This window comes from Chrysemys picta, chromosome 1 (assembly GCF_011386835.1).
Source record: "Chrysemys picta bellii isolate R12L10 chromosome 1, ASM1138683v2, whole genome shotgun sequence".
In the NCBI taxonomy this organism is placed as follows: Eukaryota; Metazoa; Chordata; order Testudines; family Emydidae; genus Chrysemys; species Chrysemys picta.
In genome coordinates, this window is record NC_088791.1 from 245,925,625 (window position 1) to 246,048,481 (window position 122,857).

Here is a 122,857-nt window from a genome sequence, read left to right on the forward strand (position 1 = left end):
GGCTGAGTATTATAACAGGACGTATGCAAATCTGTGATTGTACCGATCCCCACCCCACCCCCTTGCCCTTTCTGTTTCCCAAGCAGTTGTGTTTCTTTTCAATAAATGGATTTTTTGTCTTTGAAAACATTCTTTATTATTGCATAAAGTAAAAGATACCTTAGCCCAGGAAAGCAACAGGTACTGCAAGTCAGTGTAGCAAATACAGATTCCTACTAACATTGGAACCACTGCATTTCACTCCCGTGCATGGCACCAGTTATTACTGGTGGCTTTCAGCCTCAAATTGCTACCTCAAGGCATCCCTAATCCTTTCAGCCCCATGCTGGGCCCCTCTAATAGCCCTGCTCTCTGGCTGCTCAAATTCAGCCTCCAGGTGTTGAACCTCCGAGTTCCATGCCTGAGTGAATCTTTCATCCTTCCCTTCACAAATGTTACAGAGGGTACAGCACACGGATATATCCGCGGGGATGTTGTCATCGGCCAGGTCCAGCTTCCCATACAGAGAGCACCAGCGGCCCTTTAAACAGCCAAAAGCACACTCCACCGTCATTCTGCACTGGCTCAGCCTGTTGTTGAACCGCTCCTTGCTGCTTTCAAGGCTCCCTGTGTAGGGTTTCATGAGCCACAGCATTAAAGGGTAAGCGGGGTCTCCAAGGATCACAATGGCATTTTGACTTCCCCTACAGTGATCTCATCTGGGAAAAAAGTTCCGGTTTGCAGCTTCCTGAACAGGCCAGTGTTCTGAAAGATGCGTGCGTCATGCATTTTTCTGGGCCAGCCTGCATTAATGTCAATGAAATGCCCGCGGTGATCCACAAGCGCCTGGAGAACCATAGAGAAATACCCCTTCTGATTAATGTACTCGGAGGCTAGGTGGGCTGGTGCCAGAATTAGAATATGCATCCCATCTATCGCTCCTCTGCAGTTAGGGAAACCCATTTGTGCAAAGCCAGCCACAATGTCATGCACGTTACCCAGAGTCCACAGTTCTTCTGAGCAGGATGCAATTAATGGCTCTGTAAACTTGCATCAACATGATTCCAACAGTTGACTTTTCCACTCCAAACTGGTTAGCGACCGATTGGTAGCTGTCTGGAGTTGCCAGCTTCTAGATTGCAATAGCCACCCGCTTCACCACTGTGAGGGCAGCTCTCAATCTCATGTCCTGCACCGCAGGATGTGGGAGAGCTCCTCACACAGTCCCATGAAAGTGGCTTTTCTCATCCAAAAGTTCTGCAGCCACTGCTCGTCATCCCAGACTTGCAGGACAATGTGATCCCACCACTCAGTGCTTGTTTCCCAAGCCCAAAAGCAGCATTCCATGGTTTGGCATGTCCGTGAATGCCACAAGCAATCTTGTGTTGTATGTGTTACTCGAGTCGATATAATCGGAGTCCTCACTGTCAGTTTGGATCTTAATGGAGTCCTCAGCAGTTTGGGCTCCATTCCCACAGACCGAAAGGGAAGACAAAGCGCGCAGTACAAAAAACATTGAAAGATGGCGCCAAATGTGGATGGAAGCACAGGGATTGCTGGGATGTGAACTGATGCATCACAGGGAGTTGGGACAGGACCCAGAATGCCCCCCGCCCCCTTCCCACAAGCCGCAGTGCCAGAATGGGTAGAGGTGCTCTGTGGGATAGCTACCCATAAGGCACCGCTCCCAATGCCGCTGCAAGTGCCACAAATGTGGCCACACCAGTGCGCTTGCAGCTGTCAGTGTGGACAGACTGCAGCGCTTTCCCTACTGCACTCTATGAAGGCTGGTTTAACTCAAAGCGCTCTACATTTGCAAGTGTAGCCTTGCCCTTAGATTGTAAGCTTTTGTGGGGCAGGGACTGTCTTTTTGTTCTGTGATTGTACTGCTCCTAGCACAATGGGGTCTTGGTCCATGACTGAAGCTTCTAGCTGCTATGGTAATACAAATGATAAATAATAATGATACCCATGATATTATCTCAGAAGCATAAACAAAGAATATGGTTTTGTTGTGATTTAGCTGTTGGGAACCTAAATGGGTAATTGCATGTGTGTTCACTCATGCATGAGTACATGCATTTGAACAGTGTGGTGTTATTCTGCTCCATGATTTTTTTTAGTTTTAGAGCCATGACCTATATAATAGTCATAATTAGAAATGATTAGCAGGAGCAGAAACTGTTATAGTTCAAGTGTGTCGATTTTACAAACTGAAAGTATGTCAGTAACAAAATGTTTGCTAGTGGTTGGGTTTCCTTGGGATCTAAAGATTTTGTGATGCAACAATGTTTCCTGGCACTGTATTGTCAATATTCTTTATAGGATATATGAGTAACCACCCATGTGCCTTGATAGATGAAATGTACTTGCATTACAAAGTCAAACACTTGAAAGTCAAGAAATGCCAGTTTTATGATAAACCATTCTACCTGTTTGTGCATCCATCATGTGCACTGAAGGAGGAAAAACTTTGTGGAAAAAGTGATAAATGATCATCTAACTAAAGACTGTACCATAATGCATACACACAATAGAGCTGAATTAAGATTGCACAGATAACTACAAAAATGGCATTTTCTAAATTTTGAGTGCTTGACTTTGCAACCTAAATAATTTTCCTTTATATAATTTTTATGGATTTTTAATTTTTTTTAAAGACTCAGGTAAAAACAAATTTTATTACGTACAAGTGTAACAACTCCCATATCATGCATTATCAGCAAGGTTTTAGACCTTGAACATTCAGCACTGCAGAGCAGACTGTTAGCACTTGAGCTATGACAATAACTACCTGGCTGCAGGAGAAAATGGTTGTCCTGATATGGAGGAGCAGGTGTGATGGACTGTTAGTTTCAGAGGGTGGTCATGGGAGCCTGGTCCAGCTCTTTCTAATCTCCACAGGGGTTGAGGGAGCTTCTGTCCTATGTGAGACCACCTGAGGAGAGGATGGGATTCTGAGACTATGTACCATGCCAGCTCAGGGTTGGGAGTGGCGGCGGGGGAGGGGGGGCAGCCCAGCCATCCCTCCCTCCCTCTCCTCCTTCACCACTGCTACTGCAAGGGCTGTCACCGCTGCTTTGGTAGCCTGAACACAATCTTGGATTTAGTTCAAGTTCAATTATTATTTTGATATGATCCCAAAATGTTCCTAAGGAATGCAAGTGTGCTAAGGGTAATGGTGATTTTTAACAGTTTATAATTCAGTTAAACCTGAACAGATTTTCAGGGGAAAAAGAAAAGTTGCTTCTCTATTCTGAGAGCTTTCTCCAAGTTGAACTTCAGAGGCCTGCTGCAAATGATAAAAGTGTTAGAGATTTTCAAAAGCTGGTTACAAGAATCTTTTATAAAGGAAAGTGTTACACAATGTAAATATATGGGTTACTTCTTCCTCCCGCTATAATTTAGTAAAGACCACTTACATGAGTAAGAATTTCCAGGAGTGGCCCTTAGTCTTCTTTTCACCACAGATGCACATATTCATCTTTGCAAAATGCTGCCTATGTAACTCCCGTGTCAGTGTGTGTTATGTGTGATATCTCTCTGCTGCGTCTACACACTCTATGGGTCTATTTCAGCTCTTGGCTAGAGACGCTTGCTCGTTAGCTCAAGTGGAGACTCCTACTTTTAGTGCTAGGGCTCCTAGTGTTTTGGTCAAGGTGGTGGCCCATAACTCCCCTGGAGAGGTCACGCAAACCTGCCTTCAAGAGGAACACGAAAAGCCTGACATTTCCGTCTTTCCTGACATCCTCAGCCACCTCCCTCCAAATGTTAAAAGTTTCCTAGTGCCTATTTATCTTTTCTATTCAACATCCCTATTAAGCAGTGGAGCCACATACTCCCTAGCCAGGGTGGAGCCCAAACTCCAGAAATTATGGAGGCTGTGACAAGAGGTAAATCTCCCTCAGATCCCGCATCTGTACCGGGGTGGGCAAGCAGTGCAGGCATCGGATGGTGGTTTCTTTTAGGCCACAACCTTGTTTGCATTGAAGATAGTTGAAATTTGTCCAGGGGAACAGTTTTCTGTCAGAAAATTCTGATTCCACAAAATGGAAATGTTCAAAGGATGGTGAATTGATAACAAGCATGTGTGACAGGAAATTATCAAAATGTTTCTTTTTGATGTTTGTTAAAGTAAGATTTATAATTTCAACTTTTCTATTAAATATGGGGTAATGTATAATATAAAAATCACACTGCTAAGATGAAGGGAGCTATTGGGGAACACGGCATTTGGAGAAGGCAGCTGAGATTTTGATTTTTTCATCCCAGTTCAGGATGGAAACAGAAGTCTTGGAATTTTGCAATCTCCTGGGGGCTGGACGGTCTCATTTGCAGCATAACACAACTCGGTGACATCATAGTGTGATGACATCATTGTGTGGTGGTGCAGCTGGTGACATAGAGCAAGTAGGGTGCCAGCCTGAAACAATCCTGGGGTGCCACCATGGTGGGGAGCAGGAGAGTCTTGGGTCTGGCAGGGACCCTGTAGACCCCCCGCCCCCCCCCCCCAAAAAAAACCTGTCATCATCGCGGGGGGAGGTCTGAATATTCCTGTCCTGATTTCTGTGCTAATCCCAGCCACCCCCTGCGATGGTAACGGACTCTACGTGTGGGTCTGGGGTCAGGCTCTGGCGGAGAGGCCCGGGGGTCAGTTTGTGCCCCGGAACCTCTCCGTCGGGGCTGTGCGAGGAGGGCGGGAGGTGTTCGGCGCTGCGCGCTCCGTGTCGCCCCGCGCACAGGGGCATTGTGGGCGCTCGCTGCTTTCCGCGGGTTCTGTTAAAATGGCGCCCTAGGTAACGGGAGGCAGCGGCCGTTAGGCTGTGAAGCGCAGGGCGCGCGCGCGGCAGTTGCAGAGGGAGGTTCTCAGCCCCCTCCCCACGCCCAGGGGTGAGGATGGCGTGTCCGGATCAGAAATCCCCCAACGTTCTGCTACAGAACCTGTGCTGCCGCATCCTCGGCAAGAGCGAAGGTAACCGCCCCGCGCCCGGGAGCGCGCGGGATAGCGCGAGCCCAACGGGGAGCCGCCCCGCGCCGGGTCCCGCGGCTGAAACTCGGGGGGTGGCGGCTGCTGCTGTCAGCTTGCACCTCACTGGAGTAGCGGGGCCGTGCCCGCCCTGAGCGGCGGCCAGACGTGAGCCGGTTGCCGGAGAGCCCTGCCCCAAGGGAGGGCGTGGGGCGGCGGCTGAGAGCTTGCTCCTTGCCGTGGCCGGCTGTGTGCCTGGCCATGGCCCTGGGGAAGGGGAGGAGAAGGAGCCCAGGGAATAGATGGCGAGGGTGGGACGTGCTCTCCTTGTGTGTTTCTAGGAGCCAGAAGAGGGAGACCCCGCTTTCCCCAGGGGAGAGAGTGAAACTTCCATTTGCCTGCTGCTGTGGTAGGGATTCAGCCTTTAGCAGCAGCAGCAAAACACTTAGGACTTGTCTACACTTATAGCGCTGGAGCAGTGCCGCTTTAGCGCTTAGTGAAGACTCTCTCCAGTCGTGTAAGTACTCCACCTCCCTGAGGGCAAGTCTACACTACCCGTGCTATATTGGCAATGGGTGAGTGCCCCTGTCGGCATGCTACTTACTCCACCTCCATGAGAAGTGGAAGCTGTGTTGGTGGGGGAGCGTCTTCTGCTGACATAAACACTGTACACACCGGCACTAGGTTGATGTAACTTAGTTTCACACTCCTGAGTGATGTAAGTTACATCAACTTAAGCAATAGTGTAGATGCGTGCTTCTCAAGCTATCTGATGTGGGGGACCGGCAATTTTTTTCCCCAATGTGCCAGGGACCGGTGCCATATTATTATCCTATTTGACACTCTTATGAGGAAACTCGTAGCGGACCAGCAGCTGATGGCTTGCGGACCAGCACTGGTCCGCGGACCACCACTTTGAGGAGCACTGGTGTAGACCAGCTTGAGAGGCGGTAGTTATGTCAATTGGAGAAGGTCTCCTGTCGACATAGCACTGTCTACACTCGGGGTTAGAGCAGTATAACTGCATTGCACAGGGGTGTATTTTCCATGCTTCTGAGTGACGTCCTTATAGTGACACATGTGTAGTGTAGACCAGGGCTTAGTTTAATTCTGCTGCTCAGACCCTGAGGGCAGCCACAAAACGCTGTCAACAGCTGTGTGCCTGGCTCTTGCCCTGGGGGTTGCCTAAAAGGTGTGTTCCACTCTCTCCTTCTGTGAGAATGTTCGCCCCCTTCCCCTGCTCTGTTACCCCCTCCTGTAGCTCAGCTCTGCCCTGCTAATGACCTATGCTGGACATGGCAGCAGCCATCGCTGGGCTGAGTGCTTCTTGGGGCTGGGTGCTTCCTGGGAGCATACAGATCCTTGGCCTGTAGGTGTTAAATTTTGAAGTCCCCGTCCCTTGCTGATTCTTAGGCTACGTCTACACTACTTCTTTTGTCGGTATAGTTTGTTGCTCAGCGGTGTGGGGAAAAAAAACAAAAAACCCAGACACTGCCAGTGTGGACAGCGTCTCCCACTGACATAGCTACCGCCGCCCGTTAGGGGATTGTTTAATTATGTTGATGGGAGAGTTCTCTCCCATCAGCATAGAGTGGCTACACGAGAGATCTTACAGCGGCTCAACTGCATCGGTACGGCTGTGCTGCTGTAAGCTCTCTAGTGTAGACATGGCCTTAGAAGAAAAAGCTGCTTTCTGGAGAGAGATGCTCCCCCCGGAAGAAGGGGGTTGGGCTCGTCACTCTCTTCCATGGGGTAGGACATGCCTCTCCTCTCCCTCTTTTGGTTGCTAGAAATATATAGAGCACTTCCAACCCTCTCCTCCAATTCCCTGTCGTCATTTTCCTCCCTTCCCCATCACATACGCTCTTCTTTGCTGCTATCCTGTCAAGCAATTCTTCCATCGGCTGAATGAGGTCTACAAGAGCTTAGACCAGTGGTTCTCAACTTATTTATCATATATGTGGCCCGTAGTGTGTTACCTGGGCTGCAGGAGCCGGGTGGCAGGGCAGCAGCAGCTCCTGGACCCTGCCCCCGGTGCCCACCATGCGGGGCTGGTGGGCTGCCAACCCCAGACCCCTGCCATGTGGGGCTGGCCGGGAGCCCCGGACTCCTGCCACTCAGGGTGGGCTGGCAGCCACGACCGGACCCCAACCCCGCTACGCTGGGCAATGGAGTAGCCCAGACCCCAGTGCGCTGGGAAGCCGGGAACCCGGACCCTGCCATGTGGGTTGGCCTTTAGCACACAGCTGAGCTGGGCCACAGCTATGTGCTAGTTGGGCTGCATGCAGCCAGTGGGCTGCAGGTTGAGAATCGCTCACTTAGACAGAAACAACAAGGAGTCTGGTGGCACCTTAAAGACTAACAGATTTATTTGGGCATAAGCTTTCGTGAGTAAAAACCTCACTTCTTCGGATGCATAGAGTCTCAGACTAACACGGCTACCCCCTGATACTTGTCACTTAGACAGATTTGTGTGGCTGCCCCCAGGCTCTGATCAGTAGTAATAGCTGCTAGAGGCTGAATCCCTGCCTTGCCTGCAGCTGCTTAGGACAGGTCTACACATAAAACCTTGCAGTGGTGCAGCTGTGCTGGGATAGTAGCATCTTCACTGAATCACTATGCTGACGGGAGAAGCTCGGTGTAGTTAGCCACCACACCTCGCAGAGTTGGATTATGTCAGTGGGAGAAGCCCTTCTGTTGATATAGTGCTTTCTACACTGAGGGGTTAGGTTGGTATAACTGTGTCACTCGGGCGTGGATTTTTCACACCCCTGAGCAATGTAGTTATATCAGTGTGAGTTTATAGTGTAGACCTGGCCTCAGAGGGAGATGAGAAGGAGACACTCATGCTTTGTCCCCTTTTTTCCAACTGCCATAATACTAGGAAAATGGTTTCACCTTGGCAGAGAAAATAACTTATTTGCTAATTGGGCAAATGAACTATTTAAAGTCTCAATAGTATTGTCTTGTAATGCTTACAACTTCTCAAGTCGTATCCATTTCAACAAATGGTATGTGGATGCCTTCTGTACTACTAGTATTTGAATATTTTCATATGTTGTTGGAAGTTTCACTCTTTGTGGATTTGTTATAAGTATTGTATGACCTTAATACCTTAGTATTACAACAGTGTCGGTATTAACCTGTTTTTTGGACAGAATTCTTTACTAGTAATGCTCTAACTAAAAGATGATCTGCAAAGTACTTACTATCCTCTTTATGATACATAAATAAGGCCTGAACAGTAGTGTGTGTGGAGAAGAGGGGCTGTACATTTGTTTTCCTTAAAGTACCAGGAAAGTTCTGTCTAGCTTTCCCTGGTTTTGTTGAAGGCCTTTTGAGGGGTATCTGGGAGATGTTTTTGAGTTTGCATACCTTCATTGAAGGGTTGAATGTATGGAATCCTTAACAGAAACATCCAAAAAAACTATGTAATCAAACAGTTTTTTCTGAAATCCCTTCTCTCTCAATTGAACATGTACAAGTTTTTGTAATGTCATAATTTCCCCATTTCTATAGTTGCCACAGAGTTCTTCCAGGGTAGATAAGACAAGAACTTCTAATGTATATATTGAATAAACCCTAGAAGAAATACAGCTTAGAAAAAAAATATGGACTCAATATTAGCTAGCGTTGTGACCAACACTTTCATAATGCTAATACCATGTTTGATGAAAGGCAACATGACTTTAATTGCAAGAGAAAAGTCTGTCCTTTTAATCCTCTGTTTTTAAGTTTTGTAAATGAGGCAGGTAAAATTTAGAGACATTATCTAGTAAGACACCAATCCCAAGAAGCAAATTCAGATCACATGCAAATTGCTAAACCTAAAGATTGGGAGGAAAACTCCAGAAAGCTATTCATGATCAGAATTCGGCAATCCATGGGTGACTCAATAAAGTCCAATTCCTGGCACTTCATGACAGACTGAAACAATTATTTCCCTCTTTCCCCCCACCCCCAACTTTGATTTGATAAATGAGATTAATGTTATGCCTCCTCACTACCACAAGACTAGAAGTTACAATTAATTAGTTTCTAAACCAATTTAGTTAAATTATTTCACACCCCCAATGTGGACATGTGCATGCTTTTTGCAAAGCATATCTGTCTAGCTTATCAAAAGAAGGTTGAAAGGTGACTTGAACACAGTGGATAAGTACTTTCATAGGGAGATGATACAGGATACTAAGGGTCTCTTTAATGTAGCAGAGAAAGGCATAACTACAGCCAAAGGCTTGAAGCTGAAGCTACACATTTTCAAAATTGAAAATAAGGCAGGAATTTTTAATGATCGGTGTGATCAACGATTGGAACAGACTACCAAGGGAAGTGGTGGTTTCCCCAGCTCTTGATTTTATCAGCTCGAGACTGGGTGCCTTTGTGGAAGTTATGATTTAACCAAACATAAGTTATTGGGCTCCATTCAGGAGTATCTGGGTGAAATTTATTGGCCTGTGATACAGAGGTCAGATTATTCCTGTGGGCATTCTGTACCAAAAAAAATTAAAAATTCTGTGCCCAATATTTTAAAATTCTGCAAATATCTGCAAATTTTATTTGTCAAAATAACACTACATAATCACGCCAGTTTCAGTTATTTTGGTAATTTATTTCAAAATACCTGCCAGCAAGTATATCTGTAATAATACAGACACAAGCAAAAATTCTCCTGTGAGTAGAGAGTAAAGAAACCCCTATGACAACCCAGTTCCTGTTTCTTTGCCCCCATCCCCCGAGCCCAGCCATGGGCCAGACACCCACAGCTCCCCCCCCCCCCCCGCCACTGCACCTCAGCCAATACATCCAAATCCCCTACTCCCCAGAGTCCAACCACAGGGCAGCCCAGATACTTGCCCCCTGCTCAATCCCCAGAGCTCAGCTGTGGGGCCCTCCTGGCCCAGATACCCGCACCCTCTCCCCCCACTCCCTGAGCCCCAGGATCTAGAGGGAGAAACAGCCTGATGCTCGGTCCCAGGCTTGCACAGAGTTTCCTGCGTGTCATCCTCTCCTTCCCTCAGGGATTGCTGGGAACTCCAGCTGCCGGGAACCCACTGCTGGAGGGAGGGAGCTAGAATCTTCTATGTGCAAGTGGGGCTGTGCTGAGTCCAGTGGCCCCTAGGGGCGGCTAGCACCACTGCAGCCCATTTCTGTGGGGGGAAAGGAAATTCTGCGCATACAACGTTAATTTCTGCAAAATTCTGCATTGCGCAGTGGCGCAGAATTTCCCCAGGAGTATCAGACTAGATCAGTGGTTCTCAACCAAGGGTACACATAGCCCTGGGGGTACACAGAGGTCTTCCAGGGTGTGCATCAACTCATCCACATATTTGCCTAGCTTTACAACAGGCTTCATAAAAAGCACTAACATAGTCAGTACAAACTAAAATTTCATACAGACAATGACTTGTTTATACTGCCCTATATATTATACACTGAAATGTAAGTACAATATTTATATTCCAGTTGATTTATTTTATAATTATATGATAAAAATGAGAAAGTAAACAATTTTTCTGCAATAGCGTGCTATGATACTTTTGTATTTTTATATTTGATTTTGTAAGCAAATAGTTTTTAAGTGAGGTGAAATTTGGGGGTATGCAAGACAAATCAGACTCCTGAAAGGGGTACAGTAGTCTGGAAAGGTTGAGAGCCACTGGACTAGATGATCTAATGATCTCTTCTGGCCATAAATTCTAGGAGTCTATACTGGCTTCAGAAGAACTGATTGACTTGGCTAGAGTCCTCCTCACCAGTTGAATCCTACTTTACTCCTGCACGCATAGAAATATAGTTCTAATAGGAGCCAAGATGCAGTTTGTATGTTAATGTCTGTATCTTTGTGTGCCCCTATAGTTAATGGGGTGTATAAGTACTTCCATTCTAAACCTGTGAATTTTGTAAGTCAGCTGTAAAAAGTTTACTAGGTTTTATTGGATTTTTGGTGCCTTTTTTGAAGGCTTTTAAACTTGCCAATAATAATATGCAGATACCCATCTCATAGAACTGGAAGGGACCCTGAAAGGTCAAGTCCAGCTTCCTGCCTTCACTAGCAAGACCAAATACTGATTTGGCCCCCTCAAGGATTGAACTCACAACCCTAGGGTTTAGCAGGCCAATGCTTAAACCACTGACCTTTGTGTGTTGATGTCCTCGGAACCTCTACAATTTCCTGTTTCCCCTCATCCAGAAAACTTTGCATTGAAAGGAACTCTTCCCGTGGCGGAGTATGATTGCAAGAGGCCATCGATATGGGAACCATTTTCCCCTTTCCCACTTCCCGCCCATATACCCCAACCAGTTCCTAAGTGGGCTGAAGACTCTGTCTATGCATCCCAATGGTCCTTGGAGCTCAAGTGTCACACTAGCATTTTCTCTGGTGGTGCCCTGTGCTACTACTAGGCTACTGAGCTGGATGGAAACATTTTACTAAAAAATCAAATGTCTCCTATTTTTTTTTAAAAGATGACATTCCAGAACTTAGGACTGAGAAGTCAATATGTACAAGCATGTTAGCATAGTTTCAGAGCAGTTTATACTAGTTGGTCAGTGTTGAGGATTTGTAATATACCAAATCATATTCTTGTTAATGTTTGGTTATATTAGTTTGTTTTGGGATCTCGTTAAATCTTGTAAAGTAAATTTGGCAGTACTTAAATGACAGTTCCTGCCAGCAAGTGGTATTGTTGAATCAGTAGGCAAGATCTCTTCCCCGTGTGTCAGTTCTGAAGCAATGAATTCCCTAACTTTGTATTAGAGGCATTATACAGCAGGAGAGATGTTGCCTTTTTGAGATTAAATTTAAAACCAAGTTATAGACTACCTGTGGTCATTAGAGATCCATGGCCCTTGCAGCCTTTATTTTTATTTAAAGTTAACTTTATTGAGGTTCTATTATATCATTGAGGGTTTGGTTCTGGTAGCTACAGTCTCAAGTTCAACAGAGTTATCGCTGCTTGTTTAAAGCTCATAGGAACACATGAAACCATAGGCAAGTAAAATATACAGTCACAAGAAAAAGGTCCACTATCTTTTATCAGTTTTAATAAAGTTACCAACAAAGTTATGAATGTCACAGCATACACAACTCCTAGATATATCCATGCACCAGTTATAACTACAGACATACATCCTCCTAGATAGTGTTAGGATCTGATGGGTCTCTCATGGATTGATCATCAATAAAATGATGGATGGTTCCTACTGGAGTTCTCTCATAGGAAACTCAATTTCCCCACTCTGAGCAACCTCTTTTTATAATGTGATTCTGCCTATTCCTACATTCTGTGCATGTACAGAAAAGTGTTAGCCCTCTTTTTTTCTTATTGGTCTGGTATCCCCTAGAACTTAAGGGACCCCCGATTTCTATAGGTTCTCTTTATTCTCATTAGCACTGATGCATGACCTGTATCCTGTGGTTAAGACACATGTTGGAGGCAGAAGTGCCTCTACAGCATTTTGTGATTTTTAAAATTAATCTTCTAGCTATTTTTTCCTCAGTATTACCACTTGGTACCTCTTTTCCCATAATCTTAGGGCATCAGGTTATTCTTCTGTCCCTTACTTATTTCAGCATTTCTTATCTCCAAGGCCTAAAATAGCTATGCTAAAAATCTTGCAGGCCTCAGCCTACAGGTCTCGTGTTTCAACATTTCTTACTTAGATATCGAATACATGATTATTCCTTCTAAATACTGATCAATCTTATACTTCTATCATTCTACAATTTAACTATATTTACATACAATGATTATATATGACGTAACATGTTAATCATAACATCACACAATAAATGAATAATAAACTAAAATAATTGGCTACACCTTTCAGAATTAGGGGACTTAATTCCAGTGTCCTGGACAAAAAATCAGTTTTTATATAGCTATAAATTCCCTGTTTAAAATTCCCACTGAAATTTCAGTTGGAAAAGAGATTGCGCTACACCAGCTGTACAGAATTGTCACTTTTGGGTCCTTGATCTTTAGCACAAGACTACAACTACTCCCTTAGTTCTTTAAGGTTTATTTTGATGGTTGCAGGCAGTGATTATCTGTGCTGTGTAAGACAGCCCCTTTTTGGCTATTTATGCCATCCCTTATTGAGATCAATACGGTTATCTGAGTGTCACTCAGTTCCTCCTTTGGTAACCAGGGAAAGAGCATTACTTACTAAATTTTTGGAATTGAAGGCTTTCTTTTCATGAGATTCCAATGCCTGTCTTGGAATTTTGGGGGCTGCTTCAGTGTATCTACATAGATCTAGTTCCAGCATAAAGAAACTTTCCATTTGGTCACTTCCTTTGTATTTTTATTAAAAAAGTCTCTCTTATAGTAATTATCTGTGTCATGTAAATTATTCAATTGAAACTTCTAGTTCTAGTGAGGCATGTAAGATGCTCTGTCTAGTGGGATTTGGACTGTGGTACAGCTTGAAAAATATGAGGAAATGTCCACCAGTATAGTTATCACAGTCCGTGTCTTGGAGCAACTCCAAAAGTGTATTAACCAAGGCAAAGCTGGCAGACCTTATGAATGTTCCAGCTCTGTCAAGTCCACTTCTCAGAAAACTTGTTTTCCCTAAAGACTGAACTCTTGGTATCTTCTTGTTCTTTAAATAACTAACATGCGAAGTTTCTAAGATGATGTTTCCCTCTGTTTCTAAGGCCATTTTCACTGATGTGATCGTTTAGTTTTTTGAGATCTCATTAATGACTCTTAGAATTCTGCTCTGATAACTTTTGTCACAGGAATACACAGGTAGAGTTAGTCTTCCTGTTCAGATTATATATTTATGGAATTCATGCCTGCTTATGATCTCTAGCTGAGTATTGGACAGCTAGCTCCTTTAATCTGTGGTGTGCCCTTGCGGTTAGAGTGAAGGAAAAATCTGTAGCTGATGATCAGTATAATACACTATGTTGCATACAGTAATGTACTCTGATATATTTTATAGAATCTTATATCCAGGGCTTTCAGAGAACTTACAAATATTGAGAGAAAACTTGTAACTCAGGTTTTATCTCTCAGCTATCTCCTTATGTCAAGGGAAGAAAACATATGAGTGGTTGGTTAAGCTGGCAAGAAATTCACTCTGGGGAAAAGGTCCTCCAGGAAAGTTTATTCTAGTTCAGGGGTCAGCAACCTTTCAGAAGTGGTGTGCCGATTCTTCATTTATTCACTCTAATTTAAGGTTTCACGTGCCAGTAATACATTTTAACGTTTTTAGAAGGTCTGTTTCTATAAGTCTATAATATATAACTAAACTATTGTTGTATGTAAAGTAAATAGGGTTTTTAAAATATTTAAGAAGCTTCATTTAACATTAAATTCAAATGCAGAGCCCCCTGGACCGGTGGCCAGGACCTGGGCAGTGTGAGTGCCACTGAAAATCAGCTCGCGTGCCGCCTTTGGCATGCGTGCCATAGGTTGCCTACCCCTGTTCTAGTTGCTGATGAACTCAGAGGAGCCTTCTTCAAATAGGCTTGGTTACTACACTGCAAGATGAATCGCTGGTTTAAAGGATCATTTTCAATATAGGAAGCATAACCATTTTTAGTTCCAATTTTAAGAAAAGCTTTCAGTCAAGAAAATGTTTAGGCATTGGGGAGATTGGAAAAACTTTCTAAAAATAAAATCTTGATACATAAAACATGAATGATGGTGGGACTGGAAATATGTGCTTTTTTCACTGGAGCAACATAAACTAACTCACTCTCTTTGTAAATAGATACTTACTAATGAGATGCTTTAGCTTTTTGCTTTATACAATCTCTCTATATGGAAAAAACAAACACTCAGAGGTTCTTTAGAGTAGGTGTTGGTCTTTAGAGATTATACCATGCTAAAGAGCTGGTCTGCACACAAGTTTTTGAATTGGTATAACCTGTTTTGGATGGGGGGGTGTTTTTTGTTTTAACTAATCTAGTTATACCGTTACAATTTGTAGTTTGGATGCAACTATAGAAGTCTAAAATGTGCCTGATACTGGGACAGCGTATTCCCTGTATTTATATCCATACTGATATAAGGCATCTTTATACAGCTATAAATGTCCACACGAGAGTGGTTTACTGTTTTAATTATATTGATTAGGTGTGGTACAACTCTTGTGTGTAGACAAGCCTGAAGACAATCTTTCTTTATGGTCTACAACTTCTATTTTTGTTCATGGTGTCTTTTTGCAGCCTGATATGTTTGGTAAAGCACCTCATCTGAAAGTGCTTTAAAAACATTTAATCATTTTCTACCAAAACCCACATGACATGGCTGAGAGAGAGAGAGATCACCTTGGCCATCACCGGGATGGAACCATTCAGTACCAAGTGAATATTGTATCCTGTTGAAACTGCAGGAGAAATTTGGAGGTTGTACTACAGACATGAAACTTCTCTGCATGCAACAAAAAATGTAATGCAGTATTAAATTAAACATGTTTTCTTGGTAGGACTTACCAAGAAGTTGATGTTGTTAATCTCTGAAAACTGTTTGGAGTTGGAGGGATGGTAATAAAAGTCATACCACCAGTAAAACAAAGCCAATAAAGGAATTAAAACCATAAATTACAAGTAAACAACTTTTCGGTAAACATGAATTCTAAGTAATAGAGCAACTTAAAATAATCAAACAATTTATTATTAGTAATTCACTGTTTTAGAACAGAAAAATACCCAGAAAGTAGGAAATAGGAGTCTCTCAGTATTCCTGTCTCCAGGACTACTCTTCCCTCCCCTCCCCCCTTAAATCTATTCCAATAGCTGTAGTCTCTTGAAAGGTGTGAGAATTGTCTGATATTACTAACTTTGGGAAGTGCACTGAAGCAGATCAGTTGCTTACTAATAAAAGGAATGTTCTGGAAGGCTGTCCTCCAATTTATCAGGCTTATCTGGAAATAAAAATGATCTAGCCACTATAATTAAATTCCTGTATTTTTCTCATATTTTTCTCCTTTTTAAATTATACCATTTCTTACTATTTTTCCTTGTTTTTGCCCACCAAGGATTTTCCCTCCTTCCCTCTAGTTTTTCTACACTTTTCACATGTGCTTTGTTTAAAGCTCCTTTTAGGCTTTGAAATGGAACATGAAAACTGCATCATACAGGGGGAGGGGAGGAATGGATGCGTGCATAAAGGACATTCTCTACTATAATCAGAAATTTGCATTTGCAGATGGAACATAATCTATTTTAGGCAATTCAAATTAAGATTTTATAGATCTTGAATTACTGAATTTTTTGTTTTGTTTTGTTTCCCCTCCTCTGAATGTAGCAAGCTTTTTACACTGTTTTTAACTTTTATGTATTTGGTAAATATAGTCACTTACAATTAATGGCATTATTCCACTATGTTTGTAGTCATCATTTGTAGAATTTTGACAGTCTTCTACTTGCTTCCTTTCTCTGCATAAAGAGCTCACATCAGAACACTGAAAATTAAATCACATCTTCCATAAACAATTCCATCCTTCCCATCTATTAGGCATATCAAGATGGCAGTGTTGCATAGCCGTTGCACTTGTTTACATATTTATACAATGAAATGTGTGTATCGTGTATGTACACTTATATTTTAAGTTCATCTAATGTCTCATGGGGGACATTTGGGGGAGAAGAACAATTCAACAATACATCTGCTTAAGTAATAAACTTCCTGTGTGTGTTGCTATTGGACATCTTACTGTTAGAGATATCTCTATTTCTTACAACTACTGTATGCCATCTTGCTTGTTCTGTATGTGAAGTCAGGAGTCTACCACCAAAAGCACTCCCACAGAAAGCGAGTCTCTTGCAAATCAAGGACTTTGAAATCTTGGTGGGATAGGTAAACATTTTGAATCAAAGCTATTGTATGACTGTAGGTCCAATATGAATCTTAAGAAAAGTCTCGAATTCTGAAGGTTAGTCTCTCGAATTATTAAAGGAGGGACCAAAAGTTCATTGGTTCAGTCTTAGCAGAGAGCAAGGACTGAATGGATAAGGAGACTGAATTATCATTTTGGCAACAGATGGTCTCTCCATGTCAGGATAACCCAAAATATCCTTTTTAGGGTTAAGTCTCTCACTGATGAGGATTTGTTTTTAAATTTTGTTGTTAAATTGAATATGGATAAGATTTCAGAATAACTGTTTAGAAACTTTTGCTTCCATGTCTTTTGTCCCATAATCTACACAGCAAAATCATATTGCACCACAGAACTAGAAACATAGGTAGACTTTTACATTGGTTCATGTAGAGGCAGTTTTAAAGGCACAGATAGCAAAATGTTTAGTTCTGAAATAACGGCAATTTCTTAGACACACAGAAAGCAATACAGTTTTACTTGCTACAAAGGAATGTGTTTGTAATTGTAACACACATACACCATTAACTGTGACCCAAAATAAATGTTATTTTTACTGGTAATCTCAAAATATAATTGCAATAGATTTGAAAAATAGGTATATCTCCATATATAATTTCTATCTCCTAGAACTGGAAAGGACCTTGAAAGGTCATCGAGTCCAGCCCCCTGCCTTCACTAGCAGGACCAAATACACCAGATCCCTAAGTGGTCCCCTCAAGGATTGAACTCACAAGCCTGGGTTTAGCAGGCCAATGCTCAAACCACTGAGCTATCCCTCCCCCCAGATTGTATTGATCAGCTTCAAATGAAAGTCCACATACCACAGTGGTGCTATAAATTGATATCATAGTCACTGTCCTAATAGACAGTATACACAACTCCCTCTCAAATAAGTGCTGTAACAAAAGTTCTACTGCCCGTAATGAGGGGAATGTGTAGTGGTGGTATAGCTGTGTCAGTCCCAGGATATTAGAGAGATAAGGTGGGTGAGGTAATATTTTTTTATTGGACCAACTTCTGCTGGTAAGAGAGACTAGCTTTGAGATATTGACTGACTGCTCTCCCATATCTCTCTTAAATGTATCTCTAGATAACAAAGTAGTACACTTAAAATTAATATTTCAGAGTTAAGGTATTGTATTTAAAACATAAATTTATTTATAGTAGTAAAAATGCGGTGTGCATGGCCAGTGGAAGATTTTTGATGTACCTGCTCTTAAGTGCTCGAATTTATGAAAGTGTGAGGTAAATTATCACATTTTCAACACCCTCAACAGTTTTTGAAGTGCATTTTTTTTGTTTTAAGATATTGCTGAAGCTTAATTTCTGTGACTTACAAATATATTTGCAAAAGCATAAAGTAAAGACCTTTATGTAACTCTGCACACATATACAGAGCCAAACCTTTCATAACAACTAGTAATATCTGAATACTTACACAAAAGTTCAAATGATATGATGGCAGTGTTATATAATATAGTTTGTCAGACTTTTCCACTTGGGACCTCAAATCCACCAGCTATTGCTTTTCAGGACTTGCTCAAATTCTATAGCCCACTAATTTGAGCTTGCTGCAAAGATCCTTGGAGAGTGGTTGGGGTTGGATAAGTGGTATGTGAGAGGTAGTGCTAGGGCAGGAGGAGGGGAGAATTGTTGTCTTCCTCCCTTAAGCTGAATCCTAGTGCCTGTGGAATTTTGCTGGGTTTTTTTTCTTTCTACAACTCAGATGGTATCCGCTTCTGGGTTGCTTCACATGGGTGGAAAAACTGAGGATTAAGCTGATTCTTCCTTTGTTAGTGTTAGTTTAACCTTGATCAACATCTAGCACTCAGAGATGCTTATCATTAATTGACAGGTTTCAGAGTAGCAGCCGTGTCTTGATTATCACTTCAAAAGTTTTTTTTTCTCTTACTAACTCTGAGAGGCCAATTAAGTAAGACAACTCCCACCTGTTCATGCTCTCTGTATGTGTGTGTATATATATCTCCTCAATATATGTTCCACTCTATATGCATCCGAAGAAGTGGGCTGTAGCCCACGAAAGCTTATGCTCTAATAAATTTGTTAGTCTCTAAGGGTACGTCTTCACTTACCAGAGGGTCCGGCGGCAGGCAATCGATGTTCTGGGATCGATCCCGGAAGTGCTCGCCGTCGACGCCAGTACTCCAGCTCGGCGAGAGGAGTACGCGGCATCAACGGGGGAGCCTGCCTGCCGCGTCTGGACCCGCGGTAAGTTCGGACTAAGGTACTTCGAATTCAGCGACGTTATTAACGTAGCTGAATTTGTGTACCCTAGTCCGAAGTGGGGGGTTAGTGGCCCACGGTGCCTCTAGTACTCCTGTTCTTTTATCATTAATTGTTCTGGTTAATTGTCTTTCATTGCCAATTTGAGATGAGAGCTCAGTCTTTGTTCAGTGGATTTTCTATACCTTGCCCTTATCTGCCATATGATTAGCATGCTGCTATACTTAAGTGCCTCCACTATGAATTTTATCTCTAAAATAAACATATAAGTTTATTGTGATCATAATGAAATTGATTGCTGACTAGTTGGATTTTGTAGGTTTTAAATGGAACTGGAGGCGTACTTTTTATTTTTTTGGTAGAAAGTTACTGGGTAAAGTACTTGTACATAACAGTTTAAGAAACTGAAAGATAATTTTGGTAGGGTGAAAAAGTAAGTACCTGTAGGTTTAATTGATTTGTCAAAACTAATGAATAAACATGGTTAAAGCAGATCTCTTGCAGTTCTGCTAATCAGTATGTTATATTACTATGGGATTCTGTAATTTGACTTCAGTAAATCTCCAGTTTGATTCATGACCTTGAAATCTGCTCTTGGAATTCAGACTTGCAGAATGCTTAGACTAGGGAGGAAAAAGGAGATTATGCACCCTCATTTTTGTGGTGGTGTGAATATTGGCCCATACTGAAGACATGTTATTGGCTGAACTGTTCATGTTTGTAGATAGTATTGATGTTTGTTGCATGAAGCAAGATGCTAAGAAATATGCTGATAAAAGGAGGTGCCAGCATTTTTTAAATTGTAGTTTACTTCCATAATTGGATTTGTGCTCTTAAAGTGACTGACTGTTTCTGCATAAGAGCATACAGGACAAAATATCAATGCAAGGTAGTATTAGGGGAAAGATTTAATCTAGTCGCTATCATATTTTCTCTCATTTGAAACATCTACATTTTTTTTGTATTTTTATTTGACTTAATCACTTAGTAACATGGCAGCCCTTATTTATTTTTTCTTCATTTTAAAAGTTGGCTTAACTAATTTTTTCCCCTCCCTTTTTCAGCTGATGTAGCCCAGCAGTTTCAATATGCAGTGAGAGTTATTGGAAGCAACTTTGCTCCTACTGTTGAAAGAGATGAATTTCTTGTTGCGGAGAAAATCAAGAAAGAACGTATGTCTGGCTTCCTTTCATCTTCAGTAATTTAGATCCGAATAATTTTAAAATGAATCAATATCTTTTGTAGAAGGTGAAAATTGTAACAGTATTCTAAGTGTGTTTTAAAATACCACTCAGGCTGGAGTCTGGGCCAGCTGCAAGTGTTTGATTACTCTGTAGACTTACCCTTGGAGGCCAAGGAGTGCATGTGTATGGAAAGTGAACTGTCTCTTTATCCTCTTGCTTTCCTCCCACTCCACGAATTGCACAAATGTATCAATACAAAATAATGTTGTTACTATAATTGACTTCTTAAGTTTCGTACCCTAAGAAGCTTTTTTCTCTTAACAGTTGTGCGACAAAGAAGGGAAGCGGATGCTGCTTTGTTTTCAGAACTTTACAGAAAACTCCATTCGCAGGTATAGTAATGTATAGTAATGTGTGGCTTTACCAATAATTTCATTCTTACAATGTGTTTCTTCTGGACTTGCTGTTAAATTGCCTATAGTTCAAAATGTAAGAAACTAGCTTGGATTAAAGTAAAATTGGAAAATATCAGCAGTATTTTGGTTTGCGTATAACTGAATAAAGAACATTTTATGGGAAGGAAGTAGCTTTGCAAAAATAGAAGTGTTTACTTTTTTATGTGTAAAATTGAAGGATTATCTCACTGCCACTTATTTTTAGGATAATGTGTCCTGAAGTGTATCGATGTATTGATTAGAAGTTAAGCAGTCCTCTTATTTTGAGTTTTTAAGTGATCTGAGGTTTTCATGTTGAAGGTTAAGGATTTTGCTGACTTTGAGAGTTCTGCTAACACACAAGCACTTATCAAAGAGCAGCGTATGTCAGTCTTTTCTGACAATAGAAGGTAATCTGTAGAGTCTACGTATCAGAAGAAGGGGAAGTCTAAGGCTAGAACTTTAGATGAGATGGAAAGAAATCAATACTTTAAATGTGTCCTGAATTCTTAGACTTGAACATCTATCATGTTTGACAAAAATCTCAGTGAAACTGAGATAGACAACAAGACAATATTGTACGTCATCTGTTTTGTATAGTGTGATAAGGAGAAATATTATAGGGATATTTTTAGTTGGCAAAAACTAATATGTAGGATTAAAATTTCCAGTAGAATTGATCAGTGGTTTTCAACCTTTTTTTCATTTGCAGACTCCTAAAAAAATTTCGAATTGAGGTGCAGACCACTTTGGAAATTCAACCTGTGGTCTGTTGCCCCCTACCATAGAAGTCTTAGACTGAAAACTGACTGAACAGAGTTCAACTATAAATGTTGCACATGCTTGGCATAGCATTTAATGTGGCATGAGAAAGGGTGCTAACCTGTGGGCTTCTATGATAATGACAACACTTCTGGTTTTGACCTGTAGGTGGGGGTATTCACATATTTTTGGTTGATCAGAAAAACAGAATGCCTGTTCTGGGATCTGAAACTTTATTTTCATAGTCACTTTTTGTGGACACCTTAGACATAGTTTGTGGGCCCCCAGAGGTCTGCGGACCACAGGTTGAAAACCACTGTAATAAAGGATTGTTAACATGTTTCAGTGACCACCCCTTATCTTAAAGGGGAAAAATAACTTTTGTGTTAAGTAGGTTAAAAAAATGGTTCTACTAAGGAACTTTATATTGTGGCAATGAATTCTGAAGGCTAAAATAATTGAGAACAAGAGCATAGCAAGATCACATGAAAATGGGACACTTATATGGAGAACATTGAGAGTTACATGCAGAAAGAATAAAAATTCCATACAGTACTTTGGAAGGAATATAAACCCTCACGCTTCTGGGCGTAAGTCAGTCTCTGACTTCAGTGGGTTAGGAAGAAACTTTCCCTGTGGGCAGGTTATTCCACAGCTGCTCACTCCAGGACTTTTAGCACTTTTTTGTGAAGCATCTGGTAGTGGCCATTGTCAGAATACTAGACTCTGTGGACCATTGATGGGTAGTACCTGTCTCATTACAAATGAGAAACATTCAGTAAATCTGATTGCTGCGTTTAGGTCCTAATCCTGAAAACACGTATGTATTTAATTTTAAGAAGTCATTAAAGTTACGCATATGCTTTAGAAAAATAAGGCCCTAATCCTGAAAATACCAATGTTGTTGCTAAGCTTATCAGCTCACCTTTACTCCTTTTTTTCCTTCCCCATCCATTCCACATATCTACAAGATATCTTTCCAGCTTCTGTAGTGATGGACAGTGTCACCAGGTTGCAGTAGGCTCCATCATCAGCTCTTCCATTTCAGCAGCACTAACTTGCAGCTGTCCTCAGGCCCACTGTCAGCAGTCTTGCTACCTTGTTCTTTTAAGGTAGCTTTTGTGTGTGTAAAATTCTCTCTCTCTCTCTCTCTCTCTCTCTCTCACACACACACACACACTTTGCTATTGATCTAATGTAGAATTATCATAGCTAGCATTTGGTAAGAGGAATATGGACACACAGCATATGAAAATGACCAAAATGTAAACAATTATAACACATATATGCACAAATACCATACATTGCTTGAAGCAGAATAATAGATGATGTGAACACAATTACAAGAATGTGAATATAACATAGTTAAACTTTTAAACGGGCTTTAACCTTCTGTTCCCCCCGTTTTGTTAGTTGACATCTACTAGAACAAGCCAATAACTATTTCATAGGCATTGTTTGGAACCTTCTTCCCTCCTCCCCATTTCCCTATACCAGTCTCTCTCAAATGCCTGTCATTGTAGTATCTAAGCACTAGAATGATTTTTTTTTTTCTTTCTGTTTTTGAAAAGTGCACACGCTGTGGTTTCTGAATTCTAACAGTAGTGTAAGAGGACTGTTGGCCCCTTACTGAAACTTAGTGGGATTTCTTTGGTTGTCCATCTCCCAGTTCCAAAAAAAAGGGGAAGGGCCAATGAGAAATCAAGATCCTGAGACTGACCGTCCCCAAGGCCCATAGGGAGAGGCCAACAGTCCAGGTTAACCTGATTGACAAGGCAGGTAGGCCAATGAGGGAGTCAGGAGCCTGGGGTCTCATGCTCCGGAGCTGCCTGAGCACAGAGCTAAGGGGAGAGCAGCAGCCTGAGCTGGGCTGGAGGCTGAGCAGCAGCATGGAGCCAAAGCCGTGCCAGAGCTAGAGCAGCCACGGCTGAGCTACAGCGGGAAGCTGCAGGGCCAGAGCGGGCAGCGTGTGTGCGCTGTGCCATAAGTAATACTGGCATCGAGTGCAGTGAGCAGCTGGAGAGAACGAGGGCCCGGCACAGGGACACATCGCCAGAAAAGGTCTTGCAGGTTGGACTTAGAGGGAGGTCTGGTGCTGGGGAGAGAGTGAGGGCATGTGCCTGACCCGTGGTATCACTGCAGTGCAGCCAGGGCCTGGGAAGGAGGCCTGGGACAGGTGAGGAATAGACTGTGAACTTTTCTTACGTCCTAGATACTGCTGTTTGTGGTTTCCCTATGCCGACAGGGCGGGGTGACTTGTTTCCTTTTAATCTTTCTGATTTTTTTTCCCCTTATTTTTCTTAGTGTTTCTTTCTGTTTGATAAATTGTATTTTGTTTGAACTTAATGTAGTGCTCACTGGGCCAGGGAAGTGGCAGGTGTGGAGAGAGTACCCTGAGGTGGGGACACCTTAGCCCCTGTCCTAAGTGACCATGATGAGACTGGGGGCCTCGCCTTCCAGGAATCCTGGGCCCAACCTTATTGGAGTTACAAGGACTCTGCCTCACAGGAGAGGGAAAGGGAAGTCCTAGGGTCAGGCAGGTGTCTGGGTAAAGGGTGTTGGAGCAAGGGACTCAGATACTTCTGCTGTCTGATTCCACTGGGGTAGTGCAGAAGCCAGGCAAGTTCCCCACAATAGTGGGACCATTCCCCTGCTTACAGTAGCTACACAACTGATTCCACAGAAATTTTTTTGTGCTGTTAGGTGTAGTATTAGCCATGAAAATCCTTTTCCTCCACATTTTATATGTGGGTGGTGATGGTATGGATATGTGTTTTATGATTAACTTTTTTTTGCAACAGTCTTGGACACTATCTATTTCAAAAGTGTAGTGATTACTTTTCCCTTAAAGTGAAAGCTGCTTGGTACTTTTGAATTCCATCTCCACACCCTGGACTCACGAGGCCAGTTCATATGTATTTAGTGGGGTATATCTTATCCAACAAGCTATATTTGTTCTTCATCAGTTGACATTAAGGTTTATCACATCACAGATGGCCAGTACATCAAAATCTTATGTCATTCTTCTTCCTCCTGCTTCCCCTCCGTTAATGAGGTCTTCGCTGGTTCAGTTGTTTCCAGCAGGTGGAATTTGGATGACCTGCCCAGTTTGCTGAATATCTGAACTAATCACAGAAAGGAGTAGTCATCTGACCTATGAGGACTTCTAACATACATTTTGTTTTTTTACAGCACCTAGTACAGTGGTCAAAGTCCATGACTAGGGCTCCTAGGTGCTATGATAATACAGGAAAGGGGTATGTATCAGGGGTGGCAAAACTGTAGCTCGTGAGCCACCTGTGGCTCTTTTACCATTAAAGTGCAGCTTGCAAGCCCCCTCCCTACCCCCTATTCTCTGCCTACCAGACTGGGTCAGGGGGGGGGGAGCTTGGGACCTCTTCCTTGCAGTGAGGTAGTGGGGTAGGAGCTTCTGTCCACTGGGGAGGAGGGTCTCTGGGCTTCAGCCCTGCGGGGCGCACCTGCCAGGGTTTGAGGCTTCAGCAGGAGTGAGGCTGAGGCCCTGAGCCCTGGCTCCCAGCAGGTGTGCTCTGGCTCTTGAACTTCTGAAGATTGTTGTATGTGGCTCAGAGGGCTAGTAAGTTTGGCCACCTCTGGTGTGTATATATAATACCTATCTTTTAAAAAGGGGATCAGAGAGGACCCAGGGAATTTATAGGCTAGTCAGCCTAAATTCAGTACCTGTAAGATGCTGGAACAAATTATTAAACAATCAATTTGTAAGCACCTAGAGGGTAAGAGTGTTATAAGGAATCTGTCAAGAACAAATCATGCCAAACCAACCTAATTCCCTTCTATTGACCGGGTTACTGGCTTAGTGGGCGGGGTGGGAAGAAAGATGACACGTTATCTTGATTTTTAGTAAGGCTTTTGAGACACACACAACATTCTTATAAGCAAACCAGGGAAGTGTGGTGTAGATGAAATTTACTGCAAAATGGGTGCATAATTAGTTGAAAGATCATACTCGGTAGTTATCCATGGCTGTCTATCAAAGTGATGAGAAATATTTAGTGGGGTTCCCCAGGAATCTGTCAATATTCTGGTACTAGTCAATATTTAATTACTTGGATAATGGAGTGGAGGATATGTTTATAAAATTTGATGATGACATCAAACTGGGAGGGACTGATAGCACTTTGGAGGACAGGATTAGAATGAAAAAGGATCATGACAAATTGGAGAATTGGTCTGAAATCAACAAGATGAAATTCATTAAAGACAAGTACAAAGTACTACAGGTAGGAAGGAAAAAGTCAAATGCACAACTACAAAATGGGGAATAACCATTTTGCTAGGCAGTAATAGTGCTGAAAAGATCTGGGGTGTTATAGTGCATCACAAATTGAATATGAGTCAACAATGAGATGCAACTGTGAAAAAGACTAATATTCTGTGGTGTATTAACAGGAGTATTGTATGTAAAACACAGGAGGCACCGTGTCTTAGCTGGAGTGTTGCATCTACTTTTGGTCACTATAGTTTAAAAAATATGTGGATAAATTGGATGGAGTCCAGAAGAGAGCAACAAAAATGATAAAAGGTTTAGAACAGTGGCTCTCAACCTTTCCTTCTTACAAAATCTGACCTAAAAATACAAAAGTGTCATAGCACACTGTTACTGAAAAATTGCTTACTTTCTCATTTTTACCCTATCATTATAAAATAAATCAACTGGAATATAAATATTGTACTTACATTTCAGTGCGTAGTATATAGAGCAGTATAAACAAGTCATTGTATGAAATTTTAGTTTGTACTGACTTTGCTAGGGCCTTTTGGGCATCAGCTGTTCCTTCCTATCTCCACTGGGGGCTCCTCTGTGAGGGTGGCCCCACTACCCAATTCCAGCTTGCTCCTGGTGGCTCTGGCCCCTGTGCGCCCCTCCAGGAGGCCCCTTTTCCTATACCGTTTTAGAGCGTCCTTTGACCTGGCAGGTGCTGCTGGTCAGGTGGGGAGTGTGAGGGTGCTCAGCAGGTGGGCCAGCATGGGGATGCTGCAGCTGGGACTGGCAAGGTAGCACAAGGGCCAGAGCTGCTGGAAGCCTGGGGTGAGCTGGAACTGGGTAGTGGGACCATCCTTGCAGTGGAACCCCCAGCGGCATAGTTGATGTCCAGCAGGCCAAGCGAAGACCCCATTTGGCCAGATCTAGCCTGCCAGCCTCTAATTAAAGAACACTGTTCTAGAAAGTGACCTTTTACAAAATTGTCTAGGGGTTCTTCATTATAAATTGTCTCAGAAGATGGAAGACAGAGTCCATGACCATAGAAATCTAGCGATTGGACATATGATCTCACTTGGATCATGTGTCTCTGTGTATTCTACACAGAGAGGGATATTGGAAACTGCTGACATAATATTAATTTAATTAAAGTTAAGGGCCTTTCTATTGAAGAAATGGAAAAAGAAAGGCGGAAGTGCATGGAACACAATATTCTCCATTTTCATGGTTGTAACTCTAGCCAAATTTCTAGAGTTAAGTGCAAAACCTAAATTGTAAAGATTTCTTACATAAAGTTGAATTTCCTGATTTGGTAAGGTTGCACTATTACAAAATTTAGACAAAAGAAATTTAGAAGGGGGGGGGAATCACTTTTTGGGAAAATTCTATAAAATCTCATTCTCCTCAACTCTGCTACTGATTCCCCATGAAGTGTTACATCATTAACCCATTTGAAAGTTGTCAGCCATCAAACTCCCTTATATTTGTGAGTTAGTGGTGTAGAATAGAGTATATGCTTCCATGTGTATTAATGTGCAGTGAAAACAAGGAAATCTTTATACACTTGTCTTTATTACTCCTTACAAGGTGACATTGGAATTCATCTGACATGGCTGTACCATTAAGTTATCTCTTGCAGGTCAACTTTCCTGCTGAGATTTAAAAGGTTGATAATGCAGTGTTTCAAGATAGCAGCCAACACAGCTCCACTTTTCCTTTCTCTTGGTTTTTGTTTTGGTACAGTCCACAGTTGAGTACAGCTATGTGATCTCTGTGCCTCCGACTTCGGACTTCGTAAATAGTTTGGTAGTTTCCTTTGTCTCTGTGTTCTTTATAGAGATTATAGTAATCCCAGGTTAGATCCCTCATATTCTGGAACCTCCCTGAAGGGGGATCAGCAGAGAAAAGGCAGCTATTTGTTAGATTTTTCAAGGATTGGGTCTTCCAGCTTGCTTCTGTTGTAGAAAGTAGGGGTTAATCCAAGATGCTGATTTAGATCAAATAGAAACTGATTGATGTATGGTGGACATGAAGCAATATGTAAACTTCCTTTATGAATTTTAAAATTTGGTATGCTGATTAGTTGATCCCTTTCAGTGCACGTGAGAATTTGTGACACAAGAATGTTGAATGCTGGAGGAAATTTTCTTTATAGAACTGACCTATAAACTCCAATGTCACTACCTTGAGAACATGACTTCAGACATCCTGCCTGTGTATATTTAAATTATGTTTTTGTGTAGTTTTGGTGTGTTTACAACTACAATGTAGAAATTAGTTATTTATGATCTAGGTTGTGAGGTAGGGGTAAAAATGTAGTAAACTCTGGAAATAATTGTGGAGCAATGTCTAATTTTAACTGGATATTATCTAATACATGCCTTTCTCTGAATAGGGCGTCCTGAAAAACAAATGGTCAATACTCTACCTCCTGCTCAGCCTTAGTGAAGACCCACGTAAGCAGTCTAACAAGGTAGGTAAGGGGTTCTTTGTTTCTTCAATAAATATTTTAAAATTCAGTATAAATCCCAAATGGGAATGTTAAGAGATGTTAACATCCAGAGTAAAACAAACATCCTCAAAAAGGAAAGTATCTGCAAAGTTCTTGGAAAGGCTGGAAGCAAGAAATTTTTAATTGTATTTTGTGTAAATATTCTAACAATGAGAATTAAAGAAGCTATTCTCTTTAATTAATTATTCAGTTTTATACTTAAACATGTGAGGCAGTCATTATCTGGAACACTTTGGATAGATAGATAGATAGATAGATTTAACGTAGGTCAACTCCATACTGATTTTTTTTTTTTTTTCCTGGTATAGCAATTTTGGTTGAGGATGTGGTGTTTTGGCAACACTTTACTAGTAGCAAATGTCCTAGTGTAGTTGCAGTTATGCTGGCAAAAATGTCCTTTTGCTGGGATAGCATATACCAGTTTGGCAAGTGAAATGTATTATGCTGCCAAATGCATTCTTTGGCTGGTATAAGCTGCCTCTACATTAAGAGGGTTTTGTCAATATAGCTATACCAGCAAACCTTTTCTAGTATATACCTGACTTTAATTTACTATTAGGAAAGGCAATAACAGTTCAGAGACACAGTTGGAGAGAAAAATATTTTAGCTACTGATGTGTTTGATTAAAGTAACTCACAATTAGATCTTTGTGTTTTGTCTTTAAGGTATCAAGTTATGCCACATTGTTTGCTCAAGCATTGCCGCGAGATGCTCACTCAACCCCTTACTACTATGCCAGGCCTCAAAGCCTTCCATTGAATTATCAGGACCGCAATGCTCAGTCTGCCCAGAGTGCGGGCAGTATGGCAAGCAGTGGGATCAGCAGCATAAGCATGTATGCCCTGAATGGGCCAACGCCAACTCCACAGTCCCTCCTTCCAGGGTAAATTTAAATCTTGCCTATAGCAAAGACCTTGATAAATATTTTTAATATTACTTAGCATTTTTATCCAGTGATTTCAAATTTCTTACAGTGATAAGCACATTCTGTATGGGTATCTCCATACATTTTCAAAGCACTTTACAAAATAGCAAACCTCAAAATATTGTTATGGGTTTAAGTATGCTTACCGACCACATGTTACAGATGGGTGAATGAAGGAATAGAGAGGATATATGGTTACCTTATTCACAGTTCCTGTTAGTGAATATCTTCATGTCACTGTTTTGCATTACACTCTGTTTGAGCTTGGTGCCTGTGAAGTTTACATGCCTTTCAGTCTTGGATACTGAGGTCCTCGGTTCATCTGCAGAGCAGCTGTGCAGACTTCACACACTGTCTTGTTAACATTGTTTTCTTCCTGTCTTTTTAGACAATCCTATCAAGCTCCAGGGGTGGGAGATTGCCTTCGTCAACAGCTGGGTTCACGTCTTGCTTGGGCTCTAACTGCTGGCCAGCCTTCGTTACAAAGCTCTACCTCAAAAGGCCTTCCAAACACTGTGTCTCGCAATGTGCCACGGTCAAGGCGAGAAGGGGAGACAAGTGGTGAGCAAGATGCTTTTTGCTAAGGATTTTTTTTTTTTTCCTGCAACTTGTTTCTTTTCTTGTTTTGTTGTGACTGTTTTGTACTCTTCCTGGGAATAGCTTCTGTTCCATTGTATGTTACTATATGTGAAGAACTTTCCCACAAGGACAGATGTGAAGTTAGGAAGACAGCACATATACAAAAGAGTGTATTTGGCTTTAACTTTTCTGCGTTCCTACTGGGGGGGGGGGAGGAAATGGTTTGAGTACACATTCTCCCCATTCAAAATTCATCTTTTCTTTGATATTGCAAGTAGCGTGGACAGCAGGACCAAGTAGCAGAGCAGATGGATTGTGAATGAATATGCTCTTAAAAGCTTCAGTGTCGATGATGATGATCAAAAGTTTTGGGATTTTGTCCCCTTTGTTATCCATTTCCCCTAAAACACATGGAACTATTTATATTCACATATACACTGGACCCCCGCTAGAACGCGGATTCCAATGAAGGTAATTAAATTTGGGATCCATGCGCAGTCCCGCGCTATAACCGAGGGTCTGATGAATAAGTAAAATGTGTAACTGTGTTTTTTATTATCTGAGTACACAGTCCTTGAAGTACCACCTCGCTGACACAGTTTGCAGTGATAATAGTGAATAGTGCAGTCATTTTTTAAATATAATCGATTAATTTATCTTATTTACATTGCTGTAAATCTGGACTGAATAAATTTTGAAGGAGCCACTCCTGGATTTACATTAACTAAGCGAAGAATTTGACCAGTTTAACTAGCTAACTCAACTGTGGAGTAGCTGTTGAGGAAAATTAACCTTCCACCTACTTGTATTCAGAAACCTCTCCCATTCTTGTATTAACAAGATCAATGCTGAATAGTGACTAAAAAGAGACAAGGTGCCTCCCAATGCCATTTTTTTTTTAAATTGCTTCCTGAATAAATATAGTCAGTTAGCAAATAAAAGATCTCCTAGCTGCCAGCCCTGATAAATGTATCCTGGATTTGAAAATCAAGCTGGGTTATTCCAATTGTGTATTGTTGCTAGAAAAAAAGATAGACCAAATGGAGTGTACATTTGTAACTGAAGATAGAATTTGGCCTTGCAATTAGAATCTGATTAACAATACTGTGAATGCACAAGAGGAAATATATAATTTAGCCCAGTCTCTTATTGTCATGCTAGCTTTTCAATGCTAAAAGTAGTAAAAACTTATTTTTATCAATGTACCAGCAGGTATGACTCTTAATTCATAGAAGGAACAGATTATATTAAGTGTACATGAAGTGTCAGTCACTTTTTAAGAGTAAAACCACATTCCAAATATAAGAACAGGCAACTATTGAAATTTACAAAACATACAGATAATTACAGAGCTCTGTAAATAGGCTGATTACTGTTAATTGGCATTCTCTGATATTGCCTCTGCAAATGTGCAGTTCAGGAGTTGTGAACCTGTTCTAGAGCTGTCTTACAGTTGAAATGCTAGATGTAAGAGTGCACCCACATTTTAGCTGAAACTATAAAAGGATCCCACACCACACTGTCATATGCCCTCAGTTCCTCTCTCCTTCCTCCAGACTATTGATTTTTCTGAAGAAGGGAGAAAGGAAAAGAAGGTTCATATGGATCTACAGATACAGTGACTTTGGAGAATCTTTTCTTTTCTCTGTTGTGAAATAAACTTCTTCAGGTAATACTTTTCAGCTGTGTTTGAGAATTTGTACCCTCTTGACTAATGGGAGTGTCTTAAAGCATAACATAGACGAGCGTTATTTGTCTGTGAGGTGTTCAGAAAACCTTGCTACACTTAAGGTTCTGGATGTTGATATGACGCCAGCCTCTCTTGGCTTCTGTAGGTTGTGTCCTTAGATGACCCAGCCGGCTTCCTTAGCCTAAACCAGGCACACCTGTGTCTTATTACAAAAGTTGGGGGGAGAAGATAAAGGAACTCATTGGGGTTCCCAAATCAGGACAGCTCTCTTGCCAATTCCAGAAGAGGCAGCTTCCTGTTAAGACAGAATCTGTAGTTGATACTGAGAACATCGTCAAGACTGAAATGGCTTTGTTCTTCGCCTCAAATAAGGTCACAAAAGTACAGGATACTGGAAGACCCAGCAAATGAAGAAAAGCTGCTCACTGTCTTGAATTGCTTTCTGTAAATTGATAAATAGCCTGAGGCACAAAAGCAGTCTGGACTTCAATCAGAGCTGTGAACTAGAGGACAAATTGGATGCTCCAGCACCTTAAGCTGTACTGAATCAAGAGCTAGAACTTTTTATAGGAGCATAACTTAAATTTTTCTCTGCATTTACTTTGCCTGGGATTTAAAGGCTGTACAGATGAAAACGTTTGAGTGATCTCCCAGCACCCAACACTGGAGTAATTTTTAAATATGAGAAAAATATCCTGATTTCACAAGCAACATTTTTTTTAATAAGCAGATCTCCTTCATGGATGAGCTTTATTGTCTCCAAAGGAGACTATTGAAAAATTAATTCTGAAACAACAAACAAGTTTCAACTGTGCAGTCAAGAAAGGACAAGGAATTATTCAGGGCTACTTGCACTTATGGTAAGATCAAAACAGAGTTGACCTTAAAGGCTGTCTGTTCCTTTTATAGTCTCTGGAATGTTGTGCTAAGTTTAGAGCACACTCATCTGATAGCTGAACTGCTTTGGAATGTTTTCAGGTAGAGGCATATGGCTTTCTTTGTGCCTCTTCAGGACAATTTCATCACGGAAAACTTAAAATAAATGGAAGGAAGTCTTTGTTTTTCAATTCAACTGCTACTTAACTTTTAAGAAGAATAATCTAAGTATCCTTACAAATCTAAACAGGCTTAACCAGTGTTCTCTTTCTTTAGGCAATGTTGAAATAACTGAAGCAAACCTTGTAAGAGACATTTTGTACGTCTTCCAGGGAATAGATGGCAAAAACATCAAAATGTGCAATTCTGAAAACTGCTATAAAGTAGAAGGAAAGGTACTGTACAGTTGCTATCACTTTATTGATGAATGGAATCGGAACAGGCAGGAAAGCTTTGGGGAGAGGGATACCATTGGAATGTACAATATTTATATACACTGTATGTACAATTTAATTTTTAAGAAAACCCAACTTAACAGCAATACCCAACAATCTCTAAACGTACCCACTATCATTGGTCATGCCATCTTCAAGGTCACTTCTTGTGTACTGCCTGCAAAAAGATGGAGGAGAAGAATGGCTTTACAAACTAGGTCAGAGAAGGCATTGCATTCATAAAGGGGCAGTGTAGAATAAAGGATGGAGATGATCCCATCAAAGTGGACGAGGCTGGTATTGTTGGATGTTGGGTGTGTTAAGAGGTGGGGTGGATAATTGGGAAGGTGCAGACCTGTGAAGGGCCATGAAAGTAAATACAAGCAATGGTATATGATAAAGAGGAAACTCATGAGAGTTTGTAGAGTACCCTCTAACAAGAGGGAGTCTTGCCTATAGTGACTTGGTGTTAGCTCCCTAACATCTCTATCCTTTCAGCCATGGAAGCACTCTCCTCCGGGCTATGCCAGCCCTGTCCTTGTCTTGCAGGTTAACAAGAAGTGCATCTGAGTCCTTGAGTCTTCTTTAAGCATTCCCCTGTGATATCCAGCCCCTGACCCTTGGTACTCACAGAAATCCCAGAGCCTTCTGCTCTCAGGGGAGCAGTGAACCCCAGTTTACCTTAAATCACCACTGCTGTATAACGCATAGTATTTGTTATTCCTTAAATATTAACCATACACACATCTCGCAGTGATTGAGTATTGGTAAGTTACAGTAGAGACCTCATAAGATGTCCTTCTTGGATAAATGCCATGAAAGTTTGTGACTTAGGTGTAGTGAGTTTGTCTGGTCTGAGACAGTTGCTTGTAAAGAACAGTGCATCCTTTGCCCGTTGGTACCAATGGGTCTCTGTGTCACAGAGCTAATGGAGGAATTTGAAGGGGATTATGAGAGATACATGTTAATAATAAACAAGGAACGTGCACAAGCATGTGGCAATTCTCCAGAAAGGGACATATTTTGGAATTTAATTTATCAACCCTACACACACCCACATCATATATAACACTGGTCTACAATTTTTGAGAAGTAGTCTGCTTCAGAGATAAAATGTGCTATTTATTATGTATTTTGATGTGCTGAATTCAAATATGACAATTAAAACAACTGGCTACTGTTTCTAAGATATTTAAGTTTTTACATTTTATGTCTATGTATATTGTGTAGATAGTAGAGTTTTAATCATAAATTGTAAACCTAGGTCTTTTCATGTGTTTATGGTTGCTTTACATGATATTTCACCTGTCCTGTTTATGTAACACTTTAAAAATCAGCAAAAGGGTTATATAAATAACATTTATTATGAAACAAAAGGCAAAAAAACTATTATGTACATAGTTTAGCCCTATTCAGTGTCTACTCGGCACTTCTTGGCTTGTCTCTTGTATTCATTAAATGGAGCATCTCTTGTCACTGTCCAGCAATAGTCTGCAAGCATTGATGGGCTCCATTTGCCCTGATAGCGTTTCTCCATTGTTGCAATGTCCTGGTCAAATCGCTCGCCATGTTCGTCGCTCACTGCTCTGCAGTTCGGTGGAAAAAAATCTAGATGAGAGTGCAAAAAATGTATCTTTAGTGACGTGTTGCAACCAAGGCTTTTGTATGCCTTGAGGCGGTTTTCCACCAACAACCTGTAGTTGTCTGCCTTGTTGTTTCCGAGAAAATTTATTGCCGCTAACTGGAATGCTTTCCATGGCGTCTTTTCCTTGCCACGCAGTGCATGGTCAAATGCATCATCTCGAAGAAGTTCACGAATCTGAGGACCAACAAAGACACCTTCCTTTATCTTAGCTTCACTTAACCTTGGAAATTGTCCACGGAGGTACTTGAAAGCTGCTTATGTTTTGTCAATGGCCTTGACCAAGTTCTTCATCAGACCCAGCTTGATGTGTAAGGGTGGTAACAAAATCTTCCTTGAATCAACAAGTGGTGGATGCTGAACACTTTTCCTCCCAGGCTCCAATGACTGTCAGAGTGGCCAATCTTTCTTGATGTAGTGGGAATCTCTTGCACGACTATCCCATTCGCAGAGAAAACAGCAGTACTTTGTGTGTCCAGTCTGCAGACCAAGCAACAACCTTCAAATCGCCACAAAGCTTCCAATGATGTTGGTCATAGTTTATGCACCTCAAAAGTTGTTTCATGTTGTCATAAGTTTCCTTCATATGGACTGTGTGACCAACTGGAATTGATGGCAAAACATTGCCATTATGCAGTAAAACAGCTTTAAGACTCGTCTTCGATGAATCAATGAACAGTCTCCACTCATCTGGATCGTGAACAATGTTGAGGGTTGCCATCACCCCATCGATGTTGTTGTTGCAGGCTACAAGATCACCTTCCATGAAGAATGGGACAAGATCCTTTTGACAGTCACGGAACATGGAAACCCTAACATCACCTGCCGGGAGATTCCACTGCTGTAGTCTGGAGCCCAACAGCTCTGCCTTACTCTTGGGTAGTTCCAAATCCCTGACAAGGTCATTCAGTTCACCTTGTGTTATGAGGTGTGGTTCAGAGGAGGGGGATGAGAGAAAATGTGGGTCCTGTGACATTGATGGTTCAGGACCAGAAGTTTCATCCTCATCCTCTTCCTCGTCTGACTCAAGTGAGAATGATTCTGGTGCATCAGGAACCGGCAGCCCTTCTCCGTGGGGTACTGGGCGTTTAGCTGATGGAATGTTTGGATAATGCACAATCCACTCTTTCTTCTTTGACACACCTTTCCCAACTGGAGGCACCATGCAGAAGTAACAATTGCTGGTATGATCTGTTGTCTCTCTCCAAATCATTGGCACTGCAAAAGGCATAGATTTCCTTTTCCTGTTCAACCACTCGTGAAGATTTGTTGCACAAGTGTTGCAGCATATGTGTGGGGCCCACCTCTTGTCCTGATCTCCAATTATGCAGCCAAAAGAAAGGTGATAGGCTTTCTTAACCATAGTGATTATACTGCGCTTTTGTGATGCAAAAGTCACTTCACCACAAACATAGCAGAAGTTATCTGCACTGTTCACACAAGTACGAGGCATCTCTGCTCACTTTGGCTAAACAGAAATGTGTCCCTTTGCAAAATCAAACACTGACAAATAAGAGAGCACGACACTGTATGATTTCTAGAGCTGATCTAGGGCAATTTGTTCAGCAGAGTGATGTAAGCTTTGTTATGATTGCATCATCCATGACTTCTAAGAATAACATGATGCAATTCATATCATGTATGACACAATACCAGCTTCAGATTGCTTCATTCATTGTTTTGCCTAAAAAGCAAGTACTGTCCAAACCCAGTCATAGATTTATTCATAGATCCAGTCAAAGATGTATTTTAGTCATTTCTGGTTTAAATTGAAATCCCTTCCCTTTATAACTCACTTATCCTCCACCATTCCCAAGTCAAGAGTCGTATATACTGACCCAATAGCGTATCTTGAAAACTAGAGCCAATCAATAATTTTATGCATCATTTTCGTTCTCAGTGACCCAGAATTAGTAAAGTTTGACTACATTTATTTCAGAAGCATTTTGGCTGTAGAGCAGTGTAATTTAAAAGATTATTATTATTATTATTATTACTATTTTTTTTTATTATGTACGTTTAGATGAGGTACGATGTGGAGCAGTCAAGTGGTGCTGTAAGCCTGTAAGCAGGGTGAAACAACAGTAGCCAAAATGAGTGTCATTTTTTGCACAGTACTGGAATATGATGGACTACAGTTTTTACTGTTTAAGTTAATTTCAACACCTTAAGGTGGTATTTATTGGTTAAAGCTATCCAATGACAATGTATTAAAAGATTTTTATTAGTTTTGCATGGACAAGTATTTTATTTTGCAATATGCTAAAATGAAATGTTTTCACATCACATTCTTAATTGTCAAAGTATCTACCAAGTGATTATAATAGTTTTGTATAATAGTTTCAGCTGAAATTTGCTGACCAGATCAGTTTCCCATAGTTTGTACTAAATAATGGAGAAGCATTACATTAGGAATTCATCTAAGTGGACATGAATTCCTAATGTAATGCTTCTACATTTGTAAACCTTTGTACATACAATGTAGCATCTAGCCTGCCTGACGGAAGGCTTTAATTTGTCATTGCCTGTGCATGCAGTACTAGCCTTTGAAATATTCTGAAAACTAGGTTTTTAATCTGGTGTCACTTATGCACAGATCAGTATTAATTTAGAGATGGCAATACACAACTTCATATTGGACTTCGGTCAAAGTGCTCAAACAAAAATGGCAATTTTGATACTAACAGATCTAGTTTATATCTAATTTAGCATATATCTGTATACTTGTACAAAATGAGAAGTGGTGGTGGTGGTAATGCTCACAATATCCTTTGGGAATTTTACCTCTACAGGGATGTTACAGTATATGAAGATATGGTGGATACAAGGCTCTTAAAGCTTACATCAAATAGAAAAAGACTCGCCACAAACTTTGAAAAATGTTATTTGTCAAGAAAATCAAAAGAATGTAAAATTGTCAAAATCCATCAGTGCTGGACAGAATTCTTGGTGCGGTAGCAGAAGCCAGGAGAGATTAATTGTATTGGAGGCTACTGGATAAGTTTTCAAGTTTAGATGATGTGCTACCTATACTTCTTCACAGGGTTTGCTTTCAGAAATACATAAGTAAGTAGAATTTGGTACATGTCAGAGTTGTACTGGACCCAGGAAAGAAAACAGATTCTAAATCCGATCAGAGAGTATCATATTCACCTGTTTCTGTAGCCACCAGAGCAAGCATGCCTTCCAGCATTTGCTCCTGTTGCATTGTTGGCCTGAGGCAAAGCACACAATATGGACAAGAAACATCATAAAATAGAAATATTTGAGAGAGCAGCCAAACTAAGGGAGGCATCACTTCAAAGAAGAGATGACGTTTCATGGAATATCTATGCAAGACATGAGAGCTAAGGATGCAGTTTATCACTCAACATGCCTTTGTTCCTACTTGAGTAAAATGAATTTTAAAGCAAAGCCATGTAGTTATAGTGCAACAATAATCACCTTGTGACATTTCATTTTACCAGCTGATTGAAGAGAGAGACAATGATCTTATGCACAACAAGAAGGCTTTTCTCCTTTCCAAGCTGCTACAAAGATATAAATCCCTACTTCCCTTAGATGTAAATACTGCAAGCTATTTCAGTAGCAAATTACAGGCAAGAAAAACTCAACTTCTGAAACTTCATGCCATGAATAGAGTGGACAAGGCAAGTTTATCATTATTCTGTCCAGCTCAATAACGCTATCTGACTTTAGTCAAGCTGCTAGTTAATCTGAAACAGGAACTTAAGTCATTGAGATCGTTTGTAGATGTTCTTCTGGCATGTGAGCCTGATGAACAGCTTTTAAATGAACAGGTAGCTTAGTATAATGCCACTTCAACCCTTGTGTCTGAAATAGCCAAAATGAAAGCCTCAGTATATTATCCAAAGCCAGGTCATTGTAGTTATCAGAGGTCGTCTGCTTTTATGCCCCAATTGGAACAGGAGTGTCTTGTTGGTTGGTTGAGGCATATAATTCAGCCAGCAGTTCTGAAGACATTCAGAGATGGTGCCTCTTAGTTGTGGAGTGCATAGTATTTAACAAATTCAAAATCTCATCCATGAAGGAGATAATATAGACAACAACGTAGAGGCCATTGATGGAAATAATACTTTCCAATGAAAGGCTAGAGTGGTATTTCAACAACAGGCTGCAGATAGTCCAGCATCACAAGAAATATCACTGAAGTGTTGGGGAGAGAGAAGTCACTTACTCTCTCCAGGCAATGAGTCTCTTTGTGTAGTGTGCAGCATTTGAAAAACATAGAACATGTCCAGAACCGATTCACCATGGGAAAAAGTACTTGAGGAAAATAAACTCTTGTCACCTACAAATGACTGCTGTTTGAGATCTGTTCTATTGTCTTTTATGACTGCTACCTCATGATGTCCTACCAATGCCAAATGATGTTGACATTGTTCATGCTCAGGTGATTCCAGTCTGGACAGATTTCAGCAACTTCTTTACTGCTAACAGGCCCAAGTATGCCAGGTGGAAACCAGTCTACATTTTTGATGGGTTAAATCTCCTTCAAGTACACAGTGCCTTTGAACCTGGGGAATTTGCTGTGCATCAGACTCCTCATTCTTTTAATGGAATTTGGAGTGATATGGGAACAGAAAACTGTCATCAAAGACTCAAAGGGCAGAAGTAGTATTGTAGGACTGACAGGAAGGAAGACAGCCTTTGTCAGGTGGACCCTCGCAAGACATGTCCTGAGTGGATATGCAAAAGCTAAGAGAGAAAGAAGTGACATAACAAGAAATAGTGAAGACACAGTCCCCAAACAAGTCTTTGTCTCTACACTGAGGAGGGATGAAGAGCATGTTACAGCTCTTACCAATCACATCACCAACAATATGGCAAAGTCATGTAACCATGAATCACATCCAAAGATGCTTATCAACATATCCACTAGGCTGCATGTAACATCAAATGTACAAGAGTCTCTACTGAAAATAGCAGATGTTGATGAAGAACAAACAGATTAGTGAGATGTGCACTTGATTCGATGGGACACGTAGTTACTTCAGCCCAGTCAAGAAATCTGGCAACAGAACATGGTCAAGACAACCAAATTTAAGTCTGGTAAGTGATGGACAGTCCCAGCAGCCATCAGTCCAGAAACTTGTTTTCTGAAGAGCCCTTTCCTTATCAAGAAGCAGGGATGATGTTTCAATGGCAACTGTTGTTCATCTATTAGGACCTGTTCCTATGTTCCTCTTCCACGCTGATGAATGAGAAGAGCTGACAAAGCTGAATTAAGGCATCAGCTGGAAGCTCAAGCTGAAAGGGTTGTATGAGCTAAGAGCATTCAACAAAGAAACCCGTGTGTACATCCGATGCCACGGCTATCATACAAATGATGTCTGGAGACCAATTCCACACAATCGATGTATTGGCTGCTGAGTACTTGAGGCAGGTCCTAAAAGGATTGACAAAACTAATTCTGTAATCTAAGTCTTTGACAGATATGAGAACAGTATCTGTGAACTGCAGAAAGACAAACAGTGCTAGACAAAATCTAAAGTTGGATGCAAGAAATACCAGGTGATGGCTGGAAGCCCTGTACCTCCATAGAAAGTTTCTAAATGTGGTGTCCAGTTAGCAGTCCACTTGTAACATTCCTCTGAATTTATCGTTCAAAATGCACCTGAGTGTAGGAGCACACCCAGCACAAACACTCCTTCTTGCCGGAGGCTTTTCTAATGGTGAAGCAACAAAGTCCATCACCAGTAGAAATGTTTAAGCCCAGAGCTTGTACATTGCTCAAGAAAAAGCAGACACCAGTGTGCTTCTGCCTGCTGCATGTGCCAATTGGCTTTTTTTTTTCTTCTCATGGTGTGAAAGGAACCATAGTAATTAGGTCACCTGATACAGATATTTTGGTCCTTGCTGTTCACTACTTTCAGGCACCATTGCCAGCACAACTAACAAGCATGGCTTTATACCTGTGCATGCAATTTGTGACACACTCACTCCTGTCTTGTGCAAGATACTTGCTAAACTGGGAGTGAATGATTGACAAGGCACAATTTCTGCAGCAAGGAAGTTGGTAGCAGTGTTGTATGACCAGGCCAAGAAAGAAAAGGACAGAAACTTGAATTGCTTGTGTCTCAATGTAGCTATCAAAAAGGACAGGTCACTGGCCAAACTCCCACCATGTGAGACAGTTTTGAAGAGCATGTCAAAAGAGGCATCTTTGCAAACAAAAATTCAGATGTCTTCTCGCCAGACATTGGATCACCAGTGCGACACAGATAGAAAAATGTGGATGATGAACTACTTCTTCTGTTCTTCAAGGGCCCAATGGCACCTGAGCTTCTACAAAACTTATTCGGGCTTGTACCAGTGGAGGTTGCTGCACAATCAACTATGTCTGTAGTCAGAACAGTCTTCCCTGTACAGAACTGTGTTCATGCCATGGCAATGAAGACTGATAATCCTTGTAGTCTTGGCAGAGATCTTAATGATTACCAAGATGATGATGATGTTGACTAGAAATGTCACTAGTGCTATTATATTTTAATGATACTTGTGCAAATTTAATATGTATGATGTTGTGATGCTTTGAGGTTAAAAAAAAAAATCTAATTTGGTCTCTCCAAATTATAAATAGTCATTAAACTAACAGAAATGAATGCACATAATTTTAACATGGTCATTTGAAAGTGTTGATGTCGTTTTTTATCCCTATTTTTATGGTAACAGCACTGCTTGACAGCTCCACATCATACCTCATCTTAAAGTAGACATAATAAGCTTTCAAATGATGTATGACGTGCATGTGTAGAGAGGGTACATTAAGTCGACCAAATTGGTGGTGTCTGCTGCTCACCTAAGGAAATGAGGGCCTCGACAAGATTTCTAGCTGTGTGTATAGCAAGGGGAAAAAAAATCTTAAGTCTTATGGGAGATATAGCAAGATATGGATATGGCCATGATGGCGAGGCTCGAGAGATGGGAATAAGATTCATGTGCTGGGGAGTTGGGTATAGTGGTATTGTCAGCAGTGTTAGAAGATAGAGCTGGAGCAGGTATGGGTCTAAAGAGTTAATTTTTGATCCTGTTACTGGTGGTCTATCCAAACAGCCTCTAGACAGGCTGAGATGTGTGAAAGATCAGGAGTGGGAAGGCTAGTCTGTAAGTTGCCATTATAAAGAGAGTAGTTGAATCTACGTGATCTGATGAGCTCATCTAAGTAAAAGAGGAGGAGGAGGGGCCATAAACTGAACTTTAGGAAAGCAGGAATATAGTAGAATTACCCATTTAAAATACACTGAATCTCCAAAGAAGTAAGAGGGGAACCAAGAGCGGTCAGAGTTGTTGAGGACAAGATGCCATGAAAGGGGAGTACAACTGTATTAAAAGCAGCAGAAAGGTCAAGGAGAAATAGGATGGAATAGTGGCCCTAAGGGTCTGGTGACAGCAGTTTCAGTGAAGCAGACTGGAAGCCAGATATGGGTTGGGGGTGTTCTGTGGTGGAGCTGGAGGAGAGGACCACAAGACAGTGGTTTTAAATGGTGCATCTAATGAGTTTAGAAATGAAGACTGAAGATGGAGCCAAACTTGGAGAGGCCAGAGAGATGAAGGATCAACATTTTTGAGGCTGCAAGGAGACTAGAGTATGCTTGTATTGTAAGGGCAAGGAGCCAGAGAAGAGGTGGGGGAGGGGGAGCAGTGGACCGTTGGGTGGGTGTAAATGCTTTCCTTAACCCCCTCTACACTTTTTAGCTGGTGGATGCTGCCTATAGCATGAGTACAGTGACAGTCTTTCAACTGCCTTTAAGTGTTTATTCAAATGAAGGATAATAGGTTTGATTCTCATGCACTCTTTGCTGCTCTGGCAATGTAGTATAGCCTTATAGAGGGTGAAAATTACTTTCAGGCCACTTCATGCTGCCAAAGCAGTATAGAGTGGCCATAACATAAATCAACAGAGGGTCCTGTGGCACCTTTGAGACTAACAGAAGTACTGGGAGCATAAGCTATCGTGGGTAAGAACCTCACTTCTTCAGATACATAACATAAATGAAAATCAGGCCCAGTTTTGTGTGTATGTTGGGCTTTTGTTCTTTTGGTTGGAGGGGGGGGGGTCTGCACATGTGGAATTCATAAACTGCCCTTTCATGAGATGATTAGCTATCCAAACAATAATTGGGGAGATTTTTCATATCCAGGTAAATCTCTCTCAGCAGCTTGCTTTTACAAAGCTTTCCTTTTACCTTTTGCAGAATACAGAGCCTGAAAACTTCCCCAATCCCTTCTTTCTAGAATTTCCAAACTGTTCTGGGTGTGAAACTGGGTTCTTCCCTTCATATGCATCATTGCCAGTAATAAAAGTTCTGCATGGTGAATTGTGCCTTCAGATACATCTGTGCAGCCCCAATGTCTTTGGCGTTTGCCCTTAGTGATAAAATTAGTAAGCAGTTTTAATGCACGAGAAAGCAAGGGAATTGGATTCCATTCTTGTAAGTTTTGACAGCTTTTTGATTGGTAATGCACATTCAACACAACTACATTTGCCCATGAGGGGCGCAGCTATGCCTCCGAATACACAGGAGCAGATTTATTTAGTAAGAAAGTGCCTGTTATACATGGTAATTTTTCAGAGTAAAAACACACTTTCGGAACTCTAGAATATATATAGACTGAGGTCAAATATCCATATTAATATTGTTAAGCTTGTTGGTTACATTCAGCAGTTAGTGAGCTTGTGGAGTCCCACACTTGACTTAGTTGGCGTGGCTGTAATCTCACTAAGCTGTTGAGGGTCACTCCTCACCAAGTGCTCTTGCTTGTGGAATTCTAAATATGTTGCTCTTGTCATCTATTGTGCTAAAGGTTATGGGTGAAGCTGCCAGCTCCACTTATTGTAAACAATTGGCAGTATAAAACCCTGCTCTCAGTTACCTGTAACTTTGCCAAACTACAGCTGTTTGGGCTGAAATTTTCCATGCTGGGTTTTTGTCTCAGGCCAATTTTTTTTTTTTATTTTACTTTTTTTCTACAAAAACTATTCAGCCATTTATGAGAGCAAAGAGGGAAAATACTGTGTTTTGTCAATGTTAGTCTTACCACAATTTCACGGAGCAGCTGTAGCACTTCTCCGCTTAGAAGCAGGGTCTTGAAATTTCGCAGGGCAGGGGCTCTAAAGTCAGATGCCTTTTGCTGTTTCCATGAGAATGCACCAGATCTGCCTGAGCTATAAGCCTCTGAAAATGGCCATTTGCAAATATGAGACTTGTTAGCATTTGGCAGCTAAATTCTCCAAAGATTTTTGTCTGCACTGAGCATGTTCCAACCCAGGACTGACCAGGACTTTTCCAGCAGTTGCTCCTCCCACCTGCTGTGGCACAGAGCAGCAAAACTGAGAACAAGGCCATCTCTCCTGTGCTCTTTGCTCCCCCTGTTGGTACCCAGACAATGTGGAGGAGGAAGCAGCCTGACAAATACAGAAGAGTGAGTACCTGGATGGGACAGAGGCAGGTTAGTGAGGGGGTGAAAGAGGATAGTGATAAATAGAAGAAGACTGGGCCAGACAGAAAGGGACAAGCTAGGGAGGTATATGCTATAAGACCAGAGTAGAAGGGTCTGTAATCACTAAGAACACACTCCCTATCCGGGACTTGGAATTGAGCTCTTGATTCCTGAGTCTCTGCTGTCTAGTAAATGCAAAGTGTGTGTCTTATCTGCTTCTAGTGGCTGGTCCACAGAGAGGATAATAGTGTACTGCTTAACTTCAGTTAATTCAAAGTACTAGAGGTTTGTGGATCTGAAGGTTCCAACTCTGCTGCTCACTTACCTGGGATTCTCTATGATGGAATTTCTGGATGTTTTTTTTTTTTTTTTTTCTGGTTTGCATTTTTTAAAAAGTAGGAAATTTCATTTAAACCTATGTTAAAAAAAACATTGAGGTTGCAAAGTCAAGCATTCAGAAGTTAGGCCAAAATTAACATTGCTTGTTCACCCTTAATGCGGCCACCTTGTATGTGTACATTATGATAGTCTTTAATTACGTGATTGCATTTCCTTCCCACCCCCGCAGAATCCCTTCTTCAGGGTATGGGATGAATGACATTCACTGAATGAGTTTGCTCTATGGTGAGCAAAGAGATTCTTGGGGAAATAGGGAGGGTTTGTTTTTGTTCTTTTAATCCAGACTTAATGAGCTTTTGTTGTTTTTGCTAACTTTGTAGGTCAGCCTCTCCAAATCGCTCAGAGATACCACAAGCAGACTCGCAGAGTTAGGATGGCTACACAATAAAATAAGAAGATACACAGACCAGAGGAGCTTGGATCGTGCCTTTGGGCTTGTAGGTCAGGTACGCTGGATACAAAGATGGCTAGGTTACAAAACTTTTTTGTTTCATTTCCTTTAGGAATTGCTGGATCTAGAAATACAATACAGGAATGGTGGGGAGACTCTGGAGAATTCATAACTTAATGTCCTTCCATATCATTTGATTTACTCCTGTGTGGACTGTCATTGTTGGCTATGAGCCAAAGTCTGGATGTAGGGTAAAGGAGCTCTCAGCTGAATCATAATAGGGTTCATTCTTGCTAGTCCTATGGAGCAGTCTTGCCCTTCTATCCTTAGTTGGGAGTGCCTCCTCCATAGACTTGACTTAAATTTTTTTAAGTTTACTTTTATATTTAAAAAAAAATTAAAAATCCAGGAATGGCATAGTGGCATCTCTGAGCTAATTAAAGTGTGCCCATTTGCATTGTTAGAAGAGAGATTCTGCTTTACTTTGTCGTTCTCCCCTGAAAAATGTGTAAGGGAACACTCTTGACTAGCTTTTAGATGACGTTCATTGATATTAAATAAAATACTGCACTACTGAGGCTAAATGCAAATCGCCAGTTATCTGCTGCCATTTCTTTTGAATGCAACATCAAAAGAATGTCAATTTTTGTTTTTATAGGTTCCATCATCATGATTTATAGTCTGCAGTAACTTCACAGCTGCTGTAAAACCTAAAACCACATTTACCGCTAAGGCATTCCCGTTTCCTCTCACTTGCTCCCTCTGTAAAACTGGATATTATTCCTTCTGAGTCGTCAGAAATGTTGTTGTCCCTGCCTCTAGCCATAACATCCTACCTAATCTGCAAAGAAAGTGAAGTGCTCCTCCCTTCAGTCTAATTTTTCTTGAGGTCAGTAGAGACACTATGGTGCTTTCTACTTTTCTATTGGTTTTTATTCTGTCCCCTTCTGACTGTCCTTTTTTCATTCTAAATAATATATAATAAAATATTAAGAATTATTTTCTAAAGGCTAATACTGACATCCATGTTTTATTTGGCAGGGGTGTGTGTGTGTGTGTGTGTGTGTGTGTGTGTGAAAACTCAATTTCTAGGTGAGGTTTCCTAACCTCTTTCCTAGAGTAGTTTCCTGCTTATGCTTATTTTCACTGTCTCTGGTTTTAGTCTTTCATTTCACAAAACAGGAGACTGTAAATTCCTCAGTAAATTAAATGTTTTATATCTCTGACATCAAGTACAAATTTCAGGGCCTGTGTAGAATGCTGTGTAGGCCATCAAGTGTATCTGTATAACTTTCCATTCATGATTTGTGTCTGAGACTGGCATTTGTATGACTTCTGTGGCACCAGTGTATGAAGATAAAGCTGTATAACTTACTTAAACTGTCAGTAACTAGGCAAAAGATCATGTTTTATCATTCTTGAACACTTCATTTGACAATTTCAGATGCTGCATGCTCAGCATTAAGAACTTATTATTGCAAATATACTGTGCAGTTGAAAGCTTCTTTAATTTGCTGTCTCAGAAAATCTCATCCTTATTTAGAGCACACGCAGAAAATTACACATTTATTTTAAGCCTAAACCACCTGTATATGTTACTGTTAACCCAGCTTTTTGATTGACATATGAGGGTCAGAAACTAGCCTGTCAGTTATTAGCAATATGTGTCAGATATACTGCGCATTGACCTTTTATTTTTCCACCTACACTACTTAATTGTAGCTACTTTTCCAGGATAATCAGCAGTGAAATATAATTACCTTACATGTTCACACATTCTCAAAGAAAATATCAAAGTAGGGTTGAGGTGCTAAGCATTTTAAATTCCCTCTCTTGAGCACAAGTTCTACTTTCCCCTTGAAACCATGTTGTAAGCCATGTCAGACTTCTAGGATAATATCCAGTTTTCATTGCATACTTTGTATCCCAAACCTTATTTTACCAAGTAATTGCAATTGGCCCTGAGTGCAAATTTGAACTATTAAAGTTCATTTATTTTACTGATGATCTGATGTCCAGTATGACTGTAAATGCTTTGAATGCTGAAGTTAGAAATGTTTGACATAATGAATGTGGAGAAATAACATTTAACTAGTGCCTTTGAATGTTATCTTACTATAGATCCTACTTTGCCCTTCAGTTTAATGGGCACTGCTTTGGTAGTTTACTAAATTGTGCTGAAGAAACAAGTGAGAAGAAATGGAAAGTAGGTTTACATGTCGTGGAGTTTTTATTCTTCAGCAATCTGTACATAACTCTTGACCCCTCTCTGGAATAGGATAAATTTATTCTTTTTCTTGCATTTCTCTTTCTTGCTCATAAAATCAAATTGAAGAGAGGAACACTTTCACTTACTTTAAAGGATAGGATGAAATGTCAATACTGGTCACTTTTTTTCTTAATCTGGAAAAAAGATGATTCTTTTGATAAGGGACTTAAATTTATGGAAGGAAAATTGGGATTTCTCTTCCTTCTGTCAGTAGTAATAATTCAATGGGCTACCTCTAAGGTAGCAAATAGTTGGTTTACTTTTACAGAGTACTGTTAGCTCCAGTTTTTTACTTTGGATTTGCTTCACTTGGTTTTAGGGGTAGGGAGTAAAAAAATTTCACTTAGCTGTATATGATGTAGCAGACCTCTTTATGTAAATATACTGACATGGACTGTTTTCAGTAAAATTTGTGAAGGCAGATATCAAAATTGCTGATTTACTTTGATTATGAAATAGCTAAACTACTTTAACACTTTAGCAATCATTTGTTACTTGAAATAGATTAAAAAGCAACACACATTTCTGTCACAGTTCAAAAATGGTAATCAATTTTTGAAAATTAAATTAGTTTTTTTAGCCTACTGTGCCAGGTTAATAGAATTAATAAATAGTAATAATGGAGAATGATATTTCATATCCTCTCCTAGATCAGTTTCCACCCAAATAATAAAATTATTTCTGGCAAAATGTTTTCAACTGCCTTTAGAAAAATATTTAATCAAAACTGTAGTTCAGTTATTTTTTTGGTTATACTCTAGCAATATAGGCTGCCTTGGAAGAAGATGACCAAATGGTCTGTGATGCGTTTGTTTCTGATGGAGTGCTGTATTTGCAACTGCTCAAAGCTCATTTAAGTCAATGAAAGTCTTTCAGTTGCAGTGGTTTTCAAAATTTGTAGGCCCTTTCCACATAATGTAGTCTACTGTGGACCCCCATCTGAGATACGGACATAATATACCTTTGATTAGATTGCCAAGTCTTACTAAATAAAATGCGTTGTCCGCCACTATAGGATTTTTCTTGCATACCCCCTGATGAGCGCTCGCGTTTCCCAGTTTGAAAACCATTATTCTATTGACTTCTTTGAGCTTTGGGTCAGGCCTTTGTAAATTGGACCATACCATCATGGAGTGCACCTTTCAGACCGTTTAAACTTTTCATTATTATTGGTCTTCCTTTCTTCAGTGTCCGGTGAGGAATGGCGAGTGGTTATCGCATGTTCCAATGCCAAAATGTACAAGCAGTACCTAAAGAGGGAATATTAATTCTTTTCAAAGCACCACAGAGGAATGTACTGGCTTGCCCATGATGTATACAGACCTCTTCTTTATATTAGATACTAGTCTTTTAACTCTACGTTTTTATTATTTAACATTTATATTGCGGTCTTGCCTAGAGGCCTCAATTACTGCTCATATTTTTTTTTTTAACCATTTGAGAACCCAATTACTTTAATCTAAATTCTGACATCAATACCCTATCAGTAGAATTAAGTTGGCAGCCAGCAGAAACTTTGTCAGTCAGGGAACAAGAATGTATATACCTGTTAGCTGCATGCTGAAGAGACAGGCAGCAGCTGGTGCATTCATATCATCTTTCCGGATGATACTTCATTTGGCTTTCTTGAAGACATTTTAGTTAGGTTTGGGTTTTGAAAAAAGACGCAATCTTAATATCAATGTTTTAAAATGATCGATAAAAGTGAAAATGGAAATAGCATTTATTTGATTTTTTTTTCACCCCTCTCAGAGTTTTTGTGCTGCCTTACACCAGGAACTCAAAGAATACTACAGGCTTCTCTCTGTTTTACACTCCCAGGTAAATTAATACTTCTGATTGGTTCTTGAGTTCACCCTTTCGTGTTTACAAATCACTAAATAATTTTCTAGACAATTGTGACTTTTGGTTAGACAGTGTTTATTTAGCTAATTGATACAATATGAGCATTATAAAAGCAGGAATCTGGTTGGTGAAGGGTCTAACTATGTGGGCATCTGGCAGCCATGAAGTAAGATACCAGGTGTGTCACTCTGAAGCCTGGAATGTCTATAGAGACCGTATGAAGTAATGGAAACAGCTACAAGCATGGTTGAGGACTCTTGTGTTCAGAGTATCACCTGGTTGAATCATCACTCAGTTTTGCTGTCTATTACCATCCAGTTTTTAAATTCTCAGCCATTTTGATTTCATGAATTACATCTGTGCACATTTCTTCTTTTAGTGCTTGCATATGTCCATTGCAGTGTAGGTGTGTGCATGCCTCTTTGCACTGGTGCAAGAGAGTTTTCCTTAGTGGTACCTGTAGAGGTGGCCCTGCCCATTGCCAAGCTCCTTGTGTTGGAAAGCAAGGGTAGAAAGGGTGGAGTCACCCCACCCTCACTTCTTTCTCACAAAGAAGTTTGTGGTCAGAGTGTCAGTGTTCCTAGTGATCTCTTTACCTAGCGATATTCTTTTAAGCAAAAAAAAAAAAAAATGCATTTCTAACTTTTTATTATTTTTTTTAGTGTTTTATTTGGATTATTTTAGCTTTCAGGCTAACATTTGCTTAGCAGGGCCTCTGGGCCCCACCCAATACTGGGATGACCCTATACCAAGGTCCCCGAGGATCAAGCCTTGCATGGGCTGCTGAAAACCTGTGCCCATCACTTTCCGTAAGTTGTGCTATCTGAAGTGCTTGGAGAAGGGTCATGTTAGAGACAGGTGCTCCATTTACCATGGTTTTAAAACAAAAACTGAGGGAGGGGCGTCTCCACTGCATCCTGGTGAAGGCAGCCCTGAGACTAGCTTTGGAATGCCCTTGGTTGTCGAAGGGAAGCGCCTCAGTAACCCCTCTCAAAGTGCTTCTCTAGCATTACCAGCAGAGCAGATACCCATCACTAGGTCCATTGTCTTCGAAGTCTAGGGCTTCTGAACAGTCCTGACCAGTGTTTTCCCCAGGAATTGAAATTAGAGGCGGTGTTCGAATTTACCAGAGGGGTTGGAAAATGACTAAATTAGCAACGGTGCCTAGTTGACCACTAGAGGGACGTGGGGAGTTCAGGGGGCTGTAGGGAAATCCCTGGTCCTGACGTCTGAAACATAAGAATAATTCGGTACTGGTCCTTCAAAGTCCAGATCTCTGCCTTTCATGCCTCATACACAAGATATGTTCAGAAATAATGGCAAAAGTTACAGGCATCCTTCTCTTTCCTCCTCTTCTGCAGCTACCAGTTCATCTAGGCAAACTGGGTCCTTTTAACAAACATTTTGACGCAGGGGGTCAAAAGCAATCTATCATTCCTCAGCGTACCATCTTTCTCCACCCCAGTATTTGCCAACATCTGTCCCACTTCCTGAGTACTTGGGCCCTCATCACCATGGATCAGTGGGTCCTAAGCGTGGTGGAAATGGGATACACCTTTCAATTTCTTTCTTTACCTCCTTTCCTATCCCCTTTCTCTGTCCCTCTTTAGGGACCACTCTCACAAAAATGTGCTACTTCAGGAGGTCCAATTTCTCATTCTCCTCCTGCGGGGGCCATACAGGAAGGTCCCTTGTTGTTTAGGGGATTGGATTTTAGTCCCTAAATTTCCTAATCCTAAAAGCAAATAGATGGATAGAATCTGTGAATGTTTGCATGGGAGTTTCCTTTGTTCCCGCACATCAAACACTCAGGTTGGGGATCTCAGGTCTATTTTAGATCTAAGACAGCTAAACAAATTCCTAAAGAAAATAAAATTCTGGATGGTCACTCTAGCTTCCATTATCCCTTCCCTATATTCCAGTGACTGGTATGCTGCTCTCGACTTAAAAGGCTCCTATTTTCACATGGCTATTCACCAGAGCCACTGAAAATTCCTCAGGTTCGTGATTAATAGATCCCACTACCAATTCACAGTGCTGTCCTTTGGTCTGTCAGTAGCTCCTTGTGTTCACAAAGTGCATAGCTGTGATAGCGACATTCCTGCAAAAGACAGCCATCCACATATTCCCCTGCATAGATAACTGGCTAGTAAGAGGCCAGTCCAGGTCGCAGGTATTGCCCTGGCCACTATACAGTCCACTTTGGACATGCTGGGGCTCCTAATCGATATGGAGACATCTACCCGGACCTCTATAAAGGCTAAATCTTTCCTGCCAGGGCTGAGATGCCAAACAATGCAGGATATTGCTCTAGATCTAAAGGCACATCCTGTTACTACAGTATGAAACTGCCTCAAGCTTCTAGGGCATATGGCGGCATGCAATTACATGGTGCAGCGTGTCAGGTTGCACTTTAGGGAGCTACAAGGCTGACTAGCGTAGGTGTATTTACAGGCCTGTCCTCATGTGGACATGGTGGTTCAAATACCTACTCAGATCTTGTCCTCCCTGCACTGGCGGATAGAATCCGTGAATGTTTGCATGGGAGTTTCCTTTGTTCCCGCACATCAGACACTCACCATATGTCTCAGATGCATCTGATCTAGGTTGGGGAATACACTTAGGTCCCTTTTGGACACAAGGTCTTTGGTCTATTCATGATCTACAGCTTCATATAAATATTTGAGAGCTTTGGGCCCATCCATTTAGCTTGCGTGGTGTTCCTTTCACATATCAAAGGGTAGAATTTGTTGGTGCTCACAGAACACAGCAGTTGTGTTCTATGTAAACAAATGAGGGGGTCCCAGTTGATGAAGTTATGCCAAAAAGTGATTCTGCTTTGGAGTTTCTGCATTGTCAGCAGATTACTAAGCAGGTCATTCGAAGGTCACCATTAGTGGTCTCTCTGTTCAGATGTGTCCATTTTCCATATTTGGGGAATTCCCCAGGTGGACTTGTATGCAACAAGAGCCTAAAAATAGTAGTCATTCCTGAGCAGATCACAACCCAGGTTCGTTGGCAGATGCTATCCTCCTACCCTGGTCTAAGGGTCTGCTATATGCCTTCCCTCCAATTCTGCTTCTGCCCAAAGTCTTGTCTTGTCCAAAGTCAAATAAGATTGTGCTCACCTTATACTTATAGCCCCAGCATGGTCCCATCAATATTGGTTCTTGACTCTACTAGCCCTATCAGTCAGATTTCCAGTGTCGTTCCTACAAGATGTGGCTGTAATCTCCCAAGACCACATGTGCCTTCTTCAACCCAACTTGCAGGCCCTCCACTTGACAGCATGGATGCTTCGTGGCTGACACTTTTGGAAGAAGGTTGCTCTAAGGGAGTTCAGAAAGCTCTTCTAAATAGTAAAGAGCCTTCAATGAAGACTATTTATCTTGCTAAATGGAAAAGCTTCTCCATTTGGTCCACACAGAAAGGCATTTCCCTGACTTGATCAATTCACCATAAATTGAACTCTCTTATTCCTGAAACCGCAAGGGTTAGTTGTTAGCTGCCAGGTGGACTATGAGGGAACTATCTCAGCTTTCCACCCTCCTGTGGATAACTGCTCGCTTTTTTCAAACGCTATGTCTGTCAGGTTTCTGAAGGGTTTGGGCAAATGATATCCACAGGTACACTGCCGGGTCCCCCTGTGGAACTTAAATTTAATTCTAGCAAAGTTAATGGGTCCCCCCCTTTGAGCCAGTGGTGACCTCTGTTCTACCTTTCTATGAAGGTGCCTTTCTTGGTTGCTATTGCCTCAGTCAAGAGTAGAGGAATTGCAAGCCTTAGTATCAGAACCTCCGTATACAATCGTTGTTAGAGACGAGATTTGCCTTCAGCCTCACCCAGAGTTCCTCACTTGTGTGGTTTCCAGTTTTCACATTAACCAAACAGTTTATTTACTGGCTTTCTTTTGAAAGCCTCATTTGAGTAAAAGCAAAGAAAAGTTTCATATTCTAAATGTTAGAAGAGCTTTAGCTTTTACCTGGATTAGGCTAGGCCATGCACAGAACAGCATGGTTACAGGCCTTCAGATTCCTGTAGAGGTGCAACAAACCATTGAGGACCCCACCTTTCAAGGGTTGTCCCTTGTTCTCATCCAAGACAGATGAGGCTTTGCACACTCTAATAGACTCTAGTGGTGCTGTAGTTCTTGGACCTCTAGACACCCATGACAGAGGACTAAATGTGATCTGCAGTACCAGCTCAGACAGCAATACTACCCTTTCCAGCAGCCTGATCAATCCAAGAGGAGGCCAAGATCACAAAGAAAGAAGCCCTTGCCTTTCTCTTCATCTCAGCAATCAAAGGTCTCCAAGCTGTCATTTTGACTTTTCGGTTGAGGACTGTGTACTATCCAGTATGGATCTCACTGATCCTTCCCCACCTTTCTGGGACAGGTTGTCCCATTTTCTGTGCTTGGTAATTCATCGCCTCAAAGAGCTGGGTGCTAAGAACAATGGAATCTGGATGGAAATTCCCTCCTTCAGGGATCACTAGTCTGTGCTAAGACAAGAAGTGCAGGCTCTATATCAGGGGTCTCAAACTCAATTTACCTTAAAGCCAGTGCCAGTCCTCAAATCCTCCTAGTGGGCCAATAATGTCACTGAAGATGGTGTTCAGAAAAGAAAACATTTATATTGTGTTTATTTCGAATTTATTAGAAATAAAAAATACAGTCATACAACTTTCTACAATTCTTCACCTCCCAGAGAGTTTTTAGTGTTTGCCAGACACCTGGCAATGCTTCAGTTCTGTCAGTTTGTTGATGTTTGGCCTCAGTGACTGAGCAGTTCAAACCTTCAGGATTGCAGCAAGGTGTGTGCATCAGATAGTTGTGTTTGGTCCACTTTCCCACACTCCATGCTCTGCTGACAGCAGGACCTTGCTGGGCTGGGCCTCATTGGGCACAAAAGTGGCTGAGGAGGAGGCATAGTCATGGTCTGCCCATTGGTCAGATGCAGGAGGTGGTTCTAACGCTCCCTGTGTGTCTGGGATTATGCTCCCATCAGGTTCAGTGCCTCTTGGTGCTCCTGCTGAGATGGCCCTCTCCTACGCAACCTACCAACATTACATGGGACAGTGGGTAAAAAAGTAAATAAAGGGCCCCATTTCATTACATAGACTTGCAGTGCCAACAGCTAGAAGGAACATCTTTCCTTTCTTCTTATCTTCACCTTATCTTATCTGCAGGCACCAGACACATTGCCTCCGTGCAGGCATCATCCTCCGGAGCTCCCGTTGGCCACAGAGTCAGCGCTTGGGGAGGGGGAACAGAGGCAGCATGTCCCGTTGCGCTGTCATTGGAGCCTCATGAGTCACACCACCTCCCAGCCTGTTTCCCACCCTTTTCTCTCACTCCCTTGGCCTCATGCTGCCCTGGCTGACTCTGCCCGACAACTAATGATGCTGACTCTGCCCGGTGACTAGTAATGGTATCCTCTGTCCCTCTTCCCCAGCCAATGGGAGCTGTGTGTGTGTGTGGGGGGGGGGGCAGTGCCTGCAGCAGACAGAGCTGGTGGCGTGGCTGCATTTCTCCTGCCCACTCCCCTTCCTCATCCAGCAGCCACCCGGATGAAAGAATTTTTTTAAAAGTTTCCGCGGGCCGCAGTGGGGAGGTTCTTGGGCCACAGATGGCACGTGAGCTGGGACTTTGAGACCGCTGCTCTATATTCTTTGGAACCATAGAGGGCATGCTCTTGTGTCATCAGAGCAGGGAATTTTATTCCCATTACCTTCTGATACCCAAAGATAGAGGTGGTCTCAGACCATGTTAGACATTTAGAACCTCAGCAAATACATCAAGAAGATGAAGTTCTGCATGGTGTCCTTAGCTATGATCATCCCTTTCCTAGATCCAAGAGAATATTCTACTGCCTTCAACTTGCAGGACACTCATTTCTAAGAGGCGATCCATCCTGGCCACAGGAGGTTCCTCATGGCCAGTGTAGGAGACTACCATTACCAATTAACCATCTTACTCTCAGAGCTGACAACAGACCGAAGGATATTTACCAAATGTATGTGATAGTGGCAACTTGCCTGCCCAAAAGAGACAGATCTATATCCTTATCTGGATGAGTGATGGTTCAGGGCTGGTCCAAACATCATGTGCAGGTCGTTGTCCACCAAATCCTGAGTCTCCAACATTCTGGGCCTAAAACTGAACAAACACAAATCAACTTTCTGTCTCTTACAGAATTTATGGGTGCAGTCCTTGATTTGACCTCTGCCAGTGCTTTTGTACTGCTTGCTAGGTTCCACACTGTCTTCAAATCACTGCAAGGACTGACTCCATGATCACATAGTGTCATGTACCTATGTCACTCCTCTATGGTAGGCTGCTTTATAGGCATCGCTCGCCTCTGTCTATTGTCCTTATATTCATCACCTAGACAATCTGGTGCAGATCCTGGACAAAGTACTGTCACCAGCTCTTGATACTCTGTCTACTGAGGATGATCCCCAATGTAAAAAGCAGGGGAAGAACAGAATATTGGCACCGATCTTGTGAAGATTTCCTAGCACTGATTTCAAAGGAAGTCTGGCTCCTTAACTGGCACTGTAGTGGTTCAGGATTTGCAGAGTCATATTCTTTATACTCAGACTTTGCCTAGACTGAAACTTCAGTCTGTATACAGGATTCTTGCTTTCTTGGTTCATCTATCATCCTCTGAACAGTTTCCTGATCTGTCAGCTCTGGAATTCCTAGTTAGTGATTACAAGGGTCTCCCTTTAGCTCTACAATTGTCCAGCGACTGAGTACCGTTCACCTTTTCAGTTCCAAGGGCTGTTAAGCCCCCTGTGCTCTCAGAACTCAGATTTTTCAGCTTTTTACATATATTGTCATGGTCCTCCCTACAAGCACCACCACTCTGTGTCAAATGTCATTGGTATTGTTTCCACCAGCAGTGAACTGTGATGTAATACCAGTCTCTCTCCCTCATTTCCAATATGAGCAGGGAGGATAGTCATGATGCTCTTTTGAACGATGGAGTCCCTGTGGGTGGTGGTTGCCACAGATGGCTCATCTGGTGATGATATATGTTACTGTGTAGTATCTCTGCCAGATGAATTTCATCAGATCCAAAAGCTGCTGGACAGCTCATATATATCAATTGGAGACTGCTTTGGTCACTGTGGAAACAAATTTCCGTTTAACATCGTTCAAGCTAAACTGAATGATAGGATGTCCCTTCTGGTCAGTAAGGGACTGTTTATACCCAGTTAACAGTATTTGACTAACAGAGTCCTGTTCGCTGGCAGTCTCCAGGGAAGTGGACAGAATATATTTTATTTCCTACAACATGCAAGAGCCAACTCCCTTGTAGTTTCTGATGCATTAGAAAAGACTTAAGGGTACTAAATTTATCCATTCTGCCCCTTCAATAAGGATGGATGCAGAATTTACTCATTTGGTTGACAGGAAATCTCATTCATTGAGGTGTGTGGGCATCAAAGTATAGGACTGGAAGGGACCTCGAGAGGTCATCTAGTCTAGTCCCCTGCATGTATACTGCTTACACATTTTACACAATTACCGGGTACACTGTCCACATGCCCTCTGGGCTGATAGCTTCAATCCCTGAAAACCAGAGACAAGCAACAAAAAATCTTGCTGCAGATGGCAGTGTTATGATCTACTGTGCCTCCCTGGGACTCCTCCAATTCTTGCACCAGTGTCTTGGCCACATAAGTCAGTTTGCATAGATTCTCCATGACTCCTTGAGCCCTGTTCCAGAATAACCAGGATGAATAGAGAATTTAACCTGTGAAGCTCAGGGTGCTCTTAGTGTTTGTGTGGTGGGGAGTGGGAACAGAGGGAATGATGAAACCTCAGTGAGGCTGAAACAACAATGGCAATGGCTTGCGCCCATGGTCTTTTCTGCTACCAGCTAAGGAAAGAAGAAATCCAGTCTCCTACCAACTCAGGAAAGAAGAAATCCATTTACATTGGCTTAATCTTCTAACTGTTGTCTGGATACAGACAATACAGAAGACCTGTTCCAATAGCCTTTCATCCTTTCTTCTGACGCCATCTCTTTCCTGTCTCTTTGCAGATGGGTTTGTGAGGTTCTATGATGCCTGGTGTGAAGAAATTGCCTCAGATTGCTGGGTATCCAGAAGCCTTAATTCAAAGTTACTTCATATATAGAGCCTCATCAGACTGCCTCCCAACCCCTGTTACCCATCCCTCGTCAGGAATACACTCATAAGAACGGCTACACTGGGTCAACCCAAAGGTCCATCTAGCCCAGTAGCCTGTCTTCGGACAGTGTCCAATGCCAGGTGCCCCAGAGAGAATGAACAGAATAGGTAATTATCAAGTGAGCCATCCCTTGTCACCCATTCCCAGTTTCTGGCAAACAGAGGCTAGGGAAACCATCCATGCCCATCCTGGCTAATAGCCATTGATGGACCTATCCTCCATGAACTTATCTAGTTCTTTTTTGAACCCTGTTATAATCTTGGCCTTCACAACATTCTCTGGCAAGGAGTTCCACAGGTTGACTGTGCATCGTGTGAAAAAATACTTCCTTTTGTTTGTTTTAAACTTGCTGCCTATTAACTCAGGGAAGTTATTCTCTTCTGACTTATACTTCTAATCTCCATGAAGGTTGATGGCCTCCACCCAATCTTAGATGTAAGCAGTCTAAACAAATACATCAGAACTTCAGAATTCAGGACAATCACCATAGGGAATGGATGTTTGATCTCCATACCAAGGAGGCTGTGTGGCTCTTGACTTGAAAGATGCCTACTTTCACGTTGGTACAGAGAAGTTGCACAGGAATACCTGAGCTTTTGCTAAAGAGAAAAAACATCTCCTCCAAGAAGTCAGCAGTGCTGTGTATTTTTTTTTTCCCTTCAAAGTCTCTGGCCGTAATGACATCCCACCTAAGAGAGAGTACATGGTTTTTCTGTATTTTAAAGGACTGGCTTCTCAAGGCCAGATCGCAGCAGGGGCTCTTCTGTTCTCTAGATTTAACATGTCATTTTGGGCTCAAAATCAACTGGCAAAATTTGAAACTGTTCATTTGTCAAGACCTGTCCTTTTTGTAGGAGCAGTACACTTTGAACATAGACAACTTCTGCAGCCCTAGTCAGAGAATCATAGAATATCAGGCTTGGAAGGGACCTCAGGAGGTCATCTAGTCCAACCCCCTGCTCAAAGCAGGACCAATTCCCACTAAATCATCCCAGCCAGGGCTTCGTCAAGCCTGACCTTAAAAACCGCCAAGGAAGGAGATTCTACCACCTCCCTAGGTAACCCATTCCAGTGCTTCACCACCCTCCTAGTGAAAAATTTTTCCTAATACCAACCTAAACTTCTTCCACTGCAACTTGAGACTATTACACCTTGTTCTGACATCTGGTATCATTGAGAACAGTCTAGATCCATCCTCTTTGGAACCCCCTTTCAGGTAGTTGAAAGCAGCTATCAAGTCCTCCCTCATTCTTCTCTTCTGCAGACTAAACAATCCCAGTTCCCTCAGCCTCTCCTCAGAAGTCATGTGCTCCAGCCCCCTACTCATTTTTGTTGCCCTCCGCTGGACTCTTTCCAATTTTTCCACATCCTTCTTGTAGTGTGGGGCCCAAAACTGGACACAGTACTCCAGATGAGGCCTCACCAATGTTGAATAGAGGGGAATGATCACGTCTCTCGTTCTGCTGGCAGTGCCCCTACTTATACTGCCCAAAATGCCATTAGCCGCCTTGGCAACAAGGGCACTCTGTTGACTCATCTCCAGCTCCTCGTCCACCATGACCCCTAGTTCCTTTTCTGCAGAACTGCTGCCTAGCCATTCAGTCCCTAGTCTGTGGCAGTGCATGGGATTCTTCTGTCCTAAGTGCAGGACTCTGCGCTTGTCCTTGTTGAACCTCATCAGGTTTCTTTTGGCCCAATCCTCTAATTCGTCTAGGTCCTATCCCTACCCTCCAGCGTATCTACCACTCCTCCCAGTTTAGTGTCATCTGCAAACTTGCTGAGAGTGCAGTCCATGCCATCCTCCAGATCATTAATGAACAAAACCGACCCTTGGGGCACTCCGCTTGATACCGGCTGCCAACTAGACATGGAGCCATTGATCACTGCCCATTGAGCCCAATGAGCTAGCCAGCTTTCTATCCACCTTATAGTCCACTCATCCTGCCTATACTTCATGACAGATACCTCCAAACTAGGATGGGGAACCTGCTTCCAAGATTTACACACATGGATTCTGCAGTCAGGCCAGGGCCTTGTCCTAAGTGCTTTTATTTTGAAGCTTGTTTGTTTGGGCGGTTTGGTTGGTTGGTCGGTCCAAATCCTGAATTGCTGTTTTGTTGATCGATTAGAGACTCCTGCCAACCTTACAGCACAGGGTACTCTGCTCCAAGCAAGCAGCCACACCTGGCAGACTAAGGCAGAGAGCACCTGCAATATCACGTGACCTTGAAGAGCAGAGTAGCCCTACCTCCCACACACAGTGCATTGATATTGCATTCATCTGATAGCGCTACTCTTACTGGGAGTACAAAATGTCCAGGCAGGCTCCCTGTGCAGAAGATGACAAGACCAGTGACTGATCTCTGAAAACATCAATGGTTTACGATTACTTCTGCCCTTGGAGAACACATGCAATAGATCTTCGCCACCAGCGAAAACAGTGTGTCATGACTTTTGCTCAAGAGCAAGTATAGATCAGGAGTCCCTCAGATTCATTCCTCCTGGATTGGTGCAAAGACCTTTTTTATAGGCATTCCCTCCAAAGCCTCTCGGATCCAGACTCCTACAAAAAAATCCACAGAGGCAGTGTAAAAATTCTTCTGAATGCATCAGTGTAGTCCAGACAGCTCTCGTATGCTGATTTTTCTGGTACACTTCCCCCAAGAGTCGCCACGTAGCTTTCATCCAACACCAGACCTGCTGTCTCAGACACTTGAGAGTATCCGCTACCCTGATCTAGAATTGTTATATTTGGCTACCTCGATGATAGACTCTTTACTAGCTCTGTCCTCTTTTGCTCTACAAGAATAAGAGGTTCTTTTCCTGTCTAGGCACTTGCCCTTCCCAAGGGCTAAGGTCCGAGATGGAAGAGTTTCTTTACTTGGGCGATTACTTACAGGGGTTGTTCCAGGGTCCTCCTATGTTCCTTTATATGGATTACTTGTGACACCTCAAGGAGTTAGTTCTGTCCCTGAAAGGCCATTAGCTGCAATTTTGGCATACCATCATCTTGTCCAATGCGTTCTTCCACTCTACAGCTATGTATTTCTTCATGTATTTGCTTGTGTACTCTCTCAGGCTAGGGTCCCCTTATTAACAGGGGTTGGCGCCCACCCATATACAATACAACTGCTTCTGTGTATGTTTTAAGCAGATGTCCTTTGGGAAGATTTGCAGAGCAGCCACATGAATTTCAATTCACCCCTTCATTAAGCACTATTCATTAAATCTGAAGTAAAACTTTTTCAAAAGCACCCAAGTTCCATTTCCAGAAGTGACTTAGGCTCCTATATATTAATAGTACTCCATCTTTGAACTTTGTAGTTAACTTATTTGCTTTGTTGTGGTGACTTTTGGAGGAAAATTTCAAGAGACTTTGTCCCATGCAGAATTAAAATCAAGCTGCTGCTGTCATGGTAGAAATTTCACTATTCATTCTGTTGCTCTCAGGATTCTTGTTTTACACATTTTGTTCTCTTTCCACTCGTTCTCTGAATAGCCTCTCCAGTTACCACCTGCTATCCTTCAGCATTGTTTCTCTGTCCTTCGCTGCTTTTGTAACTACCTATCCATCAAGCTGTCTGATGCTTCTGTTGCATACCCTCGTGTCTTCCCTACCCTCTTTCTTCTGTCAGATCCATTATTTTTACATTTTGTGCTGTGCTTTCATCTACACTTGATTCTTGGTTTCTTCTTATGTCAGTCTATGAAGTTTTAGCCTAAGAAATTTAGGATAAAATGTATATATTGACTAGTTTCATGTAATAAAAAAACTAAACGAAGCTAACTTCAGAACAAAAATGTAGAATATCTATTTTGCTGCCAGTACTTGAATGCTGTGTTTTGAGTATGCCTGTGTGTTTTAATTTGATCAGCTGCAACTTGAAGATGATCAGGGTGTAAATTTGGGACTTGAGAGCAGTTTAACACTTCGTCGTCTTCTAGTATGGACATATGATCCTAAAATAAGACTCAAGACACTTGCAGCACTTGTCGATCACTGTCAAGGTCTGTTATTTTTTTTAAATATTTCTTTATTTTTTAAAGTTTTGTAACTTCAGGAGTGATTGTGCATGCCAAGCATGGATGCCAGTTATATTAAATTAATTATATTTGAGATTAAACTAGTAGACTTCTGGTAGTGATGTGGCTGGTTGAAGACCAGGTAAAAATGTTCACCTTCCCTTCAAACAGGTCAGTCTGGTGGATCTACTGCTTACAATCTTCAGCATTTTAAATAGATATTTACATAACCATAGTAATACTCTCACATACTTTTGTAAATTTACTTACTAAAAACACATTTTAAATTATTATACACTTTATTTCTTTTCCTGTTGTTGCTGGTTACCATGCTATTTGTGCAGAAATGGAAGCTTTCTTCTTATCAAAATAATGCAGATTCTTCAAACTGCCCATCTAACTAAAACTCACTGAAATCTCTTGTACAGGATACATTTGAAAAAAAATTAGGGTTAATGGTCACTTTTTCATGTTCTTCATAACTGAAGGTTTCTTACTCTGTGGAGCCTGAAGATTAATGTTCGGCTTCGGAAAATTACACTAAGAGCTATGCTCTTTCAAAATGGCTGCCATCTCCCATTGCTGTAGTGAGTCTGAGTATTCCTCTGGTATAGAGGGTATATAGTCTGACATGAGGAAAGTTTGGCTTCACTCCCATTGGAAACAGTGGGAGGCTATGGACATTTTGAAACCATTTCTTAATGGAAGAATGCATATGGCCTCAGTACCAGAGAGAACAGTGAGAAATGATTTTGTAAGAGGGTAGTTCATTGAGTTTTTCTGAAGAAAAAGATTTTATGTAGCAGTCTGTGCTGACAAACTTTCACTTATGCGACATAACAGTAAAGAGAGACCATTAATCCGAAATACACCTCTACCTCGATATAACGCTGTCCTCGGGAGCCAAAAACTTTTACCGTATTATAGGTGAAACCGTGTTATATTGAACTTGCTTTGATCCACCGGAATGCACAGCCCCGGAGCACTGCTTTACTGCGTTATATCCAAATTCGTGTTATATCTGGTGGCGTTATATCGAAGTAGCGGTGTATTTTATTTCAAAAGCTAGTGATTGCACTAAAGCTACTCAGATTGCAAGAGAAAGGAGGAAACTGAAGGGGAAGATAGGAAGGATTGGAGAGAGCGAGAGAACTCTGTGCATGCATGCTGCACACGAGAATGTAGGGAGGTGCAAGAGGCAAGGATAATTTAGAGGACGAGAGAGGAAATTGAAATGTAACCTCAAGCAGGGTTTATGGTTGGCTTGCTTCACCAGAGCAGTATAAAGCAAAAACTAACTGGCATGCTTGGTCTTGCTTGTTTCAGGGTGGCATAAAACAGCCAGAGCTTATCAGTGGATGTGTCCAAACATGTTAAAATACAGATTTAAGTTTGATATTTAATATTTAAATCTTCCTTCTAATGTTTTTTTTTAATTGTCATAATTCTAAATGTATGTCTACATTGCACATTCCTTTTGGTGGTGTGTAGAGTACATACCCTTATCCCCAGCAAGGGTATAAACAGCAGTGTAGATGGTGAGGCACTGCTTAGGTGAGTAGAATAAAGACACATGGGAACCATGTGGTGTACCTGGGTATGTACCATAAATGGCTCTCTACTTGCACAAGCTGCACCGCCTTCATCTAGACTGCCTCTCTACTGCCAGTCTTTTCCAGGGAGCTGCCAGAGCCTTTTACTACTGTGGGAAAAAGCTCTAGGGGGGGGAGGCAGCAGGGAAAGGTTCCAGCAGCTCCCTGCTGTCAAGACTTTCCCTATGCCTCCGTGTTGCCAGAGCCTTCCACTGGCATGTGTAGCCACACACCCCTGTGTGACTGCAGTCTGCTTTTCTCCATAGTATGTAGCTACATATACCCTAAGCACTGCTGCAAGTGGCATGCATTGTAGACATAGCCTAAATGTTTATATGTGTTGGATTTAAAATTGCTGTATAACAAGGTCAGAGATGGACAGACATACAGTTAGCCATCAAGGCCTGAAGAAAGTTATTTTTGAAGTATAAAGTACATAATCAGAACCTGCTCTCTTTCCTTCACCTGTCTACTTTTGTCTCCATAGGAAGAAAAGGTGGTGAACTAGCATCAGCTGTCCATGCCTACACTAAAACAGGAGATCCCTATATGAGATCCCTGGTACAACACATTCTTGGCCTAGTGTCCCATCCTGTCTTGAATTTCCTTTACCGCTGGATTTATGATGGGGAGCTGGAGGACACATACCATGAAGTAAGTTATGTGTAACTAGTAATATTGATACCTTTTCGAGTTCTTATTTGAGTAAAAATCAATGATACATTTGAGTGAGAACTGCAGGATTGAACCCATTATGAGCATAAGAATAGTTCAGTTGCACAACATTATTTTAAAGTATGAAATGGCCTGTGTAACTTACTGTGTATGTGACTAAACTACATGTAGTAATGACCTGTCTGAATTGGATAACTGATCCATCAAGTCCAGCATACTGCCTCTACTTGTGGCAAAAAAACCTGTTAGAGAAAGCCCAGACCCTCTCAACCTTTTTCTGGAAAATGTACTGATCACATTATGGTGTACAAAAGTTGTTCCAACTCTTGCAAACAATCCATTTTGTGCCTGAAGTATAAGGTTTGACTATTTCTCTTGCTTTGTAGTTTATTTTTATTAATGTCTTATGTTTACAGTTCCTACTGTTATCCTAAGCATTAGTGCAAATAATTTTCATAGATTCCAAGGCCAGAAGGGACCACTGTGAGATCATCTAATCTGACCTCCTGTATAACAAGGGCCATAGAACTTCCCCGAAGTAATTCCTGAAACATATCTTTTAGAAAAACACCGAGTCTTGATTTAAGACTTTTTAGTGATGGAGAATCCACCACAACCCTTGGTAAATTGTTCCAGTGGTTAATTACACTCTGTCAAAAATTAATGCCTTATTTCCAGTCTGAAATTGTCTAGCTTCAACTTCCAGCCATTGGATTGTGTAATACCTTTCTCTGCTAGATTGAAGAACCCATTATTAAATATTTATTCCCTGTGTAGATACTTATAAAGTGTAATCAGGTCACCCCTGACCCTTCTGTTTAAGCTAAATATATTGAGCTCTTGGAGTCTCACTTTTTCAAATTCTGTAGAAAATGTTATGAGAATGAAATACCTTTAAAGTCCTACAAAATTTGCTTTGACTTCTGCAGTAATAGATTCCTATAAAAGGCATCCTTGTTCTAGTTATTCATGTACTGTCACCTTCATAGTACCTCCTTATTCTATCATTTAACAAAATTAATAATCAGAGTATTCAACTCTTTTATATAAGGCTTTTTATTCGTAGATCTCATTGGCACTTCACTGTTAACTGTACCTATTTACACTTACCTCAGTCATCCTCACGCTTGCTTTTCTCCTTGCCAGGCTACAACTCGGTTTATGTAATCTTATTTTGAGTTTCAATGAGATTTAGGAGCCTAAACTCCATTTTTAAAAATTAGGCACTGAGTTACTTAAACTCTTCTGAGATTGTTAACCGTGGACTAAATAACCTCTTCAATTTCTATGATTCTATATTGGAGTCAAAAATTAAATGAGCGTGGAGAATGAATTAGTGTCATCCAGAGTTGGTCTCTAGGGTCAACGTAGGGAAGCCTGTATCTATTATGTGGATAAATAGAGAACTTCAGTCTTTAGGGCTGCCATTATGACACCTTTCAAAAGTATTAAAAGTAACTTGTCCCCTCTCCTCTGCCATATTTCAAGTAAAAAATTAAACTCCTAAGTGATTGACACTGTCACTTATTAGTTGTCAACTTTTTGCAAGTAGCTTGTTTAAATTTACATGTGCACTTAGATTGATAATGCCTCTTAAATACTGAAAATAAACAATTGCTTAATGTGGTGTGTTGGACTTACAGCTTACATTTTGTCTGAAGGCCATATGTCTTGCTAGCAGTGTCATTGTGAAAAAATTCTCCTCCTCAGTAAGGTCCACTTGCTTGATAAGTGGAAGATGGGATCCTTCATAATCCATATTAATGAATCTAATATTTGAAAATTTGTTCCTTTAATAAGAAAATCATCATTTTTTAATATCTGTTTTTAGTTGGGAGGCCTTGGCATTTGTCTAGTAGTAAAATTGTATGATGAGCTCTTATTTTTTCTGTGGTTCTTTGTGTGTGATATAATAATGAAAATCAAAGACCTTGAGTGGAAAATGAATCAATAAAATAACAGTATATTGCAGTTATAGTCTGACCTTGATTCTCTTCCCCCACCACCCCACCTCTTCAAGCTCTGTATTTTCATGGGATTAATTATAATCTAAAATGCATTCCTGTCTTTGTGTTTGCTACTGGATGTTTTCTAGATACAGTAATTGCATTTTACTTTGCCCTTAGAGGAAGCATTGTTTTCATAACTTCCAGAAGTGACTGAATTGTCTAAGGTTTTTCTTTTTTTAAATTACATTTCTCGTTGTTCATATTGATCAAGATCTAGTTCCATGCCACTTACCAAGATGGGTCTATATGTTGCCTGTAAACAATTAGCCCTTATGGTTAAAGGAATAACCAATAAATGAAAAGCATTACTTTATACCTAATCTCTTGGTTGAGTAAATTTTTAAATTTCTAATTCTTGGGGTAGTGTGTTGTCTCAGTGCAATATAACACCATAAGCATCTTACAGACTGCTCCTAGCCTCATTATGTGAAATATTCAGGCATTCTTGAAAAATAAAATAATCTGAGTGTTTTAGTTTATATACATAGTAAAATAAAAATAAATAAATAAGAAATAAAAATCATTTCTTAATAATTTCTGTAGTTGGTCTTTGTAAATCCATGCTAAATACCACTGTATATTTACATATGTCTAGTCTGTCAGTTTGTAATTCTGTCACAAAAAAAGTTAAGATAATAATAAATCAGATTATTAATTTTTAAATTACTAAACTGTTCTGATAAGGTATTTAAGTATAGATACAGCTGGTGATCTGAATATTCATATAGTCAGACTCAAATTGGGGAGAGAAATATTGGAGGCTCTCTGAAGCTCCACCCACACAAGATGTCACTAACAGATAGCCTATCCACTGCTGGGCTTCTGAGACCCTGGCTCCCACTCACTGGCATTCATTTACATTTGTGGGCAAAGCTGGATTAAGGCTTAAGCAGAATAGGTATCTGCCTAAACCCCTGGCTCAGTCATGTCACAGCAGCAAAATCTATTTCATTTAAAAATATCTTCGTAAACATTCATGGCTACAAAGAAAAGCTTGAAAATGTGACTTATATTGTAACTGATGCAATGATGTCTGCTAAAACCCTCCAGAAGAGGAGTGGGGAGGAGGAACAGCAACTACTAGCTATAGGGACAAAGCTATCTGGCTTCTCTAGGGGAGGCCACTTTGGTTATGTGGGGATAGGGCTTGGATATCGTCCCGGCCTCAGAGTGATTGACTTCCCCCTTGATGAGTTTCTCATTCCCTTGGCCTCTGCTCCTCACATCTAGCCTTCTAGCTCTACAGGTCAGGTTTATTCAGAGGAGGAAACTGATGGTACTCTTCAAAGTGCCGTACCCTAGTGGCACCAAGTTGAGTTGCTACTGAGAGTAGATTGTGAAGAACTTCATGATATGACTGTCTGTCAGTCGTCTTTCTTATATGTTTTGATCAGCACTGAGAATAATTTTGACATTTAAATTTTCCTCCGTGGGCACCCCATTGAGATAAATGTGTCAGGTCACACTTCCCAGAACTATTTTTGGCTTTCTGCAGGCTCGCACAGGCATCTTTGCATCAATTACACTTGGTTGAGAACAAGATGGAAACCTCAGCATTCTAGATCACCAACCCAACAGAAGCCCACCCAATTTGAATACAGAATGTGGCACTTACTATTTAAAGTGTAGTCCAAAATGTGGTAAGCCAGAAATTCTCAAACTCTTTGGTAGTGTAGACCACATCTTAATGGAGACAGTGTCTTGTGGGCACGTCCCTTCCCCATTGTGATCACATTGCTTTCCTAATTGCAATTTAGCATGCCTGCTTACCTGAAAAAGTAACAGGAAATTGTTATAAGTTCCTATCTGTTTTTAATGAGATTTAGCAGTTGGCTATCAGTAGGAGAACCAGTACTATGTGGCCAGTCAGCTCTCCATGAATCACAGTTTGGAAACTTCTGTTAGGCACTTTCCAAACTCCTATGTAGACACATTCAGGTTTCATGAGAATGTGTATTCCTGTTACATCATCTTTCCTGGATCCTGTCAATCTACTAATCAACCAACAAAGTTTAATGAAGAACAAGAACCAACAAAGCAGCAGCTAATTTACCAAATACTATGATCTTCGTGAAAGTGCCCCAGCAGGCTCAGCAGCAGATCCTTTTTTTTTTTTTTTTTTTTAATTAATGTAGCTATTGCTGTGTTGTCAGTCTGTCACAGGGTCCGAGCAGGCTCTCCCACTTTTGTGCCTGCACCCTGTGTTTAGGCTGGTATAATAAAGAACCTTCCATGCCTTCTTTTGCTGGATCACCCAAGTGTCTTTACTTACAGTGCTTGTGCAGTTCCCAGATCCCCGAACAGTTAGTGCCCCACAGACCCTCCCCAGGGTCTCCTGGCCCTTCAGGCTTCCTTGTTGGTAAGGAGACAGAGATACTGCCCTCCTGTCTCCTCCCAGGCTAGCCTCCCCACTGAGGTTTGCCCAGGGCTTTTATAGCCCTCTCCTGCTCCAGGCCAGCTGTCACTACTTAGCTCAGCATATTCCTCTGAGCCAGCCCTCATTAGGGCTTGCAGCTGGGCTCCCTGCTAAGTACCTGCATTTCTACACCTGGCCGCTTGGCCAGAGAGCAGGCTGCAGCCAGCATTTTGGCAGGGTTTTAAAGGGGGTTTTACCCCTGCCCTGCCACACAGTCCCTTCAGAATCTGAGTAAATAAGAAAATACATAAAACAGTATGTTATGTGTTAATTAAGGTTAGTCTGTAAATAACATACTTAACACCAATTCCAAAGAACAAGAAATTGTGAGTTAAGGCATCTGATTGTGCATGCCCTCTACACACCTCACTACTGACAATGCATCACAACCTTAACTCTGCCCTTGTGGGGATGAAAGTGTTAGAGCTCCTTCTTCAGACTGCACCATTACAAACAGACCAGATTTCCCTCACATCACTATCCTATCTGTACATCTCTCACTCATGTTCGAGGAAGAGGGTATTGGAAGGTGCAGGAGGGGCTTGGAAGAGCCTGCCAGTCTGCAATCTGGGCTATTGCTCTTTGTTACATTATTGCGGGTAGCTGCCTGATCCTGACTTTCTTCCCAGTTAAACCCTTTTATGATAGATCTGTGAGTCCTTGTTTAAAGAACTTAATTGGGAAGAGACAGCCCAGAAAGGGAGATACCTCCTCCCAAACTCCTGACTTCTCATTGGCCTCATCCTTTGCAACTAGGGACTGGTTAGGCAGAATGGCTCACATGAAAGAGATCATATCTGAGTCAGATCCAGTGTATGCCCTCCCAGATGGAGGCTCCTCCAGATCAAGCCAGGGTCTTTGCCATTGAACACTTCAAATCTCTGTGAAGAGACTATTCAAGTCAAAATGCCTTTTCACTCAAGAAGACTCTGGGCAAAGAGAGCATCTGGCAGCATGCTGGCTTTTAACCACCTGTCAGAGTCTGAAAGACCAGAGATGTGGTCCTTTTTGTGCATATCACAGGCTCTTCCCATATAGGGCATAGCTTCCTCAAAAGATCCTTCTGACAAGCTCAGGAGAAATAATGAGCTAGTCTTGGTGGATTCAGCTATGGCTCTTTTTGTGCGCCAAAATGCTGCTGTCCAGCAAAAACAGTGGTGCCAAAACACTGCCCACACAGCATAAAAGTACCAAAATGCTTATACAGAAATACAGTTTGATTTCTATGTAGTATGTGCATGCACTATTCAAGGAAACAACAAAATAAAAGAAATCCACTCCCCAAAAAATCCCAAAGGCAATGATAACACCTGCTTGACATGGGACTATAAATAAACATGTATATGTAATATGTCTCCACTTAGAAATGAAATACAAAAGTGGGTGTATGTGTGTGAAACATAAATGCCAGGTTAATTCCTTTTATATCTAATGCTTCTGTCAACCTGCAGTTTTTTGTAGCTTCAGATCCTACAGTTAAAGCAGACCGGTTGTGGCATGACAAGTACACTTTAAGAAAATCAATGATCCCTTCATTCATTACAATGGATCAATCAAAAAAGGTATGGGGAAAAAGGATTGTTTGATGTTTCATTGACCCTTTGCTGCTGTTTATGGCTGGAATAACATTAAGAACATGTGGCATATATTTAGCCGAATGTTCTGAACCTGCCATGTTGTCTGAAAAAGGTGTTTGGATAACCTGGATTGTTACTTTGAGATGGAAGAAGAAACTTTTTGTGTAATTGAATTACCGGTACTTTGAAGAAAGAGGACGTTTAAAAAGAAGTAGTGCTTAATATATATTACTACATCATGGGATTCATCTGTTTTTCAGGGTTTGGGAGTGGGGAGGCAACAATTAACTTAGACATTTCATTTTTATTGTTTATATAAAAATGTCTAAAAAGTTATTCTCTTGTGTTTAGGTCCTTCTAATAGGAAAATCCATAAACTTCTTACATCAGGTTTGTCATGACCAAACTCCGTCTACAAAGATGATAGCTGTGGCAAAGTCTGCAGAATCACCAAAAGATGGTATGATATCAAAACTGATAACCTAATTGTACCTTTGAACTTCAGACCTGTTGCAATTAGTGATTTTTGGCAAAGTAAAGTTTAACTGGATTTTTTTTTTGCTTATAGAAAACTTTTCCTAATAATGTTTTTAATGTGCAAAATGCATTTATACGTAGGAAAGTGTAGTTAAGAACATAAGAACCACCATACTGGGTCAAACCAATGATCCAGCTAGCCCAGTATCCTGTCTGTGGACAGGGGCCAATACCAGGTGCTTCAGAGGGAATAAACAGAACAGAGCAATCATCTAGTGATCCATTCCTTTTTGTCCACTCCCAGCTTCTGGCAAACAGAGGCGAGGGACACTCAGAGCATGGTGTTGCATCACTCACCATCGTGACTAATAGTCACTGATAGACCTATACTCCATGAACTTATCTAGTTCTTTTTTGAACCCTGTTATAGTCTTGGCCTTTACAACATCCCCTGCCAACAAGTCATTGTGTGAAGAAGTACTTTCTTTTGTTTTAAACCTGCTGCTTATTAATTTCATTGGGTGAGCCCTAGTTCTTTTGTTATGGGAAGGAGTAAATAACATTTCCTTACTCACTTTCTCCACACCAGTCAAGATTTTATGGACCTCTGTCATATCTGGAAGCTGTTCCATACCCATAATCATTTTTGTTGCACTTCTCTGTACCTTTTCTAGTTCTAATATATCTTTTTTGAGATGGGGCGACCAGATTGGCACGCAATATTCAAAATGTGGACATATCATGGGTTTATATAGAAACATTGATATTTTCTGTCTTCTTATCTATCCCTTTCCTAATGGTTCCTAGCATTGTTAGGTTTTTTGACTGCTGCCACATATTGAGCGGATGTTTTCAGAGAACTATCCACAACGACTCCAAAATGTCTTTCTTGAGTGGAAACAGTTAATTTTGGCCCTATCATTTTGTGTGTATAGTTGGGATTATGTTTTTTAATGTGCAGTACTTTGCATTTATCAACATTCAGAAATGTTCCTTTCAAAAAATTAAATAGACTCCCAATACAATGTGCATTATGAATATCATATTAATAAAATGAATTTTTGTGGACATATGAACCCTATGCACTTCTTCTATCCCCTCCTAAATCTTTTTCATATAGTCCAGATTCTGTGGGTGTAAAAGCTTTCTCCTCTGAAGTTCCTGACATCTGGTAAAATCTCTTTTCTGCCATACCTGTTCTCAAATTTCATCCAATTTGCCTTTCTTCTCTTGGCTACTTCTGAACTGAATATAAAAAACAAATCAACTTTGGCTTATTCTGCAGGAGACTCTTTCCCTGCAGTTTCACTCCACAGTTCCCTCACTGTAAGAGCTCGACCTCCTCCTCATGCTTCCTCCCGCTTCCTGTTGCTTTTTATATTTGAATAATCTGATTCCCCTCTGGTGGGACTCATCTTGTATTCTGAGCTAGTTTAGCCCCAGATTCTCCAGCCCATGGGCAAGGTACCCCTTTACATGGGGGAATTAATTTTTCTGAGTATACATAGTGCAGTTAAATGAACAAAGAAAACAAACTTGAAAATAAAGTCTCTAATCTTTCAATTGTAGCCATTTTAGATGTTACAAATAACACTAGTTAAAATGTTTTCAGATAGCATTGGGGGTTTTTTGTTTTTGTTTTTTAAATTGACTCCGCTCTAGTCCTACTCTATTATAGTCTTGGCAAGATTGGGAACTATAACCTAAATACACCGTTTGTTGGTTTGTTTTGTTACTGTAGTGACAATTATGCTAGATGTTGTACAAACATAGAACAAAGACAGTCACTGCCCCTACAGTTTACAATTTAAGTATAAATGGTATGGTAAAATAACCATTTCTATATTAATTGGTATAATTTTATCTTGCCCATCCACACACGAAAAGAAAATTGTCAGCTGTGAAACTGCATTTCTAACTCATCCTTCCCTGACTGTGCATATGTTCTTATTTGCTTAATCTGCCAGTGTTGTGACATTTCCCTTTATATAATTAATCCTAATAGGGCAAATTAAAGAGAGTTCCAGTCTTAACTCTGGATTCCTTTGCTTTTGTCATTTTAAATCAGATCCTTAAGTTTACCTGAATGTATGCTTTATTGTGTTAATTAGCTTTGGATTTTTTTTACATTAGCATGAAAAACAAGTTTTATGGAAATGTATGAGAGAATGTGACAGCTGTTAGTGTACTAAAAATATGTATTCAGACAGTTTAAAAATATACACAACTTACCGATGCACAACAATGTTAAAAATTGTTATAGTCTTAGGTGAATTATATATGTAGATGGATTCTAAAAATTGATGTATACTTTAGGTGTATGTATAGGTGTAAATCTTTATTTAAGAAGACTTAAACTTATGAAGTGTTTTCCTGGTAAATCATAAATGGTACATTTGGAAATATTGGGTTAACTTTCGCAATACATTGCAACCTAGATGCATGTGTGAAGGCAAATATTGAAGTAATGTGATGATTTTGCACAGATTTTTGTATGTCATTTCCCATTTAGATAGATCAATATATGTTGGTACACAATCAGTACTGTTTTACCATTGTAATTTTCGCAGAAAAATTGCATGGCTAGAATTCATTACGCCTAAGCAAATTTTAAAAGAGTAAAAACTGACACATTTTGATATTAGTTTGACAAACACAGTCTATATTCACCAATTTTTTTAGATGTTTGGCTTAAAGGGAAGCCAACTGGTTAAGTTTTTAGCAAATTATTTTATTCAAACATAAAATTGCTGTCTTTAAACTAACACTGATTCTGACAGTGAGTGGGTGTAACCCAGGTAGCTTAAATGCAGTGAAAATATACTTATCTGTAGAATACTGTCATTATAATGACTAGAAATACGTTTATTTACAATAGAGATTTTAAAAAACAATAGCGGTAACTGAAGACAAATTGTCAGACATAAGCTATATTATTAGTTCCCTTTTTAATGTATAAATCCTCCATTAGAATCACATAGTTCCTAATGTGTTCTTGATTTTATTAATCTTACTTTGTAAAAGAGGTTTCCTGCATCCTCTATCTAATTACTTCCAGATGTGATTGGAAAGAGAGCTTGTCAGTCTCATTTACTTTTGATATTTTTGATGAACAATTATAGAATGACTTTATTGTAGTAATATAAATTGTAAGCTTTCTTGATGGTATACTTAGACTTTTGTATGTTTACTTACTATATAACATGAAAGTGAAGCTTGCTGCCTAGAGCATAAAGTTATAATTCTCTGTTTGGTCATTACTTTGACCTGGTTACTATCAGTGCTGTAGTTCTGATTAAAAAACACAACAAAACAAAAAACATCCAAACATAACTTTGTTTCATGGAGGTAGAGAACTATATCACTGTAGGGTTTCAAATTCCAGTATGTTTAAACTTCAGGGTTTGCAAATGCCATTGTTTGTTTTTGGCTGCAAGAATCTACTACTTTGAAGACCAACCAGTTTGTCATAATACTACTTAATTACTTAAGTAGTACCTGTTTCCTAATGGAATGGAGAAGAGAGAGTGAGGTGATGACTGACTTGTGTGTGACAAAGTTGGGGTTAAAAGTGTTGAGTTCCTGGCTCCCACTCCTATGTTCAGTCCAGGAAATTACATTCTATCTTGTGATGCAATGGCAGTGCAGTGAGTGAAATATGCTCAGTGCCATCCTAGAGTTGCAATTTCTAAACAGGTGACAATAATTATGGGATGTTTAAACTTGTATCTGTGGAAAGAGGTATTTATGGAAAGTGTAGAGAAGGTTATTCAGGTTTCCTGTCTCATAATGCTAGAATGAGAGCTCAGTGTATGAAATTGAGAAAGGAATCAAATGTAAAACGGATAAAAGGAAGCTATTCTTGTACAATGCACATATGTATTTGTTCAGTGTTCACATCGCACTCCCCATTAGTACCTGGCCCAGGCCAGAGAAGCTAATTATCCAATCAGCGGACCAAATTCAGTGATGAACGCTGGTCACATGTCACCTGAGGCACGTTGTGCATACGCTAAGAAGAAATCCTTTTACAATAACCCTCACTTAGCTGCCTTACACCCAGAACAGAAATGGCACTCTCTACAGCTGTTAATCAAAGAGGAGTATTATGCAAGGTCTGAACTTAGGTCATGTGATTAGAAGTTCTAGCTCCTTTCTGGCTGATTTGTCAGCTATTTTGTCTTGCCTTCCACTTGGGCTCAAAACACCCTGTAAAAGGAAGTGTCTTCTCAGGTACTGAGCTTTAGAATGCATGACTTTGGGGTGGACCTTGTATAACATTGTTTTTCTCTCTTCCTCTCCCTTCCTTGAAGGTTTTTCTTCCTACTTTTCAACATGAACTTATGGCAAAGGTAACAACTGAGGCATGCAGTAGTTCAAATGGGGGACAACACTAAGTGGTCCAACACAGACAACTTATGTAAGCCTTAATTCACCTTTTGAAGAGAATGGTGGACTGGCAGGAGGCCAGTCACGCCTGATGAAAGAGACCATTAGAATTGAGCGGGCATCTCTAGTGACATGTCACCTCCAACCCATTTGCCATAATACAGTTGTACCTATTGATAGTCCCAACCTCCTCTAGTTATTTTATACCTACCTGTACTGGTCAGTTTTGGGCATCCTAGGAATATAGGTATTGCCATGTCAGATTACTAGACAAGATGGAAAAGTGTTCTTTATCCAACAGTAGCTATAACTTGGTGCTTCAGAGGAAGTTGTGAGAACCCTATAATGCACAGGCAGTTAGTGGTGAGCTTGTGCCCTAATGCATGATGGTTTAACACTTACAAATTCTTGTAGTAGCTAGGGTTACTGCAGATACCATTGTTATGGCAAGAGCTGGCACCATCACCTGTAATTCAGGTTGTCTGCCACTTTCCCTTATCAGAACCTGTTTTCAGTTGCTTTTAACTTTCCCAAACTGTTTGGGCATAAACACTTTATGGAAATTTTCAGCCAAACCAGTTCACCAATTTCCAAGACCAAAGCTAGGGAAAAGCAACTTTTTCTGAGAGAAACTAGTGCCCCTATGATATGGAACAGGGTTTTGAAATTTAACACGGGATAGCTTTTTGTCATAGGGATGTGCCTTTTGCTTATTCCTGTGAAAATCCTCCAAAATTTGGCCAATTTTTAAGCTTTGAAAAATCCGTTTTCACACGCGCAGTAGAATTTAACAGCTAAAATCTCTGAAGACTCTGCTTACTGACTATACTCCATTACCTCACAGCTTCTAATGCTGACCAGATCCCCACAGCTTCTAATGCTGACACTATCCCCACAGAGCGACTGAGAATGTTCCAGCCTAGGGCCACAGGGATGAATCCAGACTTTCCCTATAACTGTAGCTGAGCTCCTAGCTGCACTGGAACAAGGTGGGTCATGGCATCAAAAATGAGAGCTAGGAACCTATCTCTCTCCTGTGCTTTCACACAGCCTGGAGAAATAATCTGCCTGACTCAAATGCAGAGAGGTTGAGAGCCAGACCAGGTGGAGGAGGGAAAGGAGTAGATTGATGAGGACCCTGATGAAACTGGGGCCTGGGTGAGGGTGGGAGTTGTGGGGGCATGGGGATTGGTAACTAGGAAGGAAGACTGGGACTGATTGAACAAAGAGGCAGAAGCTGGGACCACTGGTGGGGTGATGGGATTTACAGAGGTGGGGGGAAGAGAGACAGATCAGACAAAGAGCCAGGTTGTGGGGGGTGAACTGCAACTGACTGAACAAAGGGACTGGGTCAAGGAGACGGGATGAGGGGAGGGACTGAAATTGGGTAAAAAATTGGAGTGGCGGGGACAAGAAGGGGGGAACTGTGACAGGTTGCTTGGTCAAGGAGAAGAGGACTGGGTTAAGGGGACTGGTACTGGGGAAGAAACCGTATCGGGACAGGTTGTGGGGACCAGGGCAGAAGGGGTCAAGCTTGTGAAGGAACTGACAAAACGGTCTGTGACTGCTAGAGAATACTTCCTCCAGAGCCTGGAATGGAGCCCAAGGTTTCTGAGTCTTCCCATTTCTCTGCTGGCAGGTGTTTGTCTAACCTGTTCTTAAAAACATCTGGTGACAGAGATTTCACAATCTCCCTAGGTAATTAGTTCAGGTGCTTAACTATCCTTACAGTTAGGGAGTTTTTCCTAATGTCTAAACTAAACATCCCTGGCTGCAATTGAAGCTCATTACTAATTGTCCTATCCTCAGTGGTTAAGGAGAACAATTTATCACCTTCCTCTTTATAACAACCTTTTATGTACGTGAAGACTGGTATGTCCCCTCTGTTTTCTCTTCTCCGGGCTAAACAAACCTGTTTTTTCCCCCCAAGCTTTCCTTATAGATCATGTTTTCTAGACCTTTACTCATTTTTGTTGCTCCCCTCTGCTCCAATTTATCCACATCTTTCCTGAAGTGTGCTGCCCAGAACTGGACATTGTACTCCAGATGAAGCCAGTGCTTAATTTGTAATGAAAGAGTACCAGAGTTCACGCAATGTTTTTACATCCATAACTGATGTGACAAGCCCAGAGGTGTCAGGGCTATGAACTGCCAAACCTAGAGGTGTCGGGGCTCAGTCCTGGAAAGCCCTGGCACAAATTAAGCACTGGATGAGGCCTTATCAGTGCTGAGTAGAGTGGAAGAATTACTTTTTTATTTTTCTTGCAATACTCCCGTAAAACATCCCAGAATGATTGCTTTTTTTGCAACAGTGTTACACTGTTGACTCATTTAGTTTGTGATCCACTATGACACCCAGATCCTTTTCTGCAGCACTCCTTCCTAGGCAGTCATTTCCCAGTTTGTATTTGTGCAATTGATTATTCCTTCCTAAGTATAGTACTTTGCATTTGGCCTTATTAAATTTGATCTTGTGTAATTCAGATCATTTCTTCAGTTTGTCATAATCATTTTGAATTCTAATCCTGTCCTCCAAAGGGCTTGCAACCCCTTGCAGCTTGGTATTGTTCACAAACTTTATAAGTGTACTCTCTCTGCCATCATTCAAATCATTTATGAAAATGTTGAATAGAACCGGATCCGAGACAGATCCCTGTGGGACTCCACTTGATATGCCCTTCCAGCTCAGTTATGAATCATTGATAACTAGACTCAGAGTATGGTTTTCCAGCCAGTTGTGCACCCACCTTATAGTAGATTAATCTAGGCTGTATTTCTCTAGTTTGTGTATGAGAAGGTCACGTGAGACAGTATCAAAACCCTTACTATAGTAGAGATATATCACTTCTACTGCTTCCCCTGTCCACAAGGCTTGTTACCCTGTCAGAGAAAGATATTAGGTTGGTTTGACATGATTTGTTCTTAACAAATCGATATTGACTGTTACTACTTACCTTACTATTTTCTAGGTGCTTACAGATAGATTGTTTGATTATTTGTGCCATTATCTTTCTGGGTACCAAAATTAAGCTGACTTGTCTAGAATTCCCTGGGTTGTCCTTATTCCCTTTTTTATAGATAAGTACTATATTTGCCCTTTTCCCAGTCCTCTGGGTTCTCTCCTGCCTCTGAGTTCTCCGAGATAATCTCTAATAGCTCAGAGATCTCATCAGTCAATTCTTAAGTGTTCTAGGATGCTCATCGGGCCCTGCTGACTTAGGCATCTAACTTGTCCAAGTAATTCTTCAAGTGCTTGCTCTTATCCATTCAAGCACTGCCGCCAGAAAGTTTTTCCCTCAGCATTATCCATTGGCTCTGGTGCCCCTTGGAGTTGCACTCTCATAGTGCTTATATAAAGGACCCTGCCGCCCACTCAGTTCCTTCTTACCGCCCAAGGTGGTCACTGGAACTACGACTCGTTCTTGCTGCTGCAAGTACTCCTCAGTGGACTTTGCTCTCTCTTATTGTATAGAGTTGATTTAAATTTAGTAGTTAAGTTTCAGTTATTAGTTAGTTAGTTAGGAACCCTGCTAAGTGGGGTTAATTCCCCCTCACTCTGGCACTGGGACATACCTTGGTCTCCGTGTTTCAAGTCTTGTGAATCATGCCACAAGCTTATGCCTGTGAATGACCCCCATTCCAGCCATCTTAAGTGTCTCTGGGAGAAGCTGACATGCAGGAGCAGTGCAAGATTTGTAGGGATTTTAAGCTCCTCACCAAGAAGTATAGAAATGCTAGACTCTGCTCTGTCTTCACAGAGGCAACACTCTGACTTCCATTAGAGCCAGGCCACTTGGACTTGGCACTGAATACATTGGCCTTAGTAAGGAGCACTCTGGCTACACCTAGTGCCATTCTCTATCTCTGGCCCCAAGGTGAGATGTTCCGACCGCACCTAAGGAACCTCGGCACTGTCAGTCAACTCTGGTGCCAAAGAAGGATGTGCAGGCAAGAGAGCCTAGGCACCATTCACCATTGCGTGTAGGAAGAAGCAAAGGAAGACCAACGGAGGCCGATCACCAACACTGAGGTCAGTGGGACAAAGGGACGCTGCCAGGGTGCGACCTGCATCAGGCCACCCTATGGCACTGATAACCCGTGCCACGCTGTTGATTCCGGTCCCAGAACGGGAGCCGTTGAGTCTGGCACTGATAGACTTGCCACCATGAGAGAGGCTCTGGAGCCCTATGACTCTGCTGGTAATGTCAATGCTGGAGGCGTTTGTAACGATGAGGGACTTGTTCGCGCTACCGGTACCGATGTCCTCTGCCATACAGGAGCTGTCAGTAGTGGAACTGACTGGAAAGACTTCTGCAGGCTTGAGGCCTCAAACAGTTTCAAAGGGGAAACCAGTCATGATAGCACCACCCTAGTCTTCTCCCTTCTGGCACTGCTCACCGGCACCAGTCGGCACCGCTCCACCCTGGTCTTGGGAGGGATCCTCGGAGACTAACTCAGAGGCAGAGTCTTACGTCTCGTGGAGAAGCCGGCACTGCCATTCCAGCAGACACTGTCCTGCTATGGACCAGAGCCAAGGGGTCCCACCTCTGGTGTGGCCACTGGGACAGTGGCAGTTCCCCATGCAGTGGCCTTTCTGGAATCCCTGGGCATTTCCAGCACAGGCAGGTTCCCATTCCAAGAGGTCATATTCAGTGGCTTCGGAGTCCAGACTGCTTCCACCACCAGAACACGATCCAGGCTCTGGTACCATGTACTGAGAGAGAGTATCGCAGGACTCGGCCAGTGCTGAGGGCGAAGAGGAGAGCCCGGTGCTGGTTCAGGCGTCTTCCTCCTCTTCCCCAGATGAGGCGGTCACGGGAACTGATATTGTGCCCCTGCAAGAGGATTACAAGGTGCGTCCAAAGCGCCTAAGGAGCGTAGCTCAGAACCTGGGTATCCAGGTGGAGGAAATTAGAAAGTCAAACCATTCCCTTGTGAATATCTTGGTGGCAATGGGCCCTGCAAGGGTGGCGTTGCCCCCCGAATGATGCTATCACAGACCCCATCAGGGCAACTGCAAAAACAACAAAGAAAATACTTTGTCCCGGTGAAGAGGTTCGAGTTCCTGTATACACACCTACCACCAGGCTCTTTGGTGGTGGCGGCAGACAACGAGCAGGAAATCACCAATCAGCAGGCACTCCTGAGCGGGTACAATTTCAACTCCTGAGATTTTATGCAAAAATTTAAGGAGTTGCTACCTCAGGAGTCAAGACGGGAGTTTGTGGCACTCGTTGAGGAAGGCTAGTCCATGGCAAAGGTGTCACTACTGGCTGCCCTGGATGTGCCGGAGTCTGCAGCACGATCCATGGCTTTAGCTGTAGCTATGTTGAGAAGCTTGTGGCTTCAATCCTCAATCTTGCCATACAAGGTCCAACAAACTTTGTGGGACCTCCCCTTTGAGGGTATGTCATTCTTTTCTGAGAAGACAGACTCCAGACTTCACAGTTTAAAGGACTTAAGGGCCACACGTAAGTCCTTGGGCCTTCATACCCTGGCCCCCGTGAGGAAGCACTGCAGGACACAGCTGATTGCTCGCTTTCCCCCTCCCCCCCACTTGACAGGATTATAGTGGGAGGAGGAGCAGGGGCTACAGAAGGAGACCTCTGCCACAGTCTGCGCCTGCAACCCCCAGACCCTCGGCGGGGTCAAAACAGGCTTTTTGATGGGACTTTCAAGGACAATGTGCCAAGACAGTTCATGGATCCAAATTCCCCCATTTTTGTGGACCTGTTATCCCACTTCTATTGGGTGTTGGGCCAATGGATGCTATGCATGATAGCGCTGGGATACATTCTCCAGATTTGTTGTTCCCCTTCTTCCCACCCTCTATCCCTGTCCCTCTTCAGGGATCCTTCCCAAGAGCAGCTTCTAGCCCAAGAGGTGCAGTCACTCATAAGGGAGGGAGCAGTAGAAAAAGTTCTGCCAGAGCTAAAGGGCCCGGGGTTCTACTCCTGGTATTTTCTAATCCCGAAAGTCAACGGTGGTCTCAGACCGATTCTGGACCTGCAAAACCTCAACAAATTCATGAAGAAGCTGAAGTTCTGCATGGTCTCCTTGGCCTCCATCATACCCTCCTTGGATCCAAGGGACTGGTACGCCGTTCTCGACTTAAAGGACGCTTATTTCCACATTGCGATCTTTCAGGGACACACAAGGTTCCTCAGATTTGTTGTGAACTGTGTTCACTACTGATTTATGGTGCTCCCGTTTGGTCTCTCGGCGGCCTCTTGGTGTTTGGTCGTCGCAGCCTTCCTGAGGAGCCAAAGGTTCAGGTTTATCTCTACCTCGACAATTGGCTGGTCAGAGGTCGGTCCAGACTTCAAGTAGAGGCAGATGTGAGACTAATACAGTTGACCTTCCAGGATGTAGGTCTGCTCATAAATGCGCAGAAATCCACCTTCTCCCCAGTCCAAAGAATAGAATTCATCGGGGCAGTTCTGGATTCTGTACAGGCCAGAGCTTCTCTCCTAGAAGCATGCTTCCAAGTGATAATGAAGCTTATAGAAAGGCTCAAGAATCACTGTCACCATGGCAAGAAATTGCTTACAGCCCCTGGGCCACATGACATCTTGCACCTATGTGGTTCAGCATGCAAGACTTCAACACAGACTCTTCTGAGCATGGCTGGCGATGGTATACTTGCAAAGCCAACGACATCTAGACATAGTCAATACAGTTTCTCCATTGGTGGTTACTTCTCGCGAATGGTGGCTAGACCCACTAGTGGGGTGCACAGGAGTCCTTTTCTCAAGACCCTAACCAGCAGGGTCCTTTATGCTGGCGCTATGAAAGTGCGATTCCAGGGGCACCGGAACTGACCTGATGGATACCACTGAAGGAGAAACTTCCCAGCGGAGGTGCTTGGAGTGAGCACATGTCTACATTGGAATGGGGCAGGGATAGCTCAGTGGTTTGAGCATTGGCCTGCTAAACCCAGGGTTGTGAGTTCAATCGTTGAGGGCGCCATTTAGGGATCTGGGGCAAAAATCTGTCTGTTTTGAGCAGAGAGTTGGACTAGATGACCTCCTTCCAATCCTGATATTCTATGATTCTATGAACACATCTCAAAGAATAACAGTTATGGAAGGTTAGTAACTGTTTTTTAACTTGTTGTTTTCCTATGTTGACCTCATATTCTACCCCATTGATAGTGATGTTCACTGTGTTAGTTGTACAGTTTCTGCTAATTTTGTTGGTGAAAACTGAGACAAAAAGGGCATTTAGCGCTTCAGCCATTGTTGTCTTTTCTTCCTCATTGAGTAATAGGCGTGCCCTGTCCTTGGTATTCCTCTTGCTTCTGATGTATTTATAAAATGCTTTCTTGTTATTCTATATATCCCTAGCTAGTTTTATCTTATTTTGTGCCTTGGCCTTTCTAATTTTGTCCCTACATGCTTGTGTTGTCTTTTTTATATGACACTTTTTTGGAGTTTCAGGTCATTGAAGTTTTCCTGGTTAAGCCAGGGTGGCCTCTTACCAAAGTTACTATCTTTCCTACACATTGAGATAGTTTGTTCTTGTGCCTTTAATAAGGTCTCTAAAAAACTGTCAACTTTCCTGAACTCTTTTTTTTTCCCCCTGAGACCTGCTTCCCACAGGATCTTACCTACCAATTCTCTGAGTTTATTAAAGTCTGCCTTCTTGAAGTCCATTATCTTCTGCTGTTTTCCTTCCTATCATTCCTTAGAATCACGAAATCTGTCATTTCATAATCACTTTCACCAAGCAGCCTTCCACCTTCAAATTCTCAACTAGCTCCTCCCTGTTTCTCAGAATAAAATCCAGAATAGCTTCTCCCTTTTCTTCACCTTCTATAATAAAAAGTTGTCTCCTGTGCATTCCAAGAACTTGTTGGATAATCTGTGCTCTGTGCTCTCTTTGGACTCCTGTTAAGTGCTTGCGCTCTGTCTTGTGGCTGAGAGTTCCACAAGTTGTTAAATTAACTATTCCCACTTTCAGACTCCAGTTCCTTATTTTACAAAAACAAACAACTTGCCATGCTTAATTCATTAAAAATAACCCATTTTTAGTTTCTAGGTTTGCAAAAGAGTATCTTGATATTGGTTCTGGTTATGCTTGTGTAAAACTTTCCAGTCCAGCTGAGACACTTCCCCCCCCCCCCCCAATAAAACGTTTGTGAGTTAGTCACATTGCATATTAGCTAGAGCTTCAAAAACCACCTTCAAAATAGTAGTTATTAAATCACAATATAATTGAAAATGGAATCTCATCTATACTTTATAGTATTATTGCTACAGAAGTCAGTCAGGTGGCAGTGTGTTTAAGCAGTTGGCTACCTTAAAATCACAGTATACTATCTAGAAGTAAATAATCTCCCTATTCCAGTAGTCCCATTCCATTTCCCCCCACCTTTTTTTTGAAGTTTAAAATCAACTGAAAAAATGTTGTATTCGCACAAAAGACTGAAATGACACCCATTTAAATAAATGGGTATTTCAGGTAATACTTTCTTCCCTTTATTACCTTTTTACCCTCAAATTGACAAAAGTTGGATATGATGGAAAACTGCCAGATCACTAACTCCATCCATCGGACAATGCAGGATTATTCCCTACAATTCACTTTCTAGTGTTCTTTGTCCACTTCAACTTTAATTGTAACAACCCTTTCCCATTGGAGAATCTCATTCTAACATATTTCACTCTTAAGAAATTTTTCATATTTTGTCAGTGTTCCTTTTCTTACTTTTGTTCAGTTTCTTCTAGTTTCAGTCCCTTGTATCACCCTAAATATTTTTTCTCCATTTATTCTTAAAATATCTGTAGACTATTGTAGCTCTACCACACACACATTTTGTCATTTACCTAGTTATGCATATTTATTCCTTAATCTTTCTTTGTAAATGTAATCTAGTCTCTTGGTAACTTTTGTTGTTTCACACTGAATTTCATCAATGTCAATGGTAATATGAAGTGAAGGTTATAAATACGATATTCCAGGCGCAGTTGTACCGGAGTCATGTAGCGATGGACTATTGCCTCCTTATTCATTGATGTGATTCCCTTGCAGTTTTGAAGCATATATGTATTGGTCACTCCTTCTTCCCTCTCTGCCCTCGCCACTGAAAACCCACATTTAATTTTGGTGCGGCTAACTCTTGTAACTTTTATTGTGAGTCTTGTGATATTTGGTGTTTTTCCTTAAAGCCCCAGCTCCTGGATTCATGTGATTACACAAGAATCTCAGCTTTCATTTAAAAAAACAATTATTTTTCTAGCTTGCATGGTTGTAGAGAGAAGCTGGAATGTGAATTCTAAAGGTTCAATCACCAGAAGGCATATAAACTACCATAAATTTATTATTTTCTAAAAATCTCACAACTTCTTAGTTAATCTTATGACTCTTTAGCCTCATGCTTGTTTTTTGCATGCTCATGATCGGTAATACTGAATTTACTGTCCACTCACACTTAAGTCTCCTGCAACACTAGGAAGGGGGGGGGGAGAGCAAGTCGGTCTAAGTTATGCAACTTCAGCTACGAAAATAGCATAGCTGAAGTCGACGTACTTAGAGCTACTTACTGCGGGGTCTTCACTGCGGTAGGTCGATTGCTGACTCCCCCGTTGACTCCGCCTACACTTCTTGCTCCAGTGGAGTACCAGAGTCGATGGGAGAGCGCTTGGTGATCAATTTATCCGGTCTTCACTAGACACGATAAATTGACCCCAGCTGGATCCATCGCTCCAGAGATAAGTGTAGACATGCCCTAGGTTTCTCCCTCCTGGTATGTATGTATGTATTTCAACTATTTCCCCCAGGTATATCATTTCTTGGTTGCTTGCCTCTTCCCCCAAATGTAAATCTCACTATTATATTTCTGCCACTGTTTCTAACTTCTGTCCCTTTGTACAATTTCATTGGTCTGACTAGTGTTTTTTAGCTCTAAATAGAATGTCAGGATTACAATTTAACTCTTTAAAATTTTATTTACATTATTAACCCACAACTCTCTCAACTTTTAAAGACTTGTTTTATTTAAAGCCATCACATTTTGTCTTGTTCCTTTTTGCATAAACATCCTATTCGTATGTTCTGTTGGATGATTGCAGAACAGTGTGTGATCCTGAATACCGCAATATCTCAGCAGCTGGAGAAAGTAGACAGATATTTGCTGTAAAAGTTATGAAATAGTAGGAGTTCTTAGTTTGACGGTCAATATTGGCAATCTTTGCCTAATGTCGATTGACACTGATGTACGGGCTAGTCCAGACCTGTTTCATGGATAGGTCAGTTCAGAAATAGAGAATTAGAATCTGTGGAAGTGGTAATATCTCTACATTTGTATCATTTTTTTTCATCTTCAGTGTTTTTCTTAAATACGTATATTAATAATCCTTGTATTTTCTGTTTTTGTTTTTGCAGCTGCTGACTTGTTCACAGATTTGGAAAATGCATTTCAGGGAAAAATCGATGCAGCTTACTTTGAGACCAGCAAATACTTGCTGGATGTTCTCAATAAAAAATACAATTTACTGGAGCACATGCAGGCTATGAGACGCTACTTACTTCTCGGTCAAGGAGATTTTATAAGACACTTAATGGACTTGCTTAAGTAAGATGACATTTCTAATATTTGCAAATGTACAACAGATCATTTTCTAAAAAGAAAACATTTTAATGCAGCTAATATTTTATTATTATAGGGGTTACCTAGACCTCCTTAGATTCAACAAAATATTAGACTGGATTTTTTGACCTTTTAATATTAGTTGAAATTTGGTTTCTCCTGTAAGTAGTAAGTACAAAAGAATTTCAAGATCTTTAAAAGCTGAACTACCATTACCCTCTCCCTCCTGATGTGCCCTGGGCTGCCTGCATTTCCAGTGCTTGTGCTCTGTGATTTCTAAATTCTGTCTCTATTTCTAGTACTCTTAAAACACCACTCATGAGCACTGCTATAAACACAACATTTCTACATCCTTAAGTGTATTTCTTTGATTTTTTTTCCCCCCCAAAATGTTTAGCGTGCGTAGTTAATATTTAGGATTACAGCTTCAACTGACCGCTCTCAACTTCAATGTTTGGCTCCCTCAACTGCAGGCATAAGCGCCCAGCTGAGTTTGTAAGAAGCATACTTGCATAGTGTCTTATTTTAGTTTGTGGTCATGTTGCTGAAATTTCATGTGTAAGAAGAAAAAAAAATCCATTAAGCAGCTCTCCTTTTTCTGCAAAACAGATTGTGTATTACAAAGCTTCCATTAACTTGATAAACATCAAAAACAACTTTGGCTAACATTTTTTTATTGATGCAATGTGTCGGTTGCACTTTTTAAGAAAGCAAATAATGTGCAGCAAAAAAACTAGGGATGGTGCATAGAATCAATACTGCATTTGACGCATAAATAGTGAGGAACTTTCTAGTGGGGAAAAACAACCTCTTGATGTAGATCTTTAAAATGTTCCTATTGAATTGAGGATTATGGGCTTTAGATACTTTCATCAGCCAGTCTAAGCACTTCAGATTAGTATGTACAAGTCTCTCATAACCACTAACTAAAATTAGTGGCTTGCTTGTGGTAGCTGTCATATTAATGCAGTACAAATAAATAATAGTTCATTCTGATTGTAAATGTGACTAAAATTGTAGAACAGTTTTATGTTAGATACTAATAATCTTTAAAATAATTACTTGCATCAAGTGGTAATGAATCTAGCACTAGCACTGATGTTTGTGTTATATACACAAATAGACAAATTACTTAAAATCTCTCAATGTTATTTAATGTCTCATTTCTCAGTCGTTCAGGTAGTGAATGTAGGCAGTTGTCCTTAATTTTGAAAGTACAATTTGGAGAGAAATGTTTAAATGTTGTACAAACTCACTGCAATTGCTACCATAATACAAAGTAAATACTATATAATATCATAAACTGTATATAATGACTTTATTTTATAACCTCTAGGCCAGAGCTTGCCCGACCAGCTACCACTTTGTATCAGCATAATCTGACAGGAATCCTTGAAACAGCTGTCAGGGCAACTAATGCACAGTTTGATAATCCCGAGATCCTCAAACGGTTGGATGTTAGACTTCTGGAGGTACTCTGTCATTTCAGTTTTTGACATGAAAGTTATTTTCTGGGTATAAATATCTAAAATTAGCTCTTGGATCAGCATCAGGTGAACTTCTAGTCTCTATTCATGCTGAGTCGCATTCTTTTTGTATTGCTCACACAGCACAAACTGGCCTTACCCGGGCTGGAGATTCCCAGCAGAGAATTGCCTCTACTCATCTAATATTAGAGTGAATCTTTGGTGTAAAGCTGGTGGATGACACATAGCCTCCTTCTACACCAACTATTCCATCCTCTCCCCACCCCACACACCCCAAAAGTGTAAGATTACCTCTGCTAAGTTTGATCCTCTACTGATATAAGGTCCCTAACAGTAGCAGTATATGAGGGAGAGAGAGAGTAGGGAGTGTCCTGATGTTATTTATACAGGGGCTAGTAGTCCAGAATCAGGGGGCTGAAATTAGTTCCTTCAGTCACCACTCTGAGAACCGGGGGCAGGGTCTTTGTGACGCTGGTGGTACGGAATCATGAAGAAAATGAACAGTGAATATTTTCTGGGGCAGCCTTATATCAGAGATGCTTCTGTAAAATATGGGAGTTTAGTGAGGGAATGTGGTGGTTAGCCTCAAAAGATATCTAATCTACATGTTATTAAACCAACGAAACAAAGTTGTTATAGTATTTCTTTGTGAAAACTAGCAATATAATATATATTGAAAGAAGCCATTTTTGGCAAACATAACTGCTTTTTCATAGTTCTTGGGGGAACAGTAAACAAGATTTCAGCAATGTGCAGACTTTGACACGTGACTAAATGTAGCATTTTTTTTCCCATATAGGTATCCCCTGGTGATACTGGATGGGATGTCTTCAGTCTAGACTATCATGTGGATGGGCCAATTGCAACGGTAAGGCTTTATATTGTAGTTTGTGTGGATTTCTCAGGTATCCATTTAGATTGCTAAATGCTTTGTTATTAAAATAGCCTTTTTACTCTAGAAATGGATGATTAAAGAGATTATTTGGCATGTCAGATGCACCCATTGTATTAACAGTTCAACCAAAATCTCAATTTCTCTAAATTATTAATGACTGCTAAAATGCTACAGTTAAAACATTCATTACTTAAAATAAATAATTCATTTGTTCCAGCAAGATTTTAGCAAGTACTTTAATAAATGGATTGTTCATTTTCTGCCATTATTTCTAGACTGTAGCAACTAATTTGGGATAATTTGCAAGAAACTGTAAAATATATTTAGGGGAATCTATTTGTATTAGTTAAATTTGATATGCAGTATTCATTAAAACTGATGAGAAAATAGTTGCACTATTGTTCAAAATGCTTTTACCGTATGTAAAGAATTTCAGTGCTTTTTTCTTTTTTTTAAACAAGGTCTCAGTGACCAGCAGAAGGTATTTTACATAGATGTATAGTTAGAGAAAGGAGAAAAATACCTCCCTGGGCCTCTAATTTTTTCATCCATTCTCACATTCTCCATCCTTTGGGGGCAGATTCTTTTTGCTAATTACTCATCCAGATAAACTTTTTTTTTCTTCAAACCATCTCCCTTAATTTAATTTTCAGCATTTGACATTACCATTTGGGGAAACATGGGGCAATCCTCAGTTGTGGTGAAATGACTTTCAACAATAATACAGGTGCTTTCTGTGTATCAGTTTTTTTTCACTTTTCCAGTTCCTGGTAAATTTTTGTTTGTTTATTTACATAACTTTTTACCTTTCAAAGCGGTAGTTACAGGAAGGTAGACAGCTGAGCAAGTAATTAAACACATAGAATGTACCTAACGTAATTGATTTAAACAGGACATAAAAAAGGAATATTTATTTTCATTGTAAATTTAAATGCTGCTACTTAGAAATAATGGGATCAAATATTTTAAGTTCATGAGTTGCCAGTGAAACATATGACTGTTTATTAAACGTTAGAATTATTGACTAAAATACCTTTTGAAAAAATTAAGTTCTTATCCCTACCAGCCCCTGCTACTTCATCCAGAGTAACATCTCTAGATTCCAGTGAGTTCCTTGTAACATACACAGAAATTTGGTCTCTTTCCCTGGAACCTTTTTCTGGGTGGCTCTGATACTTTTGATTGTCTACACTGCTATCTATCCCCTATGCATCAACCAGGATGCGGGCTCCTCCACAAATGCACCATAGTTCCGATATCTGCAACTCTTTTGCTATTCTAGAGTAACTCATTGAGTAGAGGAGGAAAATCGGGTGTGAGTGGTTTGAAGTGTACAGCTGTCCACTAGAAACTAGGTTTGGTGAAGGGCTGTGTGCCATTGCTGATAGTATCACCTCATGCTCTCAAGTGAAGTGATATTTTTAGGACCCAGTGTAGGAAAAATTAGCATCTTTTTATGAAGGATTAAAGTCTCCATGGATCCTGAGTTTGTTTTTTTACTGAGCACTTTGAACAAAATGTCACTTCATTTTTAAATTACAGGGAAGCCAGCCAGCAAGCCTTTGTTTGGGAGACCTTGAAGGTCATATTTGAAGAGGAATATTAAAACTCCACATGAATAGCAAAAGAAATATTGAGCACTTCTAGGAGAGTGCTGGGCATCCTCAACTCCCAGTTATCTTATTGGGAACTGAAAGGTGCCCCAAACCTCCCAAGAAAAAAGTGCTTTCTGGTCTAACAGATCCCAAGTGTTTATAATGGGAATAGTGATGGAACCATAACGAAAATGGAGCTTTTATGGTCCTGCTATAAATTGAAAAAGGCAAGAGCAACCGTAGAAATATAGGAAATTTCTTAAGTGATGTAACTTACTATCATACAGTAATCTGTAAATCTAATGTATAGAAACCCATATAACATTTAATGCATTTATATTTCTTATTCCTAATCAAGTCAAGAATATAACAATATATTAATGTTGATCTTTGTTCATGTATATCTTAGTGTGTTCTAGAAGCCTCTTCACTGTTGCAAATGTAAAAATCAAAATATGTGTAGGTATACTCTGTATAAGTGAAAATGCTACATTTCTGCAGTCTGAAGTGTTGTGTTAGTACTTGGAACGCTGCAGTTGCTATTTCAGTTAACAAGAGGAAAATGCTTTAGAGAAGCACTGGGTGTTGCTCAGGAATGCATTAGAAAATATCTCTGCTAGTGCTTTAGATCTCTGTATACATAAGACTTTTATTCTTAATGGACTACAGTTCAACTATATTTTAACTTGCAGGAGTAAGTTTGTTTGTGAGAGAGGGGGAGAGAGAGAGAGAGTTATTCTCCTCTTGCATCTGCAGATAAAACCATTGAGATTAAGCAAAAAGGATGGCTTAGCACTCCAATGTCCATAGACCAGCCCAGACAGTTGGTACAGGTCGTAATACCAGGAGATGGAGATGGGAGGGAGCAAAGTTCTTATGACATGTCTCTCCCTATAAAGAGGGTATCTGTCCAATCCTGCTTAATTGTTTTCCTGTCTCCAGCAGGTGGACAGAACCAAGCAAGAGAGCTGGACTTGGGCTTTTGGGCCCAGATTTTCCAAATGGCATATGCACAATTACCAGGATTGCACATTCAGTTGTGGTAAATAGACATACAACATTTGAGCATGTGCATTTCTGAAATCTGGGTCTTGATTTTTTTTTGTCTTATTTTTTTCTTTTGGTGATTCCTCCTGTGACACTTCTCCAAGTACCCAGGACTTTGCATCACCTTGTTACCACCCTCCCCTTGGGGCTCCAGTGTGAGGGAAACCTGCTGGTGCCTTCCTTGTGCTTTACTGACTTCATCAGCCTGTTAGCCACCTAAGCAGTCTCCTCTGGGCTATGCCTTCCTTTAGCTTGCAGGTTAACAGGTGTACTCCAGTCGCTGAGTTCCTTTGAAGCATTCTCCTGTAGTGTCCAGCCCCTTCTCCATTGAACACACTCAGAAATACTGGGCCTGCTGCCCCCAAGGGAACAACGTACACACCAGCCTGTTTGATTCAACTCAGGATTAGCTCCCTGTATAATACCACAACACTAAGCTATAGTATTGTTTTCACTATAAATAAGTTTGCCATCAAAGATTCAAGAGATGGTGAGTAGGGTTAGTGGAAACAAAAGGGTTACATGCAAAACAAAATCATAACAAGCTTTCTAGAGGCTAAACTTAACCTTCCTTAGATTAGCCTGTTATCTCACCCCAAATGTCCTTTGTAGTGTTTCAACCAAAGCTGGTTGTGATACAACTTTCATGAATGTAATCACACTGCCCAATTACTTTCCTTAGGTGCAGGATAAAGGGTGTGTTCCTTGCCTTCTCTTTATATTCCCCCAAAATTTATTGTTTGTACTCAGTCAGGATAACCCTCTGTAGCTTATTCTTTGGTGTGTTGCCCCTCTGTTGACTTCATATGTAAATGACTCTCCATTGTGGTAGCTTACAGTGCTGAATTTACATGCCAACAGAGATCTTGACTTTTCTGTCAGAAAAAATCAATTTGTCAACTGTACATTAATACATACTTTAAAACATATTTTCGGTATACATACGTAACCCCTTACATAGCATCTGTACATACATTTCACAACAATATTAACAACCAATGTGATCCTGGCTTTCATTTAAGATCCCATGTGACATTCTTTGGTGACCCAGAATGTACATACCAGAATCAGGATATTCTTGTAATCACCTTGCCAGTTGGCATTGAAGGGTTCATGGGCCACATACCCCACTCCCACATGCTATTTTTGTTTTTGTTTTATTTTGTTTTGGTTTTTTTTGGCAGGGTTAGGAAGAGTAGGTTCTTCATAATGAAGGAGGCCTCAGCTCTCCTTCCTGGAGAATGGTCACAGTTCAGTCTTTCTTTCCCCACGGCTCTCCTTCCTGGAGCTGGTTATCATCCAAACAGTCCCTTTACTCTACTCTGTGGAGGAGCCATTCTCGCTGCAGCACTCACCTGCAGCTGTTTCCTCAAGCCAGGCTCCCATGCATCTGTCCTGCCTAGCTTTCCCATCTATCTTAGATGGTTTGTTACAGGCTCCCACTTGAGCTTCTCCCTCTCCCACATTCTTCTCCCTAATTAGAGGCTTGATTGGTCACCTGATCTACCTGTCACAGAATCTTCATTCTTCTCACCTGGAAAATGAATTAAGCTGGTCATAGGTGGTCTTAGGTGCTTCTTCCTTAAAGGGCCAGCCATCATGTGACATGATCCCTCAGAACATCTGAGAGAGACTCACCTTTAATCTTTTTTTCTGGCAGCTATCTGCTTGATTATGGGTACATGGGGAAACTTATGCTCTTTAATGCAGGTATGTGTTCCTGGTTTATCATTGGGATAGGTTTAATCATTGCTTTTTCCTGTTGTCTTTCCCAAGACGGGTTCCTTTTCCCACTTGACTCAGCCAGTTTCTCTCCCTCTCCTGTCCACCCCAATGAAGTAAGAGAAAAATATCTTCATACACTGAAAGAGCTCTGTGTGTGTGTCCAAAAAGAGGTCCGGAAGTTACCTTATTCAGATCAGCACTTGCTTTCTTTTTCGGGGTCTTAAGAAAGTCTAACAGGTTAAAAGGAATCCGTGTCTTATTTGTATTGACAACCTTAGGGAAGGTTCCAGTGTAAAGAAACTGTCATTATTCAAGGCTTGTTCCTTGTTGAGGGTGTCTGGGACTGAAAAGGGATGTTTCAATTCTAGTGCTCTAGAGCCCACCTGGGCAGCCTTAGATACATCATTGCTGACTTGACATTGTAGTCTGTAAACTGCCTTCAGGCAGTTTCTTCACACTGTAGAAAATCTTTTTTCCCCGATTCACCCTGCACCACAGCCTATGACTGTTGTGGCACAGAGCGATCCTGGAGACTTGCCTGATCACTTGGTTTTGAGAAGTCCTCTTGTGCCAGTCCAGACTTTGACTTTATTTTAGTGTAGTGGAATCTTTTACTCTAATTTTTTTCTGATTCAGTTTCTATAATGGTGTTTTGCTTATTGCTTGGGCAGTTGATGACTGAGCCAGATCAGCTCCCTGCATAGAGGGACTAACCTCCCTGGAGCTTTGGATTTATTTCCTGTTGTAATCTGCTGGTAAAACCTGTATACATTGCTTGGGATAGCATAGAAAGATTTAAAGAAACCAAATGAACAGATAGTAAATCTGGTAATTTTATTTTAAGATGCTATATTGATTTTGTTTGCAGGTATTTACACGAGAGTGCATGAGCCACTACCTAAGGGTGTTCAACTTCCTATGGCGAGCAAAGCGGATGGAATATATTCTCACAGACATATGGAAAGGACATATGTGCAATGCAAAGCTCCTGAAATGTATGCCAGGTAGGCGAAAAACAAAATGGGTAATGTATTAACTGGTGTTTAGATGCAATTTAGCTAAAATTGTACACCAGGGAAAAATCCAGCTAGTGGAGATAAAAAATAATTTATAAATAACATTTTGTTGCCACCTACTCAGAAATGTCTTGTTTTTATTATTTAACTTGATCACATAAGAAATTTGATTATTGAAGAAGAAATGGCATGATAGTGGGGAATGGCAAGTCTATCCTATTGCTGCTTGTTGATCTTCAGTCACTGAATTATTGTAGAATTGAGAACTTCTTAGGCTTCTGTTCACTTTCTTTCTATTTTTTTCCGGGGAGGGAAAAGACGAAAATCAATGCAGTTCTTTTTAAAAGATGCATCAAAACTGCATGGCGTCAGTCAGAAGTAGCTAAACTCTAAACTCGGCCTACTGTGTATATTTTATAAAAGATCTCACAATCAAGAAAGAGAGATATATAATTAATGTTTTAATCAATTTTTTCAGAATATATTAAATCACTTATTTTGTATTTTGGCAGTACTGTTTGCTACAGTCTGGCCGTTTCTTTTATTACAATCAGGTTATTAGATGTCTGAACTTTTTATGTAATAAATAAGGTCCCAATCCTGCGAGGGAGAACATGAAGGTGAACAGCTACACCCATGCGAAGCTTGATTGGCTTCAGTAGGGTTACATGTGGGCAGTTTTATTCTCACATTGTCCATTATATATTGTAGGCCCAGCGCTGATATCTGAAATAGCTTTTCACATATTCATAGGTTAGTGTATTTTAATGAAAAAACTAAAGTTTTTAAATATCTTCCTTAGTTGTAGTAAATAAGATAGTGTTCTGCTTATTGTCCAGAGCAAAAGCAAATTTTGTTCAATAAATTGGAACTGTGTTTAAAAAGAAAATCCTGTTGTAGGCTAAAACTGAAACTAGATACTCAATTGCACTTGCATACATGGTGATAACTTTAATATGGAGCATTTAAGAGCATAAAGCCAATATACTTTTTCTAAATGAGAGCACAGGAGGCAGTGCGTGGAGGTTTTGTTCAGTTTTAAATGTGCTTTGAGGTTGTTTTTGTAGTTGTAACACAGGGAAAATAAACTAAGGTAACCAATATTGATAGTTTTCATTGTTTTATGTAATAAGTACTTTTTTTAAAAAAAGCATAGAAAGCATAAAACAACATAAGTATTGAGCTACAAACACTCAAATTTATTTTTGTTACAAATTTTATTTTCTCTAATTAAGTTTCAACTGGTTTCAATTACAATAAGCTAAATGGGGCAGAGCCCTTGTCTTCACAGCTATCAGCAAAGCTGCTAACACACTGTTAGTGCTATATATATAAAATAACTTCGTATTGTGATCTGTAACTTGGATCCATGACCCTCTTGGCTGGCAAAATCTTGCAGAGAGAATTGGGTCCATTATTATTAGAGACCCTGCCTTCCTGAAAAAAGGCATAATCTCTTAGGCCAGGGAGTCTCAAACTTCATTGCACCATGACCCCCTTCTGACAACAAAAATTATTACATGACCCCAAAAGGGGGGACCGAAGCCTGAACCAAAGCCCGATCCCTGCTTCCCCGGGTGGAGGGGGCAAAAGCCAAAGCCCTAGTCCCACCATCCTGGGCGGGGAGGCCAAAGTCAAAGCCCAAGGACTTTAGCCCCAGAAGGGAGCCTGTAACCTGAGCCACACCACCCAGTGTTGAAGCCCTTGGGCTTCGGCCCCGGGCGGTGGGGCTTGAACTTCAGCTTCAGCCCTGGCCTTGGGCCCCAGCAAGCCTAAATCAGCCCTGGTGACCCCTTAAAATGGGATCTCGACCCACTTTGGGGTCATGACCTACAGTTTGAGAACCGCTGTCTTAGGCCCATCCTCAGAAAAACATCATCTGCTCCTGGAGATATTGCCAGTTATTGGTTTCTAGTTTTTCCTTTTTTGATGAAGAGTATGACAAAATATTTCTCCTGTGTTCATAGTCTTCTCTTTTCTTTGCTGTTTTTTTCTAATTCTCTCTGATGTGTTTTTTCCCACCTGCTACTACCTGTTCTCCCTGTTTCCTTTGTTCCCCTCAGCCTGTCTCTTCCCCATAGTGCTTTTTTTTTCTCCTCCTGCTGCTCTGTCCCACATGTTCTTCATGGTGTTCCACTCCCCAGCTAAAGGGAGTAGCTATAGTTGAAAGTAGCAAGCCTCTTTGAATCACCCTTCAGAGCTTAGTAGTTTCCCTCCCTGCCACCTTTACTCCACTCCATTGCTAGGATTAAAGCGGAATAAAGGAAGGGAGGAGGTGCAGAGCTGCCAGGGTAGGAGTGAAATTAGAAAGCTCTGAAGCATACTAGCACTAACAAAAGTCACAACTTGTTGCCTTCCAATTCAGCTGCTCTTCCCAGCTCGGAATGTGATAGTATAGGTGAACAGACTGGGTGGTAGAGAAGTATCCATATATTGTATTGGCCTAGTCTTTATCTCCCTCTTCCCCCAGCTCCCCTGAATCTTCAAGTTTGATTTATACTGGTCAAGATGGCTACCTCGAGACTACTTTCCTATGGTGTGGGAATGTAACACATGGAATGTCACACGTGGGATATGATGCACCTCCTATAAGCAATGAGAACTCTCCAATACTTGGGTACAATCGGGTGAGATGATAGCATTTCACCCTCTGTTTCCTCACTTTGTTGGCTTTTCACAAATATTAACACAGGGGTCGGCAACCTGCGGCATGCGTGCCAAAGGCGGCACGCGGGCTGATTTTTAGTGGCACGCTGCTGCCAGCCGGGGTCCTGGCTGCCGGCCCCACTTAGCCCGCTGCCGGCCTGGATTATGGAACCCCAGACCAGCAGCAGGATGAGCTGCTCAGCCCGCTGCCGGTCTGAGGTCCCGGCCGCCGGCCCTGCTCAGCCCAGTACTGGTCTGGCGTTCTGTCTGTCGACCGCGCTGCCGGTCTGGCATGCGAAACCTTTTACTGGCACGTGAAACCTTAAATTAATGAAGACTTGGCACACCACTTCTCAAAGGTTGCCGACCCCTGTATTAACACATACTTTTATCTATTGGGGCAGCACTCTCTGGAACTTTACACTATTTCCATATCCATCTGAAATTGGAAGCTGTAACTTTAAATGGCTTGAGAGCTATAGATTCTCATGTCAGGATTGTACCCAAATGTATTTGTGTGTGCTCTTGAGGTAAGGGATTACCTGAACCTGCACAATGAGCACTTTTCACATGTATGAAAGTGGAGTGAAGTCACTCCAGTTATTGCAATGAGTATATTGGGGGGAGGGATAGCTCAGTGGTTTGAGCATTGGCCTGCTAAACCCAGGGTTGTGAGTTCAATCCTTGAGGGGGCCACTTGGGGATCTGGGGCAAAATCAGTACTTGGTCCTGCTAGTGAAGGCAGGGGGCTGGACTTGATGACCTTTCAAGGTCCCTTCCAGTTCTAGGAGATAGGATATCTCCATTAATTTATTTTTCTATGGGGGGGAGGGATAGCTCAGTGGTTTGAGCATTGGCCTGCTAAACCCAGGGTTGTGAGTTCAATCCTTGAGGGGGCCACTTAGGGATCTGGGGCAAAATCAGTACTTGGTCCTGCTAGTGAAGGCAGGGGGCTGGACTCGATGACCTTTCAAGGTCCCTTCCAGTTCTAGGAGATGGGATATCTCCATTAATTTATATTTATTTAATTTATTTAATTTATAAAACATAGATGAAGATGAATCTGACAGATGCTTTCTTGTTGCCTGTGCCCCACATTTGAAAAGCCAGGACTTGTCTCTATAAGATTGTTTAGAAATATTTTTTAGGATATGTTGCAGAATGCGCTCTGGATTCTTGTGAAATGGTTCAGTTGCATCTGGCATAAAAACATTTGATGGAGATATTGCATTCATCATATTTCCATCTTATGCAAATGGAACCAAAAGTAGTGGTAGGGCAACACAAGTTCTAAAATAAAATCAAGTTGTTCCATCTTCTGATAAGACAGACTTGTCCAATTCTTTGTAATTCCAGGAACTACAGAAAGGCAGGACTGAGACATTGACAGATTTATGGTCAGCCTTGATCTATACTAAACTCCTATGAAGTGTTTGCTTCCCCACTGTCCTAGGCAATACCAAAATAGGATGTAAGGTTAACAATAAACCACACATACACAGTGTTACCATTTCGCCAAGCACCCTAACACTGGATCGAAACTAAGATAATTATACTGTATTGAGTACTCAGTGCTGGTACAGCAGGACTCCACAAACTCAGTTGCTAGAGCCCTGCAAATCCGTGGATATCAACTTTTATATCCATGTTTACAGATCAAATGGGGATACAAATTTTGTATCTGTGCAGGGCTCTATCAATGGGACATTCAAGATTATAGATTTCCATCTGTAAAGTTTGTAGGTGAGAGATCATTGCACTCTTGATTTAGTTTACATGGAAATACTGTTGCAATGTAGGTGCTGTGAAATGATGTCTGGGAAAGTCAGGTGATATCCAATCTGGAAAACAATGATATTAATAGAGAGAGGTCCCACAAAAAGGGCATACAATCATATCAATGAATTAACACTTGTATAGGAGTTCAAAGGGTTCCATTTGCTTTGATTGTTGGTCACAACTTGGCAGAGCTATTCCATATGATGAACATTACTTTTTCCTCTTCCTCTGCCTCAGTGTAATAAATTGAGAGGTGCATCGTAGAGTCTAAAACTGTTGAATCTTAAACCTTCCAGTTCTTCCCCCACAACTCCCACGCTCCACAAAATATGTACATTACACTAACTTAGGCTCTCAGAAGCTCCCCTTAGACTTACTTCAGATGCATCGCCATTACTAGTTTTTAACTTGCATCCTGTTTTACGTTTTGCCTCCTGTCCCTTCAGTAAAGTGAAGTCTGATTTGGTGGTAATGCCTGTGCTGAGGGGCTGGAAGAGGAGTGGAGCAAGCAAGGCAATGAACAAGAGGTGCAAGAATGGTTATATTAAAGAAGGTGGCCATCTACTTTAACTTGTAACTTCTTCCAGTTCTTTGGTTTGTAAATTACATTGCCAATTTCAACACATCTTACTTCAATGGATACATCAGTTGAAGTAGGTCTAACTTGACACCGACTTACATTCCCTCTTAATTTGACCTGTGGGTTGTGCGCATACAAAACCGGAAGTAACACTAAAGCCTGGTTTGTATTAATTAACAGCAAAACTAAGGATTATATGGAAAACTTACCTTAATCATTTATGCTTAGGGGGAATTGTTGGGTTATGTTTTACATTTTTGTGTGCTGGAAAATTTGGGGATTCTAGTTCATGCCAAAGATGGAGTTCTGGCCACAGCCTTACACTGAACTACTACTGCTTCACTGCATGTGTTAGGTGGTAAATGTATAGTATTAAAAAAACAACCCTTTTTTGTCTTATTCAGATTAATATCAACTTCTTGTCGCTATTTTTACAATGACTAGTCCAAAGATGTACGTAATACACCAGTTTTTAATTATCCAAACTACAAAGTTGAAATTCTTGAAACAGCCTTTAGAGGGCAGTAGAGAATTGCAAATGGTTTTTAGCAGAGTATGTTTCCCATCTACAGAGCCAAAGAACTTTTGTTTTATTTGGGTTGTTTGCACAATACAGTCTAGTTTTCTTGTCTAATTTTACAGAAGATGGTACTTGTTAGTCCTTAGAAGTTTGATTTTAGTTCATTGCTGCTTTGGCATAGTGTTGTGTTCTGCTTTCTCTGTTTTTTGCATGTGTGTGAAATATAAAATAATACTCAATCCAAAGAAGATGAAAGTGATGTTTGTTTGAGAGAGACAGCTGGCAGGGATCCATATTTGCCCCTCTCTGGTTGGTTGGTTTTGCTTTTCATTTGTGGGGCAGGTGAACAATCTAGAAGTCTGGTTGGACTTCCAGCTGTTAAAAGAGCACATATCAGCTGTGGCCAGAACAGCTTTATTTCATCTATTTACAGCCAGGAAGCTGCCATTTTTTTTCAGATATGAATGGACTAGTCACACCTTTGTCACTTCTAGAATAAACCACTGTACTATGTTCTGTGTGGCTAGATCTTGAATCTATTCAGAAGTTTGAAGCTGATTTTGAATTTCAGTGCTCTTTTTATAGTGTACATCTTTCTGGGAGCACACGACAGCAGTGTTTTTTGGATCCACACTGGCTACCTACTAGGTATTGGCTAAAAATTGTTATTGATTTTGAACTAGCCCTAAATGGACTGGTACCTATGTGTCAGATCACCTCTCTCCCCATGGTTTGCAGTTACTGTTGTGAGCAGTGGAGGTGTCTGAGTTGGAGCTCCACTCATATAAGAGTGAGGGAGACATCTGATGGGGTGTTCTCCTTGAGGGTCATTCCACTTTCCAATTTGCTTCTCCCCCTCCTACCTCCCATCTGATCCAAGGCCCATGTGTGTATTCTGGCTTTGAGACACCGGGAGATCACAAAGGGGGGTTATATATAGTAGCAGCTCGGTTATGGATGTATTAATTATTGGACAAAATGAGATTACTGGAAGAGTCTGGGTTTTTTAATTGTTTTAAAATATATGAAGGATTACCTAGAACAAGGGTTAGGTGCTTCTTTGTATGTAATAAAAGTTGGGTGTAAACAAAGCTGTATAATAATGAGAGAGAAGCATGTAAAGCTTTTTGTCAGTATGCTGGCCACATGCTTACTACTGGCAAAGGTGTGAGGGACTTATAAATGCCAGTGAAGACTTTCTATTACATAGTCATAGAAGAGCCAAATACAAATAGAGAATTTTTAGAAAAAAAATAAACTTTATTTTTAGAGTTTTTTTAATATTACACACACACACACACACACACACACACACCTGCACCATACACCTGAAAAGGCAGGCTACATTATTATCCTGTATCCAACTGTACAGGATTTAGAAAAGGGAATTGGAATTAGATTATCACTAACTATAGAAACCTCTAAAATTTACGTAATGTAGCTTTCCTATACAAAGTGTTGAAATGTTAAGGTCCCCATACCTTTGTACCTATGTGGGACTTGAACTGCCCAGATATTTGTTGGAAAAGTAATATGGCAAATACAAAATCTCCAAAAAGTTCTTGGAATGTGTTGGGGACATCTTTTTGTTTCAGGAGGTTAAGGAAGTAACCAAAGGGCAGCCATTTTATACTTGATTCTGACTAACAGGGAGGAATTGGTTGCGAATATGAAGATGGAAGCAATTTAGGTTAAAGTGATCATGAAATGATAGATATTATGATTCTAAGGAAAGGAAAGAGTGAGAGCAGCAGTATAAGCATAATGGAATTCAAAAAGCAGGCTTTAACAAACTCAGAGAGCTGGTAGGTAAGGTCTTGTAGGAAGAAAATCTAAGGTATTAAAGGAGTTCAGGAGAGATGGCAGTTTCTCAGAGACAATATTAAAGGCACAATAGCAAACTATCCTGATGTGAAGGAAAGATAGGAAGAAAGAAGCCAATATGGCTCCATCAGGAGTTCTTTAATGACCTGAAAATCAAAAAGGAATCCTACAAAAGTAGAAACATGTCAACTTGCTAAGCATGAATACCAAAGAATAACAGAAGCATGTAGGGAAAGAATCAGAAAGGCTAAGGCAAAAAATGAGTTATACCTAACAAAAGATATCCTAGGCAATAAGAAAAGGCTTTATAAATACATTAGGAGCAAGAGAGAGATGAGAGAATGTGTAGGCCCTCCCTGCTTGGTGGGGAGGGAAAGCTAATAACAGATGACATCAAAAGGGCTGAGATATTCAATGCATATTTTGCTTTAGTGTTCACTTAAAGGTAAATTTTGATCATATACTTAACACAATTAATATTAACAGCAAGGAGGAAGGAACACAAGTTAAAATAGAGAAAGAAACAGGTTAAAGAATATTTAGATAGGTTAGATGTAGTCAGGTTGGCAGGGTCTGATGAAATTCACATTAGGGTACTTAAGGAACTAGCTGAAGCAATCTTGGAACCGTTAGCAATTATCTTTGAGAACTCATGGGGGGACTGGAGAAGGTAAATACAGTAACTATCTCTAAAATGGAGAGCAAAGAGGACCTTGGAAATTATAGACCAATCAGCCTGACTTTGACACCCAGCAAGATATGGAACAAATTATTAAACGATCAGTTTGTAAGCACCTAAAGAATAATAGGGTAATAAGTAATAGCCAGCATGGATTTGTCAAGAACAAATTATTCCAGACCAACCTAATTTTCTTCTTTGACAGGGTTACTGGACTAGTGGAGAGGGAGGGGGGAAGCTGTTGACTTGAGAGACCTTGATTTTTAGTAAGGCTTGCCAGTCTCGTACGGAAACTAGGGAAATATGGTCTAGATGATGTTACTATAGGGTGGATGTGTAGTTGGTTGAAAGACCATACTTAGAGTAGTTATCAGTGGTTTGCTGTCAAACTGGGAGGATGTATCTAGTGGGGTGACTCAAGGGTCTGTCCTGGGTCCAGTTTTTCCCCCCCAGTGCTTTTAGCAATAATTTGGATAATGGAATGGAGAGTACGCTTATAAAGTTTGTGGATGACTCCCAGCTGGGAGGGGGTGCTGGCATTTGGAGGAAAAGTTAGATTTCAAAATAACCTGGACAAATAGAAGAATTAGGCTTAAATCAATAAGGTGATATTCAGTAAATACAGTAGAAGGGAAAAATCAAATGCACAAATACAAAAATGGGAAACAACTGATTAGGCAGTAGTACTGTTGAAAGGGGATCTGGGGGTTATAATGGATGACAAATTAAATATGAGCCAACAATGTGTTGCAGTTGTAAAAAAAGACTAATAATTCTGGGGCATATTAAAAGGAGAGTCGTATGTAAGACAAAGGAGGTAATTGTCCCACTCTACTCAGCACTGGCGCGGCCTCAGCTGAAGTACTGTGTCCAGTTTTGGGTGTCACGTTTTAGGAAAGATGTGGATAAATTGGAGAGAATCCAGAGGAAAGCAACAAACATGATAGGTCAGGTTTTCTAAGCCTTTTTATATTGAAAGGCTAAACACCTGGGTAGGTCTAGTTTTGAAAGAAAACAATTGAGTGGGGACCTACTAATCTTCAAATGTCTTAAGGGCTGTTATAAAGAGGATGGTGATCAGTTGTTCTTCATCTCCACTGAAGAAATAATAGGCTTAATCTGCAGCAAGGGAGATTTAGGTTAGTAGATAAACATTTCTAACGATGAGGACAGTTAAGTACTGTAGTAGGCTTTCAAAGGAGGTTGTGGAATCCATATCACTGGAGATTTCTGGGAACAGGTTGGACAAATATCTGTCAGGGATTGTCTGGGCATACTTGGTCCTTCCTCAGCATAGGAAGCTGAACTACATGACTTCTCAAAGACACTTCCACCCTACGTTTCTTTGATTCTGTCTACCAACTCTAGAAGCATATGTTGTATCTCACTAGAGAGCGGGGACTTCCTCTTTTAATTTAGTGATTTCTAGGCTCCATCATGAGGACTAGCTGTTGCTGGTACAAGACTGAATATTGATGGTCCTGGGCCTTGTGCCAAGGTAACTTTTCAGGAAGATTCCATGTTTGGAGTGAGACAGGAGAATAGGAAAAGTCTTTTTCTCAGGTTTTGTTTTGTTTTAATGTTGGCTGTTTGAAGGAACTCAGTTTTGGAGCAAGTCCTGTTTGGAGGAAATTGTTTCACTAGTTTTTGAAGATTTTTTTCCCCTCATGTATATATTAGGATTTTCTAAAAGACATCTTTTCTAAGTCTATGGGTTACAATGTTCCTACTCAGTAGATGCTATTTTTTTTTCCTGTTCAGTCTTCAGTAACTTTGATCACTTAGGGTGCTGTGAAACACATTGTCTTAATCTAAATCGACAACTACATTGAGTCTGTCAAGTCCTTTTCCTTTGGCCTTCCCAGGATGCCCTGTCTTTCTTGTCTCTCTTGGGTTGCAAGTCCCTCAGGACAAGGACCACCTTCATATTGTCTTCTACAGTGCTGGTGTTTAGTGATCTGTTTAACAATTCTCAGAAGATTAGGGAAAAGACCCAGAAGACCCTAAAAGAATGAAACAGTGGCTTAAGAAAGTGTGCACATAGCTGGGAGCAAAATATACTGAAGTTTTAGTCCGACCTCTGCTGTTGGCTGCCCTTTATGTATTTCTAGAATAGTATCACTTTTGATGTCTAAGTGCTATACTCCGCAATATAGAGTCACACAACACTGTCCATAAATGGCATCCTAGTGTGTTCTGCTTTGTCTCTACCTGATTTTCCAAAGCTTTCTTTACCATGTCTTTTGATTTTGGGGGATTATTTTACTTTTATAAGTGTAAGTAATTCCTTGTCTTCACTTATGGCAGGTAGAATGTGGCAAAGAGGTGGATTTTGTAACATACTCTCTAAAATAATCTTTGGTACAGTTTTAACTTGGTAGGTTGTTCCATAGTTAGGTACCCTTGACTGAGAGTGGCTGATTTTCAGTTCTCTTAAACTTTAGTCTAGGCTTTGTTAGATGCATTGTCCCAGAAGAGTGCAGCTGTCTTGGGAGGGTAATGGATGGAGAGTCATTCTTTAAGGTAGCCCAGTCCTGACCCATTGTGGCCCTTAAAGATTAAGAGGGTAAAACCTTAAACTGGCACCAGAAGCAAACTGAAAGCCAGTGGAGAGTGCAGTATATATTTTCCCAACAATTTGTCCTGGTGTGGAGATGTTGTCCATCTTCATCTTTAGACACAATGTATTATAATCCAGTCTGGGAGATTCACAATGCATCAACTTCTATGGCCAGATCCTCATCCAAGAGAAAGGAGTGTGTTTTCTTAAAAAACTGCAGAGGGAAGATATAGTATTAATAATTTGCTCTAACATAGTGAGTTACTTACACTTAGCTATGCCTTTCAGCTCCTATTCCCTATGATATGGGTAAATATCAGTCTCCCCAGTTTACAGATTGAGAACCCTCATGGTTGGAGAAGGTAAATGACATGCCCATTGTCACACACAGTCTGTGCTGGAACTCCGATACTGTCTTCCAGCATAATGTCTATTCCCGTAGGTCAGAGTGCTCCCCACACTGATTCTAACTTGGAGCAGAGAGTTCACAGGAGTACTGTTGGACTCCAGGTCTGCAGGAGAAACTTCAAACAATAACAGATCTCCTCAATAAACTTTAAGCCCATAGAACATAAGTAAACACTCGGACACCTGGCCCCGGCACTCATCCATCCCACTCTCTCCATTTCCCTCTCTACGAAATGGCACTTCACAGTCACTTACCTACCCCAGTTTCCTCTTGCTTAGTGCAAAGCTGATGCTCTATTTTGTCATTCTCATTTTTTGGTTTGAGGGAGCAAGAATGCAGATAACATAAACATCCTTTTTAAAATGTATTACAAAGAAAAAAGTTAAAATTGAAATGAAAACTAGAAAAATCTTAAGTAGTTCTTAAATTTTCTTTTTACTGGGAAGAAGTCCACTTGTGTTCCGTTAAATCTTTTCCCCTGGGAGCCTTTCTTACCATCCCAGTCTTTGTGATCAGTTTCTTGTAGATAAAAATTGGATTATTCTCCTTAATGTTTAAAATTCAACCCAAATTAATCCTGATCTTAATCTCAGAAATGTACACAGACATAGGAGGAATAGATATAAAAATGAACACAACAGGGGAATAGCAAAGTGAGGAAAATAGGAGTCTGTTTATTGGCAGGCTTTGAACTGACCTAATGTGGAGTTCATGGCTTTGCAGCTGACTTCACAACATTCACAGCTTTGGTCCTTTTGTCTGAAACAGTTATCACCTTCATCAATTCATAGACAATCTGCCCAGGTAGCATTAGGAGAAGTTGAAATCCATAATGGCAGAGGGTCAACTGACTGCCTGTACCTCGACTTGTGGGTCCTGGAGATTGTAAGCAAGTTTCAATCCCTTCCCAGGGTTCACCCCAGCCCCATTCCTTTTCAGGGACCTGTCTCTCATAAGAGACTGTTAGAACAAGAAGCAGACTCCCTTCAGTACTGGGATCAGTGGAGAACATGCCCTTAGTGTTCTGAGCAGGGGGGGTTATTCCTCTTACTTTCTGATTCCAAGGAACAAAGGGGGTTGGCTCTGCATCTTGGACCTTAAACGTATCAACACCATCTGCTATTTCAAATTCAGGATGGTGACTCTAGCCTCCATAATCCATTCTTTAGATCTGTAGGACTGATTCATGGGCTCAGCCTGCAAGATGCCTACCTGCATATATCAATCCACCCAGCTCACAGAAAGTACCTCAGATTCCTAGTAGGAACATCCCAGTACTAGTTCAGGGTTGGATCTTGCCCTTTGGTCTTTCTATGGCACCGAGGGTTTTCATCAAGTGTCTGGCTGGTAATGGTCTGGCAGTTCATCCAAGGAGACAAGAAATCCAGGTCTACGCACACCTTGGCAACTGGTTGTTTTGAGGCAGATGACCACAACAAGTGACCAGCTTGTTTTCATGTAATTGTAAAGCTTTGCGTTGCTAGGCCTCAAAGTCAATAGACAGGAATCCACATTGACTCTGACTTGGAGCATACAGTTCACAGGAGCACTATTGGATTCCAGATCTGCAGTTTCCTCTCTCAGGAAACCGAAAGGATTCCACTTCAGGCTTTCTCATCTCAATACTACCGCTCCTTGGGGCTAGTTTATTACAACACCAAAATCCAAATAGCCCATAAGAAAAGTCCCAAACATGTAGTCCATTTCTAAGGCCCTTCATTTTCAGTTTTTACTGAAAAAATCCTGGGTTTTACAAAAGCCATTATTTATTTTTTTAGTGATATGATTTTTTTTTTTTTTTAATTTTGGAAATTCTGAAATACTGATGTTTTAAGAAAATCTAATGCATTACATTAAGCAAATGTGTTTGTTAATAGTAAGTTAGTCTAAGTATAAATGCAAAGCTGTGTTAAAGTAAGACAGTATCATGGAAGACACACATTCATGTGTGCAGATATGTATATACTGTTAATATACAGTTCACGAAGTAAACCACAGCCTTAAACTGCTTTTATTTTCAATACTCTTACTTTTCATTGTTGCTTTTTTCTTGCCCTCGCATCCCCCAGTATTAACCCTAACATTTACCCAGAAAAAGTTGAAGTTTTTAAGCAAAATAAAAACTGAAAATGAAGGGCCTTATTCATTTTTCACCCTAATGCAAGCAGTCATTAAAACTCAAAACATCTCATCTCTTGATTCCCTACATACCACATGCCAGTGCCTTCAACTGTGCCTGGACTCTCAGTCCTCTCCTGTCTTTGTACCAGGACTGCAACACCACTCTTTCCATTGGGAGCCCCCACAGCCTCTCTCCTTGGGAGCATCTTTGCCATGCCATGCCTAGTATCTTCCTCCACACCTAGGCTCCTTGTCTGTCCTTTTCCATTGGTCTTCCAGGACAGCCATTCCAGTTAGAATGCAACACCGCTCTTCCCACCAGGAAGCCCCGCAGGCTCCTTACTGGGAGAGCATCCCTCATTCCCCCTGACCCTTTCATGGTTCATCTGGGTTCAGCTCTCTGGCCGTAGAGCTGACGGCAAGTAAGCTCCTCCTCTGCTCCCTTACCTTCAGCGCTCTTTGGCCCTTGGCTCCAACTCTCTGGCTTAGAGCCATCAGGCAACTCACTCTGCTGCTGCTTCTCCCTTCAGCTCTCCAGATTGGGGATGCCAGCCAGCAAACCCTTCTTGCTGCTCTCTTTGCCTTCTGTTGCTTCCTCCTGGGACCTTCTCTAGTCCCCCTTGTCTCTGATAGCTCTCACCTGCCCTTCCTGAATGAGCCAGTCTGCTCTGACTCAGTGGAACTCTGTCTCATTAAGTCTCTCTGTTATCCTTTGTAGCTGCCTAGGTGCTGCCTCATCCTCTTAAGTGGCCAAACGAAAGCACCTGCTCTGGCACAAAGGAGGTGGATGTATTTCATTTTTTGGGGCCAGTTACTCTGTGACAGCATTCCTGCCTCTTCTTTAGGAATCCCCAGAACAAGTGCTGACAGACAATTCCACAGCTGAACATTGTGTCAACAGGCAAGGGGGAGCATGATCATCCCCACTCTGTCACAAGCTATATGTCTATGGAATTGGTGCATTCTGAACCAAATCACACTGGAGACTCTGCACCTTCCTGGCCTTCAGAGCACCATAGAAGATCAGGTCAACAACCACAAGTGGTCTCTCAAAATTCAGTGCAATAGAGCATCTTTTTGCAAATCGGGATTCCCAAAAGTAGACCGATTGGCAACAGACCCAGAACAAGCAGTAGCAAACATTCTGTTCCAGTGGGGCTTCAAGTCCAGGCTCCCTGACAGACTCCTTCCTCATCCCTTGGACACCAGAGTTGGTATATACTTCCTTGCCAATCGCCATGATACTGGGGGTCCTGAGGAAACTGAGACCGGATGCAAGATCCACAGTTATTGTAGTGTAACTAGCTGTTCTTTCTTCGAGTGATGGTCTACAGATTCCATTCTTTGTGGCTACCAGGCACGTTGTCGGATTGCTTTGAAGTGGGTAATAGGGTCCTACCTAAACAATGACTGCCAGACGGCCCTATCAGAACTGGCATCCAACATGGAAGCCTCTGCTAAGAAATAGTGTTGTGTAAGTGTGTGGCTCAAGTTCCACATAGCTGCTCTACAAAGTTCAGCTATGACTGTTCCTCACACAGCCCTATTAATACTATATTATGATCCCAAGAATGAGGGGACTCCTGTACTGGGAGAAAAACCATGCATGAGGCCTTTGAGTCTTGCCACTGCAGAGTGGGGAAACAGTGTGACCCTGGTGGCGAGGAGAAGAAGGGAAGTGTGTGATGTGATATGAAGATATACTTGCAAACAGAGCCTTATGGAACTGATAATATCCAGATTGTTTCAGGACTAGCAAATAGTCCAGTATCGCTGAGTTTGATGAAGTCAAGAGAGATGGTGAAATGTCCAAAGAGAAAACTTCTTCCATTTAGCTTTATATGTCAATCTGATTGAAGGTTTTCTCCTTCAAAGAACAATGTTCTGAACCTCAGCTTAATAGCTTCAGTCATCCAGTCAGTATCCAGATCTGTCAGGTGTAACAGTGCTAGATCTGGGTGTAGGATCAAACTGTTGTTTTGGGAGATTGTCGAGCAGGAATGGGTAGTAAAGTGATCAGAGGCTGTATTGAGAGGTTCACCAGATCCATATACCAGAACTGCATGACCCATGCTGAGGGTATTATAATCATACTTCTCTGAGATGTGTTGTCCACGTGGATTGTATAATCTGCCCTCCTTCCCTGCTACTATGGAGTTCTACTCCTATGGGATTTTGTATTGGTGAAGGAAATCAGAGGCGCAGGTACAGCTCCAGTGGGCAGTGCTGGCCAAAAGAATCTGATCTCACACTTGTGGCACTCACAAGAGTCTAATCTCTGTGGACAACACATCTTGAAAAACCACCATTATTGTGGGGTAAGTAACCATTCTTTCCTTCCTGGCTGGGGGGTCAGATTCTTCCCTAATACCCAACACATCTATTTGGGCTGGAGGCTGGCAACAGGATTTTCCCCAGAGTGCCCACACTTTTCAGCCTACAAATTATATAAACAAAGAAACTGAATATACCTTTATTTGGCCTGTCTCTTTATGCTCCCACATACTTTGGTCACAGGGAGGGCAAATTGATACAGTGTGTATTAAAAAACAAAGTAGCAGAAGCAGCCATTTCACATAAAACTAGTTAATCAATTCTGGCTCCAAGTCCTTGTTTGAGCTCATCGTTGCTTTGATAGCTTTATTTAGTCACCATCCCTAAAATAGATGAGATGTAACAGTCAGTGATTAATTAAACACTTCTAGTGTTTTTAACTGGACAGTAAAATCAAGCTATCTTTTTTTCCCTCGTTGACATTTAAAGAATAAAATAGTGTCACGTTTGTTCCCTCTGAGGCTTTTCTGGTGACTATTCATTTAAGAAATTTGTTTTTGATTTGACTCCTCACATGCATTAATGTAATGTAATGTGCTAGGAATAATTTATGTACAAAGATGTTAAGAGGTGGTACTTATTGGTAGACCTTCAAATCTTTTGATGGTGTTATAAGCTCACAAAGTGTTGTGTTGTTGTTTTTTTGTTGTATTTTTTTAAACAAACAAACCCAACAGCCCACCACCACAGTCTGAACTTGTCCTTAACCCATTTCAAAGTTTCAATTTTTCTTGGGTGGCAAGACCGCCTTGCAGTTAATGAAATGACATTTCATTAATCTATCACATTATTTATATAATCCCATCTGAGCATCTCAGTCTTTTATGTATTTTATTCTCACATCTACCTGGCTTGGTAGAGAGGTGCTATTATCCCTATTTTGCAGATGGGCAACTGAGGCAGTGAGACACTTAGTGATTTGGTTATGCAGGAAGTTTGTGGTGGAGCAGAGAGTTGAACCCATGGCTCCTTAGTTCCAGGCTAGTGCACTAAACACTGGACCATCCTTCTCTTTTGCCTCAAAATATCTGAGAGCGTGCAAATATTTCATGCACAGTATGCAGAAGAATTGTGTAAAAATAAATTTATAAATAAATAAATAAATAAAACCTCAAGGAAAGTAAGTGTTTGTTCGAGTTGCTGAGATGTAAGACTTTCATATTTAAATATTGCATGCAGTTATAATGCATTTCTTTCTGCCTTTTGGATTTGAGAAGCAAAAGGCTTTTACATATTGTAAAGCCATAAAACACTATATGATTAGACATCTGGTTCCTTGTTTTTCTTACATTGCATAGAAATTCATTAGAGAAAGATCTTTACCCAAATATTGCTAACTAGTATTAAAGCTAATGATGAAGACTGTCTTGCTATAGCTTACTTCGTATGTTGGATAAAACAATATTAATACATCGGCTTGTGTATGTCTGTCCTTTGTTTTAACATATAAACTCTGGGTTTTTTTACAGAGCTTTCTGGGGTGCTGCATCAGTGCCACGTTCTGGCATCAGAAATGGTCCATTTCATTCATCAAATGCAGTATTACATTACATTTGAGGTACACTTTATCCATCTAATTTGTTACTGTTAAAGGGAGAATAGTCTCATTTAATAACGAAGGTGACTTATGTGTCTTCTATTTAGAGTAGAAGAGTAACTATATAATCTATCAAATATAAAACAGCTCAGTCCTGAATCTTTGGTTTCTAGGTACTTGAATGTTCATGGGATGAGCTCTGGAACAAGGTCCAACAAGCACAGGACTTAGATCACATCATCGCTGCTCACGAAGTTTTCTTGGACACAATCATCTCTCGCTGTTTGCTGGATAGCGACTCCAGAGTAAGCCTTTTTCTTTGTATAAAATCGTAGCTTTGTTGTGTCAGCTCATGCTTAAATTATAAAAATATTTTATATTTATATTTAACACCTAGAGTCTTCCCCCTGAGATCAGAGCCTTATTGGACTAGGTGCTGTACACAATCGCTACTCTGAATCCTCTTCTCCAGTTACCCCTTTCTTTAAGTGACTTCCTCTGCTCACATGGCTTCCACCAACTCTAGGCTGATGGCTCAAATCTACAGCTCCCCCCCTAATTTGTCTGCCTCTGTCCGTTCCTGTATCTCAGCCTGTCTAACATCTCCAGGATGTCTTGCCATCAACTTAAACTTTGAACTCTTTGTGGCCTCCCAACCCTGCCTTTCTGTGTCACTGATCACAGGATTGAGTGACAAGAATGAAGATAGTGTCCATGGAGTATCCTTTAACTCCCGCTCCAGCATCATTCTGACCATGTCTGATGACACACCAAGCTTTGAGTCCCTCCACTGCCATCTCCCCCACACCAAATACAAGCTTCTGATTAGACCTGGTTGGAAAAAAGGGAAGACGTAAATTTTGTATTGAGATTTTTTTCCTGACTTTCTGAAATGTTGACAAGCTTTGACCAGCTTTACTTCTAGCATTTACCTTTTAAGTCCCTAAATATTTACATGCTTTGTATCTTATCACATTTCTCCACATGCTGGTTCCTGTCTCTGTTGCATATTTGTCCACTTCTCCCACAAGAATCTTCACACCTTCCTCTGTGCCTCCTTTTATGTGTGGAATACCCTCTGCAGACTAGAATGTGAAACCACTACCCTCTCCTCTTTCAGATACCTTCTTAAGACTTGTTCTTCCATGATGGTTATGGGAATCTGCCAACAGATAACTACTAGATAGATAGCCAGTAGAGACTTCAGATGTTTCTTATCTTTTTGATCTATGTAAATGATTGTTCTCATTACCATTGCCCTCATCTCCTCTCTCATATTCATTTCAATGGTGTAATCCACCCACTTGTTGCTTCTTGCCTTGATTATATTGTAAACACTTTGGGGTGGGTACCATATTGTTTTCTATAACATATCACACTGGGAGCCTTCAAGCACTACTGTAATACAAATAATTATTTCCTTGATGGGCCAATTAGCCAAAAAAGCTGCTTTTGAATTGGAAAAGGGCAATACCAGAGCAAAGCGCTTTATGTTAAAAACTCAGTTGTTTTACACTGCTAGTAGGAGCTGTACAACTGGTAAGAATTTAAAAAGAATCATTTAAGAGAACCAAGAGGAACTGCAAAATGTTCTCCCTTTCTTTCTTTCCAGACTTCCTGTAGCGGTAACATAATTATTTTGGATCTAGGAGTGGACTACTGGCCATCTGTTTTATTCCACTCTTTCCCTTAATGTTCTTAACCATTGTGATAATCTTCAGATAGAAAAGTGGGTCATTAGCTTGCATTTGGGGTGCATACGCAGGCACAGAGCTTGAGATGAAGCATGTTGCTATTGCAATATGGACTGGCCCTTTTTGGTTCCAGTAAGAAGTGTATGAATGTTTGTTTCTCCTGAATCTGGGTTTTCTGCATAGTTGTGCTCTAGGTTACCAATTTGCTTTCAGCTAAATAATTCTTTAGAATCTCAACAAATGTAACAGTAGCTTTAAAATCCTTTTTATATCCAAAATCTTTTTTTACCCTTTCTGAATCTTCTCTCAGACACTTCTTAACCAGCTTCGAGCCATTTTTGATCAAATCATTGAGCTTCAGAGTGCTCAAGATGGAATGTACAGAGCTGCTTTGGAGGAGCTGCAGCTGAGGTTGCAGTTTGAAGAGAAGAAGAAGCAGCGTGAACTTGAGGTACAGTAAGGCTGGCAATGCAATGTATTATGGGTAAGGCTAAGATTTTATCACTGTTATTTTTAGTAAAAATCATGGACATGTCACAGGCAATAAACAAAAATACACGGAAGCCTGTGACCTGTCCCTGACTTTTGCTTTAAAATAACTGACAAAAGGGGAAGGAAGGGCTAGGAACTGTGGGGGGGCGCTAGCCGTCCTGGGGCTGAAGTGGAAAATATCATGGAGGTCTCTGGGAGTCATGGATTCTGTGTCTTCAGTGACCTCCGTGACATAATCTTAGCCTTAATTATGGGTGGCAATTATTTGAGACAGATGGAAGAACAATATATTTTTTAAATTTAAAGTGGATGTGTTTTTTTAAGACAAAACAAACATCCAAGGTTGTTAGGTACCTTCGCCAAAAGTTAAAAATATAGTCAGAGAGAGAATATATCAGCAGCTTCCACACACTCCATAGAAGGTCTTGCAGGAAGTCTTAAAAGTCTGCCATTTTTTAGATGTTTCAGACTGAGGAGTGAGGAGTAGGTGCAGAGCTCTGAACCCCTCATGGAAAATGTCTTGCCTAAACCTAAAAGTCAAATCCTTTTCCCTCCCACCATACGCATACATTCAATTGGAAGAGTGGATATGTGATGAAACCAGCTCATTCCTAAACACACACAAACTTTTACCATTGTCTATCTTATAATAATTCTTGGCAAGTACATTTTATAACTTGTCACCTTTTGTAGATTCATTAACACAACTTGCTAGTTATATTTGCTGCATAACCAATGTGAAGGGGTTGACAGTCACAATATGAGAAGCTGAATATGTGGCTTGTTATGATGAATTTCGATGCATGAACATGTCTGTTTAGTCCAATTGGTAGCTGGACCCAGAGCTTATAAATGTGAGGTTAAACATCTCTCTCACTTTGTTCTGTAGGGTGAGTGGGGAGTAACTACATCCGAAGAGGAAGAAGAGAACAAAAGGATTAGAGAGTTTCAAGAATCTGTACCAAAAATGTGTTCACAGCTGCGAATACTTACACATTTCTATCAGGTAACCTTCAGATTTATAAGGATTGTTTAATCTGTACCAAGACAATAAATTTGCCAGTTTTGTATACATTTGAGCTTCTAAAAATCAAAACTACCTGCAATTTCAATATGAATGTTCGTCTGTCCATAATCTGGATTTTTTTTGTTTTTTGTTTTAAAACATTCATGTTAGCTAGTCCTCAGTACAGTGTGTTTTTGTCTTTTTATATATGTTTTAATTAATTCAAGGGTGGCTCCATGGAAAACATCAACCTTAGGAAAATTGATAGTTTGTAGGTGGATGATATTTGGGAACTTCTAATAGCTGTTCTGTATGAGCTTTGAAAGCAAGTACTTTCTTACATGATAGACCATGATAGCCTTTTCTGTTAAGTCTCATACTTATTTCATAATGGATTTAATAGATCTTTTAAAAGTAATCTTAATCAGTATAATCCCAATTACATTCCATTTACCTTCCTAATCTTTGCAAATGATTACTACCCAAATAATTCTCTTAAAGAAACAGTCATTTTCTTTTCTTATTTTAGGGATGTTGAAATGGGTAGTGTCTGAGCAGCTAAGTGAAAGCATGCAGAGTCCCATGCTGTGAAAAGAGAATTATTCAGGCTTACTCTTAATTAGTTACATTTTATTCCAAATGCACCATTCACTAAGGAAGCCAGTAGCTACATTTCAAGCAAAGCATTCCACAGGATTTTTTTTTTTTTAAGGAAATTAACGTTACGGTAATCTACCATAAAACGTTAGGGCCACACTTCTATCAATTTACGAAGGTCAGGAAATTGACTGTCAAGGATGGATTTTCAGTTTCAACTTGCCCTATTGTGTCTAGTTGTCAAGCTCATCTGAAATGTCTCATCATGTACTTTTCTGAAACCCCCTGCAAAGTAGCACTGTGTAGGATAAGGACAGCATTTTTTAGCTTTAACTATTCAAAAGCCAGTAAATAAAATCTAAAGTTAGACGTTGAAGATTACAGTGATATCGTATTCATATTTTAATGCATGTTTTTAACTAAACTTGTTGGGCCAGTTCTCTCCCTTTTTGCTGTTTATAATTTCCTACATGTTTAGTACATTAGACAAAATACAAGATGTTAAATGTAGACATATTAAATAAAAATAGATCAATGAATCAGGGAGACAGCAGAGGTTGCTTCTAAGTGAACCATGTCCTGCATTTATACAGCATTGTTGTTACCAGGACTGATGTATGCCTTAGACAATAAAACACATGTAGGGGTTTGTTTGTTTTTGCAACACTAAGCCACCAGTAGTTCCACCATTACTGCTTGCAAGGATGCACCGTGTCTACACTAGTCGTTCTGGCTGTTATAAACCTGTTCAGTGTGTCTTTGCACAGCACTTCTCCATCTTTTGCAATACCAATTTCTGGGTAGCTGGCTTATTGTTTCTGACCCAGGTCTCCAAAGCTGGGTTTGTGGTAGTAACAGCCACAACTGGGAAGGTTCTGTACTAAATGCTTTTAAAAAGCAAATCTCGTAAATTAGCATTTCTAGTTTATGAAATTGTTTTGTAAAATTAAATAATACCAACTCCACCTAAAATACTGATGCTATTAAGGTTGTCCGGCACTTCCCAGGATTTTGTTTTGAGTTGCTTATAACTTTGTGAAATTTTAACCCTTTGGGCTGAAAATTTCCATGCTGGCTGTTTGCCTTGGGGTGAATTTCAGCCAAAGTGGTTCAGCCGTTTCTGAGAGGAGGCTAGGTAAAAATGTTTTGCCCATGTTTTTTTAAAAAAAAAAAATCTGGCAACCATATTTCAGAAGCTCTAGTGCTTCCATGCTGTGTAATTTGGCAGGGGAGTGGCATTTGTGTCAGAGACATATCTCTTGTCATCCCTGTGAAAATCCATCTAAACTGGCCAAGTTATAAGCCTTTGACAAACTGCAGTTCACACATGCTCAGTAAAGACGCCATAAAAGGTTTGCAGCTTAATTCCCTGAAAAGACAAGCCAGTCTGTGAAGCTGAGGCAGAGGATTTCTGGAAGAGAAATGATGGTCTCAGGACAGTGATAGTGGTTGAAAGCCATCCTGGAGAACTAGATTCTATTCCTGTCTCTGTCAGGGACTGTGTGATGCTGGGCAAATCACTTAATCCAGATTTTTCACAGGTAGACACTAATTGTGCATTCCTCATTTTCTGGGTGCCCAATTTGAGACACTGGGTCTGATTTGCCGAAGTGCTGAGCACTCACAGCTGCAATTGAAGTCCGAGAGAGCCCTGCTTTGAACATATAAAATTTGCTATAGAAAAATCAGGTACTAGGTGTTGGTTGACCCCTAAATTGACTGGATATTTTTGATCTTAATCTCTCTGTTTTAGCTCCCCATCCATAAAATTGGGATAATACCACTCCCTTACCTCACAGAGGTGTTATGAAAATAAGTTTCTGAATGTTTGTGAAACACTAAGACACTTTAGAGATGTGCACCAGAGAAAAGCCCAGGAGGAAATTAATAATTGATTTCAGAACAGAGTTTGAATAGTGTGTCGTAAATAAGGCCTAGGGCTACCCACTGAACTATGAGGAGAAAACAAACTGTTGAATTAAGTGAGCACTGTCTGTTCTGTGCAAATGAGGTAGGGACCTGTGGGGGAAAAAATAGCATGTGATCATGTAATTAGCATCATATAATGCATATGCACCAGGGGAGTGAATTAAGGTTTCGCAGGTAAACTTAGTTCTGATATTTACTAACTTTTGAGTGTTTGACTTCGCAACCATAATCAAGATAGTTTAACAGTTTTTCTGTGAGATTATAAATAAAACATTTTTAAAACAAACAAAATCTTGAGTGCATGCACTGAAGCTAACAGAACACAATATATGTGCGTATAATTATATAAACTGCAGTAGCTCAAAACAGAAAAATAATTGATAGTATAAGAAACATTGTAAAATCATAGAATATCAGGGTTGGAAGGGACCTCAAGAGGTCATCTAGTCCAACCCCCTGCTCAAAGCAGGGCCAATCCCCAGCTAAATCATCCCAGCCAGGGCTTTGTCAAGCTGGGCCTTAAAAACCTCCAAGGAAGGAGATTCCACCACCTTCCTAGGTGAAGTAGCTGCTGAATGGGTTGCAGGAGAACCAGTTGCAATGGTGTAGCTGCAGCATCAGTGCTTTCATGCTGCAATGACACTGGTGCAGGGTACAAAGCTGAAGAGGCTTCTCAGAATAAGTAGGGCCCAACTGGCTTAAGAGCCTCTGCTGTTGCTGTTATAGGTTTTCTATTTTTAACTTCAGTCATGAAGTCCCAGTATATAGCTGTGGATTTGTTATGCTTGGTTTTACAGAAGTGCAAAACTATCTCCACTTGATTTGTGAACTACTAGTTATAAACATTCTGCTTGCCCTTCCTTTGGGAGTCCCCTATTCCTTTAATATGGTGCTACCATTCAGATCCTTAGTTTGTCAACAAATACTACTGCACACGAATGACACCATCTATACATTCTGGTGAATCTCTTATTTTTCCCTTTTCATTCAGGGCATTGTGCAACAATTTTTGATCTTACTGACAACCAGTTCCGATGAAAGCCTTCGATTTCTTAGCTTTAGATTGGACTTCAATGAACATTATAAAGCAAGAGAACCAAGACTTCGTATGTCTTTGGGCACTAGAGGGAGACGCAGCTCACATATGTAAAGCAACTTCTAATGAATGTTCCTGGATTTCGGAAGGATGTTAAACCTGGTATTGGACAAGGCAGTCAATGTCTACATACTAAAACCAAATGGCATGCAATAGGTGTCTATCATTTCTTCAGGCAATATGTTTTCAGTCGTGATTGTGTGACACTATGGGACAGAGAGCAAAAAAGTCTTGTTTTTTACATTGACGTTTGTAATATTACAAAATTAAGTGGGCTGGTTTAAACTGTTCCAAATGATCTGCTGAATCTTCCTCTTAATGAAGACCATATTTTATTTGGGGCTTTTTAAGCTCTCTTCACTGTAACGTACATTTGTCTCCAGGAAATCACATCTTAGTTTGTTTCAGAAGGCACTGTTTCCTTTTTTAACAGTAAAATAAGAGGGTGTTATTTTTTCTATATATATTTGTTCTATTGGGATATCGCTTTTGTTAAAGCCAAGAGATTTGGATCGAAACCTAATATCCTTAAGAAAAACATTTTACTATACTGATTTTTCAGTGTTGTGATGTATTTGTGTGAGAAACTTTGTATCCTGGTATGTAAACTTTACATACATTCTTAATTTTTTTTCTCTCTTTAAGGATAACATTTTCAAAATTTTGATTTATTACTCCAGGCAAATTCTGCTACTATTCAAAAGCAAATTACAGGAACGTAACTGGTGTGACATGTATCACATAATATAGCATCCTAAAAATTGAAGTTAAAACCTCAGTGCTATTCCAAGTGAAGTAAAGAAATGTGTAAATATGGATAGAAGTGAATGAAGTATTTTGTGGTCAAAATATGATTAGAAAGAAATTGACTTGGATAATGAAGACTACTTATTTCTTTCCTTGCCTATTTTTCCATTGTAAATATTTATATATTGCTGTGCAAATGTTAGGGGGAAATGGTTTTTGTAAAGATGTCATTATATCAAGTCATTTAAGTATCCATTTATTATGTTCCACAAGTAAAAGCTTAGAAAAATAAAAACACAACTATCTTTCAAATACTTCGCTGTTTTTTGTGACTGGAAAATGACACATTTTTGGAGAAGGTGGAAAAAGGGTAAACTGTATACCAATGTGCATAGATCTTTTTTAATTACAAAATCTCTATCCACAGCAGGTCTTGGTATGCTCACATCAACTAAGATCACAATTCTACAATAAGTTAGAACATACAAATAATTACACTGAAATCCCAACAGTCCAGTCCCATAACAAATCACCCAATGTGTGATCAGAGCACTTGATCAAGTACTCCAAAGCTTGCCTCTTTCCCCTTCCCTTCCCCTCTCTGAACATCTGGGTAAACAGCCTACACTGCATGCTGTAAAGCCCCTTTGTCTATCAAGTTTGGGCTATTTTGGATCAAGAGGAAGAAAATTCCATTGTTGAGAATGCCGTCACACAACAGCCTTGCCTACTTTAAAACATTGGTGCTTCAGTTCAAGCTCCTCCCTGATTGTGTAGTTGTATCAATGGGGAAAGGTCCTTCAGATAAGGAGGTCGTTCAGGTCATCAGCCAAGAGGAGCATGGGCCTAAATCACAAGTTGTGATACAAAGGTCATTAAACTCCAGTACCTGAAAGAGACAGCTAAAGCATTGAGCAAAGATGACATAAAGTTTTTCCATTTTCAGTATTGCCCTTGTACTATGAACACAGTTCGGCCTGAATCATCTGTTTTTTTTTTTCTTCAAAACTATAAATTTGTCCCACAACAGGAGGCACTTGAAATAGAAATGAATTGAGGAGACAGTGAATTAATCAGAATGTCAACTTGAAACAAATCAATTGACCAAGACCTTGTGGCTTCTAAAGTAGAGACAGAAACTTTTTTGCCTCCCTCCCAGACACAATATAAGATGTCAAGCATTTTCAACAGAATCATCCGGATTCATCCTGAGACTTCCACCACTGATGTTTTAGTTGTTTTTCCTCTTGGTTCATTTGTTGCAGATCGAGGTGATCTGTGAGAATGAAGCTATGGATTAAGACACCTAAGGGCCAGTGCACTGATGGAAAACAAGAGTCTGGTACAGTATAAAGTCATACTCAATCATCAGTAGAATGGTCTGAGAATGGAACAGTGTTCTTCAATTTGTTTGGAAATGTCCAGGTTCAATTAACCTCTGAGGGCAAACCATCAAAACAGGTACATTGCCCTGCCAGGAAAGCTGTGCCCTAAACGTACAGTACTCAATTTATCCACAGTGACAGTTTCTTCTTAATCCCGATTAGCTAATGGCTGATTTATACCCTGAAGCATGAGGGGTTATATCCCTTCCAAAACACTTGGGATTTTTAAATCCTTGTTATCACAACTCTGGCTATTGTCCATATAAATATCTGATTTTTTATATATATAAATCCTACTAGCCCCTTGACTTAGCATGTGGATCTCATTGCCACGTTTAACTGTGCATTGTGTGGAAAAAATACCGCCCTTCATCAATTTTAAATGCTTTGTCTCTCAAGTTAATTGAATGGCTTTCTGTGTTAGGAAGGATTTTGTCGATGCATTTTCTTCAACTTTCTCCTTACTCCCACCCTCCAATAATGTTTTCAGTTTCTTCGCTGTACCTAAACTGCCCTAATGACCATCTTTTTGCCAAGTGTAAAACGGCATTTACTCCATCTATATAAACACTCATGTCTTTTATTTTTCTTCAGCACTGTGGGCCGTTGCTCCTTTTTTTCCTTGAGGCCCTTTCCTATATAGGCTCCCTTGATTCACTCCCTGCTTTCCCGGTTCCCCTATCTCGCTTAACTGAGCCTGTTGTGTTGACTTTGGAGGATCCTATTTCCCCCCTCCCTTCCTCCCACTCTGATATCCCTTCTGGGTATGTTCACAGTCCTCTTCTCCTTTGCAATTTAACTCACTTCTTTTCAACTGCCACCTTTGCAATGACTTGCAAATCTACCTCTTCCCCTGACAGCTTAGGTCAAATCTCCACCTGTCTCCCCAGTAAACCAGTCTAGAACCCACTCAGGCTTGCTGCTTAAAGTTTTGAGTTTAAACTTGGTCACAATATGGGTACCTAGTCCCCATTAGATAAAATGCTTAAGTTATATACTGAGTTAATGTCTGTGGCTTGAGAATATGACCAGAACGTAACTGATGCAAGGACCTGAGTCTGTAGACAGTATGGAACAATAGTTTTTGAGAGAGGGGAACTGTCCCAAGTATCTTAATGGGGTATTAATTCCAAGACACCCATCAGCACCATCCCAGTAGAGAGGACACTGTGTGCAGGAAGTCTGGTCTCCCCACTTATGCCAATATATCCTGGAAGCCAAGGTAAGTACTGGGGGACCCCTGCACAACCACCCCTGCTGTTCCTGGTGCACATGGGGACCCCATCCTGCTGCCCCTCCCTCATTTGCCACTTCCGTTCTATGGGTTGCAGGGTTGAGCCCCAGGAAATCCCAGTCATAGTGTGCCTAGGTCCCCAGTTTGCCTTCATCTGGCCCTGTGCCCCCATTCCATCTTCTCAAAGGAGTTTACATGATGATAGTCCACCTTGGAAAAGGTTACATCACACGGAGTTATGAAACTGGACATAGGCAACTGGAGTCTTAAATTCCATATCTTATTCTCTCTGAATGTTTATTTGCCATTACTATCGTATCAGACTGTCACACAATCACAAATAGTGTTATCTTCAGAACACTCCTAGGAGTTATGGAAGCATTATTATCCCAATTTTTACAGGTGGGGAACAGAGACACAAAACTATAGGTTCAGCAAAGCTCAAAAGCCTGTGTAATTCTAATCAATGTGAATAGTCCTATTGACTTCAAGGGGACTACTTGCATGTAAGTTTTTAAGTTCTTTGTTGGATAGGGCCTAAGAGGTCCTTAAATGGTGGGGCGCGCCCGCTACAAGGGCACGGAGGAACATTTGGGAGGGCGCAGCAGGGCCAGCCCCCATGGGGGATAGGGAGAGCTAATGGGACCCCGCTCCGCTCCCAGCTCTGCCTCAGCCGCGACCCCTGCTCCCGGCCCTGTCCCCAGCCTCGGTCTCCGACCACAGCCTGGCTGCAGCTCCTCACCTGGCCCTGCCCTCAGCCCCTGGCCGCGACTCCATTGCCAGGTCTGCTCCCGGCCCCAGACCCAGCTGCGGCCCTAGCCTTGGCCCCCTTACCCCTGGCTGCATCTCCCTCTCCCCCCGGGAGCCGCAGCCCTGCTCCCAGCCCTGGCTCGGGGGGGGGGGGAAAGGAGGGGGCATGGATGGGGAGGGATGTGACCCTGAAAAGTTTGGGGACCACTGGTCTAAGTGACTGCCTCGAGGCCACACAGGAAGTCTGGCAGAGTGTTATTGCCCTACGTTATATGGTGAGTCAAATCATTTGATCTTCTCTGCACCTCAGTGACAAAAAGAGGATAACTGTATTTGTCCACCTTTGAAAGTGCTTTGTAAGCTACTCTGAAAAAGCCCTGTATAAGTGACATTGTTTTTGTAATGTAATAGTCTGAATTCTCCCTACAGCAGTGTTATTGTTGCTTCTTCTGGGAGGAGACTAGTTGTAGTGTATGTGGAGTGTGAGGTTTGTGGATTAGCTAAATCTGTATTTTAACCGTCAGGTATAGGGGGAGAAATGTGGCAGGGGGAGGGGTGGTTGGGTTCTTTTTGACCCATCAGAGTGGTAATGTTGGGCTAGCTGAAGAGAGAGTTCTTGTAATATTTGATAGGTAGCCCATCCAGTCCTGGCTTTCCTCAGACAATAGGTCTTCTATGGCCTTCTGGATTTCCCTGGTGAGTCTGCTGGTGGTGGTCTGTATCTTGATATGCTATTTAAATTTGATTCCATTAGATAATTTATTCCTCTTTTTTATTTATTTATTTATTTATTTATTTTCACATGAGTGAATAAGTTTTGGGTTTTTTTTTTTTAATCTGGAAGTATTTTATTAATTTCGTCTGGAAAGGAAACAGTCAACGTTGGTTCATTTTAGAGAGAGGATATGATTCCAAGGGTTTCCTCTGAATATTTATTTATCAGCCTTGCTGTTGGCTTTTCTGCTTTATCTCCAGCATTCATATATTGACTGCATGGAACCGAGTAATGCTATTTCCATGGGTATTTTTAATTTGTTATGCGCTGTTCGATTTTTCTAATAACAATTAATATTACACTCTCTTTCTATTTCCCACCCAAACTCCTTCTATTCCCTTTATATTTTAATCCTTTCAGCCCAATAGTGTGGTTTTCCTAGAAAGTTTCATTGGACTCTTGGCAAACTCTGACAAGTTGATACTTTTGTTCTGAGTTAAAACACATTTGACACTTTTCCTTCTATCTTCTTGAAACAATTAGCCATCCCAATTGCACCATTTTTTTAAAGAACGGGATTATAAAAAATAAAATAAACCTACTTTTTCCTATTTTTCTGTTGTCTTGCTCTATAGTCAGACCTACTCTCACTAAGACTTTTCTTCCACAGCAGTACTCTAAGGCCTGCTTCAGAAAACAACTCTATTCAGGACCACACTTAAACATGTGTCAGTGGGACTTAATCATGTACTTAAAGTTAAGTATGTGCTTAAGTGCTGTCCTGAATTGGGGCCTAACCAGTAAGGCTCTGATCCTGCAAAGATTGACACACATGCATAACTTCATGGAGGTGTACTCATGCTTAAGGTTAAGCATGGGTGCAAGTCTTTGCAGGATTGGGGCCTACAGGCCCTAAAATAGCTGACTATATTCTTACCAATGATAGTTTTTAGAGAAGGGTAAAAGTACGCATGTGTAGGTGATGGGTAATTTTTTATGTACAGTTTTAACTTAACCTTCTATTACAACATTGCAACAAATGTTGTAGAAGGTTAAGTTTGGAGCTTCTGTTCTAAATCCTTGTTATCAGATATATCTCAAACCAAACAAAAAACCCACCCTGTATTTTGGGCTGAAGTTTATGCTTGGTTTCATCCAAAAGATGAACACAAATCTTCATTAATATCTATGGAACTGGTTTAGAGTAATGCACAAGGGGGGTGGGGGTGGGGGAATAGGGGTGGGATTTTAAAAGCACTCAGAGCACAGGCCTAACTCAGACTTCAATTGGGGCACAGTTAGGCCAACATAAAGCTTTTGAAAATCCATTGCTACAAGTTTTATGTATTTAAGTAAACATTCAATTGTTGCTTTGCACTAGGAAAACTAAACAGATTTATGCACAAGTTTGAAAATTTCATCCTCTTCAGAGCAGCTTAAATTGATGATCTGTTGCAATATTTATTTGTATGTGAACATTTGTTATGTATGATTATACTTCATCTTTCAAAATGTTTTTTCATTTAGGCCCTGATTCAGCAAAGCACTTGAGCAGTCCACTTGACTTCAGTGGGACCACTCATGCTTAAAGTTTAGCATGTGCAAAGGTGCTTTCCTGAATCGAGCCCTTTATAATGTGTGGTCTCTCTCTCTCGTTCATTTACAATTCTGGTGTTAGGATAGGGGTAAATGTCTTCTAATGTCTAGCATCCATCTTTTCTTGCTCAGTTGGAACTGGACCAGTTCTGGATAAAGGATTTAATTTTGTTAGAATGCAGGTATCAGTAAACAGAACTCTTCACATTCCTCACCCCTACAGAAAATA

General features: G+C 40.9%; 1 protein-coding gene across 2 annotated transcripts; it reads left to right on the forward strand.

Annotated features, from left to right (window-relative positions):
• Nucleotides 1-4,652: 4,652 nt before the first annotated feature.
• On the forward strand, nt 4,653-117,260 carry TUBGCP3 (tubulin gamma complex component 3). Of its 2 annotated transcripts, XM_005307599.4 has the most exons (22): nt 4,653-4,951; nt 20,095-20,202; nt 20,539-20,606; nt 28,046-28,123; nt 28,829-29,046; nt 29,477-29,649; nt 32,510-32,628; nt 44,494-44,619; nt 48,586-48,654; nt 60,760-60,892; nt 62,987-63,153; nt 69,051-69,161; nt 69,528-69,636; nt 84,429-84,618; nt 85,970-86,105; nt 86,920-86,988; nt 92,251-92,386; nt 109,320-109,408; nt 109,561-109,692; nt 111,392-111,532; nt 112,463-112,579; nt 116,097-117,260. In XM_005307599.4, exons 1-22 carry the CDS (start codon nt 4,876-4,878, stop codon nt 116,253-116,255), a joined length of 2,724 nt encoding a protein of 907 aa, XP_005307656.1. In that variant the 5' UTR covers nt 4,653-4,875; the 3' UTR covers nt 116,256-117,260. The 2 variants fall into 2 exon arrangements, with proteins under 2 accessions (XP_005307656.1, XP_042717362.1); XM_042861428.2 differs by lacking the exon at nt 48,586-48,654 and having other exon boundaries at nt 4,656-4,951.
• The last annotated feature ends 5,597 nt before the right edge of the window (nt 117,261-122,857 follow it).

Bases quoted from the DNA above. Each gene is read 5' to 3' on its own strand.
- TUBGCP3 (XM_005307599.4), top strand. From the start codon at position 4,876: ATGGCGTGTCCGGATCAGAAATCCCCCAACGTTCTGCTACAGAACCTG. The intron at 92,387-109,319 runs GTAGGCGAAAAA...GTTTTTTTACAG, and splicing joins GCTCCTGAAATGTATGCCAG to AGCTTTCTGGGGTGCTGCAT. The intron at 111,533-112,462 runs GTACAGTAAGGC...TTTGTTCTGTAG, and splicing joins AGAAGCAGCGTGAACTTGAG to GGTGAGTGGGGAGTAACTAC.